Source organism: Sitophilus oryzae, unplaced genomic scaffold, assembly GCF_002938485.1.
Source record: "Sitophilus oryzae breed Bouriz unplaced genomic scaffold, Soryzae_2.0 scaffold_499_pilon_pilon, whole genome shotgun sequence".
Lineage (NCBI taxonomy): Eukaryota > Metazoa > Arthropoda > Insecta > Coleoptera > Curculionidae > Sitophilus > Sitophilus oryzae.
The window spans coordinates 1,874,917-1,990,160 of record NW_022147083.1 but is presented as its reverse complement, the minus strand read 5'-3'; the positions used below and the strand labels follow the sequence as shown (position 1 = coordinate 1,990,160).

The following is a 115,244-nucleotide window of genomic DNA, read 5'->3' as shown; positions in this document are numbered from 1 at the left end:
AAATTTTTGTAGAAAATGCATTTTCTTAGAATTTAGACCTCATTTATAAATATACCCCATTTTTTGGTTTCATGTAACAAATTTTCAAAGAGTACAGATACTAATATAGTCAATATAATTCGCTTATTTCATTAAAAAATAAAAAAAACTCTTTAAATATTTGATAAATAGGAACAATTAATATGATCCCAGTAATCAAACTACATTAATTGACTGTTTGCCTTGATTAATAATAATTGCTCTAAATACTAAAAAACTGAATTTTATATATGTATTAGAGAGTGTGGTAAAAAGTAACACCTTATAATTTTTTTAAATTTTTTTGACGAATGCTTATTTATAACAGACACGTTCATTTTCATAACTTATTATTATATTGATTTCTGATTCAAATCAACGTTTATTTAGAATAGTTTTTTAACCAAAACAATTAAGTATTTAGTTAACTATTTTTTTGGTGGAAATAATGGTGGTATATTTAAATGATATACTCTTTTACAAAGATTTAAATAGTTTTATTTTTGTAAACAAATGGGCTTGCAATATTATCGTTTTAGCGCTTATATATTTTGTACCATTAGTTACTTTAAAAAAATCTAAAATGTCAATATTCTATGGGTATATCGATAAACGAGGTCTAAATTATAAGAAAATGCATTTTCTACGATAACTTGAAGAAATAGGTTAAAAATGTTACGATACAATTTGATAGACAATTAAATTTGCATCTGATCCTCGTAAAATATACAGGGTATTCTATTTAAATTAAACGAGTTATTGCCAGGGTCCGGAAGTAGTTAATTAAGACGTAATTTACCTCATTAACTACGTGTAGTTTCACTTCAAAAACTACGTCTTTTCCTGTTTATTAACTACATGAAAACTACGTTAATAAACTATGTATTGATATTATGAATAATTTTGCTTTGTATGAGGGGTCTAAATATTATGATGTGTGAATATTATATTTAAAGCCATATTTCTTCTGTTTTCTTAAATACATTGTGTTTTCTAAAGCTTCAACTTATTATAACCTCACCTCAAACCTTTGATATTTGAAAGTTACATACATAGGTTACATAAACTACACCCTCTACATAAACTACATTAACTACATGTAATGTAGTTTATGTAGTTTTTAAAAGTAACATGTAGTTTTCCGAACCCTGGTTATTGCTGTTTAAAGCTGGTAATTTTTTAAAATACATTTTTAGACACACTTGCCAATATTTCGTAGATTTTGTGGGAAAATAGTAATTCAAACATTTGTAAAATTTACATTATTTAACGTTCTAAATTTTATAAGCATAGTATCCGAGAAAAGAAATTATTTTTTATATATGACTTATAAATTTAAAGATCCTTTAGAGCTTAGATGTATAATCCAAACTTGAGTTATTAAAATACTGAGAAAACCGATGAAATCTTTTGGTAGGTATTCGTATTAAAACTTTTCCTTGCCTTAAATCTTTTCAATGTGCTTCGTAAATTTATCGCATAAAGGAAAAAGTGAAATACGAAACTAAACTTTTTTAGTCGCTCCAATGTAATGAGCAGTTTGATACTTTTTTTAGAAAGTTATCTTTTGCATCACGGGAAACATCTAAGTTTGAAAACTAAATTAAAAACTTCTGTTTCAGTTGACATAAAATACGATATTCATAACTTTCCGGTTAAATTAAAAACAAAGACGCTATTACAAGTTCGAAGTTAGTGTGAAGATATAGTTTGAAAAAGAAAAGGGTTATATAATGAAGCAAATAAAGAAAAAAAATAAAATGTGATTTATTTTCATTTAAACTTTACGGGTTATTGTTCTTCCAGACAGAACCAATGTCATAAAATTATGGCCTAATTGCTTATAACGGTTTACAGAAAAAAATAGTGTGTGCACTATGTGCGCTTACATATTTGAAGTGAAACTTCTTACTAACATCTATTAAATTAAACGATTTTTATGTAGGATGGATATTTTTAACATTGAAAATGTTTCTGTTATCCTATATAAGGGAGCCCAAATCGAATTAAAATGCTACATTTGCCACACCATGACGTCATATATACAAGGGTATAGGAAATCTCGGCGCAGCGCCGGCAGTCGGCCAGCGCGCGCAAAAACCATTACATCGCTAATTGTTTATTGATATATCTTTATTAGTTTAAAAGCAAAAAATATGGGGTTTGCTTTGATACATTGTCAAGACATAAGCGAAACTTTTAAATTGTTTCTTTTTTTCATTTAGGCCTTCGTTTTTCGTTAAATGAAAGTTATATTAAAAAAATCTTTTTTAAACCAAATTTTCGCATGATTGAAATGATTATTCATGTTTAAAGTTTTTTTTTGGTCATAAGCGCTAATGGAAATGTTTTTTTGTAAATAATTATAAAAAATTACTCCCTACGAAGACTTTATTCTGTACTGGATCAAAAAATAAGTATTTGTTTTCTCTATACGGTGGTATTAATATATCGATTTTTGATGATAGTGCCTTTTTACCCTGTTTAATTTTGTACTACTTTCGGAATAAGGGTCCCCATATCATGTACTGTGATGTACTGTACTTCCATCCCTGAAAAATTCAGCTTGTGACACCGAAGTGAGAGGTAACGTCAAAATAAGCTTTAATCTACCTACATCATCATAGGTAGGTGTAGGTACTCTAGGTAAATTCTACCTAGACAGTAGCTGAACTAGCTGACAGTAGTAATTAATTTGTTATCCGATAAGTAGTTGTCATTATATAAGTTTAATCGTCTTATACCTCCTATAACGGTAGGTTTTGGATTTTTCCTGATTGGTTTGTTAAACAAAAATATACTGGGCATATAAATGTCTGTTACAGGTTAATTCGTTAAAGAAATATGTTACACACATATTATTTTAATAATAATAGTATAATAGTAATGGCTATATTATGTTATAACACATTATTGAATTAACAATTGAAAACAGTATTGAATGTACTTATTTTAACCAATGCATTGTTTTGTTTTTTTAATCTCACAAATAAGAAATATTTTATAGTTTTTATTATAAAAAACAGTGATTATACAATTTATTTACACCCCTTACACTGTTTTCTGTAAGGGGTGTAACCAGGAGTATATTTCGTAACCTTTTACGATATAAGAGGGCACAAAGTGTTTTATTACTTAATGCTTAAAATTTAATAATATATTTGTACATAAAATAAAATAGACTAGAAAGTCAATTAATTAATATTGACGTAATTACTAAATAAGTACAAGATTTTTTTTCTAATTATTTTAGTGTATTTTTAGTCACCGAATTATAAAGGAGAGATATCCAACCATTGCATTATTTTACTCACAAATAAATGTTTTATGGTTTTTATTATAAAACAACGATTAATTTATTATACACCCCTTAACCCAAACACTCCAAGGAGGATATTTCGTGACCCCGTATTTAAAGTGGACAAGGTTTATTAGTCAATGTTTTAATTACCCAGCGTCTTTAATAAAAATCTAATGTAATTTTTCATAGAAATGATCTGACATAAAAAGCAAATTTTATCAAAAAACTTTTTGATTATCTACAAGGAGTAAACCGCTGACAAATGTCTGTATACTAATGCCAAAGTAATGCCAAAAATACAAATTAAATACCAAAATTTCTCATATAATGCCCCACTAATGCCAAGCTGATTCCAATATAATACCACTAATACTACGAATAATATGTAACACATTTGTTTCACGCATTAACCTGTAACAATACTGGCAGGTACGTGCACAGATTTTTTCCTAGGTAACTTAAAAGTCGTTAAAAAGTCTAATTATATTTAAAGAAGATATAATTCCAACAAATTACATTATAAGGCCAATAATGCACAAGTAATACCATTAAAATTTTAAGCGTTTTTAACTTGTGTAACATATTTCTTTAACGAATTAACCTGTAACAATAGTGGTAGGTACGCACAGATTTTTTCGCTAGGTAACTTATTAAGTCGTTAAACAGGCCTATAAAAGCTATAACAACATAGGTAACTAATATTTATAATTTAATTCGAGTTTTAATCTCAAATAATAAATGTTTTTACTGGTGTATTTCTGAAGTGTTCATTATTAAAAGTAGTTATTCTTCAAGTTATGCGAAGTAATAAGTAATGTTTCCGGTGAGACCGCGTATATGTCACCGGATTCTGGTTAGTATAAAGACTTTTTTCTATAGAAAGAGTTTTTCTCTATTTTCCTTTCATAATAAGACTAATTTCTTCTTATTCTTTTAAATATTACAGTGTTTCTTTTTCCTAAAATGTTATACTTAATTTTCGCTTAAAATTAAAAAATCACCAAATGGAGGAAAATATACGTTATTGAATAAAATTTATACAAATCACTTTACCATAACAAAAAAGTAAAAACATGTCATGGCGGAACATGTCAGGAAACATGTCATGGCACATTTATCTATTAAAATCGAGATTAAAATAATAAACTTGCGTAACATCTTATACACGAGATAGAAAGTTTATTACATACATATACATACATACATATATAAAAGCTCAAAGGTTTTTTTTGTTGCATCCATCCCGCCGAAACCGCTTTACCAATTTTGATGATTCTTTTTTTAAATGAAAGGTATATATGTGTAGATTTGTTATGAAGTATTTTTATAGTGCTTAATGGCTATTTCTTTGTGTAAAACGACTAAATACTAAAACATACCTGAAAAACACCTACACACAATACCGGCAGAAATAAATTATTTGTCATTGTCAGTGGTGTGTCAGTTAGATTATATATTACGTTTTTAGATATTTTAGAGTGAGTTTTAGATACATAAATACCGCCAGCTTTAGATGCATAAATATTAGCACAAAGGTTCGTTTAAACGACATTAGTGAATTAGCTACACAAAGCGATTTTAGGAAATTCATCCTCTTAGAGAGTAAAATTATCTCGGAACAGGTTGTTGTATGAAAATTCCTTACTATTTGGTCTAGAAGAATGAAATCCTACAAAAAGAATTAGAAGAAATTTTTGAAATTCATCAACCAAATGGGTAAAGTTAGTAAAAATTTATATAAAACATGGTGACCTCTGGATTATACACATAAAAATTGGCACAAAGGTAAAGCGAATTTATGAAATTTATACCCTTAGGGAGTAGAATGAAAGTTTGCTGTACGAAAATGCAATACTATAACATTAGAAACCAGACAGTATAAAATTTTATACAAGGGTTTATTTAGTGACATCATAACGAAATATATCTTCCTCAATTATCCTTCACAGAATAAAAAATAACCTATAAAGAGAGTATTAGTGCTCTTAATAAATAAAAAAAAGTTGAAAAATAAAAAACATCTATGCTCACTAGCTCTCTATAAAGAAGTAAAAAATCATTTAAATCAATGCATGAACAATTCGAGGTGTAACGCGAACGTAGTCGCGAGAAAAAGTACTAGCTTATTTATTAAATTATTTTATTTAACTCATTAATTTTCATTGAAAAAGAATTTTTGTAATTCGCCACTATATTAGTTAAAAACTAAGAAACTCATATCAAATTTAAGTTTTGCGATTTTGACTTATACTTTTACAAAATCTGAACACATTTTAAAAGAAAAAAGTTTTTGATAATATTTGTGTAGATTGACTACAAGTTGTATAACATAAATTTCTACGACCGGTCTGCAGCATCGCCTTGTGGTGCAAACGTGGGCCTGTTAATCTGTGACGTGACGCACAACAGCCAAGAAAAACAGAAGAGTGGCTAAGAATTTAGTAATTTAAAAAGAAGTCTTTTAGATACAGTAGTAGGTATTAATAAGTTTTGTGTTTAAATGGCGTTTGCCTTTAACAGTTAAAAAATTATATCGTAAAGTGTAACTTTCCGTAAGAATTCTTTATCTGTCATTGATCATGATCTGTCATCATGTTAACCTGATGTTTTGTATGTTATTTTGTTTTTTTCGAGGTTTTTTTGCTTGCTTGTTTTACGGATAGGTGCGATCGCATAATTATTATTGATAATGTTTTATTTAATGTTAACACTACTACTTTTTCAGTGAATCTTTAAATCTGTTGTTTTTTGTTAACTTCGTTATTTAAACATATGTATGTAATACACTCATATTAACACTAATCATATTTTTACGTTTTTATTCATCGTAAAGGACTGTGAATTTTTTATGAATGCTTTTTATAGACTTCAATAAAAATAGAGTTAATATAAAACCGTATACTATTCTAGCTTTATAATTTTGTAATGTTTTTTTAATTTTTATTAAAAAACGATTATTCTATAACCCTGCCGGATAGCCGTGGCAGCTGTGGCCATTAAACCAAAATATTACTAGATCTATATCTTTGACTACTACTGACCAACAATTTGTTTTGTGATGAATTTGTCTGTGATCTGTATTTGTTTAAAAGTTTTGTTTATTTTTCATTATTTATAATGATTTACAGTAATTTTATTAAATTATATGAATATTTTCGTTGATTATTGGTTTGAAATAAATATGTCAGTCCTCCAATGAAAATACGAGTTGCTAACTCCAAATTCTAATTTTGAGCTGGCAAATAAGCTAGATGTTTTACCTAGACCGTTATTCAGAAGCTACAAACTATCGATGAACATATGCATGAATTTACTTCCTAGCACACAACCAGCCCCAGCCCAACAAACATTTGAAGGTAAAATTACGTTAAATTAACCACTTGGACTATTATTGAGAAACTGAGAATTGTCGTTAAAATTCCCAAAGTGGGGAATAAAACTAAAGTAATTTGGAAGTTAAAAACAGGTTAACAGGTTATAATGTCTTGTATGAAATATTGGCTATGAAGTCAAAAATAACCGACCTGAGGTCATAACACGGTAAAATAGAGGTAAATTTTACTAAAAATGGTCCTAATTTATACTACCTAAATTTTAACATGGGAAAGAAAGAGAAAGAATAAGTTAAAGCATTTTTCTTTATAATATGTGTATGTAAATGAATTTCCCAATAATGAACCAGGAAGACAAACAAGTGTAGTAATAACTGATGGCATGGCCGTTTGAACATTAATCCATTATGCATGAAATACCTACATATATGCACTTCGTAATAAATGTAAATAAGTTATATTGGTAAGAAGTGGATTATTGGATTCGCAAGATAATTATATCTGCGGAGCCAATTTTTTTGTGAGATGTAAATATGATAGGCCCTAAAAAATTATGCGCCATTAAAATATTATTTTCAACAATTAATTTTAGAATAAATCGTTACTTTCAAGGTTCTAACCTAACTTTTTTTCAGCTAACTTCCCTGGTACACTTTTAAAGTTGGGCAACGGCCCAGCTACGTCGAAACACCGGTTCCCATTAGAACACCGAAGTTAAGCGACGTAAGGCGATGCTAGTTGATGGACGGGTGACCGGTTCGAAACTTTGCATCGTGCTGTTGTCCAAGGGAAAAGTGTAAAATCTATTGATACACACTGCTCTTTCACGCCGGTTCGAGGCCGGATGAGATCGGATATCTCGTGAGTAAGAGTTAATTTAGACACTTCCTAAGTCGGTAGGCCATTGACCATGATATGGCCGAGGACCGCGGTTCGGATTCCGCGTAAACAAAGTAGGTCCCGTCCAGTTTAGCCATTGCAGCAGAAAGGAGACGTTAACTTGAACCTCACACACACACACTTTTAAAGTTCTTAATTAGTTAATTTAACTTGTGGTAGGTAGTATTATTCATGAACGTCTGTTTATTTTTCTCAATAGTTTAGAACAATATCACAAAAAAATATTTTTTGAAAACAAATTGGATAAAAAAATGGCCGCTAATGGTGTTTTTAACTATTCGTCTATAAAGTTAGGTTTTCCATAATTTTAAAACCTTAAAGTCCGCTTTCTTTTTATGAGGTTAAGATTTCTTTAAATTAATAACCACAAAGGACAAGATTTCTTGCTTAAGGTATTTTTCCTTCGAGGTGCAGATTAAAAAATGGGCTATATTAGGTGGAAGCTTATTTCTCATTGTTGGAGTATCGCCGGTAAAACAGAAAACTTTTATTTCCTTTGAGTGACAGTTCATCGGGGAAGATTATCACGCGATAGCGGGGTTAAATTGTGTTATAAATGGGTAGATCTACACCGAATGGGGTGGCTGTGGGAACACTGCCGATAGGTTGAAGGAAACTAGAAAATCGCATCTTAAAAAATACCGAAATCATATTTTAATCATGTGTCAATTTTTTCAAATGCATAATATTTGGAAAAAAGCACTTTTTTGCGAATAATTGGATACCACACGCTTGGTATTTAGAGTGATATTGTCATTATGAACTGAATGTTACAATTTCAAATGAACCATTTCTATCGAATAACGTAAAAAATACCGAGGGTGCCATTTAAAAATCAAAAGTTGTAGTCATTTCCAGCGAAACAGGAAGTGACCGAAGACAATTGAATACGCCAATCAATCTTGGTTTATGTCATATAAAAATACAAAAATTATAGGGGTCAGCCACTTTTGAGAAACACGCGGTATGTTGTCATCTAACCACACTTCTTATATGGTTTAAAAGAATAACAAAAAGGTTTGAGAAGGTATTTTTGTAAAATGTTATGCATAATAATATTGTTTATGCATTTCTTGCATACTTACTTCTTTGTCACCATTAATCAATCTCATAAGGAAAGGGAACAAGTAAAACAATGTATTTGATATGCCGATAAATTATGATAAATATATTGAGGAAGTTCTATGTAATAGATTCTGATAAAGTGTACATATTTCCATTATTTAATAAAATATGAGACACGTCTCTTTCCAAAACAATCTTATTCATCGAAAACATAACTATCAAACTTTCTTAATGGAATATCCATGTTTATATACGTATATTCTTTGACACAAGTTTCTTCAGAGCTATGAAAATGTATTTTTGCATAGGCGTAGGCAATGTTTTGCGATACAGTTGACGATTGTGAGAATGATTTTTTTTCTGATGTAAACTGTTCGTTTTGAAAGTTTACACGTGCTTGTCTAAGTCTCATTTTTCTAAGTCACATTTGACATCATCACATACATTGAATGAAGAATGATTTAAAAAATGTCTGCGTATTTTTTAATTCTTTTGAATTACTATGTTCATTTTAATTGTATAATTTGTTTTAGAGATTTTAATAAAAAGAATGTAAAATACTCGGTAAAATATGATTAATTTTTTCTCTAATTTTTCGGCTATTTTATATTGCTAGAACCGCTATAGTTACTGGGTACCTTTTTGTTAGCTCATTACCAAAAATATATTCATTCTAACTTGTAAACATTACTTCTGGAATTGTATTCAATGTTAGTAGGAAAGTTCTAAGACATTAGACGTTAATTTAATACATATTTAAAATAAGTTACAATAATTTCGTGTAATTTGATTATTGTCAAATTTATTTTATTTTTTGTTAACAATGATATGTATTGACTAATTCCATTCAAAATATTTATTTTTACCAAGAAACATTTTTTACGTAGAAAATTAAGTAAATTTATATTTTTTCACTCATTAGTTTCAAACAGAAAAGTTATTACTCTTCAAATCAATTAAAAACATTTAGGTGATGCCCTCTATAAGCAGGAGTCATGTTGACATTGAAATCAAGTTTCATCCAAATACTGACGTTAGTTCAGAAATTATTTGCGAAAAAGCTATAGATTTTTGGGTATAACTACAATAAAAATATACTAGCACTGTCCCTCCGCCATAAAAATTATTGTTGGTTTATATTCTTTACTTTACATCCATTTTTATTCCCTGCATAATTTTGTGGACATCAATAATTATTGACGCTGAAATTTAATCACTTAATTGTACTATATATTATTTGAAAAAGTTCAACCCTAAGCTGTATTCGGTGTCAGTTATTTGTTTTATTATACAATAATAATCTGAAATCGTTTTCTCCCCTAGTGACAGTTTAGCTTGGTTTATATTTCATTGGCGTAGTTTCAAACATTTTAAAAATATACTCGTATTTAATAGTATTTTTATCAAGCCGAGGTCTATAAAATTATGGAATTATTTTTGTACTAATTACTAATTTATAAAATAAATACGAGTAAGTCAACGAGTGAGTAAAGCAATATTATTTGATTTGAAAATTATACCTAGAATAGTTTGAGGCATTATTAAGATGTAAAATTCAATATTAATTTTGGAACCCACATGGTGCTTCAAAAAAGTGCAATGATCAAGTTTTTTTAAGACAACACGTATTTTTTATTTAATTTGTAGATTCTCCTTACAATTGTTTAACTTTCAATAGTCTAAGAGTTAGCAACGTTTTCGAGAAAGTATTTTAAGACGTCTGGCTCTCTGATATATCTTTTACTATGCTCTCTGGAACTGCATGCGGCCCGTCTGCCTGCCGATATCCGTTGCGTTCACTACTGCGCATCGGAAGAAGATCCTTTATTTTTATTAATTTAGTCCTATAAATTATAGTATTGAATATAAATCGAGCATGTCTCCATAGCGCAGTGCGTATAGTTTCCGACCGCGGCCGATGATTCAGAGTTTGAATCCGGGTGAGAGCAAAAACTTTTTTTATTTTGTTTTCGTTTATATTCTGATAGTAAAGTATTAAATAATTCTGGTAGTTAAATAAAAACAAATATTTAATACTTTTCTATCAGAATATAAACGAAAATAAAATAAAAAAGTCTTTGCCCTGACCCGGATTCGAACTCTGAATCATCGGTTCGTGGTCGGAAATTCTACGCACTGCGCTATGGAGACATGTTCGATTTATATTCAATACTAGAATTTAAATGACTAATAAAAATATAGGATCTTCTTTCAATGCGCAGTAGGGAACGCAACGTTTACCGTCAGCCAGACGGGCCGCATGCTGTTCTAGAGAGCACAGTAAAAGATATATCAAAGAGCCAGACGTCTTAAAATACTTGTTTTTCCGACGTTGCTAGCTCTCTCCCCGTACTACAATGCATAATACTATTTCGCTGAAACTAGTAGACAGTTTTTAAAAAATTACAAGTCGCCCTCTTGTTTCTGAAGTTTTCTAACTACAACTAACTTCAACTTCAGATCATTTGAGAACTTAAAAAGGAACTGAAATATTTTGGGAATTGAAAGTATGGAAAAATGTATCTCTGTACACTGTAGAGTTAGTTTTTAAAAAATTAAGAGACTTTCAAATAGATTCATTGAAAACGAGTCTTTGTCTATTATAGATATAGGAAAGGAAAATATTAAAAGTCAAAAACTAAAATAAAAAATCCTCTTTGCTTGCAATCAGTAACATCCTTGATATATCATTACAAAAACTTCTACTGCATGTAGGTAATAAGATTCATTATTTTCATCTTGGTGTTAATTGACAGTCTAAGTTATGTGTAGTCCTCATCGTAAAAAGTGATCGTAAATCCATTTCTTCGACCGATTTGTAGTTCGAAGACATTCTGTAATGACGAACCACAGTAGCGACAACAACTTTCAAACTCAGCAATGCGTAAGTTTTTCCTAAAAACATAGAGAATAAATTAAAATTAAGTTAATTCTAAACAATTACAAGCTCTATGACATGATATGTTTTGCGTAAGCTCTAATTAATAGATGGTTATTTTCTTTTATCTATTGCTCTAAAGAAGCTCTATGACAAACCTTCATAGATTTAAACAATAGCTGTGTGTTTATACTATACTTTATAATTTTAGAAAAACTGAATCAATTATTTCAATTAAAACTGAACAAGTAACAATGCAAAAGACAACATACGTCAAGTTGCCATCCTATGATTTTGTCAATGACAAATTCTGTTTCCTAACCGTTATAGGATTTTGCTTATTTCGTACAAGATTTCAATTACCCACTAACGCACTTAGAGCACACTAACCGTACCATAACGTAGTAGCGTCCGTAGACAGCACAATAAATTGCATTTAAAAATGAAATACGTTAACTTTTTATTCCTTAGTTCCGTTTTGGTTTATAGTCTAAAGCGGCCTATACATTATCAAACGAATTGCGCAACAAAGCGATGCGCAACGTTGCGTTGCAGAACTGATTCAGCGGTCCATACATTATCAAACAAGTTGCGCAACAAAGCGATGCGCAACGTTCCGTTGCACAACTGCATCACCCATGCACTTAGTAAAATTTTATTTTGATCAAACTTTTTATTCAAAGTTGTGCATTCTTTGAGAAACAATCATGTCCTCAATTGCCATTTCGTCAATTATTATCGTATATACCCTAGATGATGTCAATGATACCAAAAAAACGAAAAAGAAAACAAAGAATTTGGATGAAAGAACTAAAATATTGCACAACGAAGCGCAACACACACATACACTACACAACGCGCTGCGCAAACGCCTGCTGCACAAAAGAATTCAAACATTCTTGAAACTTATCAAACAACTGCTCAACGCATCAAACGTTACCATACATTGGGAACTCGTTGCGCAACAGCCTGTGTTGCGCAATTTGTTTGATAATGTATGGGCCGCTTAAGACCAAAATTACACTATCAAATTTCTTTGTCAAAGATTTTTTTTTGTAAAAATATTGTATATTAACAATACCAAATTTTTCATAAATATCTTTTATAAAAGATCTTTGACAAAGAAATTTTATAGTGTAATACTGGCCTAAGAGCTAGCAGCATTTTCGAGAGAGAATTTTAAGAAAGCTGGCTCTTTAATATATATTTTGCTTTGGAACAGCGCGCTCACTAGATAGACATTGCGTTCACTTCTGCGCATCGGAAGAAGATCTTATATCTTTGATTTATTCCGTTAAGTTCTAGTATTGAATATAAATCCAGCAAGTCTTACAATAGTATGGCGCGCAGAGGTTCTGCCTATGAAGCGAGGAGTCCAAGTTCGAGACCGGCTCGGTGTATAATTTTTTTATTGTATTTTCATTTATATTCTGATAGTAAAGTATTAAATATTTGTTTTTTTACCACCAGAAAGGATGGCGTTTGTGGGCTTATGAACCATACTGTGTATACAGGGTCGCTTTTATGTATGGAAACGGTCGATTATTAGATAAAATATAGGAGGTACCGCATAAAGTTGTAGGATATAATATCTATTAGCAAGTAATAAATTTCAGTATACAGAGTCGTTCATAAAGTCGTGGCACATCAAAGTTTCATTTTTTTTTAAATAGAACACCTATAGAATACTATTACATATTTCAATTCTTCCTTCAATTCTAAGCAAAAATCGAAATACACACAATGTACATCAAAGCAACCGTTTAGTTTCCGAGTTATTGACTTTTGAAAATAACTTCGATTTAGTTAATTTCGATGTGTCTGGTTTGATTTAATGATGCCATTCTACCGAAACTGTGATACTGTTGTAATGGGTTTTTAAATTCTTATTAGCAACTAGTAAATTTAAGTATACAGGGTCGGTCATAAAGTTGTGTCACATCAAACTTTTTTTTTTTAATGAAACCCCCTGTATATTATTGCATATTTCAATTCTTTCTTCAGTTGTAAATAATAATCGTAATACACAATGTACATAAATTGAAGAATTGAAATTATAACGAAAATTTTGTAATTTCCAGACTTGCTATACTCTCATTTTATACATCTATAAATGCTAACTTGAGAACTAATGTCAAATATTATTAAGTATCACAGTTTCGGCAAAATGGCATCGTTAAATGAAACTGAAAATATCGAAATTAATTAAATCAAATATGTTTAAGTGATATTTTCAAAAGTCAATAACTCGGAAACGGTTGGTATGAGGTACATCATGTGTATTTTGATTTTTGCTTAGAATTGAAGGAAGAACCGAAATTTGCAATAATATACAGGGGTTTCCATTTAAAAAAAGTGAAATTTTGAAGTGCCACGACTTTATGACCGACCCTGTATACTTAAATTTACTACCCGCTAATAGATATTTATAAACCCTATAACTTTTATATTTAACTTTTTGCGGTAACATTTTCCATAATATACGACCGTTTCCATACATAAAAGCGACCCTGTATAAATAGAATTTTGTATTTTCATTTGTTTTGTTACTGCACATCTCATGTGTACAGGGTGTCCCACAAAATACCTTATTTATGAAAACAAGTAGAGTATGGTATATTTTTAAAAATTTCATTACATGGAAAATAGAATAAAAAATAATATACAGGCTACCCCATTTAAAAAACAAAGTTTCGGTCGTATTTCAATAATGACAGCTCCTCGTCCTCGAAAAACTTGTTACTTCACTGAATTCTACGTGAAAATCTCTATGAGACTGAAAATTAATAACCTTAAAATATAAAATACCTAAAATTAATATTTTATACGAGGGGTGTCAATAAATGCATCAATATCTCAAATTCGCCCTGTATTTCAGAAACTAGGACAAATATATGCATATTTAGTTTCATAAAAAAGTAGCGAAGTAATGTGAAGAAAAAAATATCCATCAAAAACATAAACATTTAAATGTACGATTTAGTAGAAAATCAAGTATTTTACTTATAATAAAAATATAAAAAGTGATCTTATACGGGATTAAAAAATACCGCATACTATGTCGTCTTCTGGCATTTCTTAATGATTTTGTTCCTTAAACGAATGATAGTTATGTTTCGTTAAAGTACTTAGTACTATGTTATGATGTTTTTTTATAGTTTCTCCGATATACTTATATTAATGTTTTTGTTTTCACCCACATGAAGTAAATTATTCAGATCTCTATCATTAATTATTATACAGGGTGTCCCAGAAATGAGTGCAGATATTTTAAGGGGTGGTAGATCTGGTCAAAATAAACATATTTTCTCTTTACCATTTTTAAAATAAATTGAAAATAACCGAGTTACTTAACTTTGAAAATTTAAAAATATAATCGCAACATTTTGAGAACCGCCGGCAGATATCGCCAACTACATCCAATTACCCGGATCAAGCCCGGATTTCAGTTAATTCGACGCACTGTGTTGCCATAAAGACAAGAAAGTATATGTTAAAAGTAAGTCATAAAATCACAACACCTGAGGAGTTTGCAGAGATGCATTACATTTTTAAGATTGTGATATTATTACATAAAAAAAATTAAAAGTTAAATGTTTAATAATGTGTTAAAAAATGTATTAAAAAAGTTAAATTAAAAAACTTACCCAACATTAAAAAAGATACTTATGACAGATCGATGTAACTGTGACAGTTCTCTTTTTCGATATACACTTAACTAAAATACACTTCACTGTGCTGCTTTACTTGTACATGCTATTATAATAACTACTAAAATAACAGTCCCCATTTTTTACACATTATTTTCATATAGGCCTCATCACAATTTGAATCACTCATTTACAAAACACCTTGAAAAGCACACATTACTTTGAATACCTTTCTGAATGAATAAATGTTGAGAATTATTGTCTCTTACCGCCACTTTCCGAACTACTTTCAAAGATTAAATTTAACATTCCTAATTTTTGAGTAGAAATTTGTCTATGAATTTATAAATGTAGAACTATGTTCCGCCGAATTATGTAGAATGTGGATAACATAGGAGGTTGCAAAACTGTGAGGTTTAGATACACCGTAGGGAAATCTCAGGTGAATAAACAAGTGGCACTAAAAAGTTTTTTCAAATTTCCCGGAAAATGTCAAGAAAAATTTTAAATTTTCAACATTTTTTTTTCGCAAAAAAAACTCATAGGCGGGTTTCTGGGGTTGAACTATACTACCAGTTAAAATATTTGCACTTATTTCTGGGACACCCTGTATAAGTCCTGTCGTGATTATCCACTTCGCTTATCAGTTTTTTTATTGTGGATTATTTCGCTTCAAACAGCAATAAGTTTTTGTATAGTCGACCTGGTTGGAATTGAAGGGTCCAGGGAAAAACATGATAAGTGCCATTTCAGTGATTTTACAGGATAGCATCGAACGGCTGGTGGTTATCAGGTTCTTTCCGTGTGTTCTATATTTTACTAAGCATATCATAGGTTTTGACAACTTGTTGCCCTGCAGAGTTTATATATTTTCTAGGGACCAGTGAGACCTACTTCTTCTTCAAGTACCGTCCCCTAACAGAGGTTGGCATTCATCACGGCTATTTTGATTTTATTTGCGGCTGCTCTAATTAATCCATTCGACGTCATTCCACACTAGTGATGTGTCGGTATTTGAGTAACGCAATTTTGGAGCGGTATTTTTTTGTAACGTCGCGTCGTGTCGCGCTACACAACGAATCAGGAACCTGTTACTGAAGAACGACGATCATAATGACGACAAAATTATAAATTATTTATAATTTAGAAATAAATTATTTATAATCGCTCTTGAAGTTAGCTTGAACCGTAGTAACCGCATAGCGACGTGTTTAGCTCCAGCCGTCGCGATTTCGTCGATCGCCAACAGAATTATCTGGCACAGGTATGTACCTAGCGTCGCGCGTGTTCGCTCCAGCCGTCGCGCTAGAGCCGTAGTTCCGTCTGTCGCGAACAGAAGTAACTGGTTCCTGCTGTAACTGGCTATCGACGCTCGACCTCGGAGGCGACGTATTTCGTTCCAGGGTTTCGGTTTTGCCTGTCGCGATTTGGTCGGTTACTATTGGCGTTGGTGCTCCCGTTGCTACGTTACTTTCGAAATAGCGATTTTTGGTATATACTAGGTCTGTATAAAATAGCGTTGTTTGAAAGATGAAACGCAAAAGCAAATAAAATAAAATAAAAATATTTTATATTTGCTGTTATACATTTATATAAGTTTTATTGTTTATATCTATTTTTAAGGTTAGGTTAGGTCAATAAACATTTTTTTTGACAGTGTTGGACAGTGTTGGACTTTGGAAGTCGGAACCTCCGTTACAAAATCGCGGTATTTTGTCGCGGTATTTTTCTGGAACGGTAATGACTATTGTAACGCGACTCATGTGGAACCGGTATTCCCATCACTATTCCACGCCATTCTCTGAGGTTCCTCAGCCAGGATGTTCGTCTTCTGCCTCGACTTCATCCTCCTTGGATTTTTCCTTCCATAATATTCTGGAGTAATTGGTATTTAGGACCTCTTATAACATGTGTAAAATATTCTAATTTTTTTCTTTAATGGTCGTATGTATTTCTTCTTCCTTGTTCATACGGAGTAACTACGGCCTACTTCGCTCCAGCCGTCGCGCTCCTAGAGTTTTAGTTCCCTGTCGCGTACTGCTGTAACTGGCTCTCGACGCTCGACCTCGGAGGCGGCTTACTTCGTTCCAGCAGTCGCTGGAGCGCTTCTAGGGTTTCGTTTTTGCCTGTAGCGATTGGGTCGGTTACTATTGGCGTTGGTGCTCCCGTCGCCGTCGCTACGTTACTTTTGAAATAACGATTTTTTGTATTGCATGGTATAAAATAGCGTTGTTTCAAAGATGAAACGTAAAAGCAAATAAAATAAAATGAAAATTTTATTTGCTTTTATACATTTGTATAAGTTTTATTGTTTATATCTATTTTTAAGGTCTGATGATGGCTGGAACTGCCCAAACCGGTCACCAATAAAGAATTTTTTTTGACAGTGGTTTGTGGGACTAGGTAGATAGTATAAAATAAAAGTAGGTACCAATGCCAGAAATGTTACATAAGCGACGACCGCGACACTTAGGAAGTTGGAACCTCGATTACAAAATGGCGGTATTTTGTCGCGGTATTTTTCTGGAACGGTCGCTATTGTAACGCGACTCATGTGGAACCGGTATTCCCATTACTAGTTCATAATATGTAATAAAGTACCGTATGATCGAAAAAAAAACGGAGTCCAGTTGGCTTGGAAATGACGATCGATGACATTTCCCATATAATTTTACATATAAAATGACAGCGATCTTCATTTCATAGCCATCGTTGACGCCGTTTTTATTCGATCATACGGTATTATTTGTGTTAAATGTTAATATTACACTAACACACACACACACTATCTGCTAATAATACTTTATATTACAATAAAGTATCATTAGTATTAAATTTTTATACTAAAAATTTTAAAATAATTAATATTTTAAAATTATATTTAACAATGATAAAACAATAGGTTGACTTAACTTAAGGTAGTTGATATTTGCCTGATTTTTTGCCAGTTTTAATTTAAGAATAGATGCAGTTTTTTAAATTAGTTAAAAACGGCTTATCCAAATCTAGTATTGAGTACAGATTTGGATAAGCTGAGTATTTTTTGAGTATTGAGCAAAAGCAGATCGTTTAAAAATTATTTACGACTTTGCTGTATATCAACAGGGGAGCTCATATTTGTACAGTTCAAAATTTGCATGGGATTTCCTATGTTCCCAGTGCCGATGGACCACTCGGTATAGAATTCTCATTATCTTACCGATACAATTCCGGGGTCCTGTAGAAAATGGTATATAGTAGCTAGATGGTCTTTTTGCAATTTCTTCTGGTAGAAATCGATCAGGGTCAAATTTTAGTGGATCGGTCCAGTATCGTTCATTACGATGAACGTCTAATATGCTTATCATTATATTAACTCCTTTTGGGATTGTTTGTGTTCCTAAAATACAAACAACAGTAATAGACACAATTACAATAATATTATACGTGATTATATACAGGGTCGCTTTTATGTATGGAAACGGTCGATTATTAGGTAAGATATAGGAGGTACCGCAAAAAGTTAAATATAAAAGTTATAGGGTTTATAAATATCTATTAGCGAGTAGTAAATTTAAGTAGACAGGTTCAGTCATAAAGTAGTGGCACATCAAAGTTTCATTTTTTTAAATGGCCCTCTATATTTTTAAAACCCGCTCTATATTATTGCAAATTTCGGTTCTTCCTTCAATTCTAAACAAAAATCGAAATACACATAATGTACCTCATACCAACCGTTTCCGAGTTGTTGACTTTTGACAATATCACTTAAACAATTTGATTTAATTAATTTCGATGTGTTCAGTTTCATTTAACGATGCCATTTTGCCGAAACTGTGATTCTTAATAATATTTGACATTAGCACTCAAGTTAGCATTTATAGATGTATAAAATGAGAGTATAGCAAGTCTGGAAATTACAAAATTTTCGTTATAATTTCAATTCTTCAATTTATGTACATTATGTATAACGATTATTGTTTACAATTGAAGAAAGAATTGAAATATGCAATAATATACAGAGTGTTTCATTTAAAATAAAGTTTGATATGACACAACTTTATGCCTGATCCTGTATATTTAAATTTACTTGTAGCTAATAGGAATTTAAAAACCCATTACAACAGTATCACAATTTCGGCAGAATGGTATCATTAAATCAAACCAAACACATCGAAATTAATTAAGTTGAGTTAATTATTATCATAAGTAATGTTGAATATTTTGAATCTTGCATCACCATTTGGGCAGCCTGGTTAATTATACTTTCTGACAACTGACACTAGCCATTATTTACAAAGAATAACTAATAAAGTTTAGTTTAATTTTATTTAGCTATAGTTTGGTTTATAAGACTATTACCAAAAGTAATGCTGAATACTTCGAACCTTGCATCCCCATTTGCAGCCTAGTTTTGGCTTTATCCGGTTTTATCTGGCTTTGTCACGAAGTTGGGCAAATATGATTTTATCAACGTTTTTTAACTTATTAGTAGTGTTAGTTTTTAAGTAGTGCAAAATATTCAGATGCCATCTTTCAATTAAAAAATATATATTAGTCAACACGTAAAACTCAGTTCTGTTTATCTTGATAGCATTATTATACAGGGTGGTCGAAACTGTATTCCGGAAACTTCGGCAGCATATTCTGCAGAGAAAAATAAGCAAAAAAGTTCGTATAAATTTATGTTCTAAAATGCTTAGTTTCAGAGATCCAGGGTGTGTAAGTTTCATTTTTATTTTGATTTTTTCCAAATAATTTCTGAGGTAACGTTAATATTTTAATAAAAATTGGTGTGTGAAATTTGATTTTGATGCCCATATGACTGCTACTTGTAGAGGGCGCCACCTAGATATTTTTTAACTGGTTTGAAGAGGAATAACTTTTCGTCCGTACCTGTAGAAAACTGCTGGGTAAAAAAATGTACATTCACGACGTTTTTTTCATGTAAAAATGGTCTCTTGGTACAAATCGCTACGAGTAATTGTTCTCCAGATATTTGGAATCGAAATTATTAATGCCTGTCATCATTGACATAAATTAAACATGTCGACTAAATTAATTTGACTCGATTTGAAAAAATAAAAAGTTCCCAAATTTATCACTTCAGTCGAATAACTATCTATCAACATGTTTATTTTTTGTCAATAATGACATGTATTGACTATTTCCTTTCTAAATATCTTGAGAATCACGGAAATGTATATTTTTTCATTCAGTAGTTTAATACAGGTACGGACAAGTTATTACTTTTCAAAACAGTTAAAACACATATAGGTGGCGCCCCCTACAAATAGGAGCCATATTGACATCAAAATCAAATTTTTCATGTCCAAAAACTCCCAGCCACCAATTTTCATCCAAATATTGACGTTACTTCAGAAATTATTTCGAAAAAATCGAAATAAAAACAAAACTTCTACATCCTGTATCTCAGAAACTAAGCATTTTAGGACATACATTTATAGGAACTTTTTTACTTATTTTTATCTGCAAAATATGATGCCGAAATTTCCGGAATACAGTCCGGACCACCTTGTATACAGACCAGTTCCACTTGTATACAAATTTCACATAAATTAATTTCTTTTTTCTTAGCATTTGAAATTAATTATCTTACCACATATTACATCCTTCGTAGTATATCTTCCTATTACTGGAGCGATGGGGAATAATCGGAGTGTTTCAAAAATGACCCTTTCTACATATTTTAATTTAGGTAAATCTTGTACTTCTATTGCACGATCCAAGCCTATTTCCTCCAAAATCTCCTTGTAAACTTTATCCTAAATCATATAAGAGAAGAGATACAAAAATTCCTGGTTTAAAACAAAGTAACAAATTTGTTTTCTATGTTATATTTTACGAAACATTGATTATCTACATTTTTTATATTTTTTTTGTCGTGATTTGTCCAGTACAACGAACTGGCTAGTATCTCGCAAAAGAAATAAAACCATACAAAATATATTTGTAGTTTTCAATTTAATCTAAAATCATCCTTTAAAAATATGTTGAGAAAATTGATTATACTCGTACTGTCGTAACCTCTAGCTGTTCTAAGATATTAGTAATTAATAATATCTATAGTAATATATAAAATTCTTGAGTGACTGACATACTGATTAATCACGATCCTGCTCAAACCACTCAACGTAAGAAGCTCAATTTTGGCATGCAGGTTAATTCTAAGGTGTAGAGGTTCGATAAGAAGGGAATTTCCGAAATTCCAGTTCCAAGAGGGTGAAACCATCCCTCAAATATTACAATATTTTTATTTAAAAAACGGTCAAGTTTCCGAAAAAACGCTTAAACACGTATATTTTATTTTGTTTTTTACATATTTTAAGATTTTTTAAAAATGTATACAGGGTGTTTCGAAAAATCTGGTCATTGATTAATCACGATCCTGCTTAAAGCGCTTGACGTAAAAAGCTGATTTTTGGAAAACAGATTGACTTTTGGTGTAGAGGTTCGATAAGAAGGGATTTTTCGAAACTCGAATTCTAAGGGGGTGAAACTATCTCTCAAATATTAAAATATTTTTTATTTAAAAACCGGTGCGTTTTTCGGAAAAACTCTTAAACACGTATATTTTATTTTGTTGTTTTACATATTTTAAGATTTTTTATAAATTTATAAAGGGTGTTTCATAAAATATTACCATTGAGCAATCACGATTCTGCTCAAACTGAGGGTGAACAAGAGGGTGAAAACGCCCCTCAAATATTACAATATTTGTTATTTAAAAAACGGTTAGTCTTTCGGGAAAACGCTTGGACAAGCATAATTTATTTGGTTTTTTTACATATTTAGAATTTTTTTAAAAAATCATACGGGGTGTTCCAAAAAGTTGGATAATTTCTTAACCACGATTCTGCTTAAACTGCTTGACGTAAAAAACTTATTTTTGGCAAACGGATTTTTTGAAAGTCAAATTCCAACGAGATGAAGCTACCCCTCAAATATTACCAAGTTATATAATAATACCGCCATATTGTTTTTTCTCATGTTGATATAAATGTGAGAAAATTTTATCCAGTTTGTATGTTAATGGAAATTCTTGCTTTGCTTTATCATTACCATTACAAATGATTAATTCGAGGCGAACGAAGTCGCTGGTACACGCTAGTACTGGTATATTATTGTGACCGATTTGTTATTGACTGAAATAATTTTCCGTTATAAAAAAGGTTTAAACATAAATTATAATTGATAAATATAATATTAGGAACGTTATCTACCAAGGATTTTTATTTCCTTAGTTACTAAAAATGTTTTTCTTTGACCACGGAACTTTAATATAATTAAACTGTATCTTTGTTAATAAGAAAACATCCTTCGTAATTGTAATGATTAGTAAAAAATATGTGTTATTTTTGACCTTGAACATTGATTGAACTGAAACACGTTAATCATAAACAGAAAATAAATCATGTACCTACTTTACAATTTACATATATTTAAGGAAAACAGGTATACCGTAAACTTATTTATCGACCAATATAAAGAAGTCTATAGTGCTCGTTGAAGAAACAATAGAGGAAGAAAAATATAGAACAAGAAGAAGGCAGAATAAGAACCAGTAGTATTTTGTTAAGAAGGAGATATTTTCATTGTAAAACTAGTAAGCTGAATCATGTAAAACCCGTGTTAATCTTTGTAATTTATTCTAAACATTTCCAAAGAGTGCAAATGCTACATTAGTGAATTTTATAATATGTTTTAGTTACCTGAATGTCGGGATGCATGCCCAAGAGAGTCAGTAGGAATGCTAAAGTATTGCCACTAGTATCAACCGCCTAAGGAATACACAAGAAATATATGAATAATGAATATTAGAGGTTATATTAATTATTTATACAATATAATTATTGAAATTAAAATAAAAACTAAAATGCCTGGGGCGCTATTCAAATTCTAAACCTTTCAGTCCTAGTTTAATAGAAATTTTATCATTTCAGAATTGCTTTTAAGTATGTTAGAAAGTGAGAAACTGCAGTAAATACTCGATTTTAGAGCAGCTTAAAAAATACTTAGATAAAATATACCCCTCTCTGATTTTAAGTACTGAGCAAAAGTAGCAATGCAAAATCATAGTGAGGAGAATATTGGCCAACCATGATATCCTAGGTTTAAGGTTTAAAAACGATTTTGACTAGGTATAAATATATCAAAAAATTTACAAATGTATTAAAAAATTATAAAATAATTAATCTCTCATATTAAACAGGGATGTAGTATGTATATGGAAAAATTAAAAATTTTACTTACGGCAAAAGCAAAGGTAACGAAATCGGTATAAGCAGCATATTTAGTATATACTTTTCTATCAGCCTGTATTAACGAATCTAATAGTATATTCGATGTCGGCGAATTTTCCCTAATTTCTTTTTCTCTCTCACCAAATATCTAAAAATATAGGGTACTACAAATAATATAAATATTTTTGTCAATATTTACGTCATAAAGGCTATTATTATTTCATAGAAACAGTAGTTCAAACAAATATTTACACAACTTTTTCAAAAATTAGTTTACAATTGATTTAAGAATAGTTTTCTATAATAAATCCTGATCGCATATTTAAAATTTAAAAATAAATTATAATTATTGAAGTTTTGCCTTTTCTATTGATGGGCGGTAATTGGCAAATGTTTATATTATTATACAGGGTGTTTCAAAACAAATGCGAAAAACTTCAGGGGGTGATTCTTTGTTCAAAATAGGGTAGTTTGCTTCATAAACGTTGGGTCAAAACTCAACCATTAGGGAGATATCGCGGTACAAAGATGGCGGAAAAATAATGTTCTTATTTTTTATCTTGAAAACGAAAAGAGATAGACTAATGAAATTTTATGGAAGCATTACTGTTATGAAAAAACACATTCTGGTAATTTTTTCACTTTTTTAAAATGAGTGGAAGGGGTTGAAATAAACTACCCCTATCATTCTTGTTAACGAAATTTAAAGAAAAATCTTATCAAACACATGCAAAAAAATTAATTTGGATAGTTTAGTTTGTTTAGAAACTTTTTTTATCTCTTGTATTTTTTTTTATAAAACTCACCGATTTGAAATTAAAAATAAAATGTAAAGCATTACATGTCAGGACTAAAAATATTTTTAGATTAAGAATCTAGTGATAATAATGATAATAATAATAATCTAGATAATGACGTATTGCAGTAGGGTAATGTCAAATAAAACAATATTAGAAACATCCTAAAAGTGACAGCGGCCGACTAGATTTTTTTCCTAAAAAAAATTACAGCTGCCCACTAGATTCTTTATCTAAAAATGTTTTTTGTCCTGACATGTAATGCTTTACATTTTATTTTTAATTTCAAATCGGTGAGTTTTATCAAAAACACAAGAGATAAAAAAAGTTTCTAAATAAACTAAACTATCAAAATTAATTTTTTTTGCATGTGTTTGATAAGATTTTTCTTTAAATTTCGTTAACAGGAATGATAGGGGTAGTTTATTTCAACCCCTTCCACTCATTTTAAAAAAGTGAAAAAATTACCAGAAAATGTGTTTTCATAACAGTAATGCTTCCGTAAAATTTCATTAGTCTATCTCTTTTCGTTTTCAAGATAAAAAATAAAAACATTATTTTTCCGCCATCTTTGTACCGCGATATCTCCCTAATGGTGGACTTTTGACCCAACGTTTATAAAGCAAACTACCTTTTATTTTGAACAAGGAATCACCCCCTGAAGTTTTTCGCATTTGTTTTGAAACACCCTGTATATGGTGTGCCTTAAACCCTTGAGGTATACAAACATCGAAATTCAGTTTCTTTGAAGCAATTTTTATAAAACTTTTTTCATTGTATTGTTAATAGAAAACAGGATTTCTCTCAAACATATGCAGATGAACAGGTATTTTAAATACTGCTATTGTAATCATCGAGAAATTTGTAATTTTTTTGTTATAGCATATCTTGGTCTATCTCATAAAATAAAGTGGTGGGGAAGGTTAAAATTGCTTTTATTACAATAAGGATAACTCTGGTTTAGGTTGGCCGATTTAAAGAAACTAAAGCTCGTTTAAAAGACCTTTTATTCTTTAATGATCTCCATCAAACCATCTTCGTGGTTTAAGCCAACTGACTATACCAACAAGTACATATCGTCAGTGAAACGTGATATCCTGCTAACTCCATTTTTTACGTTAATAAGTTTTTTATACCATTAGAAAGAGAAAAAAATACTGTATAAGTAGGGAAAGAAAATTCATTTTTTCCCATTAGAGAAAATTTGCTATTTTAACTCAATAATATCTGCTAACTCCCAGTGATCTGAAATAGCCACCGAAATTCTGCTATCTCCTGTATGTTTCTTTAGTATAGTCTGTCCAACGACAAGATCCCTGACAGTGATAGATGTGTCTGTCATTTTAATTTCAAAGTAGTTTATTTTATTTTAAAAAGAAATAAGTTGGTAGAATTAGAACGCATAGCAGGAAGTTAATATATTTAAAATTTGACTGACAAGTGATTACTTCAAAATATTGTGAAAAAAACTGTCTAAAACTGAAAAAAGGTAATCGAGATATTTTATTTAACAAAAAACGGTATGTGTTAATACAAAACAAACAAGAACAAGACACAAAAGAACTATTTCTTACTTTCAAGCTTCATGAAACTTCCCGCATTTATGATTATATTTATCAATATAACTTATGTACATATACATATGTGTAATATTCGACAGGAATAAATAAAACAACGTAAATAAAACAAACTATTTTATTAATAATAACACTTACCAAATTTTATACCTTAAAGGTTGATTAATTAACTTTAATCTTAATTTTTTTAAACCAGTACTTTGACATTATTTTTCTGCAGTACTAAAATCGTGTGATGTCGATATTTTACAGCTACTCCAGTTTTTAGTATGTGTTTAGTATAAACCTTCTACCATAAATGAGATGCACTTATCTACGACGAGATGGTATACAAACTTTATCGATGGTAACTTCATTGGTTTATAAGACTTTCTGCCTGGGCAGCGAGTATTAACCATAAACTGTGCTCTGGGTCTACAGTTAATTTTCACTCGATTTTTCCTCCACTTGACTTCAAAAGACACAAAACACACGTAATAATACGAATCAAAATGCATCATCTTCCAAAACGCAGGGTATTTGACAAAAGTTGACACAAAATTTGTATAATATATATATATATATATAATATATTGTGTAATTTTTGACTTTGACAAGCGTCAAAAATTACAAAAATCTAAAGGCGAATTCATACGTGTCGGCGTCCGTTTGTCGTTCATCGTTCCGTCAAACCAATAAAATTGAAATACGATCTGTCATTTTTTAAATAAACCAATAAAACTGGTTAAAAACAATAAGACACGACGCATGCGACGGATTTATATTTAAACCCATCCATAGTTAACTTAAAAATTATTAGAAACTTTTTTTAGTAAAATAAATAGATTGGTATGGGACGTCATCTGCTTTTCTTCTGCCATCGTCTGTCGAAATCTTACCTGAGAAAAAAAAAACAGAGTATACAGTACGTCGATCCAGAGTCGCACTAGGCTAAAGGGGCCTGGGTGGCAATGGAAGGAGGGGCCCGTGTGGATTTTTTTGCGTATTTTTTTCGCTTTACGTTTTGGTCAATTTTTTCCTATTATATACTGGGTGAGTCTTAAATAAGTGCAAATATTTTTAGGGTAGTATATTTCGACCTAAGACACACGAAAATTATTTTTTTTGCGCGAATTTTTTTTTGAAAATTTGGAATTAAAAAAAAAATTGGAAATTTTTTAATTTTTAGTTTAAAAACATACTTTGTTTGTAATATGGCAACATAGGTAGTAGATTCAATTTACAAGAAAGAAAATCCAATGGTTCTCAAAATTATAGCAAAAAATTGGAAATTTTAAAAGTGAAATAACTCAGTTGTTATGGATTTATTTGAAAAAAACGGCAAAGAGAAAATATTATGTTCCTTTTATCGAGATTTACTAGCTCTGAAAATATTTGCACTTATTTAAGACTCACCCTGTATAGAAAACAGGGAACTACCCAAATCCAAGGTAAATCAATGCAATGCAAATGCAAATATTGTTAAGAATAAATAATGAACTATAAAGGGAGCCCGCGAAGGCTGGGGCCCCCCCTAATAGTTAGTTATATGTACTATATATAATATAGTCAGTCCGACCCTGCGTCTGTCCGTTCTGTAAATACGGGGTATCCGTAAAGAGTAAGGAGAAAAACGAAATTCTCTATATACGAGCAATTCATCGGCGTGTTATAAATAGTTTAAATACTAGTCATTACTTACTTGTACAAGAATTTCCATAATACCTATTCAGTCTTATTTTTTTCAACGTTTTTCCACGTAAATGATACATAATTTTTATAAAAATTAAAAAAATAAGGAGAAAAGTAATAAAAATTTAATAAAATCACGCATTGTTTTCCAAGCTCGGTCTACTACCGTTGTATAAAAATTAGGATAAGAATGGAAGGATTCTACCATATCTTTTAAGAATTATAAGTTTAATTTTTAAATTATTTTCATATTCATTAAGTCCAAAATGCTGCTACTTCAGTTCTTTATAAATGTATTAAAAATGTATTCGATTTGGTTAGGCCGACGATTTTATAAATATATGTGAATATCATATTTTTTAAATTTAATTGATTATTTCTAAATCAGTTTGGGTAATATTCAATTCCATTTTCAAAATTTCAACCAATAAAGGTTGCTATCCCCAGAAGTATATTTTTATTTCTTATTTCTGCAAGAGGAATATCTGCTATCTCCCTATTGTGTCTGAAAAAAATGATGTAACACGAAATATTGAGTTTTATTGTTCCCCAGCAAATAAAATTCTTACCTCTTTATCATATTAACGCATGAAAATACTTCCTACATGTGTACGTATTTTTTTGTACCGTTTTTTGCTCTCCTGTAAAATTAGGAATAATGGAGTTAGCAGTTTATCACATTTCACCGACGATATGAAGAATACGAATTTTTGTTTTATGAAAATGTAAACTGTAAACCAAATGTGAATGTAATCACATATGTATTTATGGCACTAATAAGATTTTTTTCACTGAGCTTCATTTTGAGAAGATTTTCTAATCTCTTCAAATAATTTTCTGTGGCATTGTGCTTCAACACTTTGTGTTCAGTGCGAGTGGATTGAAGTGCCCTTAGGTATTTTTACATGTCCATGTCGTTCATAGCTTCGATTATATTGCCGCCTTGTAACGCAAACCCCAGTACCTAGTGTCTACCTTTAGATATTATTTGAGTTTTACATTTGTCTAAGACCATTCTTGATCTTTAGAAAATAGTTTACAATTTTACAATTTTTAGTAGGGATTGAAGATGGTTGGAACTTCCTGCATAAACTTTTATATCATCCATATAAATCAGCTGCGATATAATTTGGATATGAGTAGGGCATTTTAGTGAAAATCCCACTGCAGAACTATTTAGCATTCTAGATAGTGGATTCAGAGCTAAGCAAAACCTCAGAGGACTCCAACTGTCCTCCTGGAATATTTCTCTGCAAATCCGAATGGGGCCCGACATTTCATTGATCTGGGTCATTTTTAGTTTGATTTCCTAAGTAGCCATTAGTGTTCCATCATTCTGATTAATTGCGGTGATATCTTGTATACTTCTAGAACTTTCAGCAGCCATGAATGCGGTATCTAATCAAAAGCCTTACAATAGTCTATACATATAAGCAGAATGTAAAGACATTTGTTTATGTAGTGCCTATCGTATAATGACAGAATCCACCAGTAACTGTTCTTTACACCCTTGAGACTCCCTAATGCAACCTTTCTGTTCACTTGCCAATATGTTATTTCTCTTACAGTGATCATACACTTTAAATTGTCGAGAGACACGGTATCGGGTCATGTAGGTTGTTCGGAAGATGGTTGTTAGTCAGTTCGAGTATACTATCAAGTTGTTTCCTAGTGGCAGCGTATAATTTGAGATCATCCCTGTAGAATAGATGATTGATTCTGCATTGGTTCGTGCTTCCTTTGACGTTGACGCCATATTTTGTATTTTTAAGGGTGTTGGTTGGATATTGGGTTAAGTGCTAGGCAAAAACAAAGAGCACATAGCGAATCACCTTGAAATATTCCTCTCTGTATGCGTATTTTATTGGTTTTAATTTGTGTTTCTTCTTGTGTAATTTGCAATGAGGTAGACCATTGAATCATAGTGTCTTTCAGAAATTTGATGATATCACGATTGATTCCATAAATTTCCAACACATGAAGTAGCCATGAGTGAGGTATAGTATCGAACGCTTTTCTGTAGTCGATGTTTGCGATGTTTATATTGCGACATAGTTTTCGGGTCTGTTCAAGAATAACGGCGTCAATGTTTAGTTGTTCTTTGCATCCTAGTACATTTCTTTTCCAATCCTTCTGCTCTTCAGTCATAATGTTCAGAATAATCACAGAATTCCTGAGATGAGCTTATATAATGTCGGCAAACAGGTGATATTGAGATTGGCCTATATTGAGATGGGTTAGATGTATTAGAGGATTTAGAAAGAAGATACGCTATAATAAAAAGTTTGTCAACACCTTGTACATTACTTTTCAGAATGAATTCTTGTGCTGATTTTCAAGCCAGAGAAATAAACTTTACTAAAAAATTGTGTGTGTGTGTGTGTATGTGTGACCATATTTGTGACACCTTGTGTGTGCAGTAGTAGTATTTGTGACATACGTCTCAATTATGGTATACATACACGCGTATACCACAATTTTCTGATAGCAAATTCGATATCCTCGGGTCAAAATTAGTCTGGTCGGCTAGATCCGAAAAATTACGTGTGTAAGTTTCCACAAATCATAATATTTATTGGTATCACACACTTTCAGAATTGTGGTAACCTAAAGTTCCCTGTATCGCAGCGCCATCTACATTTTTATACACACTCATATTTGTGGTAAATCCGATGTTTAGATGCGTACATTCCCGAAACGTACCGATTCAGAATACACACCATATTTAATTTCTATTCTTTTATGTTTTCTGTTGCGTTCCAAATTTTTAAGAAATATTTGGGAATGTACAGGGTGGCGCCTCTCATACGCCGCGGAGGCTCTAAGGAGAACGACAGTTTGTATTGAAATGAAATTTTGTGAGCATATGTAGTTTAATTCAGAGCACTTTTTAAAAATATAGAGACTTCTACAGGGTGTCCCCAAAAAAAGTTACATATCAAAGTTGTATTTTTTGTAATGTATTATATATGTATGTACCCTATATATTAATCGGTTTTCGGATTCTGGGAGAAAAATAAAGGTGAGTTTTATAAGAAATATGACTAAAATGTAAGGTTTTTGACATATTTAACATTTTCTAGAAATAAAGAACAATTTTTAAATTACAATAAAAGCTACCTAAATTGGAATTTACCTGGTATAGCCTAATATATAGTTAAATTAACTATTGTACTTTAAATCAAATTAAAACTTGATCCAAAAAGTTATACAGGGTGAGACAAAATTAATATTGAACACTGGTCACCTTTAAAAGAATGTTACTCTTTTATTTTAAATGGAACACCCAATGTATTATTCAGATATTCAATGGAGAATTCATGTCTCTTCAAAATACTATTAAGGTTGCCTACCCCTTAAACAAAGATTTTCCTAGATATTTTCATTTACATGATTTGATCTAAGAAGATCTTTATTTTTTAGGTGTAAAATAGCCACCTAAGATAAAATCTAGGTGGCTCTGATATGTCTGACGTTACTTCAACATAGCTGTCTAATTAATCAAACTTTAACAACTAGTTATCATTTTGTGTCAGTTAAAACAAAAAAATTTCTCAGAAATTTGCCGAAAATGCAAACTTATCCTACATCAGAGAGAATTGATATCATTCTATTAGTTGGTGTTTTTAAGTTAGGTTGTATTTGCAGTGTGCATTCACCAATTAATATAATACTTAAATGTTTCTGATTTTATCAAGTCTGGTTTTTTTATGGGGATATGTTAAAGACAGTGTTTACAAAACTCGACCAACTATTGTCGACAACATGAGAGAAATCATTGTAGCTGCTCTTCTAGGCAGAACTCCACATATGCCTTTTTAAATGAAAAGATCCTTTTGAAAAGACAATTATTTTATGCAGTTAGTAGTATGCAAACAGGAAAGGAAGCATTTTGAGCATTTGATTTCATTTTTGTCACATAATTATAGGTTTATGTCTAGTTTTAATTCTGTCATAATTAAAATATGTTTTAAACGTGTATCTCTTTTTATTACCGTTGAGTATTTTACTCTACAATCTTTAATTTTTTTTTAAATTAACAAAAGGTAGTATCACACAGCCACCCTAGATTTCTTCAAATAATAAAGATTTACTGACGTAAAATCATAAAAAATAAAATTTCTAAGAAAATCTTTGTCTAAGGGGTTGGCAACCTTAATAATATTTTGAAGATATACAAATTCCCAACTGAACACCGGGAAAATATGCTGGATGTTCCTTTTAAAATAAAGGAGTAACTTGCTTTTAAAAGTGGCTAATGTTCCATATTAATTTGGTTTCACTGTATAATTTTTCGAGTCAAATTTCAATTTGGTTTAACATACAATAGTTACTGTAAAAAATATCAGGCTATACAAGATCAACTAAAATTTTATGTAGCTGTTATCGAAATTTAAAATTCTTCGTTTTCAAAAAATGTGAAATACCTATGTCAAAATCCTTAGATTCTTTAATAAAACTCACATTTATTTTTTATTTGCTAGAATCCAAAAATCAATTAATATATAGGGTGTTTCGTTAGAAAAAAATGTGAAATATGTCAAAATCCTTAGATTCTTTAATGAAACTCACATTTATTTTTTATTTGCTAGAATCCAAAAATCAATTAATATATAGGGTGTTTCGTTAGAAAAAAATGTGAAATATGTCAAAATCCTTAGATTCTTTAATGAAACTCACATTTATTTTTTATTTGCTAGAATCCAAAAATCAATTAATATATAGGGTGTTCCGTTAGAAAAAACATAACTTTGATGCCAAAATCTCATTTCGATATAAACTACCGTTCTCCTTGGAGCTTCCGCGGCGTATGAGAGGAGCCATCCTGTATAAGGTAGATTTTCAATCATTTAGCTGCGCATGGACAAACACAAATGCATTTTTAAATGGAGCACCCCGTATTTTGATATATTATGATTTTAATTAAAAATAAGTATTATTCATTTAACTTAATATTATGAATAATTGTGCTGTTTTTAATTAATTACATTTGAAAATTGACATTTTCAGATTTTGAAAAGCAGTTCGTGTGCCTTATGAAAGACTTTTAAATAATGATATAAGAACATAGACACAACCTGGTTTGGCTGTTAATATTTAATGGTATAGACAAATCTAAAAAATACTAAAAAAATATAATTTTCAAACATAAATAATTCAAGAGTAATTGAATCAGTGTATGGTACGTAAAATGAAAAATTACAAAAAAATTTGATTAGAATCAAATCAAAAATTTTTTTTAGAATCAATATCTGCTATGAGTTTCTTCATTTAAAACAATTCAATTTTGATCGGTTTTATCTTGTCTTTCAGGTACTCCTTTGTATAAATATAAATGCGCCAAAAAAACTACATAGTAAATCCTAGAATATTTAATAAAAATATATATAGGGTGTTTCTTAATGATATAGTTGGGTTCACGAGGAAAATTATTGGTTAATTTTAAGAAAAAAAACTTCACAAGAAACTAGTTCCTAAACCTATCAACTTGATAACTGAGATACAGAGTGGACAAGCTTCCTAGAATCGTTTTGGCGGAAAATTAATTCAATAGTCGCCTCTAAATCTCATTGAGGAACACCCTTATATCATAATATATTATTAAAAGGTTAATTATACAGTAGGTCCCCGGATTGTCTTTACAAGAGGAGAAACTTTTTTATTATTGATATTTTGAGAAAAACGCATTCGTCATAAAAATTTTTGCTTGTTTTAAAATGGTTAATCCCGTTTATACTTTTCCAAATTTCCATACCGTTTTAGAGAAAATTAAAAAAAAACTGAAAATATGGTTGAATTTAAAGTCTTAAAAATCAAAACGCGTTTCTATGGTTTTCGTTCTTTGTTGTTATTGATAGAATTTTAATTAACGTCATATTTTTTGCGTTTTAAAATGATAAAGAAACACAAAATTTATTTAGTTGAATGCTACGGAAAGGATGATAATGGTTATCGGAAAATGTGATACCTTAACAATAGCAAAACATATGTCATTAACCAAAATTAATAATACCCATCTATCAAAGAATGAAATCTAAATTATATTACCATAAAAACTCGGTTTCATTTTTAGGGCTTAGAAAAAATCAACGATATTTTCATGTTTATCATTTTCAAACGGGATTAACCATTTTAGAACAAGCAAAAATTTTTATTAAGAATGCATTTTTCTCAAAATATTAATAATAAATATGTTTTTCCTCTTGTAAAGACAATCCGGAGACATACTGTATATTAGTTATATATTATTACCATAACATATTAAAATGTACCGAGAGGAAAATCCCGAACATATTCTAAATGATATGATAGTCGGTCGCTTAGGGTTACCAAACCGGGTGCCCGGTGCATATTTATCCCCGAAATACCGATATTAAATCCCAGGATTCCGAAAATGTCGAAAAATTTTAATGCCCAATCTAAAATGATTCGAGTTAGTCTTTCAAATATCATATTTTATTTATACTAACAGCGCTTTTAGATGGAGCGGAGCGTCCGCGCGTACCGTCCGCGTGTTCCACTAGTTCAAATGAACAGTTTTACATGGGTCGCGCGTATGCTCCGTCCGGATGAGATCGTCGACGGCTATCTCACAGAATATACTAACGAAAAAGAAGCCCAAGTTCCTTGTAATAAATCGGTTCCATTTTCGTAACGCCATCTCTCGACATAGCTGACATTATAGGTTAGCCAAAGGGGTGCGGGGCCGGGGGGAATTGTAAAATACACTTTTTTATTTTAATTATTTTTATTCTCTCTATTTGTAATTTTATTTTTAAAACATATTATGTGAAACAATCACATAATATGTCTTAAAAATAAAATTACAAACGGAAACAAAAGGAATTAAATAATCTGAAAATCTACAAAGTTTATTGATAAAAAAGTTAGGCTATGCAAATTGATAAGTATATTAAGTATAACCTCTTTGGTATAACATTGTTAAACAAACATTAACAAATCATAACATATCAGATCATAGAACTAAAAAAGTACTATTACATAAAAACAGGTGATACAATACTTCAAAATTAATTTTAACATAATATCAAAACCGAAAAATCAAACTGCAAACACAACCACACTTATCACAACAGAAATTAACACACACTCCCGCGGCAAATGTCCAAGAAAGACTGATCATTCATTCTGATTGGTCCTGTCCGGTCGTAGCTCACGTCGTATTGTCGGTAAGCAAAATCCCTGTCCAAAAATTTTGACGATCAGCGCCATCATCCGTCATAATTGGGAAACTTTTGCTGGAACCATTTTTAATATTTCACTTACATGGCCCTGGGCTATCTTATCTTGAAAAAATATCTGAAAGCGCTGTTACAGCGTTTTCAGATAGAGCGAAGCGTCTGCGCGTACCGTCCGCGAGTTCCATTACAGGGCTTTAAGATGGAGCGGAGCGTCCGCGCGGACCATCCACCAGTTCCATGAATTTAAATGAACATAATTTCACATGGATCGCATATGTTACGTCCGGATGAGCTATCTTGAAAAAACATACGCGCGGACGGTCCGCCGAATTCGTTGTAAGCCGAACGTCAATATCTAAGTGTTATATTTCCGTGTTTGCTATATTATTTTTGCAACAAGAATTTTATTTTTTTTTACTAACTACATATGGAAAATTACTTTGTTTATTCTATTTTAATAAAGCTCTTTCCTCATTTTCTTTTTGATATATTATGTAGCTGCATTTTTTTATTAAATATTTCTTTAGATTAAATTTCTCATTCTGATCCCCTGATTCCAAGATTATAGGTTCCTATTCCGGGATTTTAAATAATTGGAAACCCTACTTACACACTGAGTGAAAGTTTTTTTATATCGTTAGTTGTATTGGCTAAATATTTGTGAACAATGGGTTAGAAATACCGTTTGATCGAAAGAAACGGCGTCATAGACGCCTGGGGAATGATAATAGTTGCTAGTTTCGGCGAGGTCAATCTCTAGACGCCAGTTTCTAAAAATTGACATAAAACTTATCAAAAATTAATACTAATTTTCTAACATCTAAAAAATGATTGAATGTTTCCAGACTCACAAATCTACTTCCAAAAAAGTATTTTTTTTCTCGAATTTTAAATTACATTATTAAAAAATAATTTTTACTAATATAAAAATAAATTACAACGTTCTTAAAGTCAATTGGCAGTAAGCGCCATGAAAAAATAGAGAATAGTACGGGCCAAGTAAATGGAGATCTAGGGCTTGACCTCGCTCATAATAATAATTATTGATTGTCATTCCCCAGCCGTCTTTGACACCGTTTTTCTTTTCGATCGTATGGTACGTTACGATTTTTTTTCGGTAAATATGTGATAATATAATATAGCTGCTTGAACGGAAATATTGATTCCAAATAGCAATATGTAGCATCCACAAACACTAATTCTGAATCAGCGTAGCTACACGGAAATTACTAAAAATTTTATATTAAAAGGTTAACTGATAATTACTCACATTCGACAATAGTTGTGGAGTCCTTTTCACAGGAAGTTGAAATTTGTATATTTGTGGTATCTATATTACACACTTTTATGGTGCAAGGTATTTGTGGTAGCACAAATACACATTCTAAAATTATAATATTTGTGGAACAGGTTTCCACAATTAATAAATGCCAATAACTTTCTTACGGTGGAGTGTATAGACATATAAATTATATTTTTAGGTCGTGGACAGCGAGTTCGTATCATTTCGTACAAAAATAGAGATGCTACCACAAATGTCTTTACTGCACGGTTGTCACAAATATGGTCATACGTGTATAGGTGTGTGTGTGTGTGTCAAAAATGGCTGGTCTATTTTATATATTTATTTTACATAAAAACTTCGTTATTTCAAATGCAACACTATGTATTTTTTAAATAAGTCGTAGCAGATTTAAATGCTCATGCAAACTATATTAGGGTTTCCTATACTTATCTGGCTCAGATTTTGATTAAAAAGCAATTTTTCAACAAAATTGTAATCAAGATGGCTGCTGTCGCCATGGCAATTTACTAGTGACAATTATTTTCAAAATCGACATTAGTTTATGGACTTTTTATAACAGGTTATTTTTATTTAATTTACCTACAATAAGGGTAATAAGTAAGTATTTATTATATTATCAAGAAAAATAAAGCACTATCTGCTTGCGGAGGGAATGGATATGTTACTAGTGATTTTATTTTCTGAGGACAATTGCTTGTTGGTCTGAAGGGTTTATGCTCAAAGATATCCAAATAGGAATTTTCTTGACAAGCGTCCTTTTGAAAAACTACTTTTCCTATTTCACGGAGCTGATAGTGTATTATATGAAAAACCTATTAGGCAGAAACTTGTCGTTGGAATTAAAGAAAATGAATTTGCCTTAATTGGCTTTTTTATAGAAAATCCAATATATCTACAAGTCATCATAAAGCTACACGCACACTGGTGCGATCACGGCCGCGATCACGATCACGATCAGGGCAGCGATAACATGAGCCATCATTCTAGCACACACCAAACGCGTTCACGTTCACCGCCGTACCTATATGTAGTGCGCCATCTTGTAGGTATACATAGGTACAAATTAAAAATGTGAATTATGTATACCGAAAAAAAACATTCTTAAATATTTACTATTTACCTTATATATATTTAAAATTAAACAATAAAAATGTATACATATGTACAGTACGTCTGTCCGTTCTGTGGCTACGGGGTATCCGTGAGAGGGGAAACGATATTCTCTCGATGTTTCTCGTAAAAAATTAGACGACGCGTCCCATCAATAAAAATTCGACAAATTTGCAAGTAACCAATAACATGAGTGGGCGGAGCGATTTGCGGTGATGTACTCGTCAAGTCGACGTATAAAATATATTGCTGTATATTTAAATGTTTTTTGTCCGCATTCCTTTCATAGACACAGATCCAGTAGACGAACTGTAATATCCAATTCAATTGCAACTCCAATTTTGTCTCAAACTTTTTATTTTTAATTCTATTATTTTTGTAACTTAGATCGGATAAATCATATAGAATTTTGTGTATTTTTACAGCCTTAATTAGCTGCTCTGTTAACTCCATTTCTAAATTTCAACAAGAAATAACACACAAAATAACGGAAAAGTCCTATCAGTTGGGTCGCAATCACGCGATCAAACTCGACAAGTTGAATTTGATTGCCACCGCAGAATAGAACGCCGCCAGGCCGCTTCGTCTCCAAAACTCGATGGCGCCATTGTGAAACGGCTCATATGTATTCAGCTGTGCGCACACTGGCGCGATCACGGCCGCGATCACGATCACGATCAGGGCAGCGATAAAGTGTTTGTACACTTAAATCCCTGATCGTGATCACGATCGCGATCACGATCACGATCAGGGCAGCGATAAAGTGTTTGTACACTTAAATCCCTGATCGTGATCACGATCGCGATCACGATCACGATCAGGGCAGCGATAAAGTGTTTGTACACTTAAATCCCTGATCGTGATCGTGATCGCGGCCGTGATCGCACCAGTGTGCGTACACCTTTCTTCAGCAACTCTTGGCCGCGGCTGCGTGGAGATTGTGATCGCGGCCGTGAGCGCACCAGTGTGCGTACAGCTTAATATAAATCAAAAAGAACTACTTCTTTATTTTTCTTGATAAAATAATAAATACTTACTTAGATTAAACTATTGTAGGTAAATTAAATAAAAGTAAACTATTACAAATTTATATAAGTCCATAATTAATGTTGATTTTGAAAAGGGCTACTAGCTGTCGCTCGAAAATTGCCATGGCGACACTAGCCATGTTGACTGCCATTTTATTGAAAAATCGCTTTTTATTCAAAATCTGAGCCAGATAGGCATAGGAAACCCTAATATAGTTTGATAGAGCATTTAAATATGCTTCGACTTATTTTAAAAAATACGGGGTGTTGCATTTGAAATAAAAAAAGTTTTTGAAAAAATGAACATACAAAATAGACCAGCAATTACCCCTGTATACATTTAAAGAAGCAATAAAAATTTTGACTAAAGCTTATTTCTCTAGCTTCATCATATGCGAAAATATCAACCATATGCGAAAACGTCAAAACTTGACATATGATTACGTCATTCTATTCAGATTGTCATTTTCTATCGAATAAAGCAAAAAAATACCGAGGGTGTCATTTAAAAATCAAAAGTTGTATTCATTTCATTTAAAAATGAAATTTCTACACCCTGTATCTCCGAAACTACGCATTTTAGGACATACATTTATGCAAACATTTTACTTATTTTCTTATATTTCCCGTAACACAGTTTGGACCATCCTGTATACATGGTGTCCCAGAAATAAGTATTTTAATTCCTAGTATAGTTCACCCCAGAAACACGCCTATGGATTTTTTAAAAATAATTTTTGGAATTTTTTTTAGATTTTAGTTAACATAATTTCTTGATAATATGGCAACATAGGTATTAGATTAAATTTACAAGAAAGAAAATTCAGAAAAGATCGAGTGGTTCTGAAAATTTTAGCAAAAAATCATTTTTTTGGAAATTTTCAAAGTAAAATAACTTCGTTATTTTGGACTTATTTGAAAAACGATAAAGAGAAAATATGTTTCTTTTATCGAGATCTACCATCCTTTAAAATGCTTGCACTTATTTCTGGGACACCCTGTATAAATTAATAAAATAAACGATATTAAAATTAATATTTCTATAAATACCTGTCGAAATAAAGTTTTTAACTCGTAGTATAGTTCAACCCCAGAAACACGCCTATGACACGCCAGAAACACGCCTATGGATTTTTTAGTTTTTAGTTAAAAAACATAATTTCTTGATAATATGGCAACATAGGTATTAGATTAAATTTATAAGAAAGAAAATCCAGAAAAGATCCAGTGGTTCTCAAAATTTTAGCAAAAAATCATTTTTTTTGGAAATTTTCAAAGTAAAATAACTTCGTTATTCTGGATTAATTTGAAAAACGATAAATAGAAAATATGTTTTTTATCGAGATCTACCATCGCTTAAAATACTTGCACTTATTTCTGGGACACCCTGTATAAATTAATAAAATAAACGATATTAAAATTAATATTTCTATAAATACCTGTCGAAGTAAAGTTTTGAAAGCCATTACACTTTTAATCAGTTTTATGAGGTCCATAATATCTGTCCAGATCCAGAAAAAGAGAAGGTATCCCGAAGTGTATTTTACGATATTATCCCCAGCTATTCTTTGGCCTCTAAGAAAATTAAAAATAGTTCTTTACAAAGATTTATATTAGTAACAAGTAAATTTCTAAAAAATAATGAGTTAGGTAATTTAGAACTTACAGATCTATGCACTTAGCTATCTTGGAAGTTTCTCCTGGCTGGAAATGGTGATTCTTATGTCCCATTGTTTCTAAAACATTATAATTAAAAATATTGTCATGTATTTATTTTTTATATTATTTATTTATTATATTTCAGTAATTTATTGTGTTTTTATATACTTACATTTCGAAAAATATTAAATATATTTAATAAGTATAATAGTAATATAATGTATAAATAATAAATGATATTAAAATAACCTATAAATGCACGGAGCGTGTAACCAATGCAAACATCAAAAATATCTTCGTTTTTCATATCTCCAAATTCTTCAACCAGAAGTTTGCTGTTTTTGTAAAAAACGGGAGTAAAAGAGTTAAGAGTAATTGGACGGAAATTTTTGGACATTAATTTTCTTTTTGGTTTCCACTGAATCGCTAGAAATGTGAAAATGTAAAATGTGAAATGAGGATTTGAACATTTTATTTTTCTATTTAATAAAAACATAAAAATGACAATTTCAAATATAGGAAAGCTAAAAGTGAGGATTAATATATGACATAGGAAATAAGTATATGAAGAACAGAGAAAGTTATAAGTGGGAGTATTATAAGTGAGATATTCGTCGGCTTAATCGGCAAATATCGTAAGTCCTGAATACAAAATTTTACAGGAGACACTTAAAATTTTGTACAGTTTGCAATTAATAACTTAGTTTTTTTTACTTCATTTATTGAATTTAAAATATTCATATAAGTTATTTTAAAAACAAAAAATTTGAAATTATGCAATCGTGCTGTTTCGTCTTTTTTCAGAAAGTATTGCCATGATTAACTAACCTTCTTGACTGGTTTTCCAATTTTCTATTCCTTTGACGCTTTGTTGTTGATATTTTTACTAGCATGTCGATGTAAATCTTTCTCTGATTCCAGTCTAAAGTATCCCAAAAATAGTTGAAGATATGGTCTCTGTCTTGATCAGTTAATTTAGAACATTGTATTGAAGTATTATTTGTGGAAATCTTGCAATCACATCGTGGACCTAATACTCTTCGTTCTCTTTTAATATTGTAATTGCAGCCGTTGTGGGTTTTATTTTTACCAGTGTATTCTTTACCTTCTTCTCTCATTTTTTTGTTAATATTTTCTCTCCAAATATCCTGTCTACATCGCGTCTTTTTCGCCTCTTTCTTTTATTACTGGAAATGGAACGTTCTTCTTCTGTACTTTCCTCTTCTGTATCGTCTTGTTCTGTCACAGTACTAGTTAGGTTATCATCTTCTTCGGTTGTATCACTATCTTCACTTTCTTGGATCTAGTCAGGATCCTGTTGCCTTGAAACTTGTGTGTTAATCTCGTCAATACCAGAATTATCTTTTCCGAGAATTCCATTTCCTTTGGCAGAATTTGATGTTGTTGGCTCGAGTTCTGCTTCTAGAATATCCTGACATGATTGAGTTCTTACGATATTTTCATTTTCTATGATTTTATCATACACGGTCCCATAGTTATCATTTTGTACTGTTGAAGGGCTAGTAAATATTTCAGGTAAATCGGAAACTTGTTGCATCATCAACATGGTACGAGAAGAAACAGGTGGAATTTTTAGCTTCGGACCCAATATAAACTTGTCCATTATACTAAAAAATATGTAACCACATTTTGAAATAAAAATATTTTAATAAAGTTATCTTACTAATAAGAGTGTTAATTATGACAAGTTGTAAATTTTTGTGGACTGAAGAAAATGTTTGAACTCTGCATAAAAATTTTATTACGAATAGTATAGAGAAAATGTCGTAACTCCACCTTACGTGGTCTTGGAGAAAAAACATGTTTTTTAAATGAGACTCACCCTATATACACTGAAAAATAAAAAATATGGCAAAAATAACTTACCTTACGTAATAATAGACACTTTCTAGACCGAATTCAAAGAGAAAAACACAGATAAAGCTAAAATTGACAAGTATTTTCATGAACGATGCACGTACGCCATTAAACTGACGGACTTACGACAATTTCTTAACACATTTTGCGCAGGGTGGACTTACGTCAAAATTTTGATACAGGTTTCTGCGCACTAAATTTTATCCTGGACATCCGATATTTACTAAATAGGTAGCTATGGTTATAACACAACAGATGGCGCAAAAATGTTATTTTCCAAAAAATATGGACTTACGACATTTTCCGATTAAGCCGACGAATATAACATAGAAAAATAGCCATGAACAAGTAAACGATTCGGTATACGTATTCGTCAAACTAGTCGCCGGACTAAATCGAACATTCCTTTGACGCGATTGACATAAGCATAGCGGATTACCATCAGAGATGGTCAAATACCCTGTATATTGAAATTTGGCTAAATACCCGAGGTTTTGCATCCGGCATACAGTGTGCTACAAATTCGGGGTACAAGCATTGGTATCGCGGAAACCGTAATAGATACGAACATGGTTAAATTGGGGCAAAGTTGCGCCTTGGGAAGTTCGCTAATTTTTAAAGAATTCAGTTTCCAGAGGACAAGGATGTGCCACACTTAAAACAAATTTCAAGTCCGGCTCTTTTTTATTTTTTAACCTTATTATAATAAGCGTAACAATATTGATGGGCACTAATTAACATTGAATAAGAAAAAGAGCCAAATGGAAGATTCAAATAAGTAATATCCAGGTCAGTATTTTAAAGATATTATTTTTACCTTTTTGTATTATGAATTTGAAATCTAAATGTAACGATCTAGTAATAGTAAATATGCTTGATAAAAAATAGTTAAATATGCTTGATTTTATACGAAAACAGCGATTACAGATTAAACAGAGATTATTCAGATTGTACTCGTTGAAATTTAAATGAAAATCATTATTAAAAATTGTAACACTAGTTGGGGAAGAATAATAGCTAATACAACAACTATAATATTACAACAATAATATAACTATATAATACAACAATATTATTACCTTATATCATACAGTCTTTGCTCATATTATCACTGTCTGGATAAAACCTGCTGCACATTTATTTTTGATCTCAAAAAATATGATCATGTTTCAGACAGGTTGAAGAAACTTAAATGGCTGAAGATACAATTTTTGTGTAGATATCAAACAGTTTTGTTAACAAAAAAATATTCTGAGCTCTTCTCCGAAATATATTTACAATGAATTCGTATTGATCGGTACTTGAGGTACCCAAATAAATTAGAGTGTCCACCATGTAAGTCTGCATGGCTCCAACGGTCATTTATCTACAATACGGTAAAGTTTTATAATGCAATAGAGAGCTTAGTAACGTCTATAAGAACCTTTAGACGTGTAATTTAAAAATTCTGTTTGATAGTCTGATTTAATTTGTTGTTTGTCATTGTAGTTATGTTTAGTTTAAAACTATTATGTATGTAATTTAATATAATGTTCTTTACTTTTATTCTTATTTTGATTTCCCACTGTTTCTTAAATTCTTAAATTATTATTGTATATTATTATTATTGATTACTACTGTTTTATATTATTATTAACTGTTAGTAAATAGCATGTTATGTATTTGTTATTATTGTACGTATATCGTTTAATATTTTCGTTTTTTATTATATTTATCTATCTCATTTAATGATATTCTTGTGACAGGTTAAGTAGATTAGCTCCAAGCTAGACTTCGCCTTAAGAAGGAAATTTCGTTTTTTTTGTATGTACTATCATTTCCTTAATAAAGACATTTTATTATTATTATTACTAGTAACTGTATCTCATATGTTTACAAAAGTCTAAGTACAATCTGTGGTGCAATGTTGTAGATTTTTCTTTTTGCATGTTTGTTTTTCAGTGTAGAAATGAAACGGAAAAAACTGACGGTAATATTCTGAGGTTATTCCCAAAACGGGGAGGCCAAAACTTTTCTTTTGGATTAACAATATTTACATTTGCGGTAGCTTCGGGCAGCATTAAGGGTAGTTTCCTGATTTCAAACACTAAAAACAAATCAATATAGAGAACAATTGACCAAAACGTAAGACAAAAAAAATCCACCCGGGCCCCTTGTCACAACTACACCCGGGCCCCTCTGGCCCAGTCCGACCCTGATTACCACTATGCATTTTGTACTCTTAAACTATGCATTTTGTACTCTTTGTTGTAAATGTTGAGATGTATTGATTTCACTTTTACGTTTTTAAGTAATGCCCCCCAAAGGAAAATATCCCTTGGCAACAGGTCCAGGAACCTCGCTGGCCATTATACTGCTCTTCCCGGCTATTGCATCTTTCCGGCTGATTTGACTGTTAATATTATATTTATACTATTTATTTTATATTAGTTTTTATTAATTTACTGTATTTAATTTGCCGTATCTAATATTTTAACCCACGTCATTGTTAAGTTCTAAAGCTCATCAGTATTGTTACTATGAATAGGTTAAATAATTAAAAAAAAACAGAGCCGGACTTAAAATTGCTTAATATATTGTTTAACTGCCCGAAACAATAGAAATATTAAGTGTGGTGCATCGTTGTACTCAGGAAACCGAATTCTTTCAAAACATGAAATAAAAAATTCAGGTCCGTATTTAAAAAAATATAAGTTGACCTATGTATCTCATAAATTATGGTAAATTATAAACTAATTTGAAAAGGTAAACATACTATTAGGTACCCTTGATAAAGTGGCCATGAGAATATTGGATTAGTTTTAGAATTTTCTAAAAAGTAACGACAGGAAAAAATAATAATATTCCAAAAAATATTTTTTTTCAAAAAACAGCATTTTTGAAACTTTTTTGATAGCATATTCGCGAACATCTCAAGGCGCAACTTTGCTCAAATTTAACCATGTTCATATCTATTACGGTTTCCGAGATACCAATGCTCGTACCACAAATTTGTAACACCCTCTATAGCCAAAAGGTAAATAAAGGGTTCATTGAAATTGAGTAAAATATACCCGTTATATACACAAGTATGTTTATTTCATCAATTTAACGTACTATAACAACGTTATCTTACTTATAGTACCCGACAAAGACTGCAAAATTGCCTTAATTAGCCTTAACATAGCCTTAATTCTATCGAATATAGCACAATACAGACTGGTATAGGTTGTGAACTGTGGGAGAATAATCGAATTTTACTTGACAAGGGGGTTCCCTGAAGAAATATTCTCTCAGTAAGTTACTTTCTGGGCATTCTGGATTCATCCACTCCTGGATATAGGTCTCTCCTATCCTTTTCCACGTCTCCATGTTTTGTACGGTATTTATCCACCGTTTACTGCCACTTCCCTAATGTTGTCCACCCAACGTTTCTGTGGCAACGTCCCACACTTCTTTTAGTTTGTCTAGGCCTCCACATTGTTATTCTATGCGTCCATGTGTCTTTATCCAATCTAGCAACATGGCCAGCCCATTGCCATTTCATTTTAGCCACTTCCTGAATTATATCGGTAACTCTTGTTTGCCTCCTGATGTTTTTATTACGAATTTTGTATCAGCATACATCGTTCCATACCTCTTTGAGTTGTTATTTAAGAGTTTAATTGCAAATGATCTTGTTAGACTGGTCGTTTCCAGTCCGTCTGTTTGCACAGGCAAAATTGTTTAGGTGTTATGTACTTTTCGCTTCAGATTGATAGGGATAGTCCTATCTTTGCAGGTGATAGATGTAATTCATTTAACATTTCATCTAGTTCTGTGATGTTGTTACCTATTAGAACTATATCATCTGCAAATCTGAGGTGGTTTTGTTTGATACCATCTACGCTAATGCCCTTGGTGTCCCATTCCAGCTTTTTGAATTCCTCTTCTAGTGCTAGAGTAAACAGTTTAGGTGACATGGTGTCTTCCTGTTTCACACCTCTCTCCAATACTATTCTGTTGGTCGTAGTTGTTTCATCTAATCTAATATGCATTGTTGCTTCCTGGTAAATATTTTCAGTGATTATATATCTTGAGTCTATTCTTGAATTTTGTAGAGCTGCTAATATTGACCATATTTCAACGGCGTCGAAAGTATTTTGAAAGTTAACGAATGCTAAATGTATAGGCACATAGTACTCTGTACATTTTCCTATAAGGGTACGGACTGTATAGAGATGATCTATCGTGTTATATCTCTTTCTAAATCCTGCTTGTTCGACGGGTTGGTAAAAATCCAATTTTGAAGTTAAACGATTAGTTATAACATTTGTAAATAGTTTATATAAAAGTGATAGAAGGGATATAGGTTTATAATTTTCGATGTTTGTTTTTTATTGCGACGATGTTACCTTTTTTGAAGAGAAGTATTACCTCAGAATTACACCATTTAGTTGGAATTTTACCGGCATGTAAGCATTTATTCAGCAGTACACTTGTTGCTTCTCGTACAGTCTCTCCTCCCAGCTTTAACATTTCTGTACTGACTTGGTCTTCTCCTGGACATCTGTTGTTCGTCATCTGCTTCACTGTTGTGGTTATTTCGTCCTGTGTAATTTCTGGAATTTCATGATGATTGTTTTTTCTATTTGATTTTGGGATCTGGATGAATATAGACTAGTGTAGAAATCGTCAATGAATTAATGATATCATTTTTGTTTTGGATTATAATACTGTTTCTGTCGCGTATTTTTGTTATTTTAGTTCTTCCATTAGAAAGTTTCCTTTTCAATATTTTCATTTTACAATTATCATTTATAGTATCTTCTGTGAGTTTTGTGTTGTAGTTTCTTTTGTCTCTCCTGATTTCTTTTTTAACCATTTTGTTTAGTTCCTTATAATATTCGGTTGTTTTGTCGGTTATGTTTCGCCTCTTTTCTAATAGCTCTACTGTATTATGATTCAGCTTTGAGTCTTTTTTTAATTCCTTTTTCTTGAACAGATTTTTACTGTTGAAGTTCTTAAAACGTCTATAATTTTGTCTGTGATTTCATCGATTTCCAGATGTTCAGAATTTATTTTAGTTATTCTCTGATGTAAATCGTTTTGATATTCTGCCTCCTTTAATTCGAGAACGTCTCCGGTAGGGTATAGTTATTTCTAGAGTTTTTTCCTTTCACTAGCAATGTTGATTATGATCTTTGCTTTCACTAGCCTATGATCGCTTCCTGTACTGCATCTGTTCAGAACCGATACATATTTGCATATTGATTTGTTGTTTGATAAGATAAAGTTGATTTCATTTTTGTATTGATTGTTTGGGCTGCGCCATGTCCATTTGCGTTGTAATACAATATACAATATTCTTTTTAGATCATCGATATTTTCCACGTAAGTCTCAGAGATGGCGCGCTCAAACAATGTCGCCAACCAGCAATACACGTGCGGTTATTCACTTCTCCGACAGATGTCGCCACACGCACGTTGACATTGCCTCCTTCAAATTTGATCGTCCCGATCAAAGTTTCCTGGCTGATATCTCTTTAATCGATCCAGATGAACTACATTCATCTTACTTCTAGGGCTGCGTTGGATCCGGTACACAACATCAATTTATCCTCTTGATGATTGTATAAGGACCTTCCCATGCTGGAGTTAACTTTGGAGATCTATCTTTCTTGCGCTGCGGGTTATATAACCATACCATATCGTCCTGTTGAAATCCCGTAGAATTAGATCTGAGGTGGTAACAAACTTTCAGCCGGTCACTGGCTAGCGCAATTTTATTTCTAATGGCCTTATGAATAGTCCTTTACGTTCGTGATGCTATCGTCTGGTGATCCGAACACCAAATCACAAGGCAGTCGTAATTCTCCACCAAATAAAATCTTCGATGGTGAAAGTCCGAGAGTGTTGTGAACTGCACTTCTATACGCCATTGGGAATAGCGGTATGTGCTGATCCCAATCTCTTTGATGTTCATCCACCATTTTCGAGAGGTGTTCTTCAATAGTCTTATTGAATCTCTCGACTATCCCATCGGACTGCGGATGTAAAGCGGTTGTCCTAGTCTTGTGAATACCAAGCAGATCATACATCTTCTGAAACAATCTTGACTCGAAGTTCCTTTCTCGGTCAGTGTGAAGCTCTAAGGGAATTCCAAATCTACTGAAGACATTATTGACCAATATTTCAGCTACAGTCGATGCTTCTTGATTTGGAATGGCAAAAACTTCCTGCCATTTAGTGAAATAATCCATCGCCACTAAAACGTACTTGTTGCCCTTGTGCGTTTCAGGGAATGGACCTGCAATGTCAACAGCGATTCTTTCGAATGGCAGTTCAACGTTATATCGTTTCTTTTTCCCCGAGATCGAGTACTTGGTCCTTGGCTGGCTGCACAAATTTTACATTGTCGACACCATTTCTTCACCTTTCTTCGCAGTAATCAACCCAATAAAAACGATTTCTCAGCTTGCTCAATGTCTCATTTACTCCAAGATAGGCTTCCGAAATGATCATTCACGGTTCTACCACCGTGAATTTCTGAGAAATACCTGGGCAATCAGAAAGTGAAAAGTAAAAATACCTGGGCAATCTTCTTTCTTGGTACCAGTAACTGAGTTGTTACTGTCCTGCCATCCGCACTTTCTCATGTGCGTTTCAATAATCCATTCTCAATCACCAATAAATTCCATTGAGCCCAGAAAGTTTTGAAAATCAGCCCTCTGTCCGCAACATTCGGTTAACTTCCTTGAGCCGTAGTATTGCTCCGATGTCTGGATCTTCCCTTTGGTCTTTCCTTAATTGTGTCGTCGTCCACTATTTGGTTAGCTATAAGTTTAAACCTCCTTATCATGACAGTGTCTTCACGTTGTTCCATTTTACAGCAGTGCTTACAGTCGGTTTGACAGGGTCTTCTGGATTAACCGTCTATGTTGCTATGCATTTTCCAGCATGATATTGGATGGTAAAGTGATACTGTTGGAGCTTCTCAAGCCATCGTGCTATTTGACCTTTAGGTTGTTTCTTCTCCATAAGCCGCTTGAGAGCCGCATGATCTGTCCTAATTAAAAATTCTTGACCATACAGATATTTATGGAAATGATCAACTGCCTTCACAATTGCTAGGAACTCCTTTCGGGTAAGTAATTCCTTTTTGGTTTGGATAGTACTCGACGAGTGATAGAATATTACACTATCACTCGTTCTTCACCATCTTGCACTTGTGATAGAAAATAAAATACTGCCATGCTTTAGCAGGAACTGCTTAGCCTTCTGTTTCTCCTCAGATGTTAGGTGATCCCATGGCTGCTCTCGATGTTTAAGTGTTTCTTTGGATGTCATTTGTTTAACAGCTGATGACACTTCATTACATCGGGTGACACTTCTTACAGGTTCGCAGATGGCTATCTTGTGACCTTTTTGAATCTTAACACAATTCGGGAAAACATTCGCAACTCTGATCGGTTTATTTTTGTCGGTGTTAACCAGTGACTTTCCTTCTAAGTACTTATCTTGTTTGTTGTCCCTACTTTGTACCAGTCTAACACAGCACCCAGCGATTTTCCTCATTTTACCGAATATGATCTTCTCAGTATTACCAGGTATCACCACAGTTTCCGCTGATCTTACATCCATTCTTCCTGGTCCTTCGTCTGGAGATAACATGAACTCTTCATTTCCGATATTTAATATATTTATCTGGTGATCGAACGAAAATCCATGTTGGCGAATCACATCCATGCCCAAGATGAAGTCATCTTCAATATCTGCCACTAAAACGCTATGCTGGAACTTTAAATTTCATAACTTCAGTTCAACGATAGCCTCTCCTCGTACAACGGCCATTTCTCCCGTAACTGTATGTAAACACACTCTTCTTCTGAAAGGCATCAGCTTCAACCCTTGCACTGAGTTAGACCGCACCAACGATACCAAGCTTTTCCATTGACTTTCTCGTCGATCACCAAACTGTCAGCGGTTCTTCCTAGACTCTTAACGGAAAAAATCCTGGGGGTTCTGTGCTCCCCAGTCAATACTCGCCGCTTAGTATTGACTGATTTTAGTTTTCCTGGTGCCTAAGTTCTCTGGATGGTGAACGGGATCGCATTTGGAAGCGGCAATCCCGTTTGATGTGGCCCTTCCTGCCACATCTATAGCACCTTATGTCCTGGGATCTTATTTGGTTCCCTCGCTGGGTGTTGTTTACTCTCTTATGTGTGTGTTTACTCTCTTATCTCAAACGTATGTGAGAACTCTCTGGCTGTTCCTCTACCGTTTCCAATCTTATTTTCGGTTTTGGAATGGCGCTAAACGCAGCTTCTATTTCCTGATGACCGCTGCTGGTAGACAATCGGGATATTGGCAGCGCCCTCTGTAACTCGTTGTTCTTTAGTCCGCTGATAAAGCACTGACCAGCGAGTTCGCTGATAAAGCACTGACCAGCGAGTTCGCTGATAAAGGACTGAGCAGCGAGTTCCTCCTTAATCCGTCCGGTGCTTCAGGACACGCTAGGTGTACCAGGCGCTGTAAGTCTGCTTCGAATTCTTGCAGGCTCTCTCGGGACCCCTGCAGGCGTGTCTTAATCTGGGCCTGGTAAAGTTGGCGTCGGTGTTGGTCGCCATATCTTCGGTCCAATGCAGCAGTGTTTCGTCTTCCTGCTGTTGGGCTGCAGGAATAGTTTGTAGCAATTCCAAGAGTGCCACGCAGCGCGATGACAAGGGCCGCTGCTTTCTCCTGGTCAGTTCATCTGTTGGCAGCGGCGGAAGCTTCAAACTGGCGGTGATACATGGTCCAGGTCGTTTGTCCATCGTAAGTCGGTGCCTTAAGATCCACAGTTCCCTGAACGCCAGGTGTCCTTACTTGTGCCTTGGTCTTCTGTATGTCCATCTCTAATTCTTCTATTTTCTGCCGAAGGCGGTCCTCCAGATCTCTTACGGCTTCTTGAAGGTGATTTCCCTGCCGTTTTTCCAGATCTTCAAAATTCTTCTGTAGTCGAAATTCCTGATTTTCCAAAGTTTTCTTAAGACGTTCCTGATCTTGTCTTTCTCTATGACGTCGCTCCTCCAAACGAATTTCCACATTACCTAATATGTTCTCAAACCGGTCCAGTTCTTCTTGTTTCTCTTGTTGTCGTTGAATTTTCAAATCTTCGAAAATTTTCTCGAGCCGGTCGGTCCTGTTCCTCTTTTTTTTCTTTCTGATAATTTCCAGTAACTTCTCATAACCTCTTTAGCTATAAATATTTTTTTCCTCAAAAGCTATTCTTAGTGGGACACCCGGTACAATGTACAACATAAAAACGTGTATGCGAATTAGGGTGTCCGGAACCGTATCTGTTTTTCAAAACCAGGAATTTTGGTACTGCACCTCTTAGGAACCGAGATTTCCCGTTTTTTTTTCGGTACTTTCGGTACTAATTAATATTTGTTCAATAATGGTGCAGTTCATCAGTCAGAAAGCAAGAGTAGATTTTCTAAAGCAAAATGTAGAGAAAATTGAGATTTTTAATAAAAATAAATTTATTGAGTACCCTAATCTGTAATGAGAAATGTATCATGAACACAAACAAAGAAATAAAATATAGGTAACTTAAAATTTACATCAAACAACATAAACCAACTTGACTAAATTTGAGAAAAAAACTTAAAATATTAAATTGAAAATGCAAATATGTATTAAAACATAATAACATAAAATATATCTAATTAATTGAACAACATTATATACAACAATAAAATAACATATTTAAACTTCAATAATTGCTAATAACCATTATAGGAACTTCATAAAAGAAAAGAAGCAAGAACAATAAGAAATAGAGACTTTCTCACATAACAAAAAAATAACTTTTTAATTATTGTTACCGAGTCCCGAAAGAACCGGGAATTAATTTCGAGGCCCGGCTCTGTGATGGCCGATTAAATAGATCCGAAAATTCTCGGTACTTTCAAACCCGGGACTCTGGACCTTATTTGAAAGTATCAATCCAGAACCGGAGCTGTTTTTCGGAAATGGGAATTTCGGTACCATGCCTCTAAGGAACCGCAATTTTCCGGATTTGGCGGTACTTCCAGCACTAGCAAATTTTTATTCCATGATTATGCAGCTCGTCAATCAGCATGAAAAAGAAGAAAAAAACGAAAAACGACATAAACCAACTGAACTGAAAGAACTGAAGTTAAAAAATGCATTTTCGATCAAAAATGTAAGTGCCTATTAATATATAACATAAAAGTATAACTAATGCCATTTTGCAAATTTATATTAAATAATAAAATATAACCTATTTATACTTCAATAATTGCTAATAAACATTATAGAAGTAAGGACAGTAAGAGATAAAATCCCTACTTATTTAGAAGAGTTTGATTTCGACCGCTAGAAAGTATCAATGACTTTCGCATATGTAACAAATAATATTTTTTTAATTATTGTTACCCTCGTAAGTCCCGAAAGTACCGAAAGAACCGGGAATTAATAATTTCGAGTCCCGGTTCTTTGATGTCTCAAAAGAACTGGGAATTACCTGTACTTTTTTGGTACCGGGATTTCTCGGTTCTGACCCCTAATACGAATACGTTATGGGTGATATACCCGATTTATAAAAATTGCTCTTAAATAGAGGGCATCAATTCAAATAAATATTTAAAAATGGACTCACCGTACACCGAAATAAACTACATAGATAAGATAGAGGAAAATTAATAACAATATAATTACTTATTAATTATCAAACATTTCGTTAATGTGTTTTGTTTCCACCTAATTTACCCAACTTGCTTAATAAATTTGTTCAAAAAGCAAAAGAAATAATAATTGCAAGTAGTAAAGTTTAAATGATAACATATAAATATATATTTATGTGTAGCTATCGGTTTACCTGGTAATAAGAAAATACCACTCCATACAGCTGATTTATATACTTTGTAGATATCAGCTTTGTCCATACTATTAGCGTGTGTTAGTATTTGACTAATTTCTTCACTATTATCTGGCATATAATAATAATTGTGTCCTAACCAAAAACCAAACGGACGATCTTTCTTGAATACTTTTTTTGTAAATAGTTGTTGGAAACCTAATAAAATTCACTTTATAATTACTTTTTACTACAGTTATAAATACAGAAATTACCACTGTAGCGACATTATTAAACACCAGAAGGGCAACATTTTTTGTGATTATACATATTTCGGAAAAAATATTTTTTAAAATTTGCTGCATGTTTTATTGCCCTTGTGATGCATCATTTATAATATTCTTACTGTATAGTTTATTCTCTATATAACGTGCTGGCAACTGTTAATTTTGGATCGGTATTTACATGTGTGGAAGTATATCGCATAGGTATCTTATTAAGTCGGATTGAGAGAAATGCGACGGTGTGCTGTTGCGGCGTTGCCGGTACGCCTTTCCCTATCAATTAAAGTAAAATTCACGATCGCAAACCGCTTATTTTTAAACGACTTTTATTTCGAAAAGATAACTAGATAAAATCATTAGATATGTTTCTGAGCATCTGAAATGGAATTATAAGGATATCGTTATGGTGTCCATTTTTCTATAACGATAAAACGTCAGTAATCGCGATAATTTAAAAACTCAACTTTTTAACACATAACACGCCATAACTTAAGAACCACTATAGACTTTGAAACTTTTTTTATTATTTTGAAGGTCGCATCTTTTACAATATGTTTAAATAAGAAAAATTCGATAAGGTTGCTTTTTATTTCTCATGCGGGGGAAGTAGTATCTTTTCGCTTTCTTTTGGAGTCGAAAAGATGCTAATTGCCCACTTCACAATTACCATACGAGTTTTGAGCATATTTAATGTCAATTTGAGTGCGACAAGTAAACTTCTCGCATCCAAATTTTCATTGGCACACGCAAATTGACAAGCAAAAAAGCTCGAGCGAATGAAAACTTCAACAACTGAGACTTCAACTTCGCCCCGTAGACAATCGACAACTTTTCGCACTAGTTGCACAATATACTATTTTTTCATTCAAAAATTTTGAACAACCTATCCATTTACTTTTAGTGTATATCAATAGCGAAGAAAATATAGCAGAAATGATTTCGAGATACGGATTTTTGAATACAGAGTTCTAATAGCGCGACCACTGTCGAACACTAACTCAATTCCACTTATTTTTACCAAAAATGCAAGTGTTACAAACTTGCACTTAAAAGTTTTCAAACTATTGGGAAAGTTACAACGACTCGTTAATAAATAAACAAATAAAGTATCGCAAGACGTAATTAAATCGTGAAGCTGAATGCATAATGTAAACCTCTTCCTAGAATTTTAAGTATTGACAGAGGAACTGATTGGGTCAACCGGTGACCGGTCGACTGCGAAAAATCTGTTATGTCCCCTTCCACGTCTTTTAGCAACGTGCGGTTTCTCAGTTTATTTCATATATTTGGCAACGTGTTTATTGTTCTCTCTTTGTTCAGTACATTGTAAATGCATTGTACTCTTCTTACATACCGAAATCTCGATCCAAGACTAACCTTTGCCAGCCCTTATTATATTTATACATAAACACTTACTAAAGTCTTTGAGTTCCAGCAAATTACCGAAAATTGGATGAAACTTGTCGAAGACTTGGTATTTTTGAGCAAATTTAAAAATTGGTCTTTTTGAATGAAGTGACCAGATAGTCGATAAAACTATCATGACAATTAAGACTATTCCTACTGCTAAAATGACTTGCACGAATACCATGTTTGAAATCTAAAATAATACTATAAAAAATTGATTGTTGGTAAAATGAATATATTCATCCTATGCTGGAACACATGCTGGAAGTACACACTCGCCGAGGCCACCCGAGGCACGACAAAAAAGGACGGTCCTAACCAATAACAATGTGCATACCATTAATTTTTTGTGGCTTCGGCGGGTGTGTACTCCCAGCATAAGTGTTGTAAAATTAAACAAAACAAAAAAAAATAAAAATGAATATTAGTAAATGACTTTAAAACAAATATTTTTACCGAAACTCGTTGGGGTTTACGTGTAAATGATTAAATTCGGAAATATTGAAATAACGACCATATACACAAAATTTAAAATATTTGCACCCATTTAAGACTCACCTTGTATAAATAATTATTAAATAAATAATAATAATTAATTAAAACTAATTTATAAGAAGGTCAAGATTAAAATCACTTACCTTTTTTAGTAGTCCATATTTTAGTTTTTTTTTAATTAAAACCTTTTCAAGGTAGTAGGTAAAACTAGTGTTATGATTTTTATTAGTACCTTGTTTATATAGTGTATTGTTATGATTAACAAATTAAGGTTTATGTATGTCAGATTGTATTATTCATAAAGCATGGTTTTATGAGAGAGACGATAGAATGTTACGGGAGATAAGATATTGTGAGCGAGGCTCCCGCAGTCAGTCGGTAAACCCGGCGCTCGCACGAAGCACATGTTTGTGTCGTAATCCTGAGTACTACGATGTAATAAAGGAGTTATGAGAGAAATCCAGTGTTTTATTTGAAAATGCAAGTTGTACTCTTACATATCAGAAGTGGGATGGCCGAGTGTTATGATTTTTATGAGTACCTTGTTTATATAGTGTATTGTTATGATTAACAAATTAAGGTTTATGTATATGTCAGATTGTATTATTCATAATGCATGGTTTTATGAGAGAGGCGATAGAATGTTACGGGAGATAAGATATTGTGAGCGAGGCTCCCGCAGTCAGTCGGTAACCCGGAGCTCGCACTAAGCACATGTTTGTGTCGTAATCCTGAGTACTACGATGTAATAAAGGAGTTATGAGAGAAATCCAGTGTTTTATTTGAAAATGTAAGTTGTACTTTTACACTTGATAGTTTCATAAATTCTATTCGGATAATTAAATAAGGAATTATGTTTGTTCCAACCGGACGAGAGAACCGTCCTAGAACGGTAATTTCCTATCAGACAATTCATTTGTTAATCTTTACAAACGATCAAACTTTTCAAACAATAAGTGGGCGACTAGAAATTACCGTCCCAGGATCGGTTCTCGGTCCGGTTGGAATGAACCTTTATATTTATTTAATATTAGTTTTTCAATAAATAAAATTGTAATAGAGGAAATGTAGTTATGTCCCCGAATTGTCTTTACAAGAGGAACAACTTTTTTATTAGTTGACATTTTGAAAAAAAAATGCACTCTTCATAAAATTTTTTGTTTGTTCTAGAATGGTTAATCGCATTTATACTATATCGTTTTAAAGAAAATAAAAAAAAAACATGAAAATATAGTTGATATTATTTTGAAGTCCTGTAAAAATGAAATTTCGGTTTCATTCTTTGATAGATTGTTATGGATAGAATTTAAATTAATTTATTTAATTAAAGTCATATTTTTTGCTGGTTTAAAAATGATAAAGAGGCACAAAATTTATTTAGTTCAATGCTATGGAAAGGGTGATAATATTTATCGGAAAATATGATACTTTTGTTACGGGCGAGAATTAAGGGGCTCAGTTCATTAGGGTGAGTTAATGTATCAGGACTGTGGGCACTCACCTTTATTCCCGTTCTGGACTCGTACTTGTTGATTTTTTGCTTGAACAAAACACTTGAGGATAGCGCCCGCTTGGAGGTGTACACTGTGTACTCGGCCGATCTTGTCTCTCTGCGTACTCGACTACGGCTACGTACCCACTAAGGTTTTTCGGGTAAAGGATGGGAGGAAGGGATAGAATCCAACATACCGCCCACCAAAATGAAATATTTTCCATTTTCGTTTGAGAATAGTGAAAAAATGCGTTATGTTTAAAAGAAAGTAAGAGTGAAATTTATGAAGTTAAATTTAGAGGAAATTTAGAAAAATGCATTATTGGGGTTAATGCATGAGTGTAATTTAATTAAATATTAAGAGAGTTTACATTTGTTATAGAGTAGAGAAAAGTAATTAAATAAGAGATGTTAATTATGTTTATAATGAGATTATGTTTTTTTTGCGTTTATGTTTTATTTTAGAGAGTAAATTTTAATTTTGAGATTTGCAGTAAGGCAATGGGCATATTTTTGTCACTGGTCTTTTAAGAATGCCTTTTGCTGTTTTTAAAGTAACCACGCGTGTAACACGATCATGGCCCGGGTGAATCTCTAAGACTCTTCCAATGCTCCATTTGAGCGGAATTAGATTATCATCCTTTATTAAAACAACCGAGTTTATTTCTATTGAAATAGTAGAGTCATTCCATTTAGCTCTTTGTAAAAGTGTTTGAAGGTATTCTTTAGACCATCGGCTCCAAAAAGCTTTGGTGCAAGCGTGATATCAACTGCCAGCGAGAGAGATGATTTAATTTTATCCCGGAAAGATCATCTTCCGGAGGGGCGTTTAACGGCTCTAGGGTTAAAAAATGTCCTGGAGTAAGAACTGACAAGTCATTAGGATCAGAGCTTTGTGGACACAATGGACGAGAATTAAGCACTGCTTCTATTTGAACCAGTAGCGTATAAAATTCCTCATACGTGAGCAATTGATCACCAATAACCCTTTTAATGTGAGTTTTTTACAGACTTTATTCCTGCTTCCCACAGGCCACCAAAATGAGGCGCGCTTGGAGGATTGAAGTGCCAGGAAATTTGTTCTTGCTCAGCGGCGGATTTTAGCATATTAATCAGTTCTCTAGAAGCTCCGACAAAGTTCGTTCCACAATCGGAATAAATATGATTGCAGCGACCTCTACGAGAAATGAATCGACGCAGTGCACCCAGAAAAGTCTCGGAGGAAAGGTCGGAAACCAGTTCTAAGTGCAAAGCTTTCGTGGCCATGCACACAAATAAGCAAATATAGGCTTTACAGGACTTAGCACCTCGTGCACGATATCTTAATAAAGAGAATGGACCACCATAGTCGCATCCAACTTCAGAGAAAGGTTTTACTTGAGAAAGTCTTACAGCAGGAATATCTCCCATAATAGGAGGCTGAGGCATTACTGGATTAGCGCAGAAAGCATTGAGGACATTTAAAGAGAACACTACGAATTGTTTTTCTAGCAGAAACAATCCAGTATTGTTGAGCGAGAATATAGTGAAGAGTTTGGGGACCGGGATGCAAATAGAGTTTATGAGTATATTCTATGAGTAGAGTAGTAAATTTATGATTATTGGGTAAGAGTGCGGGATGTTTTTGAGAGAAATTTAGAGATTTGCAATTATTTATTAAGAGAATTTCCCTAGCATAATATTGTGATTGAACACATTTAATAATACATTCTAGAGTTTCATTTATTTCAAATTTCGAGAGAGGAGAGGTTTTACGAGATTTAGAATGTCGAGTATTATAGAGAAAGCGTCTGCAAAACGTGACAATATTTATAATTTTAGAGAAAGAAGAGAACTTTTCAAACAGAGTATCAAACAATGAGGACTGTGAAGTACATGTCAATATATGTCGTTGTTCTTCTTCAGTTTTAGGGAAAGTAAAAATTGATTGCGGCCAATAAGATTCCGGTTGGCTTAGCCATGGAGGTCCCGCCCACCATAAGGCATTGTCGAGTAACTCGCTAGGTTGAAGACCACGAGAACCTGGATCAGCGGGGTTGTCTTTGGAGACTACATGACGCCAACAAGAAGGAGGTAATTTCTCTTGAATTTGGGAAACTCGATTGCTTACAAAGGTGTTCCACTTATATGGTTCACTTTTAAGCCAATGCAAAACAACCATCGAGTCGGACCATGCAATCACTTACTAACATTAATAAGTTTATTAGAAAGAGAAGTGCTAACGAAATCAATTAACCTGGTCAGAAGTAAGGCTGCACAGAGTTCCAGTCTTGGAATTGAGATTTTTGAGTGGAGCTACTTTGCCTTTAGCGCAGACAAAATTTGTTTTTACAGAGTTATCTGGAAGAATTTTCCTAAAATAAATTACTGCACAATAGCCTTTTTCACTAGCATCACAAAAACCATGTACTTCCAGGGATAAATATTTGAGAGTGAGAAAATATCGAGGAACTTTGAGAGAGAAAATACAAGGTAATTCTTGAACGAGTTGATGCCAAGATGTAGCAATGTTATTGGGAGCAGGATCATCCCAATTTATACCTAACTACACAAATCTTGTATAATCAGTTTTAGGTGAAGAGTGAGAGGAACTAACATGCCACAAGGATCGAATATGCTTGCGAGTTTGGAAAGAATATTGCGTTTGTTACAGATTTTGTTTGTCAAGGACAACTCTGGTGAATCAAAGAAAAATTCATCTGTAGAGGGATTCCAGTTTAGTCCTAGAACTTTAGAGGAAGAAAGAGAATTTATATTTAAAGAGAGAGAAGAATCCATTTTGCATTCATTTGGAGATAACTGAGAAAGAAAATCTGAGCTATTCTAAGTCCATTTTCTAAGTTCAAAACCGCTGTGTTTGAGTATAAAAATGAGATCGCGTTGAATTTTTATAGCAAGAGAAAGAGAATCGCAACCAGATATAATATCATCGACATACGTCTCCATATCTAAAATCTTTGATGCTTCGGGATATTTTACTAAATTTTCTAAAGCAATTTGTTTTATAACTCGAATGGCTAAAAATGGGCTACAGCTTAAACCAAAAGTAACACGAGTAAGTTTGTATTCTTGAATGGGCTCATTAGGGTAAAATCGCCATAAAAATTTTAGGTATTAAGTATGATTTTCATTAACAAGAATTTGACTAAACATTTGTTTAATATCGCTAGCAAATACAATAAAAAGCGATCTAAATCGAAGCAAAATAGATAAAATATCTGACTGTAATTTTGGCCCAGTTAAGAGAGTGTCATTCAAAGATTTATTTGTGTAATCTCGAGCGGAAGCATCAAAAACAACTCTAAGTTTGGTCGTGAGACTATCTGGTCGGATTACGCAATGATGAAGCAGATAATAAGAATAAGCGTTGGGAGAAGGATTTTGCACGGCAATCATATATTGAGAATCTAAATATTCACGCATGTAATTAGAATATTGAGAATAAAGTTGGGGGTTTCGAAGCAATCGTTTTTCGAGCGAGAAAAATCTACGAAGGGCGACATCTCTAGAACCTTCAAAGATCGGTTCCAAAGTTTTAAATGGTAAAGATACTTTATAACGTCCAGAAAGAGTGCGTGAAAATGTTTTACAAAAGTGTTCTTCGGCAAGCTTTTCATCTGAAGAAAGCGTCGAGGATTGTGGAACGTCCTCTAACTCCCAGAATCTTTGAAGTGATTGATCCAAGGAAGCATAAGAGGTAAGAAAGTATGAGTTTACAGAGAGTGAAACACTAGATGTTTTAACTCTTCCTGTAATTATCCATCCAAATATAGTTTCTAAAGCGACGGGTTGATCTGGATCTGAGAGGAGTTTGTTTCCTGTTATCAAGAAACCATAAATATCTGCACCCAAAAGTATATCTACGGGTTTAGAGAGGTGAAAGTTGGGATCAGCTAAGGGCAATTGAGAAAACTTTGAGAACTGTTCAACGGGAAGAGAATTAATCGGTAAATTATCACTAATTTCGTTTAATATAATAAACTCCAAGGAGTAGATCGGATCAGACTTTCCAATAGGTTTAATGTTGCATCTAACACCGTGAGAACCTTTGGAAATATTTTTCCCGATGCCACACAATTGGATGGGGAGGAAAAATTTAGATAAACCTAATTTATTAAAACAAGATTTTGAAATAAAGTGACTTTCACTTCCACTGTCAATTACAGCGCGTATTACATGAAAATTACCCCACGCATCTTGAACATTGATTAATGCTGTAGAAAGAAGAGCTTTATTCTTATGTTTTGCAAATAAATTTGTAGATACAACTTCTGAGATAGAGCTGCTTGCTTGCAGAACTGGAAGAGTTTGCGATGAAGTGGATGGAGGAACGTTTACAGGAGTTGTTATTTGACCTTCGAAATGTAAAAGCGAATGATGTTTTTTGCCACAAGTTCGGCATGAGGAACGAGAATTACAACTCTTAGAAGAATGTCTAGTGCCGAGACAGTTTGAGCACCAACTTCGGGATTTAATTAAATCATATCTCTGTTTTGGAGTAAAAGCAATAAAATCTGGACAGTTATAAATAAAATGATCCTTGTTACAAACTTGACAAGTTAAATTTTGTTTCAACTGAGTGTTGACAACAAAGGAAGAGGTAGGTTTATTTTTATAACTTTTTTGTGAATACTTCGTTTTAGTTTTGTCATAATTACTATTTTTATTAAAATGAGAAAACGATTTAGTTAGAGAGATTGTATCTTTAGCTGAACATTGTTTTTCTAAAAATTCAATGAGTGTATCGTATGATTTGAGGTATAGCATATCTTGTGATAAAACAGAGCCACATTCCAGTTCAAAATTAGTTTGCAAAATTTCTGGAAGTCTATCATAAATCATATTAAATAGCACAAAACTCCAGCTCTCTGTGGGAAAACCCAAGTTATTTAAAATTGTAATATTACGAGTATAAATATCAATCATATTTCTTAGAGCTTCATGATTATTTTCGTTAGAGATGGGCTTAATATTTTCTAGAGCCTGCCAGTGAGCTTTTGCAATCAAACGTTTCTTATCGTACTTATTTTTTAAGGCTTGATATGCTATATTATAATTTTGATTGGCAAGTGGAGTACTAGATACCAAAGCTAAAGGAGGACCTCGTAAGAAACTCACTAGATAGTTGTATTTCGATATATCACTAAGAGACGAGTTACAGTGTATAAGAGAATCAAACATATCGATAAATGTTTGCCAATGTTTAAATTCACCATCAAAATGGGGTACCTCAATTTTAGGAAGTTTTACCGAACATTGAGCAGTAGTGTTTTGTAATTGTGTAGTATCCAGCTCCGATTTCGTTTGCGGAATAAATTTGTGAATAATGCTTCAATGTGAAAATAATAATCATTAAATTCAGTTTGAATTTTGACATGAGGATCAATATCGCCATTATCCTGTGCGGAGACTAATAAAATTATATTATTATGAATCTTATTAAAAGTTTTATAAATATCTTCTAAGTGTTTTGCTCTACATCTAAAGTTAGGGTGAAAATTTGGATCTTCAAGAGCTTGATCAGCGGATTTTTTAAGTTCTTTAATTCTAGTAAGTTCTACAGAGCGTTGAGCTATAAGTGTTTTTAATTTGCGAGCGTCTGCAGACATAGCGAAAATGAGTATAATAATTAATTAGAGCGTAAGAGAGAAATGGAATGCTATAATGTGAGAAAATAAAATATTATAGAATATAATAATTAACTGAGAGAGAGAGAGAGAGAGGGAATGATATATTCTACAATAGAATATTATATGAGAAAATAATTATTATATTTTTACCTTATAAGGTGAGAAAATAAAATATTATAGAATATAATAATTAACTGAGAGAGAGAGAGAGAGAGAGAGAGAGAGAGAGAGAGAGAGAGAGAGAGAGTAATTAACTAAGAGAGTAAGAGAGAAATAGAATAATTCACTGAGAGAGTGTATGTGTGTGTGTGTGTGAGAGAGAGAGAGAGAGAGAGAGAGAAAATAATTATTATTTTTACTAAGGTATTGGAATTAATTGAGTGTATTTATTAATTAAATTATTAAGAGAGAGAACAGCTTAGAGTTGAGACTAAATGCGTATCGATAAATTTGAGCGTAAAAAAGAAATATCCGGACCAGTATCGCGAAACAGCGCTAGATATCGCTTTTAACACCGGTACGGCAATTTAAAAATCGATCGGTCGGTGGCAAATTCCTGGCCAGTGGAACCAGTGACAAAAAATGTACTACCTTTTTTTTACTGCGCTAAAGAGAAGATAAATATAGATTTTGTTCGAGAATTTATTTTATTGAATATATTTAAAATAATATATTACAAAAATATTAATGATATTTAGATAATTTTGAGAAATTAATTATGATAATCAATTTAATTGAGTATCAGTAAAATATGTACGTAGTTCAGAAAGGGATCTGCGGCGGAAGGACCAATGTTACGGGCGAGAATTAAGGGGCTCAGTTCATTAGGGTGAGTTAATGTATCAGGACTGTGGGCACTCACCTTTATTCCCGTTCTGGACTCGTACTTGTTGATTTTTTGCTTGAACAAAACACTTGAGAATAGCGCGCGCTTGGAGGTGTACACTGTGTACTCGGCCGATCTTGTCTCTCTGCGTACTCGACTACAGCTACGTACCCACTAAGGTTTTTCGGGTAAAGGATGGGAGGAAGGGATAGAATCCAACAACTTTAATAAAGAAAAAAATATAACGCTAATCAAAATTAATAATAATTAACTATCTATCAAAGAATGAAATCGAAATATTATTACCATAGAAACGCTTTTTGATTCTTAGGAGCTCTTAAATTTAATAAATTTTTCACGTTTTTTTAATTTTCTCTAAAACGGCATATGAAAATTGGGAAAAGTATAAACGGGAATAATAATTTTAGAATAAGCAAACCTCTTATAAAGACAATCCGGGGAGATACTGCATATTTTACTTGAGAACGACTAGAAACACATAAGTCAAAAAGTGTAAAATTTCAAAATTAATGACCATATCAGCCCAAGAAATTAATTTAATTTTTACCAAGATGTATTATTTTTTTTAAGATTAATTTTTAATAATACAATATGAAAAACCTTAACCAACGTTTTATTTATATCTAATAAATAATATGTTACTCTCTCTACATACCTTAATACAGCTACTTTCTAACTTACGTCCTTAAAGGAACTTAAGTTAAATATAAATAAATGGAATACCTAATTAACTATTTTTTTTTGGATGTTTTTTGTAGATAACATTAATTTATTTAACATCGTTAGATATTTAACACGGATGCCCCTGACGTTCGCAATTCAATTACCACACTTCAGCAAACAATTAAAATAAAAAGAGCAGCGGGTCCGTTTTAATTTCATCTACACGTTTTTTTAGCAGTGTCTAGCCCCAGCAACCATCTATTAAGCTTGACCAATCAGGTTGGTTAGCGTGGTTATTTGGAGGGTGTTAATTCATTTTGTTGTTAATCAGTAATAGTTGCCTGCTGCGGCTACACACAAGTGTTTTTTTTAGCTTCACCTCTGTATCAAAGAGTATTTGGTTTGCTTTGGAGAGGGAGAGAGAGTAATACATTTTTTTTGATAAAAATAATTGTTTGATGTACAGGGTGAGTCAACGAACTACTGATATAGGAATTTTCTTCGACATAAGTAAAGTTTTTTTTCTCGTAGCAATTCTGACTTATAATTAATTTCGTGAAGCCAATATCACTGTTGCCACGAAACCGTCCCGTTACACACAGAAAATATTTTCTAGAATATTTCACTCATGTACAAAAAATCCCATATGAAGCGGGTAATTTTCGGCGATTATTTCCCTCATCGAGAAATGGACCAATCAGCTAATCTAATTTTTCGAATAAATTTTGTTTAGATAAGTGATTAAATCCCAAGACCAGTTTAACCGCGATTATTTTTTCGGCTTCCTTTTGGGTTTTCTTTTTGTCGTTTATCACTAATTCTGAGAGATTTTGGCAACAGTTCATTTAAAAACATTGATTTACAGCTCATGTGTATGACTTAATAACGATTTTAATCGGTGAAAACCCCTTAGTCGATATTATTTTGAACAAATAAGTGGAGAAAAGTACGTCAGAATTTGATATGTTGACATGCGAAACGGTCCTCGATGCATTGTTGGGATGCGTAACCAAGGTAGCAGAAGCACAAACATTACTTACGAGACGTCATTTTGAAGTCTTTAAATTTTATTTACCGCTGTATGAACTCACGGTTTAGTAATATTTCTATAATTCTTATAGTAATATTAACTATAATTATTCTTATAGTTATTTGTTTCATCCTAAGTCATTCGCTTCATTCTAAGTCATTCAGGAAATAATCTAGCCGTATATCACTCAGCCTATAAATTTAATTGTTTAAACTACCCAAATAATTTTTCGCATGATTTTGCTTTTTAGAAAATAGTTTCATGCACAATAATTTTAGAATAAAAACCCGAGACCGCAAAGCGGTCGAGGGTTTTTATTAAATTATTGTGCATTCAACTATTTTCCAAGCAAAATCACGCGCAAAATATATTTGAACAGTTTAATCGATCAAATTTATAGGTCCCGTGATATAATATATGAAGACTGCCTGCTAAAATCGAAAATTACCCGGCGAACATTTCCCGCAGAATGTCTAAGTGACAATGACACATTTGTCACTTATACATAAATTATTTTTAATAGGTATTCACAAAACATCCCCCATTAGAACTTTTTCTTTAATGGCCATAAGCGGGAATAAAAGATCAACCGCCCGAGCAAACACTAGAGGCGCCACCGGTCATCAAATGGTGTGAAAATTGCGAAAATTTAATCATCTAATTTTGACACAAGGGGTCGCGATTAACTTTTTCAATTTTAATTCAATATTCATTGTTTTCATACTATATTAGGTATTAGACTTTGTTGTATTTTGTGAATGTATAAATGTTTTCTTAGCATAAAGTTGCATTATAGTAATTTAAATTATATTACATACATATTTAAGATTCAAATATTATGACATATATGTCAGTTGCCGTCTAAAATGTCATCCTGATAACAAAAAGTTAGTTATTGTCAAAAGTAGTTAAAATCATGTTAAAATATTAAAATTTACAAATTATAATTAGATATTTTATATTATTTCAACAACAAACACATAATAGTACAGCGTAATGTTGATATGCAGGTCCAAAACAAAAAGTGCCGTTATATTTTTCAGTTTTCGTTGTCAGCCGCGGAAGTTTCAGTGATTTTAGTGTTGTTGGATAACATTGAAAATGTTTCTGTTATCCTATATAAGGGAGCCCAAATCGAATTAAAATGCTACATTTGCCACACCATGCCGTCATATACATATACAAGGGTATAGGAAATCTCGGCGCAACGGCGGCAGTCGGCCAGCGCGCGCAAAAACCATTACATCGCTGATTGTTTATTGATATATCTTTATTAGTTTAAAAACCATACATAAGGTTTGCTTTGATACCTTGTCAAGGCATATAGCGAAAACTTTTAAAATTGTTTCTTTTTTTTTCATTTGAGCCTTCGTTTTACGTTAAATGAAAGTATATTAAAATCTATTTTAAACCAAATTTTCGCATGATTGAAATGATTATTCATGTTTAAAGTTTTTTTTGGTCATAAGAGCTAATGGAAATGTTTTTTTTGTAAATAATTATAAAAAATTACTCCCTATGAAGACTTTATTGTGTCCTGGTTCAAAAAATAAGTATTTGTTTTCTCTATACGGTGGTATTAATTATATACGATTTTTGATGATAGTGCCCTCTTACCCGGTCTAATTTTGTACTACTTTCGGAATAAGGGTCCCCATATCATGCTGTACTTCCATCCCTGAAAATTCAGCTTGTGACACCGAAGTGAGAGGTAACGTCGAAATAAGCTTTAATCTACCTACGTCATAGGTAGCTGTAGGTACTCTAGGGCATATTCTGCCTGAACCCCAGTAGCTAGCTGACAGTGATGAGCAATTTGTTATTCCATAAGTAGTTGTCATTATATAAGTTTAATCATCTTATACTCCTATTACGGTAGGTTTTGGATTTTCCTGATTGGTTTGTTAAACAGAAATATACTGGGCATATAAATGTCTGTTACACGTTAATTCGTTAAGAAATATGTTACACACATATTATTTTAATAATAATAGTATAATAGTAATGGCTATATTATGTTATAACACATACATGTATTGAATGTACTTATTTTAACCAATGCATTGTTTTTGTTTTTTAATCACAAATAAGAAATGTTTTATAGTTTTTATTATAAAAAACAGTGATTATACAATTTATTTCCACCCCTTACGCTGTTTTCTATAAGGGGTGTAACCAGGAGTATATTTCGTAACCTCTTACGATATAAGAGGGCACAAAGTGTTTTATTACTTAATGCTTAAAATTTAATAATATATTTGTACATAAAATAAAATAGACTAGAAAGTCAATTAATTAATATTGACGTAATTACTAAATAATTACAAGATTTTTTTCTAATTATTTTAGTGTATTATTAGTAACCTAATTATAAAGGAGAGATATCCAACCATTGCATTTTTTACTCACAAATAAATGTTTTATGGTTTTTATTATAAAACAACGATTAATTATATTCGCGTCCAGTCCGAATGTATTATCTTGATTTTTCTATACGTAGTACCGTCCCTGCGTGCACAATTTTAAAGCTATAAGCTAAATTCCCTCCCGCTACCAGTCTAGGTGGCCGCGCCGGCCCTGGCGCGGCGGTCGGTATCACAGAACACACTAAAGAAGAACGCTAACTCCCATGCATTTTTTAGTTTCAAAACGGTTTCAAATTTAATAGAAATCTACTTATCTAATATATTGTAATTGCTGGCACCTAGCCACAGGAAAGAGAAAACAAATGTGGCAGCAAATCTAAATAGATGCAATTTATTTTTAAGCAAGACGTATGACTTGTTCGCCAGTTAGTGCCAATCAGATTTCTACAAAATAATGTGTAGTCATCTGATTGGTCCCAACATTGGCAAACAAGTCAAATGGTAAAAAACAAGGATTTATATATAAAGGTTAAACCAGGTTAAACTATTGTAAAGTGTTAAATGGTTTGCTTATATCATTATGTGCATAAAAACCTACAATAAATAATAATTTATTTTAATTTACAGAAAAATTATACCATGAAACATTTACAAACAAATAAAACAACAGATTAAAAAGTATAATATTTATTTATAGTACCAAAAGATTTAAAGAACACAACAAATATCATTGGAATACAAGAGAAAGTGACGTCCATTAGAAACAATGTTTTATTTACGTGTATTTTTACATATGGACTTGTACAATTGTGTAATATCACATTATTGGAAGAGTTTATACAAAAATATGGAGTTGATCAATTTTTTTGTAAAATATATGGCGTTGTAAATATTACATTGTTAAAAAATAAGATTCACGAACATTTGGACTTGGTTAGGTTACCTCACCTCACTTTCTCGGATTATTAAATAAAATTGTTAGATAAATCAAAGAGCTTTAACTTAAACCTTACCTTTAATAAAGATCTTAAAAGTCAAACACAAAACAAAGTTCAAAATACAAAATCACGATTGTAAAATGAAGATTGCGAAAAACAGTCAAACAACCAGAAAACAGCGAAACACACATCTCCGTTCAACTGCAAAACACAACTGAAGAGGAAGGAGGAAGCCGGAAACGGAAACTGATTTGACATACAGAACAATGACAGAACATAATTAATAGGCCTATTTAGGCAACTATAAAAACAATTTTGTACGCAATTGTTAGGCAACTAGAAAAATTAAAATAAAAAATACGCCATCTAGCGCCCCAGGAAATTACTACACCAAAAAAAGATCGTTCAAGGTCGTATATCTCAGTTGACTGGCCCTGGTCGGTCTTTCGTGCATTCGTCATTCGTCTTTCGTGATTTCTTCGTCGTAGATCGATGAAGCCATTTTGTTTATTCTCTACTCATTTTGGATATTACTATGTAGCTCTAAACCAGGAGAGTAGAGGCAGGAAGAGATGGTGAAACAGACGCAGCTCAAGCCTTATATCGAGCTGTTGTTCTTCAGTGAGGCTAAAGACTGTTGAAAAGGTAACCTTCTCGGAAAGGAGACCTTCCTTATGATTGGCATCTTGCGGACTTTATCTCTATCAGTTATCGATAGCTCTTATCGAATTAATTACCACTTAATTACAAGGTAAAGGTCTTTTAGAATATTTTATTTTTTAGAGAATATTGGATGCGAATACAATAGAGTAAGATCCAGAAACTGTGAGGGATTAGAAGGAAAGAAAAAACAAGGATGAGGAATATTGGTTAAACGGTTGTTATTTTCAGTGTTCTTTTATAGGCGTACAAGGTTAAGTACTTTTAGACTAGTCCTCTATCGTGTGTGAGGGATTTTTTTTAATATTCCAGAGTCGGCTATCGAGATTTTTAATATAATCGAAAGTCGCTTGTCTCAATGATACAAAATTTTTTTTAATTTTTAGTGAATGCCTTTCTCGTGTGAAAGGAGATTCTTTATAAATGAACTTTTCGGTCTCGTATCGTAGACAGTTGACTTCACAAAGAATTTAAGTGATAATTCTAAAAATTTTAGCCCTCCAAAAAAAAAAAAAAATATATTTCACAGGAACTCCCACACAATCTATTAATTAGGCTGTACGTTTAAAAAGCAGGACAGTCGTTATTTAAGTGTCACTATCTCATAACAGATCGAACACAAGGTCAGCAACTAGGAAGAGGAAAATAACCAAATCTAGCGATTTGTGCAGTTTGCTGGGGGAAGGGCAATCCAAAAAGACTACAGAACATTCGACTCTCGATGATGATACATTCTTCTTCGGGAGATGAATTTAGTCTTAGCCAATGATCTGGCTTAAGTACAGAACAAGGTCCAACTTTTATATCTTAGAGAAAATATTTAGCTCCCTAATATTACCAAGGAGGTCAATGGCAATGTCGCCATTCCTCTTCCCTTGTCTGTACTTGTTATAGATTGAATGCACTCCAGCATATTTTCGAAATCAAACTCTTAAAAAAAAAAAAAAAATCCCTGGGTTATAAAACTCTTAAACAATGTTCGTCGTAGGAACTTAATATTTCTATTGAAAGTGAAGAGAAAATATTTATGTTTAATAAATAATAATGGAACAAATATGGACGGTTGTTATAGATACCGGACGCATAGTACTAATGTGGTTGACGGTATCTTGTACGAAAGGTATCAACTATTTTTCCCTCTGAAGAATTTTCAAATGAAAAATCATGAGGAAGAAGGACCTCTGGATAAATTTACGTTTGAACCTTGCCTTGAGGAAAAGATACAAACAACGGAATGTATCCAGATATTTGTGTCAGATATGCCGAATTGTCTTTACCTTCCTCTTTGAAAAAGAAGGGGGGGGGGTGATACATGAGGCACGAGCGGCCAATTAGGTACCCTCCAGTGTATATAGTACCCTCCAGTGTATATAGTACCCTCCAGTGTATATAGTACCCTCCAGTGTATATAGTGCGATAATAGGCGACAACCAACTCAAATATGTATATAATAAATATAATATATAATTAATAGAATAGTAATTATCCTAGATTTTCATAGCTAATATAAAAAAAAAAAAAAAATGAATATAATATTAAAAAGAAAAAAAAAAAGTTTCCTATTTTTTCTTATTTTGCAAAAGGAATTTCTCTATCTCTTGGCTAAAAGGTATTCTATGGAATGTAAGTTGTTATTCTAAATTTAAGAATAACATGTGTCATGTCATTCCAAAAGGAAGCGTTCCTTATGGATAACGGGTGTTAAATGCTAATTTGTAAATCTTTGACTTTCATATGTTGGAATATCACATTACTTTAGAGTATTTTATATTATACACATTTCAGGTCTATAAACGCAGTGTATGTGTTTTGGGCCAATACTTAATATATTTTGACAAATTTGACAAAAAAAAAAAAAAAATTATCGAAAAAAAAGTAGTTTTTTTTACAGTTACAGTTGTAATAATTATAACCCACAAAATTCTAAAATTTTATAAAAAAAAAAAAATATTAAACAATTATGTAAACTTTCGCAGACTGATATTTTTTCATTAAATATATCTGGATGGTTTCTCGTTGAAATAGGCTTTTGTAAGATATGATGTGTCTAAGGTTTACTGCATATAAATATTTACCATAAATGTTTCTTAACAGTTACTACTTTTTATCTCAGAATTTCAGGAAAAACTAGAAATTCATGTAATTCATAAAGTAGAAATATATTTCTTGCAGTTATAAGTATATAAATAGATTCATTATAGATTATAATATTAAACATATACATATTAAAAAATAATAAATCATTATATTGGTTCCGTTTAACCTTAATATCGAGCAGATTGTCGCTCTCTCGTTTTTAGTCAGTATATATATATATATGCATATCATTAGTTACTGAAAATTATCAAAAAAAAAATATACAATTATAATAAACTTTGGTAATAAATTGCACAGATCAATATCTGTGTATACTTTATATCAATGTCCAAAATACCCATACCAATGTATGGATAAACTAATATATATGAGACTTCCTGGTTTATTCATCGACGTAATTAAGCATTTGGAATAATTTTGAGATACTTAGATTTCTTACTAAGGCTTAAAAAAGTAAGGCCTCTTTAAATATTAAGATGGAGTATAAACACCTAAAAATTATATATATACAATTTTTTTTAAATATATTATATTAATCGTTGTATATTAATATTATTATCCCGGTTAAACCTCACTCATGTCGAGTTATCCAGACCGCAGTTCTAACATTTGAAGGACAAGGGTTTCTACTCGCACAACCGAATGAGTTTAACTGGTTTATATCAGGTATACTTGCAACCAACTTTTGGCAGATACCTTTATGGATAGAATGCATCTTTGGTTCTCCTGTCTCAATGACTTGTTGGCATATAGTGGCTATAGGGTTAATTGTCAAATTATAATAACATCATCGTATTTGATCGGCCGTTAAATTGCGTATTCATCGTTCCTTCACTTCCAATAAACCAATATTACTTATAATTTTCAGCATTTTCTGTATCATAAAAAAAACATGTTTCTGCAACAAATCTAACTTTACCTTTCGCATCATCAGGTTCTTTATCAATCTACTAAGTAAAAATTCAGAACATTTCGACTCGGACAGCGGAATATATTCATCGATCAAACGACTTCCTGAAGTCAGAAGTTCGATCGTATTTATGAGGGCAGTTCCGTAATGTATTATCTTCCCACTCTTCCCGTTTTGCCCCATGGTCCCTTGAACATTAGATATCCAATAAATCTTTGAAAAAAATGAATACCGACCGCCGCGCTAGGGCCGGCGCGGCCACCTAGACTGGTAGCGGGAGGGAATTTAGCTTATAGTTTTAAAATTGTGCGCACCAGGGACGGATATCTCACCGCGGTATTAGAAAAATCCAGAGATATACATCCTGCGGTGTGGGACGCTAATCTACTAATTACGATTCGAGAACTTTTTCCAAGGGCTATAAAGCTATCGTTTGAACTGTATGTAATTATATATACACATTACACGCATCAAACACTCCAAGTCTGGAAGAGGATAATTTTCGTGACCCCCTTCTTTAGTTGGAACACTTTATTACGTCAATGTTTTTAAACATTCACCAGCGTCTCTTTCAATTAGTAAATCTAATTGTAATTTTCATAAGAAATGATCTGACAGATAAAAAGCAAAATGTTTATCAACAAAACTTCTTGTTATCCTTTACAAGGTAGTAACAACGCTGAAAATGTTCTGTAGAAGTAGAAGTAGATTCTGTACATTTTTGTTTTAAAAAATACAAATTAAATACCAGAATTTCTCATCACTTATAATTGCTCCACTAATGCAAGCTGATTCCAATATACTACCACTAATACCACGAATTATTATGTGTACACAATTTGTTTCATGAATTAACCTGTAACAATTCTGGTAGGTACGTGCACAGATTTTTTCCTAGGGGTAACTTAAAAGTCGTTAAAAAAAGGTATATTTATATCCTTAAAGAAGATTTAAATTCATAACATTATAAGGCCAATCCTCATTTATGAGCTGTGATATGCAGAACAGATCAAATACACCATTCAATATCTCTCTCGCCTGGTTTTTAATACTCTGTTAAATCATATTTCTTTACGATTAACCCTGCTTAAACAAGAGTGGCATACGGGTGAGGCATACAAGATTTTTTCGACGTCTAATAGGCCTAACTATTAAAGTCCCGTTTAAACGAGGCCTATAGAAAGAGCTCGGTCTCTCTTCGCTAATAGACAGTGCCGATAACGCGCCGCCCTTACACCTCGCTCTACTATTCAACAACAGTTAGTAGGTCACATATTACTCCGCAAATTTATATTTCGAGGTTTTAATCTAAGTAGATCAATCGTTTTACTGGTTGAGTTTAACTTTCTAAATTCATTATTAAACAGTAGTATTCTCAGTTATTTGCCGAGTTAGCGTACAGTAATAAAGTAATGGGTCCTAAGGTGTGATGGACGTTAATGTCACCTATTCTGGGTTACGTATAAAGCATCCTTTCTTCTATAGGCAAAAGAGTTCTATAGAAGCCATTAATCTTACTTCTTCGCTTTCCTTCCACACAGACAATAAAACCTAATTTTCCCTCCTTTCCTTCATTCTCTCTTACAACTATTACAGTGTTGTTCTTTTCCTAACAAATGTTTACTTACTTTCGCCTTAAAATTAAAAATCACAATGAAGGAAATATACGTTATTGAATAAAAATTAAAAAAAAAAAAAAAAAAAAAACATAACAAAATAAATAAAAACATTAATGAGCGGTAAGTTTAGTGGACATTTTCACCATTTATCCATTAATCGCGATTAATTAATAAATTGCTAACATGGTATATACCGAGATAAGAATCTTTCAGAATCGATTTATACGCAATACGCTACGCACTCAACTTATTCCTATGCGCGAATTTTGGGAAAAAAGCGTTTCAAGATTTCCTTCGGGCCAGGTCCGCGCGTCGCTGAAGAGGAATCGGCCTACTTTTGGCTAAACAGGCTGGACACGGTGGAGTACGATATTTGCGAGTCTGAAATATTTATAAAATTTGCAAAAGCTCACAATATTTGGAAAATAATTAATAATACCATGATATATAAAAGCTCAAGGGTTTTCTTTGTTGACATTCCTCCGCCGAAACCACTTACCAATCTTTGATGATTATTTTTTTAAATGAAAGGATGAATTTATGTTGTAGTTGTCATGATATTTTGTATAGTGCTTAATGGCTATTTCTTGTGTAAACGACTAAATACTAAACATACCTGAAAAACACCACACAATACCTCCAGAAATGAGAATTATTTGTCTTTGTCAGTGGTATGTGTCAGTTAGATTATATATTAGTTTTTAGATTATTTTAGAGTAGAGTTTTCTAGCGCCAGTTTTAGTAATAATATTAGCACAAAGGTTCGTTTAAATGAAATTAGTGATTAGTGAATAAGCTACACAAGCGATTTTAGGAATTCATTCCTCGTGAGGCCGGAGTATTAAATTCTCCTCGAATAGTTATGTTAGTATGAAAATTTATATTTCAAACAAAAAAAAAAAAAAAAAAAAAAAAAAAAAAAAAAAAAAAAATTTTTGAAATTCATCAACCAAATGGGTTGTAAAGTTAGAGTAAATTTTATATAAACTCTGACTTGGTTTTACACATATAAAATTGGCACAAGATAGCGTAATTTATGAAATTATATACCGTAGGGAGTAGAATATAGGGAATGAAAGTTTGGTGTACAAAAATGCAATACTATAACATAACTAGGACAGTATTAAAATTTCTATTACAAGGGTTTATTTAGTGCCATCATAACGAAATATATCTTCCTCCAATTATCTTCAGAATTAAAAAATAACCAATAAAAAAAAAATAAAAAAAAAAAAATAAAAAAAGCATGAAAAATAAAAAAACATCTATGCTCCATTTTCACAAAATTGAAAATTTTAAGGAAAAACAGTTTTTGATAATATTGTGTAGATTGATACAAGTTGTATAACATAAATTTTTCTACGACCGGTCTACCAAGTGGTCTGCAGCATCGCAATGTGGTGCAAACGTGGGCATGTTAATCTGTGACGTGACGCACAACAGCCTAGAAAAACAGAAGCGTGGGTAAGAATTTAGTAATTTAAAAGTTTTTAGATACAGTGTAAGGTATTAAAAAGTTTTGTGTTAAAATGGGGTTTGCCTTTACAGTTAAAAATATGATATATCGTAAAGTGTAACTTTCGGTAAGAATTATTTATCTGACATTGATCATGATCTGTCATTATGTTAACTGGATGTTTTGTCATGTTTATTTTGTTTTTTCGGTTTTTGTTGGTTTATTTTTTTTTTTTTTTTTAATATGTATTTTATGATAATATAATATGTTTTATTTAATGTTAACACTACTACTTTTTCAGTGAATCTATAAATCTTGTTGTATTTTTGTTAGTCGTTATTTTAAACATATGTATGTAATTAACACTAACAATTTTTTTCTATAAAAAATATTTTTCGTTTTTTTTTCAATCATTTTCAATGCCCCCCCACCCCCCCCCCCCCCCCCCCCCCCCCCCCGGTTGCATCTTTGTAAGGGACTGTGAATTTTTTTATATTTATTTGTAAATAGAAATATTGCGTTCGGATTGCAGATAAAAACATGGACTGTTTATTGAATGTAAGTAAGCGTTTGTGCCATTTATATTTCATTTCATATACGACCTGCCTATGACAAATATACATACATACATATATTGAATTTTATACATATCGTTTTTATTTAAAAAGTATTTTTTTTTTTTTTTTTTTTTTTTTTTTATTTAAATGTAATATATTACTTTACAATTAAAAAAATGTAAATTTAAAAAATATATACAGGCATTAATTGAAATTTTTTGAGTGCGAACAAACACGAGAGGCGTTTTATTATTTACTTTCATTTCTTAACATGACAGACGAAGTTCTAAAGGGGGATGTTTTGTGTAGGTATTCTAAAAATGTCTCGATTTGGAAACGATTCTTTAAGTGCAATTGAAGAAAAAGTTGCCGAAAGTAAGCCGAAAAATAGTATAATTAATCACCAGTATGTATGGAAACAGTTTATGGACTTTATTAAAGGTAGAAACTACATTTTGGATGCGAACATCTCAATCTCGGCACTGGCCAATATTTTGACCGATTGAGCATTTAATGTGAAATGGAAAAACGGCCAAGACTATAAGGATTTTACGGTAAAAACTATTTGGAATGTAACAGCCAATCTATTAAATGGAAAAATACCAAAAAATACAATAAATAAAAAATATAATATAGAATATAATATTTTATTGCTTCATTTTTAAATAGATTTTTTTAATATGTTCAAATAAATGTTTTTAAAAAATCTCTGAATTTTCACTTGTATTTTCATGTTTTTAATTCGGGAAATATTCTACCGAATTAAACTCGTGCATCAAAATTAATCTGATAATTTTGATGCACTTGGGTAATTATTTACGATAATCTTATAGTACTTAGCAAATTAACTACGTAATATGTAATATGCAGGGTGTTCCTTAATGACATGCTAATATTTAAGAGACTGTTGGATATATTCTAAGAAAAAACTTCATATGAATGTCTGTCCTAAATATCTTAACTTCTGAGATAGAGGGTGCTAAAGTTTTCTAAAAAAAAATTATTTTCATAATAACTTTGATTTTATTACAGATGTCGCTATGAAACTTGATACGAGTCTTCTATGCATTAAAGTACCTTTTTTGGTGTACAAAGAATTTTATTTATTTCAACCAGTGCCGTCAATACGGGTTTTACATTGAATATTTTTGGAGAAAAAAGTGGCACACCACTGATTTCTCTTAAAATAAAAATTATTTTTAAAATCTCCATTCATTTCTAAACATTTTTTATCTGTTGATTTTTTTCGTCGGAGGCATAGTTTTTGTTTAAAAAATTAGGTCAGTTTTCTTCACGACCTAATCGCTGAAAATCTGATGCCGGTGACTGTTTCGTGAAATAATTTCTGCATCAGCTGGAAGGAAATTAAGAAATAAAACATTTTTTTTGTATATCAAAATAAGGATTTTGACACATGGAAGACGTGTATCAAATATAACATTACAGATATTTTGAAAAAAAAAAAATAGAAAAATTTACCACCCTGTATCTGAAAAGTTAAGATGTTTAGGACATATATTAATATGAAGTTTTTTTCTTAGAATAGGTCCAAGAATCACCTCTTTAAATATTAACATGTCATTAAGGAACGACCTGTATAGTACTGAACCAAAATGAATTTTTTCTTGATTTGTTCGTATTTATCAGTCACAATGACTAATTCATTTTCAGGAAAATCTGTAAATATTATCTCTACCATTTATTCATTTATTCATATCATTTGATTCGGGTCGCCTCGACGTCGGTATCTGACCTAATAGGGAATGTAATTCTACCAATTACCAACGTCATATTACGTTGGATTTTAGTCACTTAAAATTCGTCGCTAAGCACATACGTTACGTTTGGTTACATATTCGCTACTAAGAATACATAAAAACCTAACCAAACTACTTAATTACAAATGGATTTATAATCACTCCTCGAATATAACTATAAGTGCCTATCTAATTTCATATTATAATAATTCTGAATCATTAATCCAGACATCAGTTTTGTCAACGGAAGTCACTTTCTTGATATATCTGACTAAAATCGGAAAACAACGAGCGCCTTCAAAATTAGGTAGATTTATGAAATAAAAAGTAACTCGCAAAATATTTTTTAATTTTCTAGCTGGTTTAATCATAAAACTGTACTGTGGTTCCCCCCAAACTCAACCTTATCAATATTATTCTACTAGAAATCGAAATGTGAATATAAATTTTAAAAACAAAAAACGATTTTAAAATAGCTGACAATCGGATACGTGTTAAGAATGGCGGATTTCTGTGTCCGACTTAATATGAACTACCAATATACCAATTCCGACCGGGTCTCCAACATTAGTCGTCTCCACAGTCGTCTCACACGACCGAAGTCATCAAACCGGACGACCCGCAATCGTATTATGACGTATATAATTCCAACGTACGCCACGTAACCTCACTTTGCGTATCAGTGATTTGTGGAACTATATTTTAGTTTTTGTTTTCTCCTTAAAAAATGGGCAGCCACTTTTTTAAGCCTAACCTCACATGTCGGAGGAGGATGGGGTCTGCTGGTTTCCTAAGCTAAAAAATGAAATTAAGATGCACCAGTGTAATGCAGCATCTCTTCCGGATAAAAAGCATTTACGGGTGGAGGCAAGACATCACTACTACTATTATTATTTTGCAAAAGCCTCGACCTCTTTCTGTAAAATGTAGATGGATGTCTAAATGCCTTTTTAGTGTTTTTTAGGCATAATAAAAAAATTAAGTTTGTTTACAAAAACTTTTTATTAGGTTATGTTCATGATGTTCATTAGGTCGCAAATGCTACTTAATGGGTTGTATTTACGGACGTAAATAGAGATACGTAAATTAGGTTATAAATATGAACATAAACTTTAACATAAAATACAACAAAATATAATTGGACGTTACTTTAGGGATTATCAGTTAGACGTATCCTATTCGGACAACGGGTAGACGTCGGGCTAGTTCAAGTATATGTACGTCGTGCAAGCCAACGTGAGAACGACGTTGGGAAATTAATAAAAATGGTACGTTGTTATTTGTACGTCGACAGATCGTTGGATTTACCGACTCGGATCCAACGACGTCGCTTTTAATAGGAAAGCGACGTCACAGGTCGTATCACAAGCACCCGACCTAAATTTGCACAGTCTGACGTCACTTCAGGTCAGATTTAGTTCTAAGTCAGGTAGATGCTACTTGGGTAACTTGTTTAACAGTGATGTTAGAGCTAAATTGTATTAAAAATATGGACAAAAATATAAAAAATTGGAATAAATCGCAAACTATTAAAAATATGTATACATACTGAATAAAAGTTTTGTAAAATTTATCAGAAAAAAAGATAATATACCGGATGCGGGGTGAGGGGGTGCGTTTCAAAAGTGGCTCCTCCCTATAACTTTTTTATTTTTTCAGATAAAAAAACAAGATTTGGTATGTTAGTTTATGATATAAATTAGGATTGAATGACGTATTCAATTGTTTTTGGTCACTTCCGGTTTCACCTTCCGGGTATCTGAAAAGAATGACATATCATATGTCAACTTTTGACATTTTCGCATATGGTTTATTTGAAATTGTAGCATGTGGTTCATAACGACAATTTGACTCGAAATACCAAGTGTGTGGTACCAAATTATTCGCTAAGAAATGCTTTTTCTAAATATGCTAATGAGGCACCCTCTTTCCATTTGAAGCAATTGAGATATGATTAAAAATACGATTGGGGCATATTTTAACTGGCCAGGATAAGAGACGAAAAACATTAGGCGATCAAATCTATTTTTTAAGGTTCCTTGATTAAAAATTAGTGTTTTTAACACATGGCACTCTAGATTGAAATTTAAAACACGAATTGTTTTTAAGCGAAAATGTCAAAACTTGACATATGATATGTCATTCTGTTCAGAGTGTCATTTTCTATCGAATAAAGTAAAAATATACCGAGGGTGCAATTGAAAAATCAAAAGTTGTAGACATTTTTGGTGAAACAGAAACCAAAAACAACAGAATACGTCAATCAATCCTAATTTATGTCATATGCTAACATACCAAATCTCGTTTTTAATGTAAAAAGAAATAAAAAAGTTATAGGGGTTGGCCGCTTTGGAAGTAGAGGAGCCACTTTTGAGACGCACCCGGTATAGCGTGTACCATTTAAAAAAATTGAGATTTTTTAATTTTAAGTAGTCGAAATTTATACATATATTTAAACCACCCTGTAGCATACAACTAAACTATCTTTAAATATATCTTTTGTTTTCGTCTCCATAAAACTCCCATTCCAAATTTTAGTAGTCCCACTTTAGAAACAATGGCGTCATTGACAATAATTATTAATGTTATTTACAAACAACACCGCGAAATCTAACATTTATTTAAACAAATTGAAATATTACAAAAACTATTAATTTTAGGTATATAACATTATACACAACAAGTTATAGAATTTTACACAGAATCGAAAAAATAAAGTAAAAAATGTTGCATTTAAAAAAACGATAAGATATGGAAAGCTACAGCAATCACACGAAAAACTAAACTGCGCATTGCAAACTCCCTCATTTTCCCCATAGCTATGTATGACTCTGAAACCTGAACACTAAAGGAAAGTGATAAACAGAGAATAAACGCCTTGAAGATGTGGGTATGTCGGCGGCGGCTGTGAATACTATAGACGACCCATCGAACAAACATTTCCATTATTGAAGAACTAAAAATTGAGAGACGTCTGGTCACAAAATTAAATCAGTCAATCCTGCGATATTTTGGCCATATTGCCAGGAGGGGCACCTCAATGGAGAGACTGATGGTGGAGTGGAAGGTAGAGGGGAAGCAATCACGTGGAAGGTCACCTAGGAGATGGGTATGGGTAGACCAAGTCAGAACCCTAGTGGGGCAGAGCCTGCCTGAAGCCTCACATATGGTACACTGTCGAATAACTTGGGCCGAGGAAATGAGGGGAATCAATACATGATGTCACCATACGCTCATGTAGGGTGAAGGACTGAAGAGAGAGATATTTAAAAAAACATTTTGTCACACTTTTTTGAAGCATCCTGTATACCCTATAATAATTTTAAAATGTGTATCTTAACCTTCCCTATAACTTTTATATTTTTTTTTTGTAAACCTCGAAACAAATGAGATAATGGACGTTGGCACACCCTATACATATTAAGTTAAAAGAGTAAATATTGTAAATCAAAATCAAAAAATAAACAGAGACTATCATACTTCTTCGCTGCTCATAAAATTAGCATAAAAAATCTTTGTTATATCCTTATACAGGCTGTCCCGGAAATAAGTGGAGGTATTTTTAGGGGTGGTAGATCTGATCAAAAGAAACATATTTTCCGGAGAGTATACAAAAAACCTCATGGGCATGTTTTTGCGGTCGAACTACCAGTTAAAATACTTGCACTTAGATATGAGATTCCCTGTATAACAAGCATGTAGCTGATGAAAAGTATTTATCTAGGTGTAAACTGGCAGTCTAAGATGTGTCTCGTCCTTAAGGTAAATAGTGATCGGAGATCCATATCTTCGACCGATTTGTAGTTTGAAGTTATTCTATATTTCCGAACGACATTAGCCACAACAACTTTCAAACTCATTATTGCATAAGTTTTTCCTAAAAAAACGAAGACAATAAATTAATAGAATGTTTTGTACAACTACAAGCTCTATCACATGATTATGTTTTCTACAAACTGTATGGCAAATGGCAAGCTTTGAGAGATGATGAATATGAACTATTCTTCATTAAATAAAAATGATACCTAAGGTGGGTGGAGCATGGAAGGCCATGCTCCTTTAAAGGACAACAAGGCCAACTATAAAAAAGTCACATTTATTGTCATGTGATGACAAATTTCTGCCAGTCACATTAAGCTCCATTAAACTCAAAGACGCGGCGGCGAGGCGCTCGTGCCACTATTTTGTTAGTGCGATGCCTTGCCTCGTAGACTTCAGTCGTCGATGTGAAAATTGTAATTCGCGCGCACAGGAAAAAGTAAGTTTTTATGTAAATAACCTATTATTATCTTATTTTTTTTACTGTAAATTGTCATATAGGTATTTGTTATTGCTCTAAAGTAAAAAATTGAAATTGTGCTTTGATTTCAGTTAAAATATCGGTAGTGTTCCTATGAAAGTCGGTGGTTCCTTATAAGGCCAATCAAAAATTTGACGGTTGGCGTTGCTAGGGTACATGGGCCTTAGTAGGAACATTTACAAATCATGAAAATATAAACACTTAGTTTTTAGTTATAAATACCTATGGGAGTTGAAAGAGAGGGAATTTTGAAACAACGTTTTATGTTTATACTAACCTAGTTAACTTCTAACCTAAAAAAATATTTTGACAAAAAAAAAACTCATAAGAAGGCCATTACAGGTAATTTTTGTTTTTTGTAATTTCATTCTAAAACGCATTGGCAGCTTATTTGTTATCGATATAATACTCATTACTATAATTTATAAATAATTACCATTAATATATTCTTAGTTATATGATTGTGTTCAAGGAATGTTCGTTGAGTTTTTTAAAGAAGATTATAATATGTTATGCATTTAATTTTTCATTTAAGAGTTTTTTATATAGTTTTAGTAAAAGCGGATATTTTGATTATTACAACTCTAGTTTTAAGCTGAACGACTGATTTATAATATTGGCCTTGTATGGAGCCCCCTTCCTTGCAAGGCCGTTTGGAAGAGCTTAATAAAAGTTAAGTTTAATAAATAGTGATTACATCTTCTAGAATAAAAAAAGTAATGTATATGTTACACAATAAACCAAGTGTTAATTAATAATTTGTTTCTTGCAATCATCCAGTAAATGAACTAATAAAAACTGATTATTCGTTACCGTTGCCTTCCATGGTCCACCCAACTTAGGCTGAGATTATAGTGGAGTGGCGAGGAAAGAGGGTAGCGAAGAGGAAAGAGGATAGCAGCGCAGTAAACGGAGAGGATAGCGTCGCAAAACTTATAGTAAAAGCGGAGAGGATAGAGCAAAAATTGTGCGACATATTTTCCAGTAGCAATTCGACAATGGTCCGACTAAGTAATCGAAAGCGAAAGCTCTTACTTACCGAAAATACGGCTGTTAAATTTTGTATCTTGCATAATTATTCCCAGCAAAGAGAAAACGGAGAGTTTAGTCGACTATATGAGGAAAAGTTCAGACAGTACTTGTCTAGTATATATCTATTATGATGACTATTGTCTTGCTGGTCCCATAAAGCCCTTCGTTGATACACTAAACCAATCAGTACTTCTGCCATGGTGAACGTCTAGGAGATAACAAAAACAAATTTATTTCCTCGGTCTTTCTATACCTCAGGTGGCTATGAACTTATACGAATGTTGACGATCCCTCCTGACCGCGATCCTAAACGCTATTAAAAACAAACATTTTTGTTTCTCTTAGCACCGCTATGTGCACCGCCTTCCTCTACTCTCGCCTCGCCGCTTTCACTATACGCGCCTGCATATGAATACATAAGTTTGATTAAAAGAGGACGAACCGCGCCGCTCACCTCGCCGCTATCCTCTATCCTCGCCGCTCCACTATAATCGCAGACTTAGGCTAGGAACATAGTGGAGCCACGAGGATAGCAAAACAAACCTGTGAAGACAAGTACAAACTTAACAAGTATAGCTAGAGACGTGAGAAATATAAAATAACACGCGACCGGTGCTATCCCCAAGTCTCTTCCTATATTTGTATAACTGTACATGCGAACATCGATTCAAATAATTTTGTTTTCGTCGCTCTATCGCGCTGTAAAAAATGATAGATTCTCAAAAATTAACAGATTTAGTATTTGTAAAAGAGATTTTATGGGATCAGAAAGATAGTAATCACCATAACCGGTACATTTTAGATAAGTTATGAGATGAAGTGGCAATAAATTTTCGTAAAGGTTATAAAACTTGCCATACTTTCTCGGGTTTTTGAAAACTTCATCTAACCAAATGTTTGCGACACTACTGCCCAGAATTTTAGCCACTGTTAACATTTTAAATTATCAATAAGCAAATGAAAATAATAAATTTGTACAAGTATCTCGCTATTCCTCGCCGCTCTACTATGTTTCAGCACCTCGAGGATTGCTCGACGCGATATCGCGCTGCTTGCTCGCCGCTATCCTCGTCGCGCCACTATGTTCTTAGTCTTAGTTGTTATAATAGAAATTATATTATTGCTGTTGATGTTTAAATTATAATTAAAGTTAACCCAATTACAGTTTGGGGTTGGAACCTTTGGTGTTACACAGCAAAATAAAGTTCAAATAAGTTCTTTGTTCCTAATACTCTAGTGGCGGAAATCTAACTGTTACGCTCGGTGGGCTCTGACTCGGCTGGCTAGATCTTGTCACGTCCACTCGGTGCCCACTGAGCGAGTATATAAACGATATAAACTCTAAAATTGTAGTTTAGTTGTTAATCATCTGCTGATGATGCTAACATGGTTAGCGAAACGCGCGTCCAGTGTAAAGTAAAAGTGTTTTGGTGTATTGTGGTGATTTAGTGTTTTATTTTGCTTTTTAACCCAATTAACAGATATTGGAATTATAAAAATTGTTCAAAATGTCGATAAAAAATCCAAATCAGAAGAAGTACATAATATGATATTATACAGAGCAAATATTTTAATATAGATGTCCCAATTTTAACATGTTTTGATATTTTTTTTATATTTTTACATTTATATTTTATAAGTACATTCATTAAGAAACAAATTACTATTCGGTGGCGGGTAGCCACTTTGAAAAATGTCGAAGAGCTAACTCAGCAAAAACAAACAATGACTTAATTATATTATTTATATTCCCCATTTAAAGAAAACAATTTGGCAAACAATGTATGCATATAGAATAGTCAATAATATCTTACCGATACAGTTTCGGGGCGCTACAGAGAATGGAATATAACAACTTGACGGCCTTTTTGCAATTTCTTCTGGGAGAAATCGGTCAGGGTCAAATTTTAGTGGATCTATCCAGTATCGTTCATTACGATGAAGGCTGAATATACTTACTAGTATATTAATACCTTTTGGAATTATCTTTTTACCTAAACGATAAAAAACTCTGATAATTAAATTGCTGTAATAAATTATGCTCTATTCATGTCATATATAGGGTGGTCTGAATTGTATTCCGGAAACTTCGGCAGCATATTCTACAAATAAAAATAAGTAAAAAGGTTCGTACAAATGTATGTCCCAAAATGCTTAGTTTCGGAGATACAGGGTGTAGAAGTTTAATTTTTATTTCGATTAGTCGTATTCGTGTCCGGAAGTTTTTTGACCTCAGAAATTTGATTTTCATGTCAATATGACTCCTACTTGTAGGGGGGAATTTTCTGAAGAGTAATAGCTTTTCGTCCACACCTGTATAAAACCATAGAGTATAAAAATAAAAAAGTTTTTTACCTAAAAAAGGTATCTTGGTAAAAATCGCTATGAGTAATGGTTCTCGAGATATTTGGAGTCTATATTACAAATACCTGTCATCATTGACATAAAAAAAACATGTTGACTAAATAGTATCATAAATTTGAAATGTTTTTGTGCCAAAACTTCTACTAAAACTGTTTTGTTATAATTTTTTCGAAAAAAAATTATGATTAATTTAAAAAAAATAAAAAGTTTCCAAATTTTTTCAGTGAAATAACTATCTACACAACATATGTTTGTTTATTGTCAATAATGACATGTATTGACTATTTCCATTCTAAATATCTTGAGAACGGTTGCTCGTGGCGATTTTTACCAAGAGATATTTTTTACGTAAAAAATTGCGGAAATGTATATTTTTTCACTCAGTAGTTTTATACGGATACGGACGAAAAGTTATTATTCTTCAAAACAGTTAAAACACATGTAGGTGGCGCTCTCTACAAATAGGAGTCATATCGACATCAAAATCAAATTTATCATGTCAAAAAACTCCCAGATTTCAATTTTCATCCAAATATTGATGTTAATTCAGAAATTATTTTGAAAAAGTCGAAATAAAAATGAAACTTCTACACCCTGTATCTCCGAAACTAAGCATTTTAGGACATACATTTATATGAACTTTTTTTTATTTATTTTTATCTCCAGAATATGCTGTAGAAGTTTCCCGAATAACTGTTCGGACTACCCTGTATAGGTACCTACTACTGTAGAGGGTGTCCCAGAAATAAGCGCAAGTATTTTAACTGGTAGAATAGTTCAATTCCAGAAACACGCCTATGAGGTTATTTTCGCGAATTTTTTTTTGAAAATTCGGAATTGTTTGAAAATTTTTTTAGTTTTTATTAAATTTTTATTAAAAAAATAATTTCTTGATATTTTCAATCATATGATTTTTTTAAACTTTTTAAGGTGGTATTTTGATCACATGAAATTGCGCAACTCTGCCTCCATTTAAACGACCTCGTATCTCTTCTAATTAGCGACCGTATAATGATGAGGCTCGAATTTGGGACATCCTGTACACATCTTACTTTAATACTTAAAATTATTATCTTACCGCATTTAATATCCTGAGTAGAGTATCTTCCGATTAATGGACCGATTGGAAACAATCTGAGTGTTTCAAAGACAACCCTTTCTATGTATTTTAATCTAGGCAAATCTTGTTCTTCTATGTGACCATCCAAGCCCACTTCGCTTAATATCTCATCAAAAGCTTTATCCTAAATTCGTATGGAAAAATTATACTTAGAGTCTTAAATGCAAATTTCATTTTTTTTCTTTGAATAACAAGACTAAGGAAGGAGCATAATGCTATCCATGTATTCATGCATGGTGGGCGGAAAAGCCACCATAAAAACTCTCTAGGGTGGGGATCCTTGACAGTTCTGTTTGACGATTCATTTGACACATTTGAATTTGATTTGAAATTTTGTGGATTTGTCAGTCTTTACGGAGCTTATTTTATGTTATTTATTATTTATTCTACTACTGATAGTTGTATAAAGGTAGTAAATCTAGATGGAAATTGTGGCAGAACTTAAATTAACAGTGACACTATCGCGATTTATCGAAAAACTCTAAAATAGTTGGTTGTGTAGCGTGCGGTAGATCTCGGCAAAAATTGAGTGAAATAATGGAACAAATTTTCGCTAGTAAGTGACTATATAATATACATACGTGTAGTAAACCGATCATTTATGAAATTCACTTAAATTAACTAAATTAACTTAAATTACTAAATATTTTTCTTGCATTTTAGCTTTTATTTGTTACTTGTCAAAGATTAGATGTCAAAGAATTTAGATACGTTAATTTGACTTACCTGCCTCAGTAGCGTATCGGATATTTGTGTTAATAAATACTTATTATAACTTATCTATTTTTATTAGAATTATATACTTTTATAACAATTTTAATAACTACCAACATTTATTCACAACGTAAAATAAAACAACAAATTATTGAGTCTACCCCACGTCTACCCTACATCATAGTTTTACATTTTTTAAATAAAATTAGAACGACACTGATAAACCGGAATTTAAGTCGGCCATATTTGAGGCCCATCGCGGTGTACCTAAGATTTTTGATATGCTCCTTCCTTAGTCTTCTTATTCAAAGTTTTTTTTCTATAGGCTTGGTGAAAAAAAAATGAAATCGTGTCCTGGTGTGGCGTTGTCATAATATGGTACTGTATTTTATTTTTTTGCTAGTGCAGTTATTTAAACTAAAAAAATTCAGGTACGAGGTTTATGTGATGTAACGCTGTTTCGTGGTAGTAAAAAATAAGTGAAAAACAATCCGAACTAGGCGTCGCGTCGTGTTGTCTTGTGACAATTTAAGTTGTTATAATAACTAAAAAAAATCAAAACGATTTTCAAAAATTTCCAAATTTTCTAAAAAAAATTCGCAAAAAAGCTCATAGAATACGTCTACACACGTTTGTCAATGTCTGGGGTCAAGATATACTACCCCTAAAAATATTTGCACCTATTTAAGATTTATCCTGTTTATAATAAAACACCAAATATATTTTGTAATTTTTAGCTGAATAGCATATTGTGATAAAAGTATTGGAAAAATGCCAATGTGGGAGCCTCAGAAGAGGAAACCTATACACCATTCTTCGGGACTGGGATACAAGGTTCCTCTTATTCTTTTAAACTTATTCTTCATCGACATTTAAAAAATAAGCCCCACATACACTTTTCTGCAATATGGAGAATTTTATAGAGCATATTGAAGATTTCAATGTACGAACCCTAACAACTATGTTCAGTACGAGCCCTATACCGGGTGCGTCTCAAAAGTGGCTCATATCTATAACTTTTTATTTTTTCAAATAAAAAAACAAGATTTGGTATATTAGTATATGATATAAAATAGGATTGAATGTCGTATTCCATTGTTTTCGGTCACTTCCGGTTTCACCGGATATGACTACAACTTTTCATTTTAGATGACATTCAGGGTATTTGAAAAGAACAACTTTTGGCATTTTCGTATATGGTTTATTTGAATTACATACTGAATAAAAGTTGTAAAAGAAAAGAGTTTTGTAAAATCTATCAGAAAAAAAGATAATATACCGGGTGCGTCTCAAAACTGGCTCATCTCCTATAACGTTTTTATTTTTTCAGAAAAAAAAAACGATATTTGGTACGTTAGTATATGACATAAATTGGGATTGATTGACGTATTCAGTTGTTTTCGGTCGCTTCCTGTTTCACCCGAAATGACTACAACTTTTGATTTTTAAATGGCACCCTCGGTACTTTTTTACTTTATTCGATTGAAAATGACACTCTGAATCCAATGACATATCATATATGTCAACTTTTGTCATTTTCGAATGTGGTTTATTTGAAATTGTAACATGCGGTTCATAACGATAATTTGACTCGAAATACGTGTGGTATCAAATTATTCGTAAAAAAATGCCAATTTCATCCCAATTTCAATCAATCCCAATTTCTGTCATATACCAACATACCAAATCTCGTTATTTTATATAAAAAAATAAAAATTTATAGGGGTGAGCCACTTTTGAGGCGCACCCGGTATAATGTTTGGACAAGCAAAAAATTATTGAAAACCTTTATTTTCCTACACTGAATTATTAAATTTAAGAACTACATTAAAAAATATATTAAAATTTAATATTTCCTCGAATATTTCTAATGAGTATTTAAATAGTTTGGTTTCTATAAACGTTAAAATAAACTGTAGGCGAATAAATAAACAAAAAGATTGCATAATATCGTGACAATTAGATGTTTAGACACTAAAAAATAACGGTTTTAATTGGCGTTACATCGACATGCGCTTTTACAACCACAGAAAGCCTCTCTGGCTTTGTTTTTATTAATGATTGCCGTATGCCAGGAATTTGGTGGCGAATTTCTAGTTTTGTTGAGGAATTTGTCGAAACATTTCGTTGTAATGTGGGGGGAAATATGCTGCTTCCTCGTCAAACTTTGACTTCTCTCATGTCGTCTCTCATTCTAATTCACTGTATTCAGTAGTGCTGGAGAAGTGTTTCGTGAGGAACTTCGCGAGAAATGTTGAGCAGGTATTTGAATTAACATTAAATAAAATCAAAGAAATAAAATGATATAGTAAATTTTAGAACAAGTTTTAGTTACCTGTATATTGGGGTGCATGCCCAAGAGAGTAAGTACGAAAGCTAATGCACTGCCACTGGTATCAGATGCCTAAGGAACAAAAAAATGAATAAATCATGAGATTTACACGTCTATCTATCGTATGGCTAAACATCGCAACAAAACACATGAGACTGGAGTCATCGTACAAGTAAAAATAAAAAGGTAATGTGTGTAAATAATGACCAGACAGAGTTTAAAATGTCATACATATAACAAATATCACAAACATCTAAATTAGGGATGTATCGACTGTACTCTTTGTAGTTTCCAGGAAATCATCAAAGGAGCCGGTATAGTAAGTATATTTAAACACACAATCACACAATTAATCTACGTATTTAATTCCCATTTCTCATGAGGAAACAATTATATTGATTGTTTATCACATAAAATTTGATAAATGGAATACTGAAAAATTTCACTTACGGCAAAGGATATAGTAGCAAAATTGTTAATAACAGCATCCATAGAAAAAATATTTTTATCAGCTTGTAGAAGCGAATCTAATAATGATTTCTGTATTGGTGAATGATCTGCAATTTCTTTTTCTCTCTCAGTAACAATCTAAAAAATAATTCTAATTTTAAACACTTTTTCTACTACTAAAAATAACTAAAAAAATATATTAGCATTTATCCACCATTTATTCCATTAAAATACACACATGAAAAAAAATAAACATAAGTTCGTATTAAATACAAATACCCAGGGAACTCGTAAAAGACATTTTCCAAATCTTCTATTTAGGTCATGTAACATAAAATACATAGGTAGAATATCATAATTTTACAAATAGTTACGACAATAAAGATGACAGAAACATTAATCAGTCAAATATACATACTTGTGAATCAATCGAATATACATCCTTGTACATACTGTTACAGATTTCTGGGGTTATGAGTTTAAAATACACAATAAAACACCTAACGAATTTACTTTCCAACTATAGCCACAATACAAATTAAATAAATCACACTAATACTTTTTGAAAACCCTACGCCAATTTGTCACAATTTGCTATTTTAATCGCGGGGAGCGCTTTATATACGGTAACGGATGGTTCGCGAAATTTCTATTCTAGAACTCTGTTGTATTCTTTGTTGTTTCTAATTTTCGTTGTCTCGTTCGGGATTTCTCACCAATGTCTAAAGGTACGTTTAAACTTGAGCACGTACGCACTAAGCAACTGCGAATGATCAAATCTATAAGGCTGTGTGCGCACGCTCAATCCGAATCTGTCTCTGCGCGAGCAGTCGCGAACGCTAGCTATCTGGTGTCGGTTTTTGGTCGGTGCTCAAAAGGATTTTATATGCTCGTGAACGCTCAGTTTGCTTGGTAATTTGTTTTGCGTGTGTTTAAGTGGAATTCTTTAATTTAAACACACCGGAAAAATCTAGGGATATCATTTTATTAAAATTAAAAATAAATGTTTTTAATAAACAACCACATATTTCTAGGTCGAGATTCTTTCTACTTCGATTGAAACGAAGTAGTCACACTTGTTATCTCTAATTTTTTTTCTGCATATTTGCAGAGGTTTTTGTGCATTTTTTGTCAAATGTATAAAAAGCACTTAGTATCAATTGTTCGAATTTAACCTGTACTGGCTATGTTTTTATGATAACTGGCCAGAATTTATTCGAATAACTTTGTTTAATATTAAACAACGTTATGGAGCGTAGACATCTTAACAGAGACGAAATTCTAAGGGCCGTGGGTATGCTCGAAGCTGGAATGCGTCAAATCGACGTAGTTAAAGCATTAAATACAACGCAGAGTGTGATATCGCGATTAAGTGCACGCTACAGTGAAAGTGGTGATGTTGTTGAAAGGCACACAGGGCGACATCGCATTACTATCCCTCAGCAAGATCATTTTTTACAATTAAATGCTCGACGCCGACACACTCTTACAACAGCAGAGCTTAGTTTAATTCTCCAGGAAACACATAATGTAACCGTTAGTCCTGACACTGTTCGCAATAGATTAAGAGAGGTCAACTTAAGAAGCAGACGCCCCTGGAGAGCTTAACCCTTAACGAGAGGAAATCGAGAGGTACGATATTTGTGGGCTCAAGATCATGTTCAGTGGTCGAATGAACAATGGGCCAATGTTCTCTTCACGGACGCTTTGGAATTCATCCGGATTCGAGAAGGCTTAGGGTATGGAGAGAACCAGGAAATCTTATTCGGTTGGATCTTGTTCGGGAAGTGCACCCTTATCAAGGTGGAACAATTATGGTCTGGGGAGGAGTCAAGTTAGGCCGAAAAACCGATCTCGTTTTTCTTGAAGGGTTTCTAACAGGAATCGCATACCGTGATTTAATTCTTGAGCCTGTCGTGTTACCATATGCCAATGATTTTGGGAGAAACTTCATTCTCATGCATGACAATGCACGCCTCATACAGCCAGAGTGGTAAGTGAGTTTATCAATCGTCATCAATTAAACATCTTACCCTGACCGGCACAATCTCCTGACCTCAACCCCATCGAGCACGTATGGGACGCGATCCAAAGAAGAATTTTGAGAAAGGGTATGCCTCGTGAAACTCGTAGGGATCTGGTTCGGGCCGTGAGTGCGGCGAGAAAAAAAATGTGTATTTATCTGTCGATGTCTGGATAAAATTGTAATATCCCTAGACTTTTCCTTTTGTCACCAGCGACGATGTATTTTAACGGGTAGTATAGTTCTACCCAACTCCGCCTGTTTCGATTGAGAAGCTAAAGCAGCCAAAACAGTGGCACGACGACAATAAATGAGATTAGCTAGAGTTCGCGTAGCATAGAACAACCTAGTAGCATGGAACCAGGCTGAAAAAGAAGAAAATTAGCATGCTTTATAAATGAAGGAATCAGTATCGTGTATAATTAATCTAAATTAAAAGCAATATCATATTATGCAGTAGTCAAGCTGTAACCTTAATCGATAAAGTATGTTAAGAACCGGGTTCAATCGTACTACAAATGCACTTACTTTCAATAAATATTTTTTGTAAATACCTGCCGATGGAATGTTCTGAAAAATATTACACTGTTATATACATGAATAACCTCCTTAATAGATCTCCAGATCCAGACAAATGCGAAGAGAAATCCTGAACTTGCTCTGACAAAATTATTCTCAGCTACTTCTTGGCCACTAAAAATATTCAAGTTTATTTAAATTTTTGTGTATATTACTATGTCTAAATTAATTTTATTTTAAACTTTGAGGCAGTAATAATTGATAATACTTGAGCAGTAATAATTGTTGTTTTTCAAGTCTTTTTGTTGTTTGTAAAATTATATCGTTGTTTTTATGTGTTATATTATCTTACAGTATGTTTATAAATTCATTTAGTATATGTTTCAGCATGTTGTATATATACAAACTTCAGAAATGTATTGTTATTCAATTGTAATAAAAATGTTGTAAAATAATTGTATTGTAACTCAGAACTTACATATCAATCATCTTAATCATTCTGATACTTTTTTCTGGCTCGAAATTGTGGTTCCTGTTTCCCATTGTTTCTACAACATAGAAGGTTATAAACACTGTACGGGTTGTTATTCGGGAACCGTTAATGATGGAATCTAAGAACCTAAATGTGGGATTTCCTATAACGACGTCTGGCGTTCGCGTCCCGCCGCGCCGTACAGTAGTTCGTTTCCCTATAAAGTGATACATTACTTTTCATTGATATCATTAAATACAGGTTTAGGCCCCGTCCGTACATAAAAACGAACCAGTGTAAGGCAGCGGTCGCTAGGAAATCGCACCTTAAGCTTTTTCATAAGGAACGAATCTTCCGTCCTAACCATTCAGCGCTGATCTTCCGTTCTTAACAAAAAAAAAAACAATTTATATTTTAAAAAGTTTGGTTTACAACTTTGAACACCCTTTATGATTTAAGATTACGATATTTGTAGCAAAGTAAGTACACACGTCCACTACAGTAAACACCTAATATAGTTTTGATTTCAGGACATTTCTTGTATGTTTATTAATTAAAAAAAAGGCTGAAGAAAGTTTTTTTTATTTATTTATTAATATCTTTGAAACTATCCAAACATATTGAATATATCTTAGGATTATGTAAAGTTATAAAAAAGGAAGCCAAAAATGCATTAATATACAAGGTGTTAAATTACATTTAAAAAAAATCAACCCGATCCACTCACATTTTTTTGGTCCACCCTATAAAAGTTAAAATATTTTCTTGAAATACATCCTAGTACATACTTTAGGTTTGCGCTTAAACAACACTCCTAACTTTTTTATTATAGGATGCCCGACGCACTATTGCCGGACCCTGTATCTGCATAGTCCATCCGCGCGCTGATGATCTGACCACGAACGGGCTCGACGAATACCCGGCGCCGCGCCGGCGTCGACGCACAGTGGTTCCGAATTTGAAAAAGCTGCTCATTGGATATTTTATTGATTAAATTGGGAATTTTTGAAGATAGTATGCAAATTTATGAATATTTACTCTAATTTATTATAAAAGTAGGTATCAAAAAGATATTTTAGCCTATACTTAACTAATTTTTATTTATACAGTGTCCGAAATTGATTGATATATTGCGATCTTAAGAACTGCTAGAGGTAAAAAAATGGTTAAATAGGGAAAGTTTTCAGACAAGTCTGTTTGTAATTTATGTTCGTGTTTCTATTTCTATCACTTTTGGTTTTTGAGATATTTTGAAAAACCTCAAAAGAGGCATTTTTGAAAACACCCTGTAATTTCATTATTTATGAAAATTTTTGAAATCTGTCAAAACTTTCTTAAAATAACTTTTTACGTAGAAAATATCTGTGTAATCAGACTTATGGCAAAACAACGAAAAGTAAGATTTTTAATAAATTTGGCAACTTGAAATACATGAAATATTATAAAACCCTTTGGAAAAAATAAAGAAGTACACAACGTTTATTTTACATTTTACAAAAAGGGATTTAATAGGAATAACTAAATAAACAATCATGTTCTCAAGAAAATTCATAGTAATTAAGTGCGAAATAAATTATTATGAAGTTATATATTCAAAATTACAATATTGAAAAATTATATTGTATCCTCGTATTCATGAGTTTCGTTAGGCTTTCGTTTTTTGGGAAACGGATAACTCAACAAATTGTTTTTTTGCGGATGAACCAGACTCTTCAAAATCCATGAACTCTACTTCCTCTTCAATAATCGGCTGACTTAGCCAGACATTATTTCTTGCCAAAAATTTATCCTAACAATAATTGCTGCTTCGCCATCTGTGTGCCCAACCACTTAAAAATGATTTGATCTAGCTGTGCCGAACCACTCTTTCGTTCGTTTAAAAAAACACAAATGTTATTTGCTATATCGATTTCCTTTCTATTTTGAAATCCATTTTTTAGAAACTTGGCGCAAACGGTTTGGCATGTGATTACACCTGAAAGTCAAAAAGGTAAACCTAGAAGTGGAACAAAGAGAATAGTAGGTATTTTAACACAGAGTATTTACAGTTTCATAATAGTTTTGGAACAGTTACTAAATAAAATACTTGACTTTATTACTTTAAATAATTATTACTGCGCAAGGGGGGTGCAGGGGGGTGCGAAATTTGGACGGTAAAAATCTATTAGTGAACAGAATATTTCTGTGAAAAAATTAACGTGGGTCCTCGCAAACCTCTAAAGTTTTATGAATTTAAATTTAAAATTTGAAAAAATTATAATATGTTCTTTTATTCAATATATTATTGCCGGTAACATATGTATTGCAAAGGATAAAATATAAAAATGAACACTTACCTATGTCTTCCATATTGGTATACAGAAAAACATTTTGTTTCCAATGCGGTACTATCGAATGAATCCACTTCTCAACACTGCATTTCACACATCTTTAAAAATAGGTCACAAAACAAGATAAGCAAAACGCTGTAAATATGTTTTTATGCATTATTAGTCAAAACCATTTTAAGTGAAGGTAGATTAAGGTCTGGTATCAATAATAAATGTGTTAAATATACTAAATTTGCAACTCGAACTTTCGCATCTATGAGCAGCTTTTTCAAAATCTGAACCATTGTGCGACGTCGGACGAAATCATCCGGACGGATAAAGGTTGATTCTAACTATATCTTCCGTATCAGCTACCTTCTTTTTCCCTTCCATTTACATAACGTATTATAAATTATATTATTATTATTATATTCATGTAAATGAATAGGGCAATGCACACTATCTGTTCCGTTTCCCTTCCGTTCCATATCCTTTTCTTCCATACATTTTTTGGCGGAAAGAAGGTATCGGAAACAGCGTTGTCAAGTTCTTACATTTGTATCAGCTCTGTGAACATTTTGCTGATATTTATTTAGTCTTCTCCTCTTAATTAAATCTATAACCTTTTTCAAAAGATACAAATTTTTAAAATAAAACTTTCGGAATGATATAAATTGCACAATAAACAGTATGGAACTGATACGGAACGGAAGCATACGTATAGCGTGAATACAATAAAAAATACGGAACGGATATAGTGAGAATGATATAAGAACGGTATAGTGAAAATCAACTTTAATACGCGTCGATGTGAAAATATTAATATAAACATAATATTATGGTACTTTTTCGAACATCCTGCCGGGCAGGACGGACGATACGCTCCATGTGAAACGGCACTAAGATAACAATATTTATAACAAGGCGTAAAAGTGCTTTACTTTTATGCCTAGGCGTTAAAATAACTTTTTTATATTGTCAAGCATTCATCCAGCATGTCGCAAAAAAAACTTTTGTGACTTTTGAAAAAAAATGATTTTTTTTCTACCAAGTTGAATGAAATCCACTCATCCAAAAAATATATCAACATTTAAATGTGAAATTATTGTTCTTCCTTTTCACCACTTTACTTTTGACAATAGAGAAAAATGGTCCTAGCAAAATAGCAAATCCGCAATGGATTAAAAATTACAGTGCTTACATTTTTAACGTACCTCATTAGTGAAATTTAAAAGCAGATTTGTAAGCATTTTTGATATTGTGTTCCTGTTGCATCCTCTAAAGCTTACGTTTCAAACTAAAAAAATAACTTCTAAATATTCTTTCCTTTAAGTTCTATCATTAACAGTTGTCGAGTTACAGCTGACTTCCTCAATTATTGGTCTCCAATATCCATAAAAATCCAGCAAAGCTACAAAGACTCTCATGATATGTAGAAGACTTGCGGGAAATAGGTGGGGTTGCGCCCCTAACATTTTGCGCTGGATGTATACCATGATGCAATACTAGCACCAACTTTAGAGGATCTCCAGCAAATAATAAATAAGATAGGGGCATGGGAAATCGTTTCGGTCTTAAAATCAATGCTGCCAAGACCAAACTTATGGTAATAGGACGCCAGCCTACAATCAACACCGCGTTGACCGTGGATGGAAATATTATAGAGCGAGTTCCACGATTTAAATATCTGGGTGCCATGATCAATGAACGATGGGACTGCGATGAAGAAGTTAAACTTAGAACGAATTATGCAAAGTCAACATTTTTTAAACTTAAAAACTTCCTATTAGCACGCAGTCTCCCGCTAACACTTAGACTACGGGTAGTAAAATGCTACATATGGCCTATCTTACTGTACAGGAACCTGGTCTCTCAAGGCTAGAACCCTGAACCGCATCGAGGCTTTCGAAATGTGGACTCTCCGGAGACTCTTACGTGTGCGATGGACCGCACATGCCACCAACGAAGAAGTTTTAAGAACTGCAGGCTATGAACGAGAAATGCTTAACATAGTTAAAGAAAGGAAAGTCTCATACCTCGGACATATCCTTAGAGGAGACAAATATTACATTCCTAAGCTGATTCTACAAGGAAAAATAGAGGGACGGCGAGGTCCAGGAAGAAAACAACATTCCTGGCTAAGAAACATACGGGATTGGTGTAACATCAGCGACGCAGCCACCATATTTCGAAGAGCCGAAAACGGCAGTCTACACATTGTATGAAGAGTACAGACAATCGCCAACGTGCGGCTAAGCACAAGGCACAGGAAGAAGAAGAAGAAGTATACCATGATAGTAAGACCCATGATTAGTTATGGAGCAGTTGCTTGGTATACAAAACTATAACCACGTACAGCAAGGCAAAACCTGTACAAAGTACAGAGACTGGTATGTATCTGCATCACAGGTGCCATGAGAACATGTCCAACAGCAGCAATTGAGGTAATTCTAGACCTAACACCACTGCATATTGTCGTCGGTAGTTATGCCAATGCGACAATGATTAGAATGGTCATTGACGGAAACAGAACTGGGAGAATTTTCAGGTCAGGGGCTTGGAACACCCTCACAAAGAAAATTCCACTTTTCCAACTCCAGTGGATGACATACCAAGAATTTGCGAAACACCTCACTGTAGACAACTTTGAGAAACACCTCACTGTAGTATTGAGTAATAAAAAGGATTGGAAGGAAGAAACGCTTACTCAGCATATAAAAGACCGTACTATAACGTAGTATACTGATGCTTCCAAAGTGTTCTTCCTGTGTTTTCGGCCCAAAGTATTTGGGCCGAAAACTAAATACTCCGAACCAATGGGCACCCCCCCCCCCCGTATCCTTCAGGCAGAAATTTACGCTATCGAAAGATGCGTAAAATTTATCTTAGATAGGAACTATCGAAAACTGGAAATTGCCATCCTATCCGATAGTCAAGCAGCACTAAACGCGATCAACTCAGTAACCATCAATTCGAAGTTAGTCAAAGAATGCCTAGAGAAGCTCAACAAATTAGGCAAAAAAAAATAAAGTCCTCCTACTCTGAGTGCCTGCTCACCAAGGAATAGAAAGCAATGACAAAACAAATGATCTAGCTAGGAAAGGAGCGAACACTCCACTAACTGGACCAGAACCGTTCTGTTTTCCAAACGGGAACGAACTGAAAGCGGACCTGAAGAATTTGGAAGACTCCATCCGTAACTTGGAATGGGTGTCCTCCAACGGTCTAATACACTTGAAAAAATTTCTCAGAACTTACGACCGAGAAAAATCAAAGGTTTTCCTTGATTTAAGTAAAAACAATCTTCGGATTGGCACGAGGTTTCTAACAGGATACTGTCTCCTCAACGAACACCTGAGACTGTATGATGAGTTATAACTCGTTATAACTCAAGAAAGGAGAACACACAATAGATCTCTAAGGTCGCGGTGATTAACTCCCCTCCTAAACATTCTACATTCTACATTCATCCATAAAAATAATAATTACACTTATACAAATGTATCATTAAATAGAAGTATTAATTAATATTTAATACAAACCTAAAAATGAACGGTGTGCGAAGAGACTACAAATATCAAAAATATCTGTGTTTTCCATATCTTTAAGCTCGTCAACTACAATTTCGCTGTTTTTGTAAAAAATAGGAACAAAAGAGTTAAGAGTAATTTGACCAAAATGTTTCGACAAAAATTTTCTCTTCGGTTTCCATTGGATTCCTAAAATAGTTAAATAACATTTTAGTATTTGTAAGTTTTTTTGCTTAATAGTTACTTTTACATTACATACATACGTTACATTTTTACGTTACATTGAACATACATACATACATACATACATACTGCCATTACTCGCTGACGAGTATTTGACACGCATCATAAGATGGTTACGCAAGGCGTTTTCTTTTAAACGTTAACTTTTCTGTAACTGAAAAGCCCTTTTCTATGACTGAAAATCCCTTTTCTGTGACTGAAAATGCCACGAATGTTTTTTTGTCATTATTTGTTGTTATACCGACAAGAATTAGCAGCGTCTCAAGAGCATTCTGGAAATTAAAAGACACGGTTTTGACAGACACAACAAGTTGCAATAGAGACAACTTAGACAACTCTTAAACACCCTTTACACTATGCGGAGAACTCTTCGAAATAGGTCAAACTTTGTCGCATTTCGATTTATTTCCAGTTGTCTTGACCCACTTCGGTTCGCCTCGACCTACTTTCGATTCTTAAAAGCGCTTGAAGGTAATTGTGAGGAGGGCGTGGGGGGATTTTTTTGGCGTTTCCTTTTGCCTGGTAAAATTTTGTTTTGTTTTGAGCTATTTCCAAAACGTGGCGGTATCTGTACCCGAGGCAAAGGATTTTTTTTCCATAAATCTCAGTGAAATAAGTAAACCTAGACGTTTCTAAAATAGCTATTGTTACGATGGTATTTTGTTAATTAAATCTCGTTTAATGTTGATATATATTGCACAACATTATTATTTCAACACGTGTTTATAATATGTAGAGTAGATATTTAAGAACAACATTTTCACACTCAATCTGCAGGAATATAATTACAATATGATTATTATTAACTTTATTATAAAGAATTAGTATACAAAACTGTATATAACAGTAGTATTGCTTGATAAGTAATACTGGCAACAGCATCAATATATCGAGCTAGTTGGGAACATTATTGATTGACCCGATGTCAATAAAAGAGACTTTTATATATAATAATAACATGGTTTGATATAAATCCATTCAAAAATAAGAAATAATTAGACGATTTTTTAAGAAGTTTAACACCGTGGATTAAAACCTCGGACCGCCAGAACAGTTAATCACTGCGTATTGCCCAACGATTTCACGATTTTAAGTTTTGGAAATATGTTTTACTATATTGTAATTAATAATGTTAGACAATGATTCAAACTAAATATTCTTGTGTAACCTTAAAGGAAGAGCCAATTTAATCTACCATCGGTAACTGTTTTCTAAATGCACTGTCTTTGATTTTTCATATCAGTTTAATATGGTGGTATTAAATTACACTCGTATTACAAATTAATGATATTTATTCATGCACCATGTTTACTGCTTTTTATGAAGCCACCACAACGTTTGACTTTGGTTTTGCTTCAAAACACTAGTTGGCGCGATTACGTGAGCTAGGGGGACGTTTAAAATAACTATTTAAAAAAAGTTTAATAATAAGGTGGTTGAAGCATAGTGCTAGCCACATTTACGTGCTAGCCACCTTCCTTGTATACCGAACGGCTCTAGTATGGCAAGCTGTACCTTGCTACTCCCAAGGCGTCAAACGCTATATACGGAAGCTATTATTATTATTAATAATAATAACAATTACACAAGTTAAATTATTCTAATATACAATCTTTATTTGTTTTTCTCTAATTTTGATGAAAGACATTAAAAAGTTTTAGCTTTTTACTTTTTTTTAATAAAAAAATTAAATAGACATACTATGAGTATACTTATTATGTATAGGTACTTATGTATACTTGTTTAATCAACTAGTTAATAAATGTTTTATGAACATCTTCGAAAATTAAAATTGAAGCGTTCGGGAGTAAAACATGGTAAGTGACAAAATTCAAATTTTACAGGGGAGGAGTTTTTCTACTAATTTAATTTAGATAAAATTATTGAAAATCTATTTTGTTACTAAGGCCTCTAGAAGTGAGAGAACAAAGTATATCTTAAATTTTAAACAGTGAACAATACCGGTTTTATTTTTTTTTGGGTGTGTAATAGATGCATTTTAGTAAAAAAAATGCTACTTAACAAGTTTTTTATGCATTTAAAATGTAAAATTATAAAACCTGTTTTAGAAAAAAATCCTTGTTTTTTATATTGAGACAACGAATACAAACAAAAATAAAGATGTTACATAAAACAAGAATAAACATGTATGGCAATGTATGCCATTTAAATTAGAAACTAATGTCATAAAACTAAAAATAATCATGTCCCATGGAACAAAAATAAACATGTGCAATAAAACAAACACAAATATTTCAAATAAAACATAGGCAAATTAAACTTATTTGCTATCAATAGATGTCTTACGACTTAAGCGAAAAATAAAAAGGATGATGAACTGGAGGAATCCACTGAAGACAGGACATTACATACGCCAGTTTTGACTCGTCTATAGGTAAATCCATAGAATATTTTTCTAATAAGTTACCGTGGAAGTCTTCCAGCGAAAGGCTTGGTCTACCACGTTTTTTCTTCAAGTTTATGGGCTTGGGTTGTCCTGAGTATGTGTCATAAGCAAGCATAACATATGGATTATCTATATTAAACTCTAGTTTTACACAGTTACTTATCCCACAATTTGGTTGGGCAAATTGTGGGATAAAAAAAGGGTTTTCTCTCATTTGCGAAAAATTTAAAACATCTTTTTTTTCAATTCTGGTGACAATAAATGGATGTTTCTTCTGAGATTTTCTTAAAACATCTTCCCATTCGCTCGGGGAATATATTGCGGTTTTTGTCTTTGCATATTTTTCAACAAGCGCAAAATCCCTGTCACTGGGTAACATTGTGTGTCCCACCTGTGGAAAGATATGCACTATTTGCTTAAATCTTCCGGAAGCCAACATTTGCAGCCAAAGGCTTACGATTGTCCAGTTTTTGTTTTGCCCGCAACAGTTATCAGAAACGGCATACAAGACTTCGCTACGAATATCAAACTTCTCGAAGTATTTTTTTAGGCAACTCGCTACTTCATCAGATCCACGTTTGGCCACAGACTCATTCCAAAGAAAGAAGTAGCCTTGTTCCGGTTTGTTACAGCAATGAACACTGGAATTATAGCACCACAGCTTTTTCTTGTAAAAGCATGGTCCAGTGGTTAGTTTTGGAGTAGGCAGAGCCTGTTGCAAGTCAAAGGTTATCACGTGTACACTATTGTCCTTGGCCTCCTCTACTGCCTGTTTAAGAGCTGTTCTTGCCACCTCTGCTTTTCTTAAATGAAGTTCCTTTAGAGTTATCAGTTCTTGGTGTTTTTCATTGTCTCCCGCTTGCTTGGCAGCATCTAAATTAACTGCCAACTCGTCGCATTTGGCGCAAGTGTCGGACTTGGGTGGTTTAAATGAGATATTATATTCCTCAACGAAGATTCTTCTAAGCTTATCCGAAGACACAAATGAAACATTCTCTGCTTGGCAATTTTCTCGATAACGTTCGTATAATATTTCAATATTATATTCGAGACTCATAAACTCTTTATTAGGATTTTTATTTCTGCTGTAGTGGCTTTCATACCGAGGCAAACTCCGTATGAAATTGTGAACCCTATCAGTATCCTCTTTTAAATACTTCTTTTTATGTTTATCATGCTTTCCCCTTTGGTCTCTTGGAGGAATCATGATGCCGCTTTTTTGTTTGTTTACGATATACTCTATTCGTCCCCTACCAATACCATGGAGAGAGATAAACGCGTTCTTGCAAATTTGTATGGGCCTACCATTTAAAGAGACACAGTACATCATGGTGGAAGATCTTCTCGTATCTCTTTTTTTCGTTCGTCGTTTGACATTCTTTTTACTTATGCCGCCGTGGAGATAGGGTGTTTTGTAGATCATAAGTACCAAGTTTCCAGAATGAAGAAAATAATGATTGCCGTTCAGCTTCTGAGAATTTGTCACAGCATTTCAATTTGCAAGCACATGGTGGGCCCGGAATCCTTTTTGTGACTTCTTGACCGCTTGCTCTATACTTTTTGTAGCACTTTCCAGAATTTTTCAACACTTTGTTGCGACTTTGTCTGCTTTCTTGCTTTTTTCTTTTTCTTTCTCGTTGGGAGACATTAGCCTGCAACAAAATTTTCACTATAGGCACGTAAAACCTGTTAAGTGATACCACTTAACAGCAACGACCCTACTGCAAGTAAAACATGTTATATGAAATCACTTAACAAGTTTTACATGCGGAGCTAAAGCTTAACCTCAAAACTCACCTGCACTTCCACCGAACTTTCGGAGGATCCCCCTTCTGCTACAAACTCGGGATCTGAATCAGAACCTTCAAAAGGTTCTTCTGGTGAGTGCACACCACTATTATTAGACATATTTTCGAATAAACGGCACAAACTTTACACAGCGTTACAACACATGTCACATTTAACATGTTTTATGCGTTAAAGTTGATGCAAATGTCATTTAACAGTATTTTCGTGTGTGACGGGTGGCGACATCTATGAATACATAGCAAAAGTTTTATATTACAGTGGAGAAAGAAAGCACTTAACATGTTTTTTATGCAATAATGTAAAAATTTCAAAAACTGTCACTTACCATGTTTTGCTCCCGAACGCTTCAATTATGTACCTTTAAAAAATATCGTTATAGCCGAAATAGCCCTAATTATGCCCCACTAGCAAAACCGGTGATTAAAACTATGCCCATTACGGTAGTTGAACTCATCTAAAAAGCTTTTTTAACGGGAATAATAAATTATAGTAAAAGTTAGACCTTCTGAAGATATCAAAATATTTACTTTTTTATTTTTATTTTTAGAATTTTCACAAGTTATACTTCCTAACACTTTTAGAATAATTAAATAATACATTTTTCGAATGCTCGCTATTTAAACCCGTGTATTTGTATATATGCGCGGCGGAGAGTACACCAAGCCTTCTGTCTCCAATCACACCATGTAAAGAATACGTAAAATGCATAAATATAACTTTATAGTATAGTGGGGTTTACCAGGTAATAAAAAAATACTCTTCGATACAGCCAATTTAAATAACTTGTAGTTATCTGATTTATCCAGACAGTATGGGTGTGATAGAATTTGATTAATTTCCTCACTATTCTCAGGCATATAATAGTAATTGTGTCCTAACCAACAACCAAATGGACAACCTTTCTTTACTTTATTCGCAAATAGTTGAAAGAAACCTAAAATTCACGAATAGTTACTTATTTATTAATTATAAATTCAAAAATGAGTATACCGTGTGATTCAAAAAGTGTAAATAAAATAACTAATCTCTTTTACATTATTGTAATATCACCACTCACAGCACACTTAACTTGATGGTAAAGTCTTTTTGTTCACGCTTATTCTCTATACATAATACAGATAAACACTCACCAAAGTCTTTAAGCTCCAATGAATTACCGAAAATTGGATGAAACCTATCAGAGATATTTATGATTTTGTATTTTTCAGCAAATTTAAAAATATGTCTCTTTGCATAAAGTGACCAGAGTGTCCATAATAAAATGAGAATTAAAACTAATCCTACTCCTATAATGATTTGCCATACCATGTTTGAAAGCTAAAATAACAATAATGTACGTAAATAATAATGAACAATAATAATTGATTCTAAAACCAATAATTTGAAAACTATATAAACCTTTATATTATAACCTTTGAAAAGATTGCCCTACCCCTCGTTAGAGGTTCTCCATGTAGTAATGCTATTACTACATAATATACACTCTATTTGAAAGTCGATTAGAGAAAATAGTATGTTTCATTGGCAAGCGATGTAAATATTTGCGATCATAAAATTGTGATATAAGAGGACAGGCTTAGCTTGCCGGCGGGTCAGTAGTAGACGGGCCGACTGGCTGTACTGTACTGTTGTGTTGTGTTTTGTCACAGAGCTGACATTTGGAGGTTGCAAGTCTTTTGACTTTATGACTATTAAGGATGCGTGTCTTTTGACTAAGGTTGTGAGTCTTTTTGACTATTAAGGATACGAGTCTTTTGAATAAGGTTGCGAGTCTTTTTGACTATTAGGATGCGAGTCTTTATGACTATTAAGGATGCGAGTCTTTTGACTATCAGGATGCGAGTCTTTAAGACTATTATTGACCAGTAAATAAACAAACCAATATCAGCTAACCACACTAAGATTCTGTCGCGCACGTCCCTGAAAATATGAGCGGCTAAACTAGAAATTTAGCAAGTGTGGACGCGTTGTTTCATGTTACAATAGCAGTGTTGCACAACATCTTTTGATCTTTACCGACTACAAATGGATAACATCTAGTAAGTTATATAGCATCGAAATTTGCTAAATATGACTAAAAAATAATACCTAACATGTTATATAACTTTGCTGTATAGCAGTGTTATATAGCAAGTGTGGACCGCGCGTCCTTAAGTCATTTTTAATCTAAATCGAAGTAAACTATCGCCGAAGTTAAATTTCACCTAAGTCAATAAATAAAAAAAGTTCCATATGCTGCGGACTTTATCTGTGCTACTGTATTTTAATAATATCATTATCACAATATGAATAAAATGCAGTATAATGGTAATTATTAGCAAATTATATTTATACCTATTATAAAAATAATATTAATACATACCTTGATATTCTTGCTTTATAACGAACTGTGTTAAATGTCCCTCAAGTTGAATACATAACAAACATGTAATTAGGTTTTTTTTGGATAATGAAAACAATAAAATTATACTATTTATTTAGTGTTTATCGCATTAACATAATCCAATGACACCTCACGCTACCCATAAATCAGCAGCGTTTTAGCGTGTAAAGCGATTAAAGCGTCTTTTTTATACACAGGCTGGTCCGATCGTCCGAATTGTGTTCGGGAAACTTCGGCAGCATATTCTGTCGATAAAATAGTAAAAAATTCGTATAAATTTATGTCCGAAAATGCTTTGTTTCGGTGTAGAAGTTTCATTTTTATTTCGAATTTTTCCGTATATCATTACTTGAGGACTTGAGCTTATTTCATGAAATATTTTAGTTTCTTCGGGGTAGCTCAAAAAATGTGAGTTGATCGGAATTAATATTTTTAAATAGAACACCCTGCATATTTGAGCATTTTTGACTTCTGACCTTGTCAATCACTTTAGCTAGTGTCTTCGGAAAAACATTTTTAAAATGTATCTTGAGAAAAATGCATTCTTCATAAAAATTTGTGCTTGATGAAATGGTTAATCCCGTTTATACTCTTCCAAATTTCCATACCGTTTTAGAGAAAATACCGTTTTATATAAAAATATAGTTAAATTTTTAAGTCCCAAAAATCAAAACGCGTTTCTATGGTAATATCATTTTGTTTTCATTCTTTGATTAATGTCATTGCTATTTTAGTTAAATAAGCACACAATTTATTATCGCCTTTTTGCAATGAACCAAATAAATTTTGTGCTGCTTCGACATACTAAAATGGCAGAAAAGATGACGTTAATCAGAATTAGTAATAAACATAGAATGAAAACCTAAAAATAATATTACCATAGAAACGTGTTTTGATTTTTAGTGCTAGAAAAAATTCAACTAGGTATATTTTCGTATTTTTGCATTTTTCTCTAAAACAGTATGGACATTTGGAAAAGCATAAGCGGGATCGAGAGCGGGATTAACCACTTTAGTGCAAGCAAATTTTTTTATGAAGAATGTATTTTTCTCAAAAAGTTAATAATAGAAACCTTTTTCCTCTTGTAAAGACAATCCAGGAATATACTGTAGATTAGGGTTTCCAAAACCAGAGCTGTTTTTCGGAACCGAAAATTTCGGTACCGCGCCTTTTTCGGAACCGGGATTTCCCAGTTTTTTTCGGTACTTTGGGTACTGACTAATTTTTGTTCAATGGTGGTGCAGATTATCAACCAAAAAACAAAGGATGATTTTTCAAAATAAAATTGATAAAAAAATGAGATTTTTAATAAAAATAATATCAAATTATTAAGTAATCAGTCATGAAAAAATTAGCAGGAACACAAGTAAAAAAAAAGTATAGGTAACTTAAATTTTACATCAAACAACATAATAAACCAACTTAACTGAATTTGGGACAAAAGCTATACAATATTGAATTAAAAATGCAAATATCTATTATCTATTAAAACATAACATAATAAATATTATAGGAACTTCACAAGAGAAAAGAGGCTAGAACAATAAGAAATCGCATCATTACTTATTTAGAAGAGTTTGATTTCGACCGCTAGAAAGTATTAAAGGACTTTCTCACCTAACAAAAAAAATAATTTTTAATTATTGTTACCGAGGCCTGATTCTGTAATGGCCAAAAAGGTTTGAACCCTAATTGGTAGTATTAATTAGAGTTTCCGGAACCGTACTAAAATATTTTCGTTCAATGATTGTGCAGTTCGTCAATTACAAGCAAGGGATGGTTCTCAAAAGTAAAACCGATAAAAAATTGAGTTTCAAATGAAAATAATATCAATTAGGTATAATTAATAAGTCATGAGAAAGTAAACATGAACACAAATAATGAACACAAGGAAAAGAAAAAAGAAAACACATAGGTACCTTAAAAATTACATCAAACAACATCAACTAACCTCGAAACCAACTTAACTAAATTAAAAAAAAACAATTTCTTTTAATTTTTCAATTAAAAATGCAAATGCCTATAAAAACATAACTCAAAAAATATAACTAATACATTTAGCAATATTATACTAAATAATTGTGACCGGCACACTTTGCCAGTCACAATGTCAGACAGAAGGATGATCGATGGAACAAATGCATCGTAAACTGGATGCCCTGGGAGAATAGAAGAAGTAGAGGAAGACCTCAGATGAGATGGGCGGGCGATCTGAGGAAACATGCAAGCACAAGATGGATGAGCACGGCGACAGAGAGGGAAGAGTGGAAGAGATTGGGGGAGGCCTATGTCCAACGATGGACCGAAGAGGCTGAATAGACAGATACTAAATAATAAAATAACATATTTAAACTTCAATAATTGCTAATAAACATTATAAAAACTTCAAAATAACTTCAGAAGTCAGCACAGTAAGAGATAGCATTACTACTTATTTAGGAGAGTTTGATTTCGACCGTTAGAAAGTATCAAAAGTCTTTCGCCCGTAACAAAAATATGTTTTTAATTATTATTACCGAGTCCCGAAAGTATCGAAAGAACCGGGAATAAATAATCTCGAGTTCCGGTTTTTTGATGTCTCAAAAGAACCCGGTATTTTCGATACCGGGATTTTCCGGTTCTGAAACCTACTATAGATAACTATAACAGTATTTGACACTTAAAATACAATAAAAAAAGTGATGATATTATTTTAGTTTTAAAAAAATCCGTCTAAGAATATTTTTCAATAATATTTGAACTACTTCCAAATTGATAAAAAAATAATCTCGGAATGAAGAAAATGCATTTAGAGAAAAACTGAATAACGACTAGAAAATCGGCCATTTTATATTCAGTTTCAGCATGTGCTTTTACGATAATAAAATTGTGACATAGAATTCCTAATGGAATTGAATGTTCGGTAAGCGATATGAACGTTTTATTGAATATTTCAGAAAGAGATGATTGGAGGGTACCAAGTGGCCGAAGTGAGCAAATAGGATATTGAATTATTCTTAGATGTAAAATAAAGTAAAATTGATACTAAAAGCTCTTATTCCTATTAAGTTTCATTTTTCTGGATTAATAAACAATTTATTAGTGGTAATAAAAGTAGAAAATTATAAGAGCTGTATTACATTTTCCTCGAGGTCTTTTGTGGATTGTGTAGTAATAGTAATATATAATAAAGAACAAATTGGGCATAATCGGCCACCCAAATAAATGACTCATTGAAACCTGAATATACCCAGACAAGTAAAAATAATTCTTGTGAGGGTGAAGTGAAATATTTCCAAGAAATATGTGCAAGTATTTTAAGGTGTTGTAGATCTAGCCAGAAGAAACATTTTTTCTCTTTACCATTTTTAAAATAAATTGATAATAATCGAGTTATTTAACTTTGAAAATTTAAAAAAATGATGGCAACATTTTGAGAGTCGTCGCCGGCGCCGCCGCCAGCAGCAATCAATAATTAGCCCCAAATACCAAGAAATTACCCGGATCTTCGCTTGTTCGACGCCCAGTTGACATATCGACTAGAAATATTTAAAAACCACTTGGAAAATTCAGATAAAAAGTAAAAAAAACTTACTTAACATTAGAAAACGGATAGATAGCAGATCGATGTATCTAATTAGGTTAGAGCGTCGTTTTATAACTTTACCTAATACCGAAACTCTACACTTAACTTCACTTTATTTCACTGCGATTCTTGACTGCTTTCAATTGTTTTATATATTACTACACTTAAATATCCACGTATCATCATTTCATCATTATCATTTTCAGCTTATTCAACCATTTTGAATTATGATGTAGCCTCCCTCACATATTTAGATACTCTCTTTGTAGTTGAGCCCATTGGTTGTCTATTGTTGGCTATGCGGGCCCAAGTTATCCCTGCTAATTTCCTAATATCAGTGTCCCATCTCAGGTTCGGTCTGCTTCTAGGTTTCTTAATTCCTATACTGTAATTTTGTCTCTTAGTTCCTATACTGGTATCATACTGTAATTTTTGTGGTCCATCTGTTATCCATTCTTCTTGCCAGATGTTCTGCCCATTGCCATTTGAGGGATTTGACTCTGTGGATGACATCTGTTACCTGGGTCTTTTGTCGTATCCACTCTATTCTTTTGCGGTCTGTCTTGGTTATCCCAAGCATATCTCGTTCCATTAAGCGTTGTGCGACCTGCAATCTGCTTATGCTTATAATAATTGATATTCCTATTTGAATAATAAACATTTTTTACAGGCTTACCTTACATTTGCCAGTTATTATAGTTTTGTCAGATGTTTAGTGTTTTGAGTAAAATCTAAAAGGAATTGGATAACCTAAAATTCTCCAGCTAAATAGATTAGCTGATTTACATCAGCTGGTCTGGATGGGTGAACTTCTGGAGGAATCTACTATGTACTCGTACTATGGTTCCAAGGCAAGTTTATTAAGACCCATTGAATGAAAAGACGCATTGAAGATGAAATCAGGCATCTGCTGAGTAAGAGTCGATTTTGACACTAAGTCGTTAGGCCATTCTATGTAACAAAGTAGTACTATCCAGATTTGGTCTCGGCAGCAAACAAAGAGGTTAACTTAACTACGTCTTAATACGTCACTAATTTATTAGAAAAAAAAACTTATTAAGAATTTTTATCAATAGTTCTATTAAAAGTGTAATAAATATATAATTTTATAATCAATATATATACAGGGTGGTCCGAAGTGTATTCTGGAAACTTCGGCAGCGTATTCTGCAGATAAAAATAAGTAAAAAAGTTCGTATAAATGTAGGTCATAAAATGCTTAGTTTCAGAGATACAGGGTATAGAAGTTTCATTTTTATGTTCGATTTTTTTTAAATAATTTCTGAAGTAACGTCAATATTTGGATGAAAATTGGTGTCTGGGAGTTTTTTGACATGAGAAATTTGATTTTGATGTCAATATGACTCCTACCAGTAGAGGGCGCCACATATATGTGTTTTAACTGTTTTGAAGCATAATAACTTTTTGTTCGTACCTGTATAAAACTACCGAGCGAAAAAATATACATCTCTGTGATTTTTTACGTAAAAATATCTTTTTGTAAAAATCGCTACGAGCAACCGTTCTTAAGATATTTAGAATGGAAGTAGTCAATACATGTCATTATTGACGAAAAATAAACACGTTGAGTAGATAGTTATTTCACTGAAATAATAAATTTGAGAAATTTTTATTTTTTTAAATTAGTCATAATTTTTTCTGCAAAAAATGATGATAAAACAGTTTTTGTTGAACTTTTGGCACAAAGCCATTTGAAATTGATTTCAGTCTAATAACTATTTAGTTAACATGTTTAATTTATGTCAATGATGACAGGTATTGATTATTTCGATTCCAAATATCTCGAAAACCATTACGCGTAGCGATTTTTTCTAAGAGACCTTTTTCACGTAAAAAACGTCGCAAATGTTAATTTTTTGACTCAGTAGTTTTATACAGGTACGGACAAAAAGTTATTACGCTTCAACACCGTTAAAACACATGTAGTTGGCGCCCTCTACCAATAGGAGTCATATTAACATCAAAATCAAATTTGTCTTGTCAAAAGACTCCGAGACACCAATTTTCATCCCAATATTGACGTTACTTCAGAAATTATTTGGAAAAAATCGAAATAAAAATGAAACTTCTACACCCTGTATCTCCGAAACTAAGCATTTTAGAACATACATTAATACAAACTTTTTTACTTATTTTTATCTGCAGAATATGCTGCCGAAGTTTTCGGAATACAGTTCAGACCACCTTGTATATATACAGGGTGCTAAAAATTCGAGGTACGAGCATTGGTATCTCTGTAACTGTAATAGATACGAACATGATTAAATTGGGGCAAAGTTGCGTTTTGGGATGTTCGCCAAGATGCCATCAAAAAAGTTATAATAATTTCAAGGATTGCTGAGCTTTTTGGAAAAAACGATTTTTTTTGAAAATCAATTTAATTTTTTTCTGTCGTTACTTTTTAGAAAATCAAAAAACCTAATTGTACATTTTCATAGTCATTTTGTATCCGTTTTGTATCCGTTTTTGTATCCGTGTTTGTATATTCATAGCCATTTTGTATATCTACTATAGAATAGAGGGAGATGGCCGATTCACCAACCACCTCCTGGAGCCGACGCACTGCGCATGCGCGGAAATCAGGTAAGAACGGTTAAAATACGCTAATAAACAAGAATAAACAGGTTTGAATAGCTTTGAACCGCTTTCAAACAGAGATAAACGGGTATGAACAAAAAATGAACAGGTCTGTTGTTTTAAGCTATAAAGCGGTTCAAAGCAGTTCAAAAGCGGTTCAAAAGCGGTTCAAAGCTGTTCAAACATGTTTATTCTTGATTATTAGCGTATTTTAACCTTTCTTACCTGATTTCCGCCCATGCGCGGTGCGTCGGCCATCTCCTTCTACTTGATAGTATTTTTAGATTTTTAAATTAGCTGATAATTTGTGAGATACAGAGGCCAACTTATTTTTTTTAAATACGAACCTGCATTTTTTATTCCAGGTTTTGAAAGAACTCGGTCTCCTGAATACAATTATATGCCACACTTTATACTTTTTTGTTTGTTTTGGGTACATTAACAATAACAAAACTACTTAATTATTATTTAAAATAATTTCAAGTCCGACTCTGTTTTTTTAATTATTTAATCTGGTTATATTCATCGCAACAACATTGATCAGCGCTAATTAACATTGAATAAGGAAAATCAAGCCAATTGAAAGACTCAAATAATTAATACACAGGTCAGCAATTTAAAGATATTAATTTCAACTTTTTTTATTGTGAATTTTATATTCTCAGTGTACGATCTAATAACATGTATAATATTAATTATTGTAGTTATTAGAAATAGATCAACTTTTACAAACTAGTTTCTAATGCTCTACATGTTCGAAAGGGATACCACCCTCCATAATGCTCAAATTTATTATTCGTTCAATCTTATTTATAGCTCTTTGAAAAGATCTTATTTTTCCGAATGCATTTTGTACTCTTTAATTGTTTTTTATTACCTACTCAATAATTGTTTTTGTAGCCTCAATGTTGAAATGCATTATACTGCTCTACCATTTCCAGTCCATCTTCCGGGGAAATGACTTAATTGTTTATATTTTATTATATTTATATTACTTATTTTATATTATTTTTTATTATTTTATTGTATTTGATTTTTCGTATTCAATGTTTTACTCTACGTTAAGTTTGAAAGCTTAATAATATTGTAACGATGAATAGATTAAAATTAAAAAAAACAGAGCCGGACTTGAAATTAGTTTAAATAAATTGTGTTCAAATGTCTAAAACAAAAAAAGTATCAAGTGTGGCATATTGTATTCAGGAGACCAAGTTCTTCAAACCTAAAATAAAACATGCAGGTCCGTATTTAAAAAAATTAAGTTGGCCTCTGTATCTAACAAATTATCAGCTACTTTGAAAATCTCAAAATACTCTCAGACAGCCCTAATAAAGTGGCAATGAGAATGTACAATTAGTTTTTTGATTTTCTAAAAAGTAACGACAGAAAAAAATAAAATTGATTTTCAAAAAAATCCGTTTTTTCCAAAAAACTCAGCAATCCTTGAAATTTTTAAAACTTTTTTGATGGCATCTTGATGAACATCCTAAAGCGCAATGCAATGACATCTTTTGCCTCAATTTAGCCATGTTTGTATCTATTACGGTTACCGAGATACCAATGCTCGTACCTCGAATTTGTAGCACCCTGTATAGCAATATAGGTGACAAACTATTGTAAATAATAGCGACACGAACAAAATAGTATTTTTTTTATCAATGGTTTCTATAAGAAGACGATATTTTATGATTTTCTTTCCACTTCTTAGCGAAAGTTTTCGAGAAACCCCCGAAGGCCCATGAAGAGGAAAGTGACAAATATTTTCTCTGGACTTATTTCAAAGTTAAAAATAGATTTCGGGTGTATATATGCCCCCCTATCTAGGCGTTATTTATCTTTCCCTGAAGAAGTTGTGGTTTAGTTTGTTTCCCTTTTTGCTTGGTCAGTATTGTAATAAAGTATTTCATTATATCGAGAGTAATAATACACAATCTTAATACGGCTTATTTGAAAGAACAAACTGTAAATATGAAAATACACACATGGCCAAAATTATTGCATATACCCTTTAAAAATATACGAAAGGAATTTAAAGAATTTTTTTTTATATATAGCTTTGATAATCTGTAATAAACATTAATAAACAATAAACATTTTTTTGTTAAAATGGATATGCTAAACAATGTATATCGTTCAGACCCAATATTATTACAAATTCTTGCGCATTTCGATTTTTGGTCTCTTGGGTTTCAGAAGAAATTTGACTATTGTTTTGGTCTTAAAATGCCTAGAAACATTATTTCACAGTTTAATAGAGTCAGAATAGTAACACCATCTCAACAGGGCTACCGGCAAGTTGCAATAGCTGAAATTGTAGGAGTTAACCTAAGCGATGTTTCGCGAATATTAAAAAAATTCAGGGAGACAAACGAGGTTACAGACCGGCCTGGAAGAGGTAGAAAGAGAGTTACTACCGCTGTGCAAGACCGTCAAATATCCTTAATTTCACGGCGGAATCCTCTGCTTTCCAGTACTGCTATTAAAAATGAGTTAGCTCGCCTTGAAGGAGTAAATGTTTCAAGAAAGACCATAGCAAGAAGACTCCTTGACAGAGGATTACATTTAAGGAGGCCTCTACGTGTTCCGAAGCTTATTTTACAGCACAAAATTACGCGACCTGGGCTGAGGAGATGAGAGCAAATGGACCTAATTGGAATTTCGTCATGTATAGTGATGAAACAAGAATAGGCCGTCAGACTCGCGATGAATTTTGGTCTGGACAGCATCTGAAAGACGAGCACGCTTGAATGCAGCTCAACCCCGTGTTCCGTTTCAAGGAGGAAGCATTATGGTATGGGCAGGTATAATGCACGGAGCTCGAACTCCTCTTGTTTTTATTGATGGCACAATGACAGGCACCTCATATCTTAGAGACGTTTTAGAGCCTATTGTGCGTCAATTTCTTGGGGCAGTGGGGGATAAATTTGTTTACATGGACGATAATGCTCCTCCTCATCGCACTTTACCGGTTCGCGAATTTTGTGAGGAAGAGGGTATAAGAAAACTGTGGTGGCCACCGATGTCTCCAGATATGAATGTGATCGAGTATGCCTGGGACATGCTAAAACGCCACATTGCCAAAAGAAATGATCCCCCCCCGTACATAACGTAACATCAGTCAAAGTTGCAGTTTTTGAGATAAAAAAAATTGGAAAAATTGCTTCACTTTGAAACTGCCTACCAATTTTTTATTAACATATTTTAGTATGGACGGCTATACGTGCCTCCCGGTGCCAATTTTTTGTATAAGTGTCTTTTTGTTCGCTTTTTATTTTTATATCTGGTTTCTATTTTTATATCTTTAAGTTATTTTTTGTTATCAAAGATATTATTATACGTACTTTTTTATTTCGTGATCAATTTTTCTCTCTATTGGATCCCCCCCCCCCAAAGCAAAAACGTAAATACGCCACTGACTATTTTGCCGCAAAACCGACATTTAATAAGGCCAAAAGTAGAAAAGCACTTAAATTAGGCTCATTCAGGTAGTATAGATTTTTTTTTAAATTAAACTAAATTGTTTACTTCAAAAACCAATATTGAAGTTACAATGAATGAAAAGTGCTATTCTAAAAGAAAGGTGTCGTTTAAAATCGAGTGCTGCAGTTGACGTGTGACAATTCGAAAATTTTGAAGTGCAAAATAAAATAGAGCTATATTGACAATTTAACAATATGTCTGTGTCAATAACATGCACGAAAAATTCAATTTTATTTCGTTAAAGTGATACTATTCCTACATATTCCATTTACAAAACAAAGTGGCAAACGAAATACGTACCTTGCTACATTTTTTAATACTCCTATGTCTATATTTATTCATCATTCGCAATCAAATTATATATTTGATATACGAGTAATGCATTTGCTCTATTACTGTAAGTAAAAATGTCGGTTTCCAATTACAGGGAAATCAAATTTCTGGTGGTAAAATAAAGTTTGTAGTGAACTAAAGAGTAAGAAATTAAGATTTTCATAAAATTTAAGGAAATATTTGTATTAAGTTTAGTGTCGTATTAAGTATATTCAATATATTACTAAAATAATTAAAATATAAGATTAATATACAGGTTGAGTCTTAAATAAGTGCAAATATTTACAGGGGTCGTATAGTTCGATCCCATGAACACGTCTATTTCGCAAAAAAAGATATTGAAAATCGTGCATTTTCTTTTTTTTTCGAAAACTTTTTAGAACTGCCTGTTCACCGCAAATTTTTCCAAGGTCTATTTTCTGAATCTCTGATATTACCATGGTTACGACACTTAAAGGGATGCAACATTGCCGTTTCCTAAATGACCTCTATTTTTAATTATTCATCTGAGAAAATGCAATTAACAAGTAAAAATTGCTGAAAAGAGATGAAAAATTCAGAAAAGGTGTGAACAAAATACCCTATATTATGAAGTGCAGAAATACTAGTTGTG

The 115,244-nt window shown here is 32.5% G+C and overlaps 2 protein-coding genes across 4 annotated transcripts; both read right to left on the bottom strand.

Moving 5' to 3' along the window:
- Positions 1–11,261: 11,261 nt before the first annotated feature.
- LOC115886878 (cytochrome P450 4C1-like) lies at positions 11,262–63,344 on the bottom strand. Of its 3 annotated transcripts, XM_030906202.1 has the most exons (11): positions 63,251–63,344; positions 54,141–54,335; positions 52,462–52,659; positions 39,987–40,163; positions 39,745–39,814; positions 39,518–39,653; positions 23,398–23,535; positions 22,857–22,925; positions 20,744–20,909; positions 18,344–18,523; positions 11,262–11,511 (listed from the first exon to the last, which is right to left on the bottom strand). In XM_030906202.1, the coding sequence occupies exons 2-11, from the start codon at positions 54,313–54,315 to the stop codon at positions 11,351–11,353; spliced, it is 1,470 nt and encodes a 489-aa protein (XP_030762062.1). In that variant the 5' UTR covers positions 54,316–54,335; positions 63,251–63,344; the 3' UTR covers positions 11,262–11,350. The 3 variants fall into 3 exon arrangements, with proteins under 3 accessions (XP_030762062.1, XP_030762063.1, XP_030762065.1); XM_030906203.1 differs by lacking the exon at positions 52,462–52,659; XM_030906205.1 differs by lacking the exons at positions 52,462–52,659; positions 54,141–54,335; positions 63,251–63,344 and adding exons at positions 40,566–41,365; positions 41,625–42,209.
- LOC115886847 lies at positions 57,109–57,546 on the bottom strand. The gene has a single exon (XM_030906150.1). It carries the CDS (start codon positions 57,544–57,546, stop codon positions 57,109–57,111), a length of 438 nt encoding a protein of 145 aa, XP_030762010.1.
- Positions 63,345–115,244: the final 51,900 nt, after the last annotated feature.

Bases quoted from the DNA above. Each gene is read 5' to 3' on its own strand.
- LOC115886878 (XM_030906202.1), bottom strand. From the start codon at position 54,315: ATGGTATTCGTGCAAGTCATTTTAGCAGTAGGAATAGTCTTAATTGTC. The intron at 40,164-52,461 runs GTAAACCGATAG...TCACATTTCTAG, and splicing joins TGGTATTTTCTTATTACCAG to CGATTCAGTGGAAACCAAAA. The intron at 11,512-18,343 runs GTAAGATAATGA...CTATGTTTTTAG, and splicing joins AGGACCCCGGAATTGTATCG to GAAAAACTTACGCATTGCTG.
- LOC115886847 (XM_030906150.1), bottom strand. From the start codon at position 57,546: ATGCCTCAGCCTCCTATTATGGGAGATATTCCTGCTGTAAGACTTTCT.